We start from the raw sequence: 126774 nt of genomic DNA on the forward strand, positions 1-126774 counted from the left end.
TTAATTCACATTTCCCTACTAGTACAAACTGTTCTCAAACTTTCCATGTGGCAAAACCTACTTTGCTTCCCTTATAGCTATATGTTAATGACATACACATGGACTTGGTGGTAGAGTAGAAAAAAAGGGGAGGGGGCGATAACATAAGCCAGTGTCTCTTTAAAAAAAAATGGAAGTTTCTTGTATTCTGGAATGAGGTCAGACACGAGGCTGCTCATTGCACGCGCTGATTATTATTAGATTCCATTTTGGACCAATCAGCGCCGAGATGGGCGTCGGTTTGGCTCGGAGGCAGGCTAGTGACAGCCTCCCATTGGCTTATTTTTTATCACCGTTGTATCTCGGGAAGGGATAAATGCATGCAAAGGGAGACGCGTCTGGAGGGCTGCTTAAAACTCTGCTGCAAGTAAACAGATGGAGGGCGGACCGTGTTATTCATTTTAAGTTCCTTTTTTCCTTTCCCTCCCCAGCATGTCTGGTTTTTGTCTCTAGGAGAGGGGACACAGGCTGATGCCGGAAAAAAAAAAAAAAAAAACACTTATAACTGCTTGGGAGTCTTTTGCAGTAGCGGGCCAGAGTCAGCCGCATAGACTGTTGTGCTTGCTGGGCACCACTCGGCTCTATTGATTTTTCACCACACAGAAGGAAGGGAGAAAGATCAGTCACGGCAAAGGCTCTGGAAGTTAAACTTTGTGTTTCATATCTGGCCAAACTGGACTGAGTTTATACGACACATCAGAGGACTGACTTTTTTTTTTTACTTAACTCATACACTGGGAGAAAAGCGCTTACTTTTGTTTTAAACTAAGTGCGCGGAGAAGAGAGACAGCATGGTGCAGAAGATGAGCCACACAGAGAGCACTGCGGAGGCGCTTTCCTCCTTCTTCAGCGGGGATTCGAGCTCCGGGGCGAGCATGGATCTGGACCCCGCTGACTCGCCCCTCTCCCCCGGTTCCACAGCCTCCTCGACAGCCGGGGACAACCCGGCGTGGTGTAAAACTCCGAGCGGCCACATTAAGAGACCCATGAACGCATTCATGGTATGGTCACAGATCGAGAGGCGGAAGATTATGGAACAGTCTCCTGACATGCACAACGCCGAGATCTCTAAACGCCTGGGGAAGAGGTGGAAGCTCCTCAGAGACAGCGACAAGATTCCCTTCATCCAGCAGGCGGAGCGGCTGAGGCTCAAGCACATGGCGGACTACCCCGACTACAAGTACCGGCCCAGGAAGAAGGTCAAGTCGAGCGCTTCCAAGCCGGGAAGTGGCGGGGAAAAGGGGGAAAGAGTCAACAGTAGCTCCAACAGCACCAGCATTAAGTCGTCCTCCTCTTCGAGGAAGAATGGACTCAAATCACCCAGCAGCAAAGCCCACAAATCATTTTTCGGGAACAGCAGTAGCACCAAAGCCTCACAGGTTGCCTCTGAGCAGCCACCGGACCACAACCACCATCACCACATCACACTCTCCAAGTCCAAGTCGGTGTCATCCACAGCCAAGCAAGTACCGGAGGGCAAGAGGGCCAAGCGGGTCTACCACGTCTACGGGGGCGGCTTGAGCGTCAGTCCCGCGTCCTCAGTCACCGTTCCGGCCAGTCCTACACTGAGCAACTCTGCGGACTCCAGTGATCCGCTCAGCCTGTACGAGGACGTGTCCAGCGGCAGGGACGAAGGAAGCGAGTCCCCGGCCGGCAGTAGCGGAAGCCCAGGCGGCTCGTCGCAGCGTCGCGCCGGGCAAACGTACAGCAGTCGCCGGGCTTCCTCACCCACACCCTCCGGGTCCCACTGCTCCGCCTCCTCGTCGTCGTCCTCGTCCTCCTCGGAGGACGAAGAGTTCGAAGACGACTTGCTCGACTTGAACCCGAGCCCCAACTTTGACAGCATGTCGCTGGGGAGCTTTGGCTCCTCGGTGCTGGACAGGGACTTGGATTTGAACTTTGAGTCCGGTTCCGGAGGCTCCCACTTCGAGTTCCCCGACTACTGCACCCCCGAAGTTAGCGAAATGATCTCCGGGGACTGGCTGGAGTCCACCATTTCCAACCTGGTGTTCACATACTGAAAACAAGGTGGGCACAACCGACGACCGCAAACGAAGTCCTGGGCCCCGGACACAAGCGTGTGGGTGGGCAGCTCCTGCTTTTGTCTCCAAACTCCCAGACCAGTTACTACCCATTCAAAACTAGCGCCATGGCGTTGCTTCTCGTCTGCAAGTGCTTGGAAAGCTCAACCTTTAAAGCCGAAAAGGGCCCTTTTGTGGGCGGCTTCGCTTTGAATGTGCGGACCGTGGAGGACTGTGGAACAGGCGTGCGTGGAGCGGCGCAAAACAAGCGAAAAGGGGAAAAACGTAACACCGGTTCGGTTTCCTGTTTGAGAAGACCCTCGGCGGTGAACTGGATGACCCCCCCAACAACTTTACTGTGATTGATTTGCACGTTATGCGGTCCGCCGTTCACTTAATCAATGTTGTTGCTGATTATTTTTTAAAGGGACATTTCACAACTTTTTACCGATTTGCCAAGTGAATTTCATCACTATAAGGTACATAACTCTAGACTGCCGTGCGACAATTTTCTAACGTGTGGTCACAGAGGGATTTTGTATGAAACCAAGGTGGGTTGTTTTTTTCCCCCCAAAGTTTGATATCTTTTCAAAAGCAAAAAAAAAAAAACAAGCATGATAGCTTACTTTGTTCCTATGTTGACATCTAATGTAAGCAGTTACAAATAGTACAGTATTAGGATTATTTAAATGTATAGCTAGCCTCACCTCAACTCGTCTTTTTTATTTGTTTGATGAAATGACACTGTAATAATCACCAGCTCTTTTAATATTTCAAACTTCAGGATTCAAACGCATCTACAAATCAGTGCTGAACTTTATACACACACCTTCTTTACTATTCAGGACCAAAATGATCATTTCAAGTAATACCTTATTAAAACTCCTCACCAGATTTTGTTTTCATACACAGAGCTTTGTTTTGTACATGTATTCAGATGCCATTTTATATGGGATATTGTATTTATATACTGGGCCAAGCAGTTTTGTCTTTTTATTTTGTGTTAATTCCTGTTATTGTTATTGTTCTGTCATGTTTTCTTCTCAGGCGAAGGGCTAGAGTTTTAAAAACACACAACTTTGATTCATTTTTTATATTTAAATGTACACACGTTTGGACACGTAAAATATAGGAAACAGTTTGATTATTTTCTCAGTGTATTTTTGTACAAATCTATATGGAGGAGGAGTCAACAATTGATCTGATCCGCCTATAATTCAGCTACATTTGGGTTTCCTGATTTGGAAACCTCAGGTGGCTGGTTTCCATGTTGTGTTCAAGGTCTGTTGGAAAGCTTTTTTTTTAAAAAATTTTTTATTGCCTGCTCGAAATTCTTTCCAAAGTAAACCAGCAAAACAACCATAGTATTCTGTGGTGGTCAATGTAAAGCTTTGTTCAGATACGCTTGACAGTTATTGATCAGGAATCGATAGTGAATTTGGCAAATTTTGTCACATTAAGACTTGCAAGACTTGATGTTTGTAACCAATCTAATATTGTTATCCTCCATGGAGAATGTTTCACCATGCAGGCATACACATGCAATTTTGATTTTTCCAATAGTCCTTGAATGCAGCAGCAGTCTTTGTTGCAGGCTACCTTCTACAGTTTACTGTGCCAGTCTACAGGCTTCTTTAGGACACATCATGAACTGATTATTGCCAGAAGCTATTCCCGTGGAGCATGTGGCTTTAACAGTCAGTCTCTGAAGCAGCAGCCTCTCCTTCTTAATTATCTTTCTCTCTGATATATTGCCTACAACACATGAGGAGATTGTAGCTTTAAAATTGTCTTATTTCTTGATGTTTTCATAAACTGATGTCAAACTCATCCACCAGCCACTGGATTAAATTGGCTATCTTTTTAGTCAACAAACAACAAAGAAGATCTAGATCAAGCATATTCAAATTTCTGACTTGAGTTCCGCAACATCTACTTGTTCTGCGTTTCTCATTGTATTTGAATATATAATCTTTTCTACTTGTTGGCTAACTATTAGATAATTGTTTAGTATGTTTATGGCATGGTGAATAGCATTTGTATTTCGGATTCAGGTTACCTAGCTGTTGTGTTTTTCAGAAAAAAAAATGGAAAAAATGAGGAAAAATTGAACTCAATCTTTGTATATTTGACTGTATCATAAAGCAAAAAGATTGTGTGTTTATGTATGTTGTTGCTATCAAGGACAGGCACTGTCTAGAACGACTATCTTTTACACATCCTTACTTTTAAGGTGGTCAGTTCAGGACTTTTTATATATATATTATAAATGAAAGCGTTTTTAAGTATATTAACTTTATTTTTCATCCATCCTGTGCAATATGCTGTGTCGAATTATCATGTATTGTCTCTCTAATCATGCCATAAACAAAGGAACCACCTTTTTTTGAGACTCAGAGAAAGGGAGGAGAACTCATGCCAGCTAAATTGTGTTCATTCACTGCCTGTCAGATTGTTGATATAAACTTGTGTACAGAACTTTTTCAAGGAAGGAAATAAATATCAGCTGGAACTGAAATTCTGTCATTGTCTTTCTTGATTCTTCAAGTTTTTTTTGTTGTTGTTGACATTTGGTCTTTGTATTGTGATATTCTAACTAAATCTCAAAACATGACACTATTTCACAGCCGTACTGCATTTTTTACAGTACAACTACCCTCAATTAACGATAACCACCAACTAGAACACTAGTTAAGAGTCTTCAATCTAAATTCCCATATGCACTATTTTTCCAAAAGGTATACTTCACAGAGTGGATTTCATAAAACTGTACTGATGGTCACACCACTTTGACAAAATCTGAACAAATAAGAACATTTACATGCATTACAGATATTGCATGTGTGATTTTGCACACAGCTACTCGACTTCATTGTATTTACATATGTGATTTTGAATCCCACAAATTCAACAGTGATTCATACGGTACAATATTTTATATTGTGTACATTTACAGAGACATAAGCTGTGACATGCATTAAAATACAGACATGGATGGATTGGCTCAGAAATGTAAAGAGTTGATATAAAAGTAGAGGTTACAATAAAGTCCTCCAAAATAATTCTTCATTTTCACAATTGAAGTGTGAATTTAAGGGGAACTTCAATAACAGTTACTGAATATCTGAATGAGTCATATAATAATTCTGCTAACATAAACATGAAAAGGAAAAAGTTGGGTATCCTTTGCAGTAAGGTTTAAATACAGGTAAATTCACATTGGCAACGACATACGTGTATCTGCTTTAAAAAAAAAAAATCAAGGCAAGTATGAGATTTATGATGCTGGGTGGTGTGTGTGATTCACATCATAATGCATTTAAATGAATTCATAGAGTGTACAATTGCTATCGAGAGCTGGAGCGCAAACAGAATGTGATGCACAAGGTGACATCTGCTGATAAGACTGGCATGTACTTTCTGCAATCCATTGTGTATAGCACAGAAAAGTTCATGCTTTTAAGACACACACAAAAACAAAACAAAATGAAAAGCACAGTTTACAGTACGTATATAGAAAAAACTGCCATTCAGGTTGCATCTCTAAATGCATTTTAATCTAATTGTATGCTGTTAATTTGCATGATTATGAAATCAGATTAACCAAGTGTTAATAAGGGATTTAATTCTAAATTACAAATTACATTAGATAAATGACATTACTCAGTTATGAGGGCCAATTTTAATTCACATTGGGACCTTGTTGTTTGAAGCCATTCTTTCTTGTACATTATGCTGTATGCTGGGTGTCTGTGTTCAGACAGTCATGATTTCCCTTCCCCCTCTCCCAGACAGATCTTTATTGTGGGGGAAGGGCTGGTTTAGTCGCAGTCAACCAACGGCCCTCCAGCGCGCTGACAAGCATGTCTGCCTGTCTAGGTCTGTGAATATCGTGTGTGTGTTTGTGTGTGTGTGGGTGTGTGTGATGGCTAAAATTCTATTGCATGAAATGAATGACAGTACAAGGATATCCCCACAGCGAGAGCAGACACTATATGTCGGCCTCTTCTGTGATGATTTATGGGGTGCAGATTACTTTTTGATGGTTGGTCATGGTCTTCAATCAGGCATAGTGGTTGAAATAAACATGCACTAAAAGTTTTAATGTATTATATTTGTGCATTATACAACTTATTTGAGCTATATGAAATGGTGAACATTTTGTCTATAGAGTACAGAGTCATTATGTACAGTGATGGTCACCTTGTGGTGGTGTCATTTCATAATTTTTCTATCTTTTTTTACAATGATGTCTTGAATAAGTTGAAGTGTATGATTGCTTCGCTAAATAGAGTGTCTTACTATTACACAGCAGCAAAGGAATGTATTAAATCAGCAATTTCAAAAAGGCTGAGTCAATGCACTGTTTCCAAACTGTGAACGAGATACTGCTCCTTGTACTCTATGTTCACTGCAGAACTTGATGAATCTGCAGCTGTTTTATATTTTTTTTCTATTTTTCCAAGAAACTGTATTAGCCCTTGCAGAGTCACAGCAATTGTCTGATATATCAGTTTTATTCCAACAGTGCATGGTTGGGTGTAATTACTGACTCCGCAGTGAATATAAATATCTCCCCCTTCCTTCCAGCATTCATTTGGTGTTAGCTGTGGTATAATACTTTATTCCTCAACCTCCCGATGATAAATATCATCACGTACCATGCATGCACATAATATCAGCAGTTTGCCATATAATCTTGTATATTTCCAAAGAGCACTGGCCCCTCTGTGTAAGCCTTAAGCTCCTCCGAGCTGTATGAAGCCTGTTCAGTGTGCAGGCTCATGCATGGCTCATGCATTGCTCAGCTGACTCCTCAGTGGGAGAGATGCAGCCATGAGCTGGGGCACAACAGAGTGGAGCGGAACAGTCTCGCTGCTGGAGTCAGTGGTCCAGTAAAACCCCAGCAGGGGGGATAAGAGCTGTGCTAGTGGGTGGGTAAAGAGAACCATGACTGTATTGCAATGCCGACCTATCTGCTCAGTTCTCTTCCCAGGGGGCTGAGGCAGTGGTGGTATCAGTATTTCTCTCCTTTTATTCTAGGTTTTGCTCCAGACTGAATCACTGTTGCAGCCCTAAGTTTGGAAAGACTGTCCTTGAACGGTCACATTTGTCATCTAATATTTGACCAGTACATTTTCCGGTACTTGCTTTTACTTGGAAACTCCTGCTCCCTACTCCAGCCCACTTGTTGATGATGATGCAAATTAGCTGGTTTGCCGACTGATGTCCAAAAGTGTGAAGCAAAAGGCCAGTGTGTCAAAAAGGTGTGATACAGAACTGAATTGAGATCATGGTACCTACAGTAAAGCACAACAAAACACAATATTTTGTCCCTTGTGTGGCTAAATAATGTCAGGCAGCCTACCAAGAGGTTATACAACAATGCAAACTACACACAATGCACACAAATGTCTCCTAGACAGTGTCAGTCTAAATTGAGCATTATTACCTTTTTAGAGATAGATTTGTTGATGTAACTCTAATATTATTTGATGTTAAAACTATGTTGATGTTAAAGGTGTTGTGTATCCTCACATTTGATCCTCAATATCCCCTTAAGAAAAACGGAGAAGCGAGAGAACAAAAATCAATGTAGCTATTTCGTTTGACATGTTGCACTTGGATATGGATTTATTCCATGTTAAAATGCAATCACAGAAGCAGGTAATAGATGATGAAAAACACAATGAACAGAAATGCCATTTTGTTTTGTACACACAATTTTCCATGATGTGTCAATTTTATGTGCTAGACTGCATAATAAAATTTGCTGCAAATTACAGTCCTATATCAAAACTCTATATGTGCTTACCTGTTTGTTTGTTTTTTTTTGGGGGGGGGGGCAGAATCCGTTTCAAATAATCAGTTTGTCAGAAGCATCATAAATAAGCCAAGAGGGGTCATCCTGAATCCCAGAGCAAAATTTCATACCACATTTAAAAACACATTCGGTGGGTTAATCTTTCCAAATGCCATGCCTTAGCCTTAGACGTTTAGCATTTCATGAGATTGTCCCACCTTTTCTAGTCACTACAAGCAGGTTACGACGTTGTAGAACTGGCAAGCACATTCAATAGCATACTCTTTTTGTTGGCTCAGCGACACATGCACTATACCCGCTCATGTGAGCTTCCTTTCTTCTTGTGTAAAAGTGTTAATATATGAAAGACTTGCTCCACATCCGCACGGTTGCATTATATAAATAATATTGATTTTAATTGCATTTGATCACATGGTTTGGCAAACCCAAAAGGTTACAATGAATCAATATTGCATGCTTAATCAACTTCATGCTGGTCTGTTTGAAAATAAAACGTTAGAAATGACAATTTCAAGTATGTTTTCAACTGCAATACGGTATACACTGTACAGTAGTGTAATAAAGGGATGAATCAGTGTAGGGCACAGGAAGGCCAGACAGGAGTACATGACTGTAGAAATGTAAGTTGCGATAACAAAAATGAACTGACATAGCAAGGACCTAAGTACAAATAAATTGATAAGACAAAGAGGGACACCTCAAAAGACACCTGCGTCCATAGGGAGCTGATAAGTTGGCACAAGGAACAGAGCTGACAAGGACAGAAAGACATTTAGAATGAGACCTTTTTCTTTTGTTCCTGTCTTTGTTCATTACTGTTGCTATTTCAATATTGCAAAAATGGTCATCTCCAATCGTAAGTCCAGGACAGTGAATGCAAAATGTATTGTATTAAAACAAAAAGTGCAGTAAGAAACCACTACAGTTGACTTTTTGTGCATTATTTATTAAGAGGGAAAAAAAGTGTCACACCGAGTTGTTGCAATATTGGGAATATTTAGTGAAGATGAAATTTTGTGGCTAAAAATAAACAACAAAAGTATCCGAATTGTTGATCACTAATAGCCACAATGACACTATAATGGAGAAATGTGCATAGTTTGACTCGGAGAGGGCGGGACTCATGTTTGGAGAGCGCAATGAACTAGGCGCGGCTAAAACGAGCCCCATCCATCTATCACACGTGTAGACAAAGGGGGGACTCCACAACACAAAGCAGCATGTGTCCTAACAAACTTTATTTTTTTTTCCACCCCGCACGGACGCACAGCCATACGCACGGAGAAAAGCACCTTCAGGTAAGTTGCCCCCTGAGATGAATACTTGCGTGTGCCCCCGCTCCCGGGGTGATTTTGTATGTTCTTTTCCAGTAAAAGTTGCCGCTCTTGTTGGTGCGTCAGCGCTCAAACTTGAGCACAAAGCAGCAAAGGTAGAGCGACATAGACTCTGGTAGGCAGGCAGGAGAGAGAGAGAGAGAGGAGCGGTCCGTCTTTTCCTTTGTCTGATGCTCTGTCGCGATCTTTTGGGACACTACTTGAAGAGACGTCATCATGCTCAAAGTACAGTATGGGTAATTCAATTAATAATTATGAACTTTAACAGAAGTGAAGCTGAGTTTGTGTAGATGCTTTGTTTTGTTCCTTCGGGATGTTGCGACTGAGGACAAAGCAGATGCTCGTCAGAAGTTTACAGTGAATGCGCCCTTTTTGTGTGTGCGCGTGGAGGTGGGGAAAAAGTGCTTTTATTGTTTATATTTACCATTTCCTCATGCAAACAGTATTACACAGGTTGATGTGTCCGCAAAGTCTTTATTCATGTTCCTCCGAGGATTCGAATGCACCATGGGAATTTAGAACAATGCAATCAGGTGTAAAGTCAGTAAGAATAGAAGAAGAAACTTGTTGCATGAATTAAAAACTGATTTGGACTGAACTGGGGTGTTAAGGCTTTAGTATAAGCTATAAAAACTTATATGTTGCTAAAAACTTGACTTTTATTTACTGGAAGCTGATCAACAGGTATAAGACTCAGCAGCTTCTTTGTTACAGTAAAGGTTCCTTTGTTCTCTGTCCATACAAAGAAAACTTAAAGAAAGATGCACAAATCCACCAGGAAAGAACTTTTCTTTTAAAGTTGAAATGATTTTCAATTCGTGCAAAATGTTTCATTTTCATTTTTACACTCAAAGTAAATTTTACTTTTACTTTTGAGCACATAGAAAACTGAAGCCACAGGATCTCAAAAAGTCGATCTCTAACTGGAGTTTCTTTTTTCTCTCCCCACCGCTATGTTTTGCATATATTTATTTGAACTTAAAAAAAAAAAAAACTTAAAAAAGTAGTATATGTGAGGTTGAATTATCTACATTTCATATGTTATTTCTTCCCAAAGGTTTAAATTGTTTTTTTTTTTATGCTGGTTTACTAAGCACATTATAGAAATCAGTCAGTACAGGAACTGCTTTTTAAATTGACCACTTCTAAGTTTTCCTTCTTTGTTACTTGTTTTCTTTTCTTTCTTTCTTTAACAATTGTTTTCTTTCTTTTTATTTTTTTTATTTTAGCTGGAACCTAAAACTCAGACGACTAAATGTTCTTCAAATTTTTGGGAAGCAGATGGAGAAACTCCAAAGTCATCTATGAGGAAGCTTTGAGGATTAAGAGACAGCATACTTTTATTTTTGGAGAAGACGAGGACTCGGGATTTAAACTCCTGGAGCAGCTTTGCCTTGAGAGATGTGTTCAAGGCATATACTTGGAAATGTAAAAACCTGGATATACTCTGGAGATTAACTGTTCAGCGGATTGCAGAGTATTGAATTTTGAGCCTATGTGGTAAAGTAAGTGACCTAACTTCATCCTTGTTCAGCAACTTTTCTACTGCATTGTCTGTCAGTCAGGGACCCTCTCTCACAATGAATGCACACACCACTTGCTTTACACACAAAAAATATATATTTTTTGGAGACACTGTAAATTATCCTCACAGATGACTATGTTGTAAAGTGCCAGGCAGATGGAGAACTACTACCTGCATCATCTATTTGTTTTCTGCCAAACATATTGAGTTTTCTGTGGGTTCTCGATGAAAGTTAATAAACTCATATATTGTATCATGACAATGTGAAACTAATATAATTAAGTAATTCATTAATTAATTTATTTATTAATAATTCATTAATTAATCATGCAACCTTTGGAACTTAGAACAAAATTGTTGGGTGCCATTTGAACTTATTTCCTTGTTGGGTTCAAAACTAGTTTTTGTGATTATTAGGTGAGAGGAAGCAAGATACATTTGCATTATGTTCAAGGTTGAAGTTAATTCAGGCAGGCATTTATGTACTGAGAAAAATCTTGAGTGGTTCACTTATGTTTAACCTGTGCAAATTGCGCATGTAAGGAAGAGTTTGAAGGGAGAGTAAGAGCTTCATGCTCCTTTCATTCTTTTTGCAGCACCTATCAATGATGTCATTGAGAACCAATGAGAGCGAGTACTAGCTGTCGTTAGTATCCAGGCCCCTCCTCCTTTTTTTTTTTTGCATACCACATGGTCCTGCAGCATCTCATTGTCACTGTGACTGTGCCTTACTGGCTGCAGAAGAACACAACCAGGAACACTTTTTGGCACGCTCACAGACACATTTTCAGAAAAAGACAAATAACTAAAGATTTATTGATTGTTTGACTTCACAATTGGGTGGGCACATGTTCCGCAGACTCAACTATTACAGTACAAACATTTAAAGGTCAGTCGTCTCTCCACTTTTATATGTGAAAACAATAAAGCACACATTCTTAAATTAAAATAGGCTACTTCATAATTTGGATGTATTTCTTTAATTATTTTTATCCATTTGTAATTTTCACACAAATAGGAAAATAAGGCAAAACTGAACTGAACTAAAATAAAATATTTGAAAAAGACTGAATATTGCCGTTTCAGAAGGACTGAGTGTGAGTGGCAAAAATGATGGATTTGAGTTTCTTATTCATAATTAATCTGCAATTGTTAATGTTAAAAAGCTTTAACACTCTGGGACACCAGCATTCATCCACCTCCTGGTCTACGCGTGGATCTGCCATGGGTCACTGCATGGAAGTGCCTGGATCAGTGGAATGTGGGTCACTCAACGGTACGGTGACACACAGGTAGGACAGATATAGGTCAGTGGCATAGAATGGGTGCTGATGAGTCATGCAAACAGGGTTAGCAGGGATAGAAGATGAGTGCGTGTTTGCGTGTGTACTTGAAAAAAAAAAACATGTTGAGCTGTTGAAACAGGACGGGAGTGTGGCTGTCATGTATCTTTTCATGACAAGCTCAGTATCTTCTTCAAGGACACTTTTACAAAGTCAAAAGGGTCCAGGTTCAAGCCCACAATCTTTGGGTTGGGAACCAATGACTTTAACACCTATGCATTGCTGGTAGAGTGGGAATTGAATCTAGCTGCTTGCATTTAAGTTAGGTCAATGTGCCATCAGCGATGAAATACAATATATTCATGTCATTAGTTTCTGTAATGGTACCCAGTGAGGAATGAAGTGAGTATTGTAACTACTTTAAGGTCCTTTTATGATATTTTTATTGCAATTTATAGTTGGTAAATTTCACTGTGAAGCAGACAGATCCATTGTAGACGACCAAGTCATTGCAGAGGATTTCATGCTTTTGCCTTACTTTTTGTAGTATAATTACATTGCTTATCAGTTATACCATTATCAAATACATTGATGTTTTCATAACGTTAACATTTTGAGGGAGTATTATGGGAGTGCTTTTGTGCCTTGTCTCAGTGGGAGATGAGTTTTAAAGCTGATCCACTGAGTTACACAAGACAACATTAGCACTTTAATCAATGTCATCTTCTCGCTCTGAAGCTTAAATGTGTAACTAAGCTGGGACGGTTGTTAAAATGGGCAGTGGTTTTGTGGCATATCTTCCATCTGGTTTTACTATCACACTAATTTAACCTTTTCATTCGGTTGAAGATTAAAAAAAACATATTGCTCTGTTGGATGTATTAGGACTAATAATTCAGATCTGAATACAAAAACGTCCACACTAAGAATAGTAAATAATGGTAAACATTCTTGAGATATGAACAATATCATTAGTTGTAGGAGAACAAATAATGGATCGTCTCATTCCCTTTAAACTTAGCGAGCTAAGGATGCACAAAATAAGTTTACAAGAAATTGTAAGCGGACATATACGGGCAGATGATATCAAGCTGTCTCGGGCAATCTTAGATCACCCCTGTGAAATGTTAAGTCTACAGCAAATATAATGTTTACTATCGCTTCCAAGATAGATTTTGATTGATTTTCCCTTTTGTGCCCATCAATGAGAGGACACTACTGTACTCGAAAGCTACAGTACAGTAAATTACAGTGCGCAAAAAACATAGCATTAGTCTCACCACAACGAATTGTAGGGACAGTTCTAATTCTCATCCTATTGCAAATAATCAGAGCTTAGTATTACCACACAGCGCCTGGTGCTGTGAGATAACTTAGCACGCTCTGCTGGTATGCTAATACATCCCCACATTAGGGGACAGGGATGAATTATTATATATTTTTTTATGACTATTCAGCAGGCAGAGCATTTGAAGGAAGGATTGGATGGATATGAAGAGGGAAAAAACATGAGTGTTAATGAAGGGCAGAAAATAAAGGAGGGAAAAGGTGTGACAGAGACCAGGACGATGGGATAAAAAGTGCAAAGAGGATGAGAAAGATGAGATGAATGTTACACATTGGTCTCTCTTCTGTTGATAGTCATTCTTTCACTTTGACTGAATGAAGTTGTTGTTTTAGATTTGAATCTGACAATAGAAAAACAGTCCTCTATGTTTGACAAGAGGACAATATTGCGTTTCCCCATGACATAAAAGTGGTGTCAAATACAAAAAAAGAAGAGAAAGAGACCAATCATGGCTCAGCTTGCGAACGTTGCATGAGCTGTGATTTGTTGTAACCTGGGCAAATAGCAGATGTCATGTCAATTTCATTCAACATTTCATTTTTAAGTGTGAATTGTTCATGAAGATAATGAAGTTAATTATAGAGTTTTTACTGCTGCAAATGGCTAAGTACATTTTGTACAATTTTAATATTTGATTACTAATTAAGAGGTCCTCCTGTCTGAAGATGTTTCTATCTTCTCCTCATTTGCCCTCTTCCAGGTACATAGTTGGTGTCAACACATTGTTAATAATGACGGCCTCAACCTGCCGTCTGTCTGTTTGTCTGTCTGTCTGTCTGTCGATTACAGGTCAATTTACAACAACTTCAAATGCACAGCATGTTGCTGTCTGGGTTATGGCCTGATAATCTCTCTAAAGACTAAGGTTCTGTCAAACCTAAATCTGCTGCTCATACAATACACACACAAACACACACAGATGCGCACACACACACAACACCGTATATATATATATATATATATATATATATATATATATATATATATGCGGGTGTGTGTGTAGATCTAGCCACATGGGGTCATATAGACTTAGATATGCAGATAGAATGGCTTAGAAGACAGGCGCACAGTGTAAATACCAGGATTTCATCACAGATAAATCTGTTATTGTCTGGTACTGGTAGTTAGGAGATTATAAAGAAGTGATTTATAGACACCAACAGATACAGCCATGTTTCATCAGAGGATGAACACTAGCGTGCATAGTGGTATCAGGACTGCTGGGCTTTAATACTTTGATAGTGATTCAGTAAATCATGTGGGTGACAACTTTTATAGAGCACTTTCCTTTCCTTTGTGTCTTTGCATCTCATTCTTACTACATATCCATTCATTCATGGTCATTCCACCAGCATGCTGTGTTACATTATTTATTTTTATGGCTGGTGTTATCCATTTTATTAGTGTTATTTGTTCAAATGTGGCCATGCTTGTCATGATATAAAAAATCTCGTAAGAATTACAGTATGCAACTGCATTTTAATTACTACTTGCTCTAGGGTAATTTAATGTCGAATATATACTATACAAGATTTTGTACCACCCCAATCTTTTCAGTCAGATTTCCAAAAAGGTGTTTTCCAAAAGAAAAATTCATGATTATGATTTGCCTGCACTTTTTGTTCGAGTAGTTAGCTCTGCTTATGTATTTGCACAGTAAAAATAGAATCATAGGATAGCATGACTGATAGCTAATAGAAGAGGAGATTGGCATGTTTTGGGAATGGCAATGCAGTGCAAAAATACATTGGAAGAAAACTTCCGCAAAGATTTGTTTACATCATATTGTCCTACCCATGAACACCAAAATGTCCACCAAGAAAAAAAAAACAATTTTTAAGTCTTAACTTTTTTAAGTCACTCTTCATGATAGTCAGATATTATTAGTGCTTCTTGTAAATATGTATTTTTGTTGTCAAAACACTCAAATATCTAGAAATTGAAAATATTACATAAAGTAAAACGATTCATCTTAATTTCTTTTTCTCCTTTTGCCATGATGCTGCTCTACATCTTTGCATCATTTTGGTAATCCTTATTTAAAAACTAGATTTGAAACCAGGTGTTATAGTTTGATATGGTTCACGCAAATACAATTACTAACCGATGTCCTGTGACTGCTGACACTGTTTTCATTGGAGTATTGCAGTGAGCTATAATCACGTTCAGATACAGCTATCAGATTAGAGTTGTGTATTAAAGAGTGTGTTGTTGTGTTGTAGTATGTTTGCCACGGTCAGGGTACTGAGCCTTCAGCTGCATAATCCAAAACAGTTCAGTAACCCCCACACCCCCATCATCCCTTTTCTATTCTCTGTAGTACATTGTCAGAATTGGGCTCTATGGTTGAATAGTATTAAATCAGATTCTGTTTTGCTACAGATATATTTTTTATAACTTACCTGGGAATAGGGTGATGAATAAGATTATATGTAATGCAAGACTAACTCGCCATATCAGGCTTCTCTAGACAAAAGGGTCTGTTTTCATCTTCTGTAAACACATCCAAACAACCATGCACTGTGGATTTACACTGATATCACAATGTGGAATTCATGTATTCAACCAATAGGACTCGAGCTCCTTTAGCCTTTTAATATCTAACCGGTTTTCTTTTATAAATTCATTTTTTTCTATATTCATCCTAGCCTTTAATATCTTGCTATTTGGCACATGTTTACATACAGATCTTCATTCATACTGCCAGTGATTCTTTCAAGTATAGATGGAAACCTTGATAAGTAGTTGTGTCACACAGACCTTTGCTTGGCAAACTCCTAAAGGGATGTTTTGTCTGTTGAATATAATGATGGCATGGAAACAGGCATTCAGAACATTCATAGTTAACCATTTAGTCAAATGTCCATGACCTCTTCTAATGTTGATATTCATTACTGTGAGTCATTTATTAATCAGTCTGCACAATCCAGTATCATGCAGTCCAGTTACATTCCACTGCAAACCCAGTCACAATAATAGTTGTGTTTTAAATGAAAGAAAACTTATCATGATCATTACACTTATGTTTGGTTCACATATAACATTAGCATACAATGACCAAAGAACCAAAATTTGTTCTCTAATATATCACATTGATTGTGATTCATGATTTAGGTACTTAGCATCAAAATGTATCACAATATGAACAATATTTGTCTTTGAATATTTGCTTTTTTTTTTGCTGCAAGATTATAAAGTAAAATAGGAAAATAATTCCTGGGGTCACATTATGCCTGAGGCAATGAGTAGTACCCCAAGAGACATTCTGCATCGACATGATTTTCCAGTCTAGTGCAATTCATAATCTAAGTGGCTGGAAATGGGATGAATAAACCCCAAGTAAGTGGCCAACTCTTAATAATGTAGGAGCTTCATGGTGCAATACCGCTGGATATACAGGACACATTACTACATGGTTCATATGCAGCACATGATGGTTAAGCAAGAGCAGTTTGTGGAACTGAATACAGATTAACTAAGCAATTTATTTTAGCTGTGTTAATATTGGTAATGAGTTTTATTACCCAACACAGTGACTTTCAATATGGAAGTTTTATTCAACTTGTATTTTGACTGGAACAATGATGCTATTATTTATTAGACTTTCAAGTTAATAATTCTAAACTAAACTAAATGAATAAGGACTCATGCTATTTCAGCCTTTTCAAAATGTGTTAAATTATAATGCATAGGATATTGACCATTGTTTCCTGTCTTTCCAGCAGTGTCTCACAAGGTTACTTCAACAGTGACTTGTTTGTGTTATGGCTAATTGAAATTAGATTTGCACGCCAACTAGTTGTACCGTGTTTTGTGACTCATAGGCAGTGTCTAGCCCACAGGCAATGTTGTTTGGTGTTTTGGAAGCCGAAACCATTTAGTGTTCAACGAGGAATCAAATTTGTTTCCTGACAAGGATTCATCTTTCGCTGAAAAATGAGCTGAGTAAGCCTGACTCATGCTCTAAATTATGCATTATTCTTATACAATTGTAATGTTTCCAACTTAGACATTTATCTATAGCAGGTGCCCACAAATTATTTTGGTCACTAATAAGGTGGATGTGCTAACCAGTGCGCCACCGAGCCGCCCATAAAGTCGGATTCTTAGTTTTAAATGTGTGGAGTCTCCTTATATTGGCCATATATCTCTGGTGGATGTGTCCCCTGGGGCTGGTCAAAATCGTCTGTTTTTGCCAGGTGTGGCTGATGAATGACTATCTTGCATACCAACCTGTCATTCACCATCTTGTTAGTGGCCACTTCCCGTGCATCAAGATGATTTTTGCGGGGACATGTTCGGACATTATTGTCAACAGCCTGCAGGGTATGGTGCAAAAGCTCCTCTGTTTAAAGACGATCTTTCTAGTTTCACAGATGGCTTCTTTCACACTCCTTTCAAACCGGCAGTCCTCCTTGTATTGAATTTTAACATAATTGTCCTCAAAGGAATGTCCCTTCTTTTTAAGATGCAAATTAACTGCGGCAAATGGCCACAAAGAAGCTGTTCTCCTATGATATTTCGGGAACATAGTACATCGACATCACATTGGCCAATGTAGAGGTCACTGCACTCCACTACACTGTGTGGCATAAACAACATTGATGAGTTTACTTCTTGGGATTTTGTCCTTGCTGTAAGCTTTTGTCTAAGTGTGTTTATTCAACAAACCAGCCTGGTAAGACATTCCGCTTCTTGCCAGAATGCTGCTTTCCCACCGGGCAGGTGAACAACCAGTTGGTATGATGAACAATTGCTCATGTTTTGCAAAAATAACATCTACATAGTGACTGTGCAGAGGGAATACACTAACCAGATACATACAGCAAAAAAAAAAAAAAAGTATCCACTTTTTTTAATGAGCCATTGAATAAAATGAAAAAACCTATTTAGATTGTTATGATTATTGTTAATAAATTGTTATTTTTGATTAAGTAAAGAAATTATTTTAAAACCAAAAAGAACTCTATTTGAGAATAGGCAGAAAAACAGGCCCCAGACTGGGTAAAACAAATCTGAAGGGAGGAAATGTATATACACAACGTTGCAGAGTAAGCACAAACCCTATGTAAACTGAACACTGTAGTTGTTAATATTGTATAGTCGGGAAGAGAAGAAGCCTCTTTCACACTAGACATTTAAGCTGATGTTGTCACAGCCCTTTCCCAACTCACTGTCATGTGTATAAAGTACAAGAGGCGCTATATTTCAGTGCAGATTGTGGACATTTTTCCTTATCATCATGGATGGCAGACATAACATGTTATTCTTGAGTCTTGAACATGACTGGAGTGGAACATTACTGAGTGGAATGTTAGCATTTTCAACCAGGATATTGCAGTTATCTGACATTATAGTTGGCTTGATGGCATTCTGCGTATTACTAAGGGTTGTTTTTATCCTTGTGAGGGTAAACATTTTGAACCTTCTAATTAGTTTGCACAGGTGGCCATAAAAAGTACATGGTTTTTTTTCCGTTTCTCTTCTGCCTGCCAGTCAATGTAGTTTTAAGACTCCTGTTGTGTGCTTGTACACTGACAGTTGTGTTAGTGCCAGATGCAGTTAGATCTCTGATGCTCCTATCTGTTTGCAGTAATGAAAGCTGCTGACAAAATAAACTGTGGCCATAGACATATATAGACCACGCACACAGCAGCTGTTTACACTCCTCACCAAACAGAATTGGTTTCTCCATGTAATGTATTCACACTTTTCTAACACATCAGCTTTTTATTTCATTCGCTGACTTAATTTTTAAGTCTGATTCTCACACTGACAAGCAGGTATGACGCTGTGCCGAAACAGACACACAGAGAGACAAGTTGGCCCACCTGAAAAAGTTCAACTACAGTTCACTTGTCGCCACATTGACAGAAATGATGTCAGACAGAAATGCAAATGTGACAGTGACAGCAAGTGTTAGCAGATGCAGATATTAAACATTACTTCTCAACCAAAAAAAACTTCAAGTACTAATTTGCATTTTCTTGAAAGGGTAACTTCTGACTTTTTGACAAGCGTCTGTATAATTCTTGCCTCAGAGGAACGTCTATCTGTTGCAATGAATAGATGAAGTCCCTTTGTGCTGACTCATCTGTCTCAGAAGCTTCTAAAGAATCTAAAAATATTTTACAAGGCCACAAAAATAGGGGGAAAATAAATAATTTGATGAAACCTGATATCATTTTATCCCTGTTAGTCTCAGGCTGGGCGGCTCGGTGGGGCAGTGGGTAGCACATCCGCCTCACAATTAGGAGGGTGCGGGTTCATTTCCACCCGTTCTCCCCGTGTCTGCGTGGGTTTTCTCCGGGTACTCCGGTTTCCTCCCACATGCCAAAAAACATGCTACTGCTGATTGAGCACTCCAAATTGCCCCTAGGTGTGAGGGCGAGTGCGGATGGTTATTTTGGCGTGTTTGGCTGTGTGCCCTGCGATTGGCTGGCAACCGGTTCAGGGTGTCCCCCGCCTGCAGCCCGATGACGGCTGGGATAGGCTCCAGCACGTCCGCGACCCCCGTGGGGACAAAGCGGTTCAGAAAATGGATGGGATGGATGGATGGAGGCTCAGGCTGGATCTGGACAAAGTTTGTGTGTTTGCAAAGTCCTCTTGTCCTTGCAAAAATTCCATTACTCTGTCAAGGTTGATGGTTCACTGTGGTCATATATTAAATTGTGGACAGCAGTTAATCCCGTTGGCTGTCAGGCATTTCTGTGTGGAAGAAATACATGTTGTCCTTGTTCACGTGAGTTAAGTTTTCTGTTGGACCTTATGTATACAAGACTGTTTGCTGTTCTATAGAGTATGTCTTGTTTTCTCACATCAGTCAGTCGTTTTGCATGCAGCATTATTCATGTCTCAAATTCTTTTCTCACAAGTCAGCCTGTATCATGTATAGGTAAGCAAGGGTGTTATCAATGTCTCGCTATCGTGACGAGAGCGTTGAATCGGAACCTTGTGGGAGCTTGCAGCTTGACAGGTTTCCAGTCTTCAGTTTACATACTAACTTGGCTCAAAATGGATGAGTCAATTCTTGTTTCCCGTTTCACATTACTTTTCTCATCTTAAATTACCTCAATTACCAAATGCACTTAACATGAACCACTATTCTTGGAGGTGACCGTGACGTCTTTTGTCCTTGAATTTAGTCAATTAATTTGCATTTATTCAATTGACATGTGAAGTAAAATGGGTAGATTTTCCACAGTGAGGACTAGTGGATGGGTACAAAGGAGATTATGTTTGTTTTGTCCATGTCAACGTCAACTTGTTTGGATCCCTCAAAGTCCGTGTGTCCATGTAAGCAGTGTATCAGCTGGTGCATCTGTGTTTGTTTATCTGCATGCCTGTGTGTGTGTATTGTCCCAATGTAGACATTTACAATCACACACCGATTGTGTGTATGTGACCAAAAAAAAAGTGTCATTTCATCCGTATTCTGGACTTTGGTGCAGCTGAGTTTAGCTTAGCCATCCAGGACGGGAGCCATTGTCTCTCACTTGAGAGCCATATAAACACACTTTCTGAAGGGTTAAGGTGGGGTGAGGGGTGGATATTTTGAAATCCAAGTGTTCTTATCTCATGCACTATTAAGCAAGGCATTGGGCTATGTCGGTAACGTGGTTTAGAGTCCGTCTGTCACAGCCTCGAGGTTTGTTGTTTCTTGAGCTGACAGCCACACGCACACACACACACACACACACACACACACACACACACACACACACACACACACACACACACACACACACACACACACACACACACACACACACACACACACACACACACACACGTTTGAAAGCATGCATATGCGCAAGCACACACAAAACAGACTGTAGCACACATGCTTGCACACCTATTTCTCTCATTTGCCCATTAACCCACACAAACATTTGTGCTGCCTCAGGGCGCTATTACTCGCATCCACTCTAGTTTTGGTGCAGGTCAAAGGGGTCAACTGAAAGCCTCACTTGCAGCTTTATATGACTTATATGTGTTTCCCTATATTTGCCCTCTATTCCACTTTGACTTTAGGGCAAAATAAGAACCACTACTATTAACCATCTACAATAGCAAGTAATGTTACGAGAGCAATTTTTTTTTTTAGTTTCTTCGCCTTCTGTTTATTCAAACCATGCCCATTGAAAACGATATATCTGAATTTAATTGGGCAAAACAAGACCCAAGGCTATCTACTCTGGATAGTTTACTCATTACATGATTTTTTTCACTTTACAATCTTCAATATAAAGGCAGGCAATTCATCCCTTGCCAAAGCTGCCTCCAGGGAAATTGTTGTTCTCTTTCACAGGGTTTGTAAATATATTAAAATAATCTAAAAATAAGCAAATGTTATGTTATGACAGGGAGCAAAAAAGGGAACAAACCATTTATGTTTCTAAAACAGAGTTACATTATTTCCTGTTGTAGGGGAATGTAGCTGCTATTTTAGTTAAAAACACTATCTTTGCATTTTCTGCACGTTCATAAGTTGACACTGCACAACATTTGCTCCACTTGGCAAGAGAGACTCAAACACAGTAGGTGCAGGAAAAATACCACCTGCGGGGTCCACCACTGATGATTCTTCAGCCTACTGACTGCAGTATTGACACTTTGTGCAGCCTGTATGTCAACAAGGACACTTTTGAGCAGAGTCTGTGCATACTTCTCATGCCTATGAGTGAGAAACAGATAACGACAGACTGCATGTGTGAAAAGTGAGCAGAAGACTCTACTACTGGGACTTTCACATTTGCCAGCAGAATGTTGCCTTGGCAAATAAACTTTTCTCTGCACAGCTAGTGATATCACTGATAAATTGTGTGTGTGTGTGTGTGTGTGTGCACGCGCACTGTGTTCTTCTCAGCTTGTTCTGAGCAAGTTGAGTCTGCCAAATGGAGGCCTGCTATGTCAATAACTAAATGACAGTTATGAGAACTGACATTATATTTCTCACTATGTGCGTATGTATTGTGATGCCCACTTCGGAATATTGCAATTTCATGTTGACATTAGAGAGCTTTTGCATTGGGATCTGATAGTAGCATTCCAATTGCACTCTTCTGACAGATGTGAACATCTTTAAAGCAAAAACACTTATCCCCAAACAGTGTGAGAAGGTGAGTCAAATCTTCTCTCTCCAAAGTGGCTTTATCAACAAAGCTCGTTGTGAACTGAAGCGAGATGAAGAGCTGAAAGTAACAGTAGGGGTCTTTTTGTAGTTGAAAGTTTACCAGAATGGGAATTTGGGATCAAGGCCCAGCATGCTGACTCTCAGCTGACCCAAGTCCAGGTTGACATGAAAAAAAAAGATACACCAAACACCAATTTCATACAAGTTCATATGACTTACTTCAGAGGCAGTGAAGAGAGTAGGCGGGAAGGGAGGGTTTACTGTGGTAATGAGTCAGAGTGACTTTCATCACTCCCTCTATGTTTGCATCCTCCCTTCTTTAGTTTTGCTGTTCTGTGTATTTTTAAATGACCAAAACGTGAGAAAAGGAGTCAACATGGCTGGTGCAATTACTGCGCTCTCTGACTTTAATTCACCACCTTTATGCCTCAGCATAATTCCATAATAGTGTCCCCAACTATTTTTATATGTCCTGCCTATTGAATTAATTAAGCCTCACAGTTGCAATCACAGCCAAATGTTCAATTTTAGGGATGCCCCTCAGCTGCTTTCTACATAGACTTTTTTTTTTTTTCATCCGAGTTTTCTAAATTTGGGATGAGTAAGCTTAATTAGAGGGTGAATGTGGTTGCTTTTGCATTGGTTGCACAAGTGAGCTCACATTCAACCCTAAAGCACACAAGCAGGCTATTTTGGTTGCTTAGCAGAATTAGGTTTGTACCATCACAAGTGTTGCAAAACAGCTCATAGCTCAGCATGTTTTCCCACCACACCTCTTCTGATGCAATTAGAACTGAGATCAAGTTGAATAATTGTGACTTTCTCTTCTTTACTTTTACCACGGTGACAAAAGTATTTTTTGTTGTCACTGTTCAAAACAGTTATGGCACATGTTTTGTTTTGTTTTACAGCAACATCTTTGGTAAAAACACACCACAAGAGATTGTTATTTGACAGATTTAGTACTAGCATCTTTTCAAGGCTATATTTTGTACTATATGTTTATTTTAAATTGGTCCAGTGCTTTTTCATGACTTATGTGCATACTGTATATTGACACACTGCTTTCTACTTACAATAAATCTGCATTGCCAAAAGCCAAAGGCCCAAAGTTTGGCTCCTTACTTCAATTCAACTTACCCTCAGGCCTTGCTTCAGTCCAGCAAGCTTTTATGAGGGTATTTTTCTCTGACTCACTGGCACAGCTGAGCAGGGAAATCCGTCTCCCTTCACGGTCTAGTTAGGATGACTGATGCAAATATGTTGCTGCTGAGTCCAGACACTGACACCATCGTAAAACTGACCCACATACCGTGTGTGAGAAAGCGACCAAGCAAAAGAGACACAAAGAGATTTAAATGAATACTCATCAATTATTCCACTTTTTTAATGAGTTTTATTCAATCCTGAGCATTTGAGATGTTACAGGATAGTATAAAAGAGACACAGATATTTTCTGTGCACAAGTCTAGCATGAGGGGCAGACTCTGTGGAGGGGTGCTAGACTGGGTTTTTGTATTTTACTATCGGCAAATAAATTCACATTTATGAATAAATGCATATGTTTAATTTTTAAGAAGGCATATGCTGTAGTTCTAGTTACTTATACCTCATATTTGTAGACAATGCAGGTCCAAGCCCCACTTTACACTGCACGTACTGTGGCATTTTTAGTGTGACTTATTTGCATGCTTTGATTGCATGACATCTTTTTAAGCTCCACTTTCTGAGTATTCTTGCTGGATGTTTATTCATTTGATCATTCTTTTGTGTTTATAGCAAGAGATGGTTCATATGGTTGGTAAGACTAAAATAATGATGGAGAGAAAAAAACGTGTCAAGTGACCATGTGTTTACCGTTCTTGTTTGTATTCCATGTGAGCACTTTTGACACTTCTGCTCGTTAACCTTTCCTAATGCAACCTGCATTTATTAATAACACTCGGTAGGAAAGGTCAATCGATGTATGTGAGCACGTGTTTGTTTTTTCACAGTGTAGGCTTAAGAGACCTGTTAGAGTCTCCATGCAGGAGGTATAGACATTCTCGTCAATGAACTAATTAATAATAATTATTATTGTTATGTTTGCCTTGTCCTTGGCTGACGATATGTGTGATGTGACCACCAAACTCACTTCTTTCATAACAGTGCTGTGGCTGGGGAGCTTAAAAATATATTAAAAATGATAATAATGTGTTCAGTGAATTGATTTCTACAATGATTCACGGGGTTTTGATGCACACTCTTGTTATATTTAGAAATGAAATATTGTCACATTGAGTGCAGAATATGAATTCCTGTGTCCTGATCAAATTCATTAGAATCAAGTTAAAATGCCTGGGCCAAAATTTTGATGTGATTCCAGCAGGCGTACAGTTTGGATGACTTTCACATATAAAATTGTCAGGTCAAAGAACATGTCCTCGGGATGCCAGAATGCCCACCAAAGTGGAGAGCAGTCTGCCAAATCTCCAAACAAGCAAATAGAGGCTTGTGCCATCACATAGATCAAGACCTGCTAGTTTGTACACTTGAGCACAGCTGCGCCGTTTCTGAATATGGAGCTATGCCGTATGATGCTCTGTTTTGGTCTTGATTGTGTTCCTAAATTGGTGGTCATTTATTTCTCTCATTATCACCTGAAATTCCAATCAGCAATCATAAAGATTACAAAACACTCATTGGCATGCAGTCACCTTTGTCATGAGAGTTAGTTTGATTTGGGCGTAGATCATGTTATTAAAACCAAGCTGACCACATGGAAAGATAAAAAAGTCAAAGTTGACTTATTGAGTGTGGTTTTATGCAAGCCCCCGTGCTCCCATTTAACTCAACAATAACTGTCCAACTCTACCCATCCCAGTTTAGCTTTAATGCAAGATCACTTGCCTTAAGTAATTGTCATTTTTTGGGTTTAATATATGGTCTCATGTTGTACTACTGATAGCTGTGAATGTCGTTGTATACTCGTATAACAGTTGCAAGTATTAAAATGGCACTCAAAACTTTTAAATGTTGACTGAAAAATGTTATGCCTCAATTGCATTCTAAGCGACATTCACTTTCTTGTGTTCAGTATTTTGGGTGGCTTTTGGTTCTGTTATTCTTTTTTCCAAGTATGACATTCTTTCTCTGCAAGATATGAAAAAACTACCTACATGAATGTGTCGGGTCTGATCAGGAGTGAAAAGGATACTTTTTTTTTTTTAATTTAGGCTCTTTGAGTTCACTACACCCAAACCTGGGCTTGGAAATATACTAGGAAATGTAACACAACTTCAAAGGCAGATTTTCCCTGGTAACCTGTACCCCCTAGTGAGAATTTGGCAATATGGAAAATTGAAATACGCAAGGAACCACAAAGTGCAGTGAAGGACCCAGCAAGATTAGCAGCAAAGGTAATTAAATGACATGAGAGGGACTTTAAGAGAATTCAGATTCAGTGATTAATGAAATGTGCTTCCCAATTTACTTTACATGACTTTATACTTGAATTGGAAACCTATTTAATTTAAAGATGACATCCGATGAAAATGACTGATTTACTCGCCAGCAGGCAGCTGCCTTACCGTCAAGGCATTGCTAAAGTCCCCATATTCTCCCACTTCTAAGACACTTTTAAACAGCCTGCATGTTGTGCACATTGGTTGGCTTAAAAACACACATTCGTGCAAAATTCAGCTTTCATTTAATTGCAAACTATCAGTAATAAAATATCCGACCCAATTTTGGGTCCCAACTTGTGTTTTGGGAAACAAGCTGCCACAACTCATTGCAGATGAAAATTTCATGTTGTCTCGGTATGCGATTTCCAATCTGACTGAGGGCTGATAACAGCAACATTGCTGTTACTCATTCCCTCAGATCTCCCGCCTCCATCTCCCTAATCAGATTCCTCTGGTTGGGTTATTTATCATTGCCAGCTCTGACTGTGAGTGATGCTCGGTTAATGGGTTTAGCATTCAAATCCGCTGGCTTGATGCGACAGAATCCCAACAAGGGTTGTCATTCCTGGGGCGGCAGCAGCCTCAGAGTGGCGTAAATGAAATATTCATCCATGGCAAGCTTGTTATTTTAAAATTTTGCATGTATATTTTGTTTTTTTTCCTTATTTGTATTGATTTTAAAGATACCCAAACAAAGGGGAGAAGAGAAAATGTAAGACAAAGAAATAATAGGATAACAGTGCCTTAAATGTGAGACAAGATGAAACGATGGGGTTCATCCATGGAAAATAATTTTCTAATCAAGACTAAACATAAAACCGGGCCGCAAACATTAATGAATGAAAACAGCACGGTCAGCAATGTCGCTAAGATAAGCAAATGTTGCATTCACTGTAGAATTTTTTTAATCTTGTGAACTGAAATATCCTCTGCATCTCTTGAATTCAGTTCAATTCAGGCAGGTTGGACCACAGGCTGGTCCCTCGGGCCGCATGTAGCCCACAGCCCGCTTATTGAATAGACATGTTGTAGGGTATGCAAACATCATCTGTCATCTTGTCTTAATGTTGTTTCATCATTTGTGACAACAGAAGTACAAATTAAGAGACACCTGTAATCCAGTCTTCTTTTGCTCTCATCAATTAGGCAACGTGAGGTTGAATGTCATAAGCTAATATTTGATTTATGGCCATAAATGAAACAAGAACAGTGATAACAAGACTGTGTGTCCATTTGTTGCTATCACACTTGTCAGTGTCGACTGCCCCACCACCTGTTCTATGTAAATAGCACCATATGTGTGGACCAGTGACTCTATGTAACATTCTGAGAGACATGGCTTCAGTGATCACAAATATGCTTCTTGAAATGTTTAGAAACAGCATAGGACATACTTAAAAATATCAAATTATTTAGTTGCTTCAAGGATAAGACACAAATCACCTTCAACAAATTTCTGCGTCACTTCAGACAAGTCCAGACGTGCAGATGTTCGTTCAGTTGGTCTCTTGTCTTTTAATCTGTAGATGCCTGCAGACACACATGCTGCACCAGTTGACCTGGTTCCTCTACCTCGTTTTTCAGTCGAAAACGGTCTGTTAGCACATCTGGATGTCCTGGTACGACATTGACGTTGAACAACTAGTTCAACAAGTACCTTCTGAAAAAGTGTGAAAGCCTATGGGAGCAGCGGTTGGTTTTGTGTGTGTGCGTGCATGTGTGTGTGTGTGTGTGTGTGTGTGTGTGTGTGCATGCATGCTTGTGTATGTTTGTTTGAGGGGACTGTATAGAATTAATTTGCTAGTTTCTTAATTGTAGCTGTATTTTCTTAGTTAATCCGGTAAGTCATGATGGTTCTAGTATCGCCAGTGACATGGACTATACTTGATTTGTCCTTGGAAACTATAATAAAGATTAAATTGCCTACATAATTATTAATCAAGCATGTGTTCATGTATCAGCGTGACTTTAAGTGTCCTACTCAGTTTTGTAATTACCTTTTTTCAGCTTTGACTGTTAATTGGAGTCTTGGCAAATCACTTCTGTACTACATTTAGCTGGGTAATGATCAACCATGAAGAAAGTTAAAAATTGTGAAAGACAATTTGACGATAGTGGGGTCTCACATTTCAGAGGTGTGGGCTTCGATGGCTGGCAACCTGTTTTGAGTGTACCCCACCTACTGCCCAAAATCAGCTCGGATAGGTTCCAGCTATTCTGTAGTTAAAAGCAGAAGTTTGGTCTAACCAGAACTCAGTACAATGTGTTTGAAAATTCACTCTGGTGTCCTAAAATAACTCGGAAGGTGTGCGTGTTCGGAGAGCCGTAGAGCACTCTCGTTCCATTAATTAATTTCTAAATGCAGCTTATGTTATAAACCAATCAGTAGCTTGTTTTTGAGCAGCCTGATACACTCGGCCTCCGTGTTCCCAATTGGATCATCTAGAGTGCATGCCGACACTCCTATTTGAGGCACCATGAACAAATGAACCCAAAGAAAAATTTGAATAACAATCAAAAGACCCACATTAGGACACTTTAGGGATTTTACGTGTGCGTTTGAATTCTACTTTTCATGTGTCATTTTTAGTAAAATTACATTTCTAGAAAACAATGCCACTTATACTCCAGAGCAACTTCATTGTTTGTTCTACATGGTGCATTTTTTGACTGGTACAATTTATACTCATAAAATTTGAAAAAGATGATAATCTAGGCTGCTGGTATGTGTGCACTGGTTCACTCATAACATTTGATAGTTTTCTAAGAACTTTCTGTGACATATATTGTTTAATTTGCACCAATGTGGATATTCTGTTACTTATTCATCAATATCTAACTTGAGGTACTGTGTGTGTATATAGTGTGTTTATGGGAGATGAACAGATGTGTGAATGCGGCAAAAGTTGATGCCATTCCCCATCTGTGCTCGTGTGCAATTTTTGTGACAAGAAAATCACAGATTATTGCACATGAAATGTTATTCATACAAAGCAGCTGTAGTGTGACTATCCTCATGCTGCAGCAGTCAGCAGCCTGTTGGAAAAACATCACACAGCAAATCCCAGTGAAAATAACAGTTTTCAAATCTCAGCCGCAACATCGTCACTCACTTTCTGTTATTTCCTGATGTCGCTGTTGGGGTTTGTATCGACATAGTCGTGCATTATTGTTTTAACAGAAGAAAACAGTTGTATATTGCAGGTTAGAAATGAAAATATTGACCTGTGTGAGTATAAAGTTAAGTTTTCAACTTTCAACCAACAAACTTCAAAAAATGTCTTTCAGGAATTTAATTTGAGGACCAACATTTTTTATTGATTTAGTTTTTTGTTGTATCAAGCTTGCAATATTTGTTCATGGCAAATAGAAATATAATGACAGTCTATTACCCGACTCTGCATTTTATATACCGGTATTGTAATTAGATTTTAGGAAATGTTTAAAATACATAACGTGAGCAGGACTCTGTATCAGTCTTTTTATTTTTGTTTTTGGCACTGACTGGAAGAATGACATCATTGCAGTCAAAAAATGCAGCTTGTATGTTGTGTACTGCTGCTCCCTCTTGCTGCTACACCAAGCAACACACTCAGCCCAGAATGTCGATTAAGCCATGCGTTACATCCGTGACTCCCTCATTCCACAGTAGTTCATGCTAGATTGCACATGTCTGGATAAACCATATAGAGGTGAAGCAGCACAACTGCAGCAGAGGTTCTTCTGAAGGTGTTAGGAATGTGGAATCAGTAACAATGCATGGTTCTTGGTATTGTGCCTGTTTTACCATGTTTTCCACCTGATGACTGTATCCACTGGGATCCATGGTATATATATTTTTGGGGTAATTTTTTTCTGACTTGATATGTTTGAGATGAGATTCTTCTGATGTGGTCAGAGCGCTAGGTTACATTAATTGAAGAAAAAATACCTTAGTATATGTCTTGGTCTCATTTGTTACATCACCTAAAAAAAATCTTACATTTGAGTATGGGTGTGTTGACTTTATATCCAATGTAGACCATTTCATTTTAAGTGTCCATTACTTTTGTTCAAATAGAAGAATTTACGATATCTTACCTCTTGCAATCTTGAATCTCTTGTATCTCCCAACCCAAAGTTATGTTGCATCCTTTGTGCCAAATTTGAAGGCGAGGGAGCACTTGAAGGGGATTCTAGAATTTATTGGGACATCTGAGCAGAGGCAGAGCTGGTGTGGAGGTGAAGTCAGAGGCTGCTCCATTAAACCATATAGTGTACATTCCTTCCCTGCAACACTAGTGAAGTCTTCATGGTATAGTGGATAGTGCTCAGGACTCTCACCCCAGCGACCCGAGTTCAAATCCCGGTGGGACCAAAAAAGATATGTCATCATGGAAAAGGCGTTGGAGGCGGAGCTGGTGTGGAGCTGGAGTTGGAGGCGGAGCTGGTGTGGAGCTGGAATCGGAAGTGGAGCTTAAGTCGGAGGCGGAGCTGGTGTGGAGCGGAACTCATGCGTGGAGCTGAAGTTGGAGTCAGATGCAAAGCTGGTGTGGTGCTGGAGTTGGAGGTGGAGCTGAAATCAGAGGCAGCGCTGGTGAGCAGCTGAAGTCAGGGGCGGAACTGGTGTCGGAGTCAGAGGCAGAACTGGTGTGGAGTTGGAGGAGAAGCTGTAGACAGAGATGGAGCTAAAGTTGGTGGCAAAACTGGTGTGGAGCCGGTGCTCGTGGCAAAGCTGGAGGTGGAAGTGAAGCTGGTGGCAGGTGTGGAGCTGAAATCGGAGGCGGAGCTGAAGTTGGAATCAGTTGCAGAACTGGTATGGAACTGGAAGCGGAGCTGAAGACAGAGCTGGTGTGAAGCTGGTGCAGAAGTCAGAGACTGGTGTGGAACTGGGAGCGGAGCCGAAGGCAGAGGTAAAGCAGGTCTGGAACTAGAGGTGAAAGTGGGACTGAAGTCCGAGACACGGCTAGAGTCGGTGCTGAAGTCAGAGGCAGACCTGATGTGGAGCTGAAATCGGAGGCGGAGCTGAAGTCAGGGGCGGAGCTGAAGTCAGAGGCGGAGCTGGTGTGGAGCTGCAAACGGAGCTGAAGTCAGTGGCGGAGCTAGTGTAGAATTGAAGGCGAAACGGAAGTTAGTGGCAGAGCTGGAGCCAGCGCTGGAGCCAGCGCTGAAGTCAGAGGCAGAGCTGGTATGGAGCTGGAATCGGAGGCGGAGCTGAAGTCAGAGGCGGAGCTGAAGCTGGAGTTGAAGTCAGAGGCAGCGCTGGTGAGCAGCTGGAGTCAGAGGCAGAGCTGGTGCTGGAGTCAGGGTTGGAGCTGAAATCAGGGTCGGAGGTGGAGCTGAATTCAGGGACTGGTGTGGAGCTGGAGGTGGAGCTGAAGGCAGAGCTGGTGTGCTGGAGGCAGAGCAGGTGCGGAAGTGGGGCTGAAGGCGGAGCTGAAGTCAGAGGCAGAGATGGTGTGGAGCTGGAGTCAGAGGTAGAGCTGAAGTCAGAGGCAGAGCTGGTGTGGAGCTGAAGTCAGAGGCAGAGCTGAAGTTGGAGTCAGATGCAAAGCTGGTGTGGAACTGGAGTTGCAGGCGGAGCTGGAGTCAGAGGTGGAACTGGTGTGGAGCTGAAGTCGGAGGAGGAGCTGTAGTCAGAGGCGGAGCTGAAGTTGGAGTCAGAACCATATAGTGTACATTCCTTCCCTGCAACACTAGTGAAGTCTTCATGGTATCGTGGATAGTGCTCTGGACTCTCACCCCAGCGACCTGAGTTCAAATCCCGGTGGGACCAAAAAAATCAGAGGCAGAGCTGATGTGGAGCTGAAGTCAGAGGCGGAGCTGAAGCTGGAGTCAGAGGCGGAGCTGGTGTCGGAGTCAGAGGCAGAGCTGAAGTCAGAGGCAGAGCTGGTGTGGAGCTGGAATCGGAATCGGAACTGAAGTCAGAGGCTGGTGTGGAAGTGGTGTCAGAAGCTGTTCCATTAAACCATATAGTGTACATTCCTTCCCTGCAACACTAGTGAAGTGGATAGTGCTCTGGACTCTCACCCCAGCGACCCAATTTCAAATCCCGGTGGGACCAGAAAAAATCCGTGGCAGAGCTTATATTTGAGTGAGACCTGAAATAGGAAATGTTTCCATCTAGATTTCCCCATCTGAAACTTTACTTACACTGACATGCTTTACAGCACTCACCTTTTCTGTGTACAAAATGGAATGATACATTCTTTGTTGGCTATTTGACTTGGGCCAAATCCTTGTGTTGTAATAATTCCTAGCTATGGATAGAAATTAAAAAGCACCACTTTGCATTGCATGGCTGCTGCATGAATAAAAGGTCTGGTAATCCATTGCAGACAACAGCAGAGGTCATGTTCTTGCAAATAAATATTTCAAATGGAATTCTTATGTCTCGGAAAAATCCTTGAACGGTAACTAAACAAGTGGTGGTTGCCAAGCAATCAGTAACCAGTGCCTATTGATTTGGCACACTTATTTAGAAATCGTGGAAAATGTGGTCAAAGCACTATATTTGAAAACCTATGACTTTCAGAGCTGGAGTCAACAAACCTTTTCATGACGTCCACACATGTTTCTGAAAACATTCATGTACAAAGTAGTCGTTCACATCTTAAGTGCACCTATAATGGTGGGGAAGATTAATAAACCTTTTATGTTTTTTTTTTTTTTTTTTTTTACATGGATCCTTCAAAAGCAAGAGATGTGCATTTTTGTCCAAACAGGAGTGGACAGCATTTCACTTCAACCTTGTATTTGTCACAACAGGATGTCTTCTGTAGTGAAGAATTGACCAGTGGCTACGACTTTTCAACCCTGGTGTCCATTGGGCAGTGTTTCCACCACTCTATCTGTCCCTGGTTCTTATTTGCTTCTCTATTTGTCTGTCACTGTCTCCCTCAACACCACCTTCTTCTCTCTGTCTCATTAACTCATTCAAAGCACACCCCGCCCCCACCAATACCAGCATACTCTCACAATGCTGTCCTTTTTTTTTTTTCTTCTCTCTATGCCCGCGGTCCTTTTCGGTTGGTGACTGAACTGACTGGCTTGTGTGTTATTCCAAACAGGAGGCGGCATATAATAAAGAAGGAAAACCAGCTCTGCTGATGACGCGATGGCTATAGAGTAACAGGATGTGAAAGAGCCATGGAGAGTGAGAAAGATGGATTTGAGAAAAATGGGAGGAGTGGGGGAATTGTACAGTTCCTTGATGTTAATTGCGGCCTACTGAACTTCCATTCACCTGTTCTGATGCCCTCTGTCTCGCTGAGGTTGTAACATAATCAAGTCTGTCTTTTGATGAGCAGAGCAGTCATATGCTTTAGGAAAGTAAACGCTCATCCGTTTTGAGTTTCCGTGGCAGGGTGTGTTGGAAACGAGATAGCTGCACCATTGATGTAAAGTGTGTGATTCAACAGGGTGAAGGTCTGTCTAACCTGCTAATTTCCTGAATAAAGGTGACAGAGAGAGGATACATTTCAAGTTAAACATTCTTGCCATTGTGTTATTATCAGAAAAACCTATAATTTGTTTTGTGGTCTTCTTTAGAATAAGCTTGAGCAGAAATCACTGGAGTTTGATCATGTTCTTGTCTGAACCCAAAAGTTTTCCACACCCCAGATTGCAGGTAAACATACCTTAAAGAATCCCTCTTCATGTTTTATCCCATCTATTTCTGAATACAGGATAGCATCATCGTCTGAATGTCTATACTGTTCGTTCCAATCTGCCTCTTTGCATCCACATTATATGAGACAGAATTGTGAGAAATTCCCGCTGGAAGTCTGACCCTACTTTGAACCTTGACTTGCTTTGACAGATTTCTGTAACATGAGCCTTTCATTTCAGAGGTTGCCTCACTCGTCTTAATGTGTTGTGTCATTCACTGAAAATAGACTGCAGTAAAAAAAGATCAAGTCCAGCTCTATTAACGTGATTTGATGGGTGCATTTTGTGTATTTGTTCAGTGTGGTGTCATTGATATAAAGTAGTTGGTCATTATGTGTCTGTACAGGATCCATTTGTGAGATAAAGTTAGCTTTAATGGCGATAACGGGGCTGCAGAAAGAGACATTGTTTTGGCCTGGAGTGTTTTCAAAGACAGTTCTAATAACTAAGTGGGTCATGCCTCTGTGTGTTCTACAATCAATTTACTAGAATTCCCATCGCACTTTTACTGGACATAGTTTGTCGTCTCCATCCCGTCTACATTGAACTATAGTCTTGTTGGTTGTAATTCTAAACTACCATCAAGCATTAGTTTTATTTTCCGATTTACAGTGTATATTAGATGACACAAGAGGTGAAAGACCAATTTCTTAGTTTTTGACAGTGCCCAACCCAATGCATTTTCTTTATGCAGCTATAAATTAACATATGCCACAAATGAACAATCACATGTTTTAATCATGATTATTAACCATCACATTCATAATGCAGGAAAAGGTCAAAGTAAAGTATTTTGATTATTTGCAATGATATGGTTCATTATTAATACTTGTCTGGCTCTGTGCACATAACAGCCCCTTTGTTCTGAACAAAATGAATGATTATGGTGACCAAGAGCAAATTCAAACGTTTTTAATGAAAATCAGTACCCTAGTTCATTTAGGAGGTAATTTAGGTGATTGAAATTGTAATAATTACTATTGTGGATGTCAGCGAGTACAATGGCTATGGGTGTTTTGCATGGGTGAAAATGATAAAGTAAAGGACTTCACTAGTCAAATGTTATAAGAAGAGTTTCTACTTTGGGAACAGTGTTATTGCAAACGGCTGGAAGAAACAGTTGGTGGTGAAACATTTGACATGGTTCGCTGCCTTGTGCCAACCCAGCCCAATTGGTCATGCTTTCACATTAACTGTCTGGCTCCATGTCGTCTACCTCCCCTGAAAGTAAGGACTGATACACACACAAGATGTTTGATGTTTTTGTCCTGATTTCCCTCCTTTTCTACCATGAATGACAAACATCAGATTATCTCACGATTTAGAATATTTCAACCAAACATAATATTATGAACAACAGATTCTGGAGATTCTCCTGTATTTGCATCAATTACCAACTCTGGCAAAGTACAATATTTGAATACTTTGCTTTTTATAGAAGGAATATTGAAATACTGCAGGTCCAATTACCACTAAACATGGCAGTATTGTGTTCTGAGAAGAAACTACCGTCCTTAAAGAGGTTGGACCTTTGATGCATTATTTATTATTTTTGTTCACTGCTTAAGAAGAGCAGCGTTCAGGATCTTTCATCTGAGGAAGCAAAATGTGCTCTTTTATTTCATTTGCGCTGATATTCTCATATCCCTCTGTCACTGTCATTTTAGGTGGAAAAAAGCAGCTTCCGAGATATGAGTCCACATATCAACACTGTGTAGCAGTGACTGCTCTGAAGATGGTAAGCAAAAGAAGTGTGTTTTGAGTAATGGTCTTTTTTTTCCTCAATGATTTGGATGATGGATTTATGAATTTAAGATTTATCACATACTGTCCCATTTTAAGCAATAGATTCTTCTTTAGGCATTTCCAAATAAATTGGACTTTGTTCTGGCCATATAGTCTTGGAAGGAAAGCGATCAAAGATCCGACTTTCATGTTTTCAATAATGCGCTACACCCCCAGGAGCATAGCACCCCTGTTGTTTTTGCTGACATTTGACGAGATGCAGACTCAGGACTATGATTTTGTAAAAAAGTCGCTTTGCCTTGCACTGTCTCAGCTTCATTATCTCTGCTATTGCCATGTCCCACACAAAAATGAGGGATATGATAAAAACTTTCATAAAATATCTCCATTTTTTAGGAGAAGTGAATGTACATCAGATGAAAATGATCTGGTCTGTTTTAGTAGATGCCCACATGATTTTTATTTATGCGGTCAAAATATGTGTGTGCGTGTGTATGTGAGCGTGTGTTTGGTAAAACGCATACTTGACATTATCTGAACCCTAAACCTCCAGCAGTGCAAAGCCTTGGCTAAGGCAGAACATTGCCATTGGCAAGCTCTTCAGGAAACAGCAAGGATGCTGATGTGTGTTTGTTGTGCTTTGTGTTGCTAAGTGTGAACTTTATCTTGGTTTGCTTTCAGCTGGATGGAAAAATACAACCTCCTAAAATATTCAAGCCAAGACTGCAAAAGTTGCATTGCAAGTTGTTTATTATATGCCAGATTGGATTACTTCAATTTGTATTATTTTCTGGGGAAAATCCACAGTTGTCTAATAGTGTGCAGAGGTTGCAGTGTATTCTCAAAGTGGTCTTTAGTTTATAAAGATTTTCATTCACTAGATGCAACTGTCATGCTGCTCAAGACATGGCTACAACTTTACTGACCCTATCGCCATGACTTTTATAGAGGTAAAATATTTTCAAATAACTTCAGATGCAACTCAAATGTTTTCAGTCTCAAGAATCCCGATTGATCTCTATCATGGCAGTGTGTCAACCTTGTGTCTACAACTTTGAAGCCAAAGCAAGTCTCACCACTATTATGCAATATTATTCCAGATAGAGTTTCCTCCAAAGTAATTAATTGACTCATTGAGAGGGAAAAAAATGCCATTAAGTCTTTGTTTATGCAAGAGCAAGAGGAGACAGACTTTTTAAAGGCAATAACAAGTGAATATGGCTTGGTCCTGACATCAAAAGGCATGTCATATAATAATACGCTTGTGCAGAGGATTTCCTCCTCTTCCAAAAGTGCTAAAAACTGTGAATGATTACCTGTCAAGACATTTCAAGTTTTAGTGCTAATTGCCAAACCTCTATATTTCTCTCAAGTGACTGTTCCAGTAGCTGCAGTGTTAAGCCATTAAAAGGAAATAGGCTTGTTTGAACTTCAGTAAGCTGTCTATAAGATTTAGTGTAACTCCATCTGTGTCAATATAAGATGCTCAGACTATTAGCTTCAGTTGTCTGAGCATGCATCGTCTCAAGTTGAGCCTGACCAATATGGATTTTTATTTCAATATTTGGAGGAACAAAAATAATGATTTAAAAATGTAAATTGCATAAAATTATTTATTGTTTTGGGACTTTCTAAAAACGTTAATGCATAGCCAAGCAAGCTGAAAAAGCTAACGTGAACACTTGTGACCCAATTTCTATTCATGCCAGTGAAATAATTTTGTTTTAAATACCGTATTTTCCGGACTATAAGGCGCACCTAAAAACCCCAAATTTTCTCTATAGCTGACAGTGCAGTGCGCCTTATATATGGACCACATTCCTAAATTTAAACTGGCCCGAAGCATTGTGTCATGAAATCAATCATAAGTGGCCCGCTGAAGACTATAAATCATGAATCAAAAAGACTATGGATCATTATTTTGTGATTATAAAGTAATTTGTTGCGTCTGAAGTTGAAATAAAAAAGACAAAATGGGGAATAATTCAATTTGGATTAAAAATCTGACATGATGCATTCATGGTGTGCCTTATCGTCCGGTGCACCTTATATAAGGACAAAGTTTTAAAATGGTCCCTTCATTGAATGTGCGCCTTATAGTTCGGTGTGCCTTATAGTATGGTGCGCCTTATAGTCCGGTGCATTTAGTCCAATTCATATCCCTTACACGAACAACTTTACCCTGAAGGCTGACGCTATAAAACATTTTTGATCCATGATGTATGTGATCAAAGTACCACAAAGATGACTGTTGAATGATCTGAGACTTGTCGCTTGGCAACCCCAGAGCAACACACGCCGAGACAACACCTTGTATTTGAACAAGATACAGTCGCTACACTGCTTCCTCTTTAAAAGTTCTATAAAATCAACAACTAATATGCTTTATACCGCAAAAGGAAGCTATAATGACAGTAATGGAGGCTCATATGTATGTGGGTTAAGAACCATGTGTGTTTGTGGAAGGCAGGAGACAGAGTAGAGGAGGCCTGACTTTTAATTATTTACAGCTGAGCAACTGAAACTCCTCACTCTCAGTCTTGTCACTCTACCCTATAATCCAGAGTTGGGTTATAAACACAATCAAAGTTTCCAACAATCTTGTTCTCATCCTGGGTGGCCTAGGTTTGCTAGTTTGAGTGTGCACGTATAGTTGCCTGTATATTTATGCTCATTTATTTATTATAATAGTGAATGCACTTTTTGTTCAGAGACTCATTCTGTCATTATTATTATTTTTTTTGTAAGTCTTGGTTAAAATTGATCACAAGTTGGCAGCTTGTTAACTATAAAAGGATCAAAAATATGAAACGAGATCTTTTAAACGTTTTTTTTTAACTACTTTGCCCACATTATTGACTATATTGTATAGAAATTATTAGTCAGTTTCAAATTTTGTGGTGACTTTGGAAAGAGGTTGAAAGTTAAGGGCCTAAGGGGAAGCTGCTGACATTACCTTTGAGTATATCATCTCTTGCTACATGTATGTATGGATTGTGGGTGGGCTCAAACATCTCACTGTGAGAGCAAGAGAGGTGGGCCGTCTGAGGGAAAACACATCTATTCTCTGAAGTCCCTAAATCAACATGAGACTGTTATTTATGTACTCTTTAAGGTGAAAGCTTTTAGTCCCCGTAGCCTTCTTTTTAGTATCTCACGTTTGCCGTCTGCTTTTAACATTCCCTTCTTACTATGTGATAAAATAAGCTGTCTTGGTTAACTTTCACTGAAGTTAATGATTTATAAAAAGGTGTTGGCAGATTAAATTATCACCTTTTGAAAGGACCCATTGACATTCCATATGGGAACCTAACATGTCTGCAGCAAAGCTCAACCCCTTTCCACCCCTTCAAATTTAAGTTCAACACTGTTATAAAGTTTTGGAGGTGGAGCATGTTGGCAGGACAAACTTAAAAAGCTGAGTTGTGATAGGTGAACTTTCAATGAAATATGTCATATATGCCTTTGGGTATTGGAAATAGAATGATCAAACCTATTATAAATGCTGCAAGATACAAATTATAGGTTTATGGTGTATATGATGAAAGGTTGTCTTTAAAGCTATAACTTCCTTTAATGGTTTCTCTACGTGTGCAGGTTAAACATGCAGACCATAAATCACTTAACCACTGGTTCAACTTTTGAAGCTTTCTGCTTTCTTTCTGCTCATGCATCTGTCTTGCCAATTCCCCTTAAGAACATCATAAGATGAAAAATTCCCAAGATAAAAGAGCAGATATTGAGCCAGTCTAATATGACAGCTAAATTGACAGCAATGGACCCACTGAGCTGGCTGTTCAGAGGATCTAATGAAAGATTTCTTTGAGAGGCCATGTCAGCAGGTGAAATATATATGCTCCTTCTTCATATCACCTCGGGCACCCCCTGTCCACCACTATCCTGCCCCCTTTCCCTTCCTGGGTTGCAAAGAGCTGGGTATGCTTGGATAGCCATTGTACTTGTCAGTTTCTCTCCATCTGCCAGCTATCTTACCTATCCGCCTACTTCAGCATCACCTATTGATTCAAATACTCGTCAACACAATGAAACAGATTTATCAAACTACCTACAAACCCAAACCAATCAAATCCGCCGATCTACTAGTAACCATTTAACAATAGGATACAATGTTATGCAGAAATTATTATTATAGTCAGTGAAGAAAGTCAGGTGGGGGTCAAATGTTTTCTTCCTCCAGGGCGGGCATAACATAAAATAACTGAGAAGCACTGCTTTAGGGTAACAGGTGTGCTGCAGCCGATTTAGACAAGGTCAGTCAAATCCCCAACTTAAATCCTCTAAGAGCTGCATTTACCTGCCAAAAAGAAGGTTGAAGGGAGCAACACCTCAAAATAAACTACAACTGAAAGTGGTGAATGTTTGGAAAAGCATCCATAGAAAAGAATGGTTCATGCTTGATGCAATAAAATTATATTCATCTATCTGCTACTAGCTACCTTAGAATTCCCTTTGTTGTCACATTAAAGGGCTGTTGCTTATATTTGCATTTTTATTTTGAAAATGCCTCTCCTGCTATTGGCACCATATTTAGTGTAGCAGATTCTCCAGAGAACACTGTTTGGCATGTAAAGGGGCGGGTTTGTGTTTTGGATCAGTCTTGGCTACATGGAGTTTGTTGATTAGATTTCTAAATCTCACATAATATTTCAAAGTGCCATTTTATCAGCCACTAATAATGCAAGTTATTATTGATACGCCTGGACATACATATTAAAGGTTAAAATCCCACACTTAATCACCTACCTGGGCAATGATATAGAAAATCTCAGGTGCAAAGCACCAAATCAAGAATCAAATTAATGACAAATGTCAAATACAAAATAAGTGACTATATGTTCTCTTTTTCAATTCAATTTCCACTCTTCAGATGGCAGCTGTAGACAAAATTTTATATTTCACCACATTGCATCCCCCCTCACCCTGTGCCACGCCCCATCAGCCTCTCCCTGAGCAAGTGGGAGACAATATGTTGTTCCAATATGCTAATTATTCATTAAGGATTCTGTGAAATTGAGTGTGTGAAATCTTCTCATCATCAAAAGTTAGCATTTGCTAGTATGATAATCACGCCAGATGGAATCATTCTTATTTGTGTGGGGAAAAAAAAACTCTCCTTCCGTATTTCATGAGCCTTTTAATATGTTTTCAGTATTAAAAAACGTGTATAGTTTTGATGAAACGAATTCCGCAAATGTCAAACAAACTCTTCATATAATTTTAAAATGATTCCATTGGAAGGTTTCCTCTTACTATACCATGTTACTTATCAAGAATGTAAACTATTTTTCTTGTTATGAGCAATTATCAAAAAAGGATGACAAACACTGAAAGAAAAAAAATAGGTGGCATTCTATGTACATAAGTACATTTTGTTTTATAGATCAATCAATCAATCAATCAATCAATCAATCAAGCAAGCAAGCAAGCAAGCAAGCAAGCAAGCAAGCAAGCAAGCAATCCGTTTTTTTGAGCTATGTGCAATGTTACATCTTACATCCAATATTTCCATTACACTGTACAGAAATTTAAAAACATGGAAACATTCAGGCATTCGACTGTTGAAGTATTGTTGACTGAAGCGCGATTGTACAGTGTAAAGAATGGTTGAGTTTTTCATTTTTACTGGAAAACATTTTATGTTTATGCAATATGAAAATGATAATTTTAAGGAAAACCAGTTTTAAGATTAATCCAGTCACAATTTGTGATTTTAAAATGCTGAAATTTCAATCTGAAAGCCAAAATTAAATAATCAACCATGGTGCTTTCATCTATAAAGACACACATGCATGTGCGCGCTTGCACGCTCGCTCACACACACGCAACCATTATCTTGTCAACATGAAGTCACTGTTCCATCCAACCAAATGATGTCATTTCCTTAAAAAACAACCACAGCTTCCTCTCCACAGTCCTTATCGGTTGAGTTTATCCTGTCGAGTGCCCTTGAAGGGCTTATTTTGTTGTTCCCTCAGCTCTCACACATACGAATCCAAACACAGTATTGGCTTTTAATCATTTTCTCCAGCTGCATTGGGCTGCTGTTTACTTTTACATGGTCTTTGTTTCACTTTTAGAAGCTATGCCAAAGAATATGAATAGATACCGCTTCAGTGAAGACCAGACTGTGCAGATGTGATTAATCACTGTATGTGCGCGGACTCTCCTCCAGCCACCCCGACTGATTCACTGCTCAGTCCAACTAAATGAAAGCAGCTGACATTGCAGCGGCTTGTTGGAGCAGTGTTTAGTTTGCACAGCAGTGTGCAGTAAACGCGCAACCACAGCCAACATTGATGTCAAACAGTCTCAGAGAATATTGAATTCCGTCTTTGACCATTTAAAGGCCCTGCTAAGACTCCAGGAGATTTATTCAAGTGGAACTTGTATTTCTTTTAATAAGTCCAGTTAAAGAAAAACAATTGAGAACACTTAGAAGAGGTTAAATGTAGCGAAGCACAGCTGTAGCCAGCGTGCAACAACATGGGTTGGGTTGTTGTATTCAGCCAATTTAATCACAGGCTAGATGAGCTTTAAAGCTGCCGGTTTCTGAAAATGAGTGGGACTTTTTCATACCCTCCTCACTATGGTTCTCAGGGAAGGTTGATATGGGCTTTGAGTTTGAAACAGCTACACACCCATGTGTGTTTTTACAATTCTCTACCACATGTGTTATCAGCTGAGCCATGAATGTGGGAAAGCCCCTCAGGCAGAATTACATCATGGCCTGTGTAAAGTTGGATATAGTAGTTGAACACATTAGGGTGGAACCCAAGGGAAATCTAGGAAATGAGAAAGACTGCTAGAAATAAGGGAAACCAATTCAAAAAAACACATCAATTAACTGATTATTTACACATTGTGCTTTAACTATGAACCCTCACTAGTTAGACAAGTTTGCTGATAGAACATGTTATTAGCAGGGTTTTAACAAGGACAGTGGTAGAGGTGTATGACTACCACAGGTGATGATGTTTCAATGCAACTTTACGATCCCATTTCTAAAACGTGTCCGAACAGTGAGGATTCTCCTCTGTAATTGTTTATATGAACATACGGTATTTTCTGCAATTTCCATCTATGGGATTTTGCATGCAATGCAATATCTATCATGCTGACACTCTCAACAGTATTGATGGGCTCCTTCCTAATGTCCCCCACCCTCAAGAATGGATTGCAAGATTCAGATCGATTTTCCTCCATGCAAAATCATTTTACACTCTGGCGCAGTCAGCTGTTTAGTGTTGAAACAGCTTGAACATCTTAAGATCCCTTCCAATAAAAGCAAGGGTTTAACCTTGTTAGTATTTCATATGTTGTATAACATATTGAGGGCAAGATAAGAAGATGCTGGAGTCAAACATTCATGCTAATAAAATCCCAATATAGTTGCATATGTCAACATTTATCAAAAATTTTGCTGAACCTAAATATGTTATGTTTGACTGGCTGGTGACCAATCTAGGGTCAACTAGGACAGGCGCAAGCACGCCAGTGACCCAAATATAGATAAGTGGTATATAAAATGGATGCAAGGGTGGATGGATAGACATACAACTGAATATGAATCGTTCTAACTGATGGCAATGGTGTAAAATACTGTTTGAATTGTGCATGCAGGAAGATAAAATTGTACCCTTATACTTAGTCAATTGCATAAAATGAGCAAGAAAGCCAGAGGCAACAGCATATTATCAAGAGGTGTCTGACTAGAATACAAACAGGGAATCAAGTGAGATTATAGCGGATTAACAATGGCGATGATGTGTGGTTTTTTTTGTGTGTGAGTGCAGGTTTTTCTAATTGACCAACCGTGATAACTTAGATTTCTTTTATAAAATAGAAACCGAGAACAGTGTCTCATAAATACGGGAAAAAAATAATGAATTAAAAAAACTATTAATTTAAGCATCAATATTCTTTTCCGGTCTATTAAGATTTTGAATGGGACACATTTGGGTGAAAATGATAAGAGATTGGATTTTAAACCCCAAACATGTTTATTGTTGGTGTATATACTTCCTGCACTCAGCAAACAAGTTTGTGTTGACACAAAAAATCAGATGAGCTCATCAAAGAACTGGTTTGACTGTTCAACATTTTAGAGGGTAAACAAAGCCATAAGGAGGATTACATCATTGTTTCTATTTCAACAAGACTACACTGACCGTTGTCCTCAACACCTTCATTGATAAAACGAAAGTCTGACATCATTCTGTTCCCTCCCTAACAACTGCAAGTCAGTATGGACTTTTCTTTAAAACAGTCACAAATCGCCATCTTTTCAGAAACTGACAGCTGCATTTTTGTGAATTTCTCACAGAAGAGGGCGAGAAGGAATGCTGACATCATTCTCATGTTCCAGAACAATGACTAGAATGTCTAATCCTGACAAGGCAGAGACATATGTCTTCACAAGTGGAATAGATGACAGCAGTGGAAATATGTGGCTCTTTTGCAGAAGCTCAAAGATGTCTGGCTTTCTTGAAATAAACTTTGAGAGGGGATTAAAGTGAATCTGCACGGCATGGTTCATGAACTAGGATTTTAAATGTTCAGACCTTCCTTATGCAACCTTGTTCCACATTTTTGTGCAATGTTCCATATGAATTAACACTACAACATAGTCACTTAATCACCATATAAAGTTTGATTTCAGACTGCCTTCGGGCACACGGACAAAATTCCCAGATGTGGGCAGCACAGTTTAAAATTAATGATCAACATTTGAGGGGGAAAAAAAATCATAACATTCAAGATTAAAACCCCAAACGCAACAAACAGAGTGTTACGCCTCAGTGAACCTCCCAAATAGTTTTCACTTTCAAGGGCAAATTAATGAAACTAGGAGGCCGGCTGAGCTCCTGCCTTTTCTCAAAGGAATCCTCAAAACAGCATTGAATTAAAAGCAGAGAGCTGCATTTGTTATTGGCTGTGCTCATGCAAAGTGACTAACCCACTAGATGTCTTTTGGAGTTCCACGCATGGATTACCACCCTAAAACTCAGGGCATGGTGGGAAATGATGACCACAGTGCTGGAAAAACATGTTTGTATGCAGTCAGCAGTTTCCAGGAAAAGCTTGTGGCTGCGTGTATGGAAGGTAGATGTGCCCCTACAAAAAGTGTTTCACTCACTCACTGTTGAGATAAATGTGATAATGCTCCATTTAGGTATCTCATTGAACTTATCTTTATTCTACACTAGTATGCTCCTGAGCAAAACAAAACTGAGTAATTTATTCTGGTTCAAGGCACTTCTGGCATCTTCTTTTACTTGGACTTATTTTTTGGACAGTATTATAGATTAGCAGTACAGTTGTGTCGCTTGTAAATTTGATTTATAAGACATAGGAGTGCCCCAGTGAACTGAACCGGATTTTTTATTTTTTTTTTATTATACAAACTTCACCAAAAAACATAAAGGAATCCGGAAGAAAGGGGCTTGAGGTTGTTTTCTTAATATAATACAATAAACCAGAGATGGCAAATTAAGGTCCAGAAAGTATAAACCCTGTTACAGTTTGGCTTTAGCTTCCTTTCTGGATGTAGATTTGCCACCTCTGTTATAAGTGGCATGTTTTTTGTTTTGCTGAATGTAGAAGTAAATTTGATCACATTTTAACATGTTACCTTCTAACATGATAAGATGTCAAATTTCCCCTGATTGTTTATCACTAAAACTTGTAACTTAACACAGTGTGACAGATATACGCTTTTACATAAGTATCGTTTGCGGTTCAATAAACATATGGCATTGTTTGTTACAGCTCTGGGTTTGAATCTTGAAGGATTGTGCTGCCTAGGAATACTGATTTCATCTTGCTCCTTCTCCTCAATGTAATTCCTCAATTTTAAAAAGATAGGAAAGATGTCGCAGACAGCACTCTATACTTAGCTGTGGCTCAGGTGGCGAAGTGAGAGGTCTAGTCCTGGAAAATGCTTTTTCTGATTCCAGTTGCAGAACAACATCATTTGCCCATCCTGTCTTGATATGGTTTATGGTCATTTTTTTTTGTGTGTGTGTGTGGGGGGGGGGGGGTGCGGAATATCATGGTCACAACTGCTAATCTTATAATTTGTACCTTGGTTGGCCTTTTAAAAATGTCCATCTTTATTTTGGAAACTCGAATGCCATAAACTTCACGACTCATTATGTTTTATTATTTGGCTGCGTCATCTGAGGTCCTCACATGGTCACGCTGTGGTTACCGAACTGGGACTTCTGAATATCCCGATCCGCAAATGAGGGCCTGTGGGCATCACCAATCTGGATTACGGTCATAAAATAAATGACTCTGTCACGGAGACAAAGTGCCCTTTTGTGGGAAACAACACGCTGTGATGCTTGAGTCAGTACTCTGAGGGGTAATGATGTCACTGTGTTAGATTGTTCAATTGTCTTACCTAACACTGCCTATGGGCATCATGCACCTTTGGTCTCTGAGTAGTGCGAGTCGCGATGAGTAGAGGAAATACTGCAGCATTAAGGGAGCTGAATCATTTCAGTGACACAACCATATGACTCGCACGTTACAGCCCATTAAACGGTTTTACCGTGTCAGATTCTGAAAGATGATCGTAAGGTTTGGAGTTATTCAATGAGTCATTTTTTTATTTTTTATTTTATTTCATCAGTAGGGAAATTAATAAATTACAGGACAGGATATGGCTATACGGAGACTGTGTTGTTAGACAGTGGATTGTCTTTTGTATTAGATGACTGCTTTTGTTTTTTTGCAATTTTCAAAAATGCCAGCCAACAGTCAACAATGAGGAACTCCAAAAATGATTGATATTGTTCTACTTAAGCTCTAAGAAGCACATATTAAATATACACAGGCCTCATTAGCTGTTCATTAAGTCATATCATCCTTTTATTCTTTCATTAAGTCTCTTTTTGTCTCTCCTCTTAGGGACTGTGGGAGTGATGAGGTCCGGGGGATCACAACCTTAATTTTCTCCAAGACAGACGGTTAATTAACACTGAAGGAATCCTGGCTGGCTCCAGACCGACAACTAGAATGTTCAAGGGAATTAAGGTAAATTGATAGTCTTCTAGCAATGTCCTTAAATAGGGCATAATTGTAGTTGTGATTGTTGTGGCGGCATCCCTCTTTGAACACAGCCATTTTGTCTGCAACAGTTATATTTTCCATTCAGTTTAAATTGGTAGAAATTAGTCATTTGAATCAGCAATAAATTCTATTTAATGTGAATAAACTGTGTCACCTTGCATACACAGCTGAAGAATATCGTATTTAACTAAATTTTTTAGCATAAAATCACATATACAAACATAGCATATGTACATACGCACGTAAATACACATGCACGTACGCGCGCGCGCGCGCGCACGCACACACACACACACACACACACACACACACACACACACACACACACACACACACACACACACACACACACACACACACACACACACACATACATGCATACGTTTCTAAGTTGTCATGACTAGATGCTATTTTAAAAAAGTAAAATAAAGAAAAGAATCACCTAACACTATACATACTATACAGAATATTGTCTTAGTAAAGTCTGTCTGTTTTAAGCAGGCAGTCCTCACTCAAGCAAATGAGTCACTGCTCATTCTGTGGCTTCTACTATGGAACCAGTGCTCAAAATGGATTTCAATACCATGATGACGAGGGGCGCAGTCCGGGGGTGACTAATTGCTGAGCAATTCCCGAGCAGTCACTCTGAAGTGAGTGGCCCCTTACAAAAAAAACAGCATCCATTGTTTTGCAGCATCGGCGTACGTGACAGAAGCAACCGACACATCGCCAAACTCCAAATTCTAACTGCAAAAGTTCATAGAATTAAGAATGTTACACAGATACATTTTCCCAAAAGACATTACCCATATCCCCCCCTCCCCCCAAAAAAAGAAGTGAGGGGCAAGCACCTAGTGTAGGCTATCAATCTATCTAAAAACTTTAATCATCAGGTTTCTCTTCTCAAATAACAATATGTTTTCAAAAAGAGTGTATGTGGTTTAGGTTCACCTGAAGCATTTTCAATAACGCCACATTATTGTGTTTTCATTATTGTGTTTATGTGCGAGTGTTATTGTTTTAGCAAATACAACAAAGGACTCCAGGACTTCAGGAGATAGCCAAAGCCACACAAAACACAACTGTGCATTCAAAGCTGTTGATGCTGATTGAGGTGCAAAAACAACATTGAGCGCGTGAAGGAGGACACGTGTAGCACACAACAACAGAACATAAGTCAAGTGGTTGGAAAGCAGAAGTGCTAACGGTTTGTCCCTTTTTGTATGGAGAAGCGAAACTTTTTTAGTTTGCTCCATTTATGACAATCATCTGCATTATCACTCCACATTTTAATACAAGTTTTTTCATGGTTTGGCACCACTGTTTAATTAGATTTGACAACAAATTGTTATCATCTGGAAGTAGAAATGTGACAAGATGCTTCACAAAAATGCTGACCCCACAAATGAATGCTCCGCTGATCTTTCTGCAGAGCAAGCAACTCCTGCGCACATTCTTAATTGGCTGTAATTGTAGCAGTTGTCCACTCAATGAAGGCAATCAAAGAGGAGCGATTACAAACGACTGGTCACAAGCCCCAAGGGCAAAACGTGAGTTTAGATCACATGCATTTGCAAATACAGGCACACCGACAAAGGCAGCACACATGCACCCACCCACACATTTCCGGTATGTTTCATGCAAGACAGCTCTAATTTCTCTCTCTTGTGTTTGGAGAGGAAGTGTGGTCTAATGACTTTGCTGGTGTGTCACATACGATGCATGTGGGAGACATAAAGCTACACTGCACGTGTGCATGTGAGAGCCAAGATGACTTTGGAAAGGTGCTTTTCACATGATGCCTAAACGCTGCTGAGAAACCTCAAATGAACCTTAGTCTGTATTTTTGTCTCTAAAATGTGAGATGCAGATATATACAGTTTGTTACTCTGCATGAATTGCGGGAAGGCAATGCCCCACCATATGCACAGGAGGGCACTATTTAGCGCTTCTTCTGATACCTTTTAGAATTAATACAGAGTAGAGTTTCAGTTGTGAAAATTCCTTGCGACGTTCTTGGAAATGTATTGGAAATGAATGGAACACCCGTAATCTATTTTGCCATCCTAGTTAAAAAACAAGGAGCTCTGCAAAAACCATTAACACATTAGGCAATTGGGCATGTGCATTCAACGATTTAGAGAAGCTTAAATAAAGTTTATGGACCATTTTAAATACAAATCGAAAAGCTAAACATCCCTAACTTTGTGTGAGCTTGAGTTATTTGAACAAGTTGCAGCTGAGCATAAATTGCACAGTTCATCTAAGGCCACGAAGAAGTACTTTGCTCAAAACGAGGTTGATGCATAGCAATGAGAACGTATCTACTGAAACATAATTTTAGGTGAAATGAAAAAATTTATCAATTTTTTTTTTGTGCTCGACAGCCTTCCTCGAACTTTTCTGCCAAACTCATCTCTCCCATGTTCACCTTTGCTTGCAGGTGCCAAACCCATCATATACTTCACAATATGCCCTTTAAACACCCATTCTCTCATAGCTCTGATTTTTGTGCGTCCACTTCTCCGGTCCATTAACTCTTCTGTATGTAACTGAAACAAGTAGAGACATTTTTAAAATAAGCGTCAAAAATACGATGCATAAAGCTATGATTAAAATTTGCTGTTGACCAGTGTTATTTAACAAGACACATCAATTTCAATAAAAGAGAGCGTGCAGGTCACACGTTTGCCTAACCACAGGTGGCGAGGCAGAATTTTTGGAGCATAATCATTTTCACCCCAAAGCCCAATTAAAAACTCACAAGTGAATCATTGCTCTGTATTCATTATTAAAAATGCATGAGAAGAGTAAAGAAAACACCAGCTGGTGGAAGTCAGCCTCCCGCTGCCCTTAATGCACCGTCTTAATTTGCACCACGGTAATTTACCACAGATTTGCAGTCAGAAACAAGTCTCTCTGCCAAAAAATAAGTTCATTGTATCTTATTATAGTATAAATTATCAACCAAATAGGAGCAAACCTAATATTATGTCTGATGATTAAATTAATCATGATGAAAGTAGCAGAGTTCATTATTGTAGAAAAAAAAAACCTGTTAAACTTTCACTGAAAAGTTCAAAAAGCGATTCAAAGGGAGGATTGCTTTTCCCTCAGTCAGGACTGTCTCATTCAGTCTTTGGCACTAACAACTGCTCCTTTAGCTCAACATCAGCAGCAAGACTACTGATGTCAAACAGTTCAGTCGAGGTCAGACCGACTGAGAGTGCAGACTCAGGAAGATAGAGCTGACTACTAACTAGATAAGTCAGAGGAGGCTCTTATTTGCTCCTTTCTTGTTGCGCCTATTTAGCGATAGTGGCCAAGCTGAAACTTTGAAAAATTACATGTCAGGATGAATAATGTTAAAATGGTAATACATGAAAGACTTGTCTTTTTGCATCATTTTTTTTTTCTTGGCCTCCCTCAAATCTTTAACCCATTGCCAATGTGCACCCAATGATTTATTTACGATGGAGAAAAACTCCACTGATGTCTTGTGATTTCTGTAAGAATCAGATATTCTTTAATTATTTACATTATTACTTTTTATCAGTGTTTTTTTTATCAGATATTCTTTAATTATTTACATTATTACTTTTTATCAGTGTTTTTTTTATCTGTGCCAATTAAGTTTCATTCGTGTGTAAACAAGTTTAATGCCGAGAGAGAGAGAGAGAGAGAGAGAGAGAGAGAGAGAGAGAGAGAGAGAGAGAGAGAGAGAGAGAGAGAGAGAGAGAGAGAGAGAGAGAGAGAGAGAGAGAGAGAGAGAGAGAGAGAGAGAGAGAGAGAGAGAGAGAGAGAGAGAGAGAGAGAGAGAGAGAGAGAGAGAATTGGTGCAAAGCAAAACAGGGTCAGAAAATGATTGCAGCAGCCAGAGAGCCTGGACTGCAAACACTTAGTCAGGAAGCTGATATTTTCCCAGACCTCCTTTTTGGGGGAAGTCTGATCTGACAAACGGAGCTTCCTCCAAGGGGTCTAATAATACAACTGGCCCATTGTGTGCAGTTTCCCCCCTCATCTGATTTAGCAAGAGAGACGCCGTTTGCATCCAATCTTTCTACTACCATTGAGGTTGGGTGGAGTTTCTCTTGCCATCAGATTGGATTGTCACACCACTTAGTAATAATGCACTATTATAGTCTGGCTCAGATGAACATGAATAGGCAGATAACAGTGCTCCCGTCAAACTGGTAGATCTGTGTGTGCTGCACATTTTGAGTTCTATAATTTGAGCCAAAGCAACTGTGCATTTCCAGATGTAAAATATATTATTGAAAAGACTTGCACAAAGTCAATTTGTGGGAGTTATAACATCATACCAATTGTTGAGTCAATTTGTGGGAGTTATAACATCATACCAATTTTTAATATAATTTATGACAATTTTTTTTTAGCACTTTACCACAGTCCCTATTGCTTCTTTCCTTTTTTATACTAATGACAACTATATCTGCAGTCACACCCACAATTTGGGGGAGAGACTCAAATGTTTCCATTACTTTCCTAAACTAGTTTACATGTTCGTGAATCACATTTCTTGTATATTACAGTAATTATATGTTTGCTGTTTTTGCTCACATTAAATACACACACACATATATGTTTAAGACAAGGGTTATTCATAGCACTATGTTATTAGGCTGCTGAAATGTCAGGAAAGTGGCCATCAAAATCCCTTGAAAGAAAATCACAATGTCTATTCCTTGACCCTAAGTGCATGGATTCACCATCATTGCAGTATACTTTATATACTGTATTTGTGTGGCTTGGCACCGGGTAGCTGCTCATGCGGGTGGGTCTTGCTCATTTAAAACAGAAATTATTTTAAAATATTTTTTGTATCTGTGAAAATGTGTGCGAGTCACTACATTGGTGTGCTTTCTCTGCTGGGTCCGTTTGATTTCACATGAATCGATACATGGTAGTACCCACTGATTTGTATATCACCCCCAAAAAAATCTCAGGTACCTATCCCTAACTACAGAATAATGTCATTTATTTCATCAAATTTTGACAAACACAAATCTTCGGTTGTTTTTCATCTTTCTGCCACAGAGATTGGAAAATAATCATGTAAAAACTATCTTTATCCAAGGAATGTGTCGTCGTGAGTGGTTTAAAAAGTTTACAACCAAGACAGCATGACATTAAAGAGAGAACTCAAGAAGTATCCAAATTTAGTCAGGCCATGTGGGCAGTTTTTCTGTCACTTTCTACACAGTGTTAAGGAAGATGCCTCACTATGCTGAGTTTGCCTTTTATAATGCAGTACTAGTGTGGGAATTCCCAGAGCACTTTGGAATTGAGGCATAGCATTTAAGTATGAGTAGAGCAGTCTGTGTGCGTCATAGTTGCTTCTCCTGTGTGCTGGAAAACAGAGGTGAATCTGTGAATTACGCAGTACCATTGCATTTGTTGGATGAGGGAGAATTCAATCCTGACTACATCCATTCATTCTCTGTATTGCTTATCTTCATTAGGGTGTGATGGAGTCCTTCCCAATTGGGTTTTGGTGCGGGGCGGGGTACCTCCTTAAGCTGTCGTCCGCCAGCCAATCACAGGGCACAAATAGTCAAACAACAGTTCACACTAACCTCCCTTGCATGTTTTGGGAATGTTTTAGGAGGAAACAGGAATTCCTAGAGAAAGGGTGGAAATAAAGTCCAAATTTACAATTAAATATTTTTTGTTGCCATCCCTCAACAAAATGTCTTCAAAAATTTACAAGTAGGCTTTATGCAAATACTGATAATTAACTGTTTGACTGACTCACAAACTCAAATCGAATAATCACTTTCTCAACAGTTGAGTGCTTGGCCAAGGTAATGGGCTCATGTGACCTTGTCTTCATGTTTGGTTGACCATGCGTCATTTTATCATTAGGTCTGTGCACGTGTGTGTGTGTTTGTGAGTGCATGCATGTGTGTCTGTCCATGGATGAAATGTCCACCTCTTTTGTGTTGACAGCGCATTCCACTTTTCTCGAGCCCACCTGGCCACTCTGCCTTCCTTGCCCACCCATGTTGTTCTGTATGGCGTTTATGGCTGAATAATCATACACTCAACCACTGAATTAATGGTGTGTTGAATTTACTCAGTCTTATATTGTCAAGTGGTTACACAAAATAAAACCATTTGGATCCAGAGACGTTTTTTTCTTTATCCAGGTCATTTTATTCCGTGCAACCACTTGAAGAGATCAAATTGAGTTAAGTGAGCAAAAACTTTTTTTGGTTAATGGGGCAGCACGGAGTTGAGCTCATTCCCCTTTTTTTTTTTTATTATTATTCCATACCCATGTTAATAGTATGTAAGTTTAGAACTATAAATGTACATGACTAAAAAATAAACGACAGATTTTTTCAGTCTATAACGTTTAAAAGACATATCAGGATCAATCCGAGAAAAAGAGTAAAAAAGCTCAACGCATGCTGCATACTGCCAAAATGAGCACAGAAAGAAATCACTTGAATTTAATGTACATCAGATTAAATATAATCAATCTATAAACCTATCCATCCTTTTCATATGAAAGGCCAACTGTGAAAGTGTATGTGTATATTAGTGTATAAAAATTATTTGTTTGGCAGCAGGTGATAGCAATGATACTTTCCGTGCATTATACTCTTCTGGCATGCTATAAAAATTAAATTGTGTCCTCTTTAAACTTTCCTCCGGTCTCAATTTAAAGGGCAGACAGCAGTAAAACTAGGCAGCTGTCTGCTCACTCCTTTGCTCAGTAAACCTATGGCCAGCTGCCTGCCCTCCACTCTTGACCTTGTTTTGATGAACACTACAGCATGTGTGTGTGTGAGTGTACATGTGCTGTGTGAGTGCATAGGTGTCAGTAGGCTTTCAGCTGACCTTAGACCTTTGTGACTGACAGGCTAAATATAGCCACTTTGCCGCTCCCGCTTGGGCCTCTCTTGCTTTCCCCCCCTTCAGTTTCCTGGCTGCTTGCCCATCAATAGGACAAGCTCTCAGGCTGGGACTTTATGTGTGTTTGCATGGCGGGTGGGTTTGTGGACGTCACACAGACAGAGAGGAAGGAGAACATGTTCAAGTGTGTGTTTGTGTATTGCTTTGGGGGGTCACAGAGGAAGATACTGTCCAGACACCTCAAAGATAACAACTTCAATGGTCATGGAGCTTTGTGTTTGTGTGACTGACACTGGAAACACTATCTTCTAATTATTTAGTCAGGCTTTAACCTTTAACCCCTCTTATTTGACCTCCGACATCCTGTTCAACTGGGGAGAGGATGGATAAATTCATACATATGTGCACCCATACACCACCACACTTGAGAGCACATTACAATGACTTACATCCATATCCTGGATCCTGACTCAAACCACGTGATGATTTGACCTGACCCCTGTCTCAACAAGTTTGCCCACAATGTTTCTATTTAACCACATTTATGCTCACACGTGTGGGAATTTCTTTCGTGCTCTACCAGACATTTTTAACCCATTTTTAAGTTGTAACAGGCTATAAAATGTCATGGCAAGAATAAGTAGTACATACTGCTCTGAATTTAGAGTGATTCACATCATCCCAACAAACTAGAAATGTTCACATTGCGGCAATTCTACACTGCTTTAGGTTTTCTAAATACAACAGTGACATGCAGTTACATTTTAGCGTTTACCTGTAGGGTAAACATTGCTGCTGGTGCTTGAATAGGTTGACTTAGTGCTCGGTTGACATATTTGCTTGGGCATTGTGTGCGTGCATCCACGTGTGATTGTGTGAGAGAGTGTAGATGTCAGCAAAAATTTGTGTGTATGCCAAACAGCCCCCATCCTTGAATCCAGGGTCAACTTGGATGTGCCTATTTTCCAAGTCTTTCTACACAGACTGACAGTAGTTATTTTTAACTGAGTCATCTCTCAGGCACTCAGCTTTCACACTGATGTTTATCACGCATATTGTCCCTTTGCTGCATGCAAGTACATAAACCCTTAATATGATTTGGCAAGTGAGTAAAGCTTCTATGTTGAAGACAATATGATCTGTTGGTCAAACTACAGTCACTGTTTCAAGCCGCATTTCTCTGTTACATACACTTTTATCCCTACTCTTAAACAGTATCAGATTAGGAGTTGAGGACATTTTTTTAAAAAATGATTTCATTTATCTTCAATAGCATACATACGAGTAAATATATTTCTTGTATACAGAGTCTACACAAGCTGTGTTCAATCCCTTTTGCATCACGGTCTGGTTTCGCATAAAACAATATTTTTGCACACCGGCATGGAAACAAATAAAAACAAATGACTTAAAATACAACTCACCATTACGCTGAAAGTATGTTTTCTGGTCATAACTGGATACTCTTCCTTGGTTTTTAAATCCAGGCATAACTCTACATGTCAAAGCAAAGTCTCATTTCCCAGCGTGTCGCCACATATGACGTGGAGTGGGGCTTGGTGCATGAAAATCACCCGTAGCGATAAAACAGTATTTTACTGCTGATATTATCTTTCGATTACCGCTTTCTTTTTCTTAGAAGAATTTGCTGTCTCATCATTTGGGGCCCTTTCCTTTCTCTGAAAATCTCTTTAAACACATAACTTTTTCCAGCTAGTGTGTTTCCTTTTATCATATATCGTATAGAGCCAAGCAGTTTTACACACAGTGGCATGCTGCAGCTTTGCAAAATAAAACATCTTTCAGACTTTGATAACCATTAAAATATTGTTTAGTGTCTTTCTGACAACGTACCAGATGTCCCAGTGATGGATGCTTGGGAACCTCCTGCCTGTTTACAGCTAGTCTCTAATTTAATGTTTAAAATGAGCCTATTAAGTTACATAACTCTTTATTATGTCAAAAAAGCTATTCCATGTCACCTTTACAGCTGGATACTTGTCCAGTATCACTTCACACCACAAGTAACCATGACTTTTCACCTATGGAAAGACGAACTTTGACCTTTGTAGCAATGGCCCTTGACCCTAACAGGTCCTAATGGTGCTGAGGGGACTGCCGGTGACAGGAGACAGAAGGAAACGCACATACATGTGAAGGGAGACACATGTGCTGGCTCACAAGTAGTAGCGTGGCAAACGTTGCTCTGCAGACCAGCCGAGTGACGGGAGAACCAGAGGGACAAGCAGCAGAGCTCAGCTTACAACAGGAAACTGCTGAGACATGCAGCTCATGTCTCTTCTCAAATTTATGGACCAGGCAGACACACAAGCTTACACACTCGGTGTGTGTTATTGATTTAATTACTTTTGAGGCCTATTGGACAAGGGTTTAGCATTTTTCTGTTGAACAAAGTAGCAGTACCACATCATAAGTCAATGTTTTTTTTTTTTTTATATGAGCTTGAATCATTCAGTTACGTCATTGCTATTATCTGATTGAAAGTGGCCAATGATCATAACAGAGCAATACCCACACAAATTACAACTCTGCACTACATGTTGTGCAGCACAGAAAAAATTATGGAGAATGCACAACTGTTGTGAATATGGTAACATAGCCATGATAAAATTGATTCGAATCAGTTTTGGGGGTTTGTTCTACTTCCAAAATAGCATGTCTGAATAATGAGCATATAAACAGCATACCTACTGTAATTAAGTTTTTGTGAAGGTTAAACTGGACACAAACTAATTTGTTTTGGCCAGTGGGAGCATACCTCTCCTAAAAATAATGAGCCTCATAGTTTACCCTTTACTAAACCTCCCCAGTAGGCCACAGATGGCCTTTCAATTACTGAGCTAATACATACAGAAATGCAATGCCTGGCATTATCAATGAAGGCGAGAGCATTCTTAGCTGCTTATTAGCAAGCAGACAAATTTTACATGCATACACACAGACTCTGAATCATATGCAGGGGAACACATAAGCACATTTGCATGCACAAACATGGACGTTATTTTGCTCATGTGCCAAGTAAGCAATCTTTGTGGAGGTCACCACTTCACACCGCTGCACTGCAAAATCATCATTTTTCCTTTTCACAATGCTAAGTGAGCAACACATGGTTTTGTCACTTACATATGCACTTGAAAAGCTTATGTCCACCACCTAAAAAGCATGCTCTTCTTAAAACATCAAAATCATTCCATTAAATATGGAAGCTTAAATTTCTTGCATGTGTCCAAAATTGTTTGACAACAGTACAGCACTTTGGTTTTTTCTTACAATTTTTCTTTGGCCCTGTAGGATTATTGTCATTTAACATTCTCATACACAGATCCTCAAGTGACAAAATTTGACCAGAATTCAATCCTAAATATATAGAGTATATAATACCATTAAACTATCTTACACATTAATAGCCAAACTATGAAAGAAAGTGTGACTTATAGGCTGAAAAATAGTAAAAGTTGATTTTTAACTGTATACGTACTCTTTACTCATTATCATTTTGCAAAGAACATTTGCATGTGCATGTAAAATATTTATTAACTATGAGCTAATACACAGAGAAACAATCATGAGAGATATCTCCACAGCATTTGTTTGACAGCTAATGTTTCTTTTTGAAGGTCTTTGGTGAAATGTTTGTCTAATTTTGTCTAGTTTGATATGGCTTCCTACTTTGACATGATCTGAGGAGTAAGTTGTGAAAAACTGTATGTGTGTAAATTCCACTGTTTCTGAATATATAATTCTCTATTGATATGCTAAAAAGACATTTGGGATTGGGATTTTAAAGGAAGTTATCCACAAGGGAGTTGTGGGCTAGTCGAGGGTAGCTGCATAATCAGCTCCGCCATCAGTTAACTGATGTTCTGCATAATAGCGATGGGATTTCTGGGTCAGTGTGTGCGTTGTCATATGGGTGTGTGTGTGCGCGCGTGTGTGTGTGTGGCAAGCGTAGCAATGTGAGCTTTGTGCTTGTCGTTGTATGGTTTTGTGCATGTCTGGATGTGTATGCATGTCTGCAGTTTGTGTCTTTTTGTGAGCGTGAGTGTGCTTGTCCACACGTGCACATGTGTATGTCAGGGGCATTGACCTCTTTCCCCACAGGAAAAGACAGCCACCATCTCATTAGAGAAGAGAGATTGAGAGCGAGATGGATAGACAGGAAATAGAGGGGAAAAAAATTAAGATGGTGAAAATAAAAAGACAGGGAGCCCACAGGCAAGCATAGAATGTATTTGAAGGTCGAAGGTCACCCATCCATTACCAGAATGAGCAGGAAGGACTCTGGCAAAAGATGTCTTGAAGTTTTCCAAACACACAGACACATATGCACACCTCAAAAGGGTTTCAGTCAGAAACCAGACTTGACTGTTTTTAATTGACTAAGAGGCACTCTATGGGAGTTCAATGTTGAGGAAAACTGGAGTTGCAGGTCAGCCGTGTTTAAGTGCAACAGTATGCCTGTGTGGTTTCATGTAGAAAATGTCAGTGTGACAATGACTGCAGAGGAGAAGGGGGAGGTGTAAAAACCTAAGCTCAAATGATGTAATATGTTTTAGTTTTTACTCATATCACACTCGCACAATTTACTGATCATTAAACACTTCAACAAAGGAAAAAAGTTTTAGGGTGAGAGGGGTACAGGGGTGTAGTCATGGAGGGGTGCTGCAAAAACAATAATGAAGAATTGAACCAAAGACCAAAGTGGCCACAAGAAAGGTCTTGAACCTCAACCACTTCTACCATCTCATGATCACACAGCGATGTGGTTTATCTTCAAGGAGGTTTTCATTCAATTATCCAAATTCCTCTCGGAGTCCTGTTGGAGGACATAAACCAACACATGACAAAAAGATCTACAGTAGTTTTCTTTCATCTTTGAGGGTTTTTTTTAGCCTTAGAGTAGAGTCTTGGGACCTGAAAGGTTTGGCCGTCAAGCTTGATCTAAAATCTTTTGGAAAATATGTAATAATTATTGTCTTAAACAAATACAGTTCTGGGTGGTGATTAGTCAAAGAGGTTTGTCATCAGCCAACTTACTGTTTGTACTTTGCTCTTTTTGAAGGTGTGTTGACAGTTTTATAGTTTCAAGATGTCAGTGATGATAAGCCACTGAGGAAAACTATAATCAGAGCTGAGCTGAAAGTTAACTTATTGCATGTAGTTGAGTATTTCTTTTATTTTGTTTTACAATTTTACTATTAACACAAATCGTAAGTAATCATGCTATTCATATATTCATTGTACTTTAACAGTCGCCAAGACCAAATTACAACAACTAATCGACGCTCAGCTTCAGAAAACAGTTATGGTTAGTATTTGAGGGTTGAGGGAGAAGTTAACGGTTACGGGTATAGGTGTGAGTGTGATGGATAAAGAGGGAAGCAAATTCAGGCATGCAGGGGGAGAGTAATAGATCACTGGAGCAAGAAAGTGAGACAGAGTGAGAAACAGAAGCTGGAAAAGGGGGCAAGAGAGTTAAAGAAACCACAACAGAAGCCCACAGCGTATTAAGCCCTTATTTCTTTATTGCAGCGGGGGTGGTGGTTTTTGGGCCTCCACTTCCCACAGCACAGCCCCTTCCTTATGATCTCAGATACACACTTTGACACAAATAACCATGTGGTGATGTTTGTGTATGCACTGTGAGCTAAAGACTTTATGAATGTGAACACTTCAGTAAGCTCCCATTATGAGGTTGAAAGGTTCCAACTGGCCTTAGGTCCAGCTGAGGGCAAGGGTTGGGGGTCAAGCACTTTGTCATGAAGGGGCTCAGGAATGCATTATGTGCATGGCGCCAGCCTCATTTCTGTTGGTCACCCACTCACAATTCTGCACACGGCTTGAATCTAACCCTGATTGCTTTGGCGTTGTGACATCTTTCTATTCATACCAATAAAAAAATCGTACGTTTGCTGCCCACTTGGATATCACATTGCAGTGTCTCTTGGCCCTGTCAAACCGGCCCCATTTGTTGTAGATGAGTTTCGGATAGTTGCCAAGCCACCATATGGATCAATCATGGACCATCCCAGCGGGTTGAGTGTGACACAGTGGCTTTCTTATGAATGTTTCATTCTGGTTTACATAAGAGTGGCTCAGCTCTTTTGCAGCATAGGCTGAATGTATGAGGAGACATATTTCTTTCTAAAATTGCTTCTTACTTTAAATTGGGACTTGATTTTTTTATTATTTTCACAAAACCACACTAATACATTTTCTTTCATAAGGTTTGGATCTTTCATCTAATTAGTCAACATTTATATTTTTCTGATTTCTCCTAAAGTTTTTGCCTTAGGTTAAGGGAATTATGAAATGATACTGAAACGGTTTTCTTCCCGTATTGATATCGACTGATATTTAACATTGACATACACTAAACTATAGATCAAAATTCAACACTGATATGTTTCATTTTTACTTATCTTCCATTTACTTTAAAACCAGTAAGCCCCTAACCATGTTACGGCAAATCCAAGAGTCTGGGTTAGGCAAACCTTAACTCTATTTAAAACCTTGTTGAAGTAAAAATAATAAATGGGTACTATAGTCCATGAATGCACCGAGTGAATGCGTCACAGATGCTTCAGGGCTGCATCATGAATTGAATGATTGACTGAATGATTTGGTGAATGGATCTTAGACCAAATTGTTTTTATGACCTAATTCTAGACATTCATCACAATTAAAAAACACTGCTGTTCCCATTACTTATCTGGTTTTGGACATTATTGATTGTTTGAGAAAAGCTGAGCTGGAGAATTCATTTGTGAGCCAAAAAGAACACCAGATACTAAAGTCATGTTTCTGTCAAGTCAATTCAATTCATCCCAAATGGGATAATTGTACGTTCACCCCCAATTCAGAATTTGTCAAGACAAGTTCTCTAGGTCTCACCCTTGTATTTAGTCTTTTTACACACACATTGGATAACATTTTTAATGCAGCAGAAGGCAGCTTGTTGCAGGTGTGCCGATAATATTTCTTCAGTCACTTTTGCCTCAAGGCATCAGGAGACCCTGTGTGTGTGTTGTCTGCAAACTAAACGCTGATAATAACCCAATTGAAATAGTGCCTTTTCTTGTTTTCCCTTATAAAACATGGGAAAATGATTGTTTTAGTAACTCTGACATTATCCTCTCCACAGAACAGCACCGCTGCTTTGGAGGATATCTGACAACCGTTGCAGATCATTCCACTCATTCCCAAACAGAGACTGCAGGGACACACTATAGCATTTGGGACAAATAAGGGTTGATCCCACATCAGGGAGCGGCAACAGCATACAGTGTGACCATGCCTTCTTGTGTGACTTCCCCCCCCCAAAAAAAAAACGGTCGACCATCCCCAATGTTTAAAGACTGTCTGACGGGAGAGCCTTGTGAAATGGCCCTGTCATGACCCTTTGGAAAATATTTACCGGTGTCCGGGGAACACACTTTTATACCAATTACGGTATATGGAATGCATGTTTTAACCACTTGCGGCCTGTCATGATACTCAGTCACTTTAATTATTGCATAGTTTTTACTGTGGTGTATTTCTTCCCATAATTTATTTATTCTCCTTATGTTCTACTTATTCTTATTTCTTCCATTTCTCTGCTTTGTTCTGTTATGAAGGCTCAAGTGATTTTACTTGATTTGATATGAATAAAGTCTCTGAACTATTGTATCCTGTCTCGTCTTTAAAAGCGTCTCGAAACACTATGTCCGGACGTTCCCTGCCAGGGGGGGATTTTTAACCATATAGGTTTTTAAGTATGCAGAAGGTATGATGTACTTATTTACTGCAAAGCTCCATTTGAAGAGGATATGATTTGTGACTTTGCACTGGACAGTTTAAAAAGGCCAGGTGGCTCTTTTATTGTCGGTTCTCTGATTTATGATGGAGACACTGTAGGCAAGCCTGCTCGGGTCATGTGACAAGACTAATTTAATTTTGACTTACAGAAATATATGAATTTTATATTACTTCCTTGAAAGGTTGACTTTAAATGTGAAGATGTTGGAATTTTGTTCTTAAAACATATGACACCCTACAATTCAGGATGTATCTTTTCTTTTCAGCCTGAAAATCATCGCCTTGAGTTAATCTGTCAAACTCATTGAGACATCTCAGGGAAAAGTTATAACTGACTTAAGAGTGAATGCACAGTAATTGAGTAATACTGGATTTCAAAGTAATAAAATTATGTCAGACGCCGCACATCAACAACAACAATAAAGAGTATTGCAATACTAATTACGGCAATTTCTGGACTATAAACCACACCTGAATATAAACAGCATCAGATAAAATTAGGCAAAAATATGCAGCATGAAGCCATAGTGACCATGCACAATGCACACAGGTGTTTACGAATTAAATACTCAATTCCTGAATGGAGACCAATAGTTCATCATGTCCCCATAAGGTTATTTGGTCCCCAAATCGTAAATGGTCCAACCCCCTTGATGAAAAATCTGCCAAGACCAGACCAAACCAGACTTTGCCACAGTTAGCCATCCCACTAATGAAAGCCACAGAGTCTAGTCCTTGATTTCACATTGGCTGTTGCTTCTTTTCCAAGGGAAAAAATAGGTCACTTGGTCTCTGACACTTCATCTGGTTCAAAAATAATCATGACATAACTTTTACAATATGAACAATACTCAATAGATAACATTCCAACTGTCATTTTTTGAGGTATACAATTTAAAATCAAACAATCCTCCCTATATTTGGGATTGTAATCAATTTACTCATGGGTAGTCATTTTGGATCTTCCTGAATTTTTCCCAACTTTTTCTGTATGTTTGTGTATGTATTTCCCAAGTGGGTAGTTGTATACGACATATGAGTATGGTTACAGGGCTGTCTGTAGTCATTTGAGTTATACTTACAGTATATGCTGAATATGCATCTGTCTTTTTGTAGATGTTACACTGATCCCTAAAACATTTTCTGTCTGCCTAGCAGTGTAGAGCAGTTTGTGTTCTCAGTATGTAGGTCACCAATATATTCCCAATGAGTTCCAGTCCTCTGGAGGACTCTGCAGATATGAGGAACTTAATTTAGGCCCTATTATCAGTGTATATGTGTATGAGAAGTATGGTCCTAGACTATTATCAGATAAAAGTCTCAAAGGCACGTATTGCAGGTTCACTTCACATGGATATACACTTCAGCTTGTGCAATGTCATGAGTCTGTTTGTTAGTGTGTGGAAGTAAAAGATTACTTATTTCCAACATAATGCGTTTTATGACATGCCTGTGTGTGTTTGTGTGTGTGTGTACACATTCATGTTGGGCATCATCTGACAGGCATTTTACCAATGACCTGCGACAGTAGACCGTAACCCTTAATTTTAATGACTGTCGGCTGTGAAAGCCTGTCCACATTGCTGTAAGCAAGGCTGCTAATAAGCCTCAAGCATCACTCCAAGAAAATGATGTCATATATATTGGCCCACCAGTAGTCGTTTGCTCAAGTGTTGCAAAATACAAGAAGCATATACAACATTCATGAGAGAGGTGTGGTAATGACAAATGTGAAATACCGGCTGTCATAATTTGCGGAAAAGGCAGTCTTTTTTTTTTTTTTTTACTCACCCGCTAGAATTCAGCTTTAACATTGGAAATGCATTCTTTAAAATTTATTTAGGTATCATTCAGACAAAATGATGGTAATGATACATACAGCCCAAATGGCCACAGTTTTTTTTTCAGGAGCAGTTTTCATACTTATGACTGCAAGTAACAATTAGACATCTTTCCATCACAAATGCAAATCTATCTTTTTACAGGGATTACTGCTACTAGAGCTAGTCAACTCTGAATCATTATGTTGAAAACTCAATCATCTTGAAATTGTTATTGTAAAATGTCCACAACCTACTCCTAAATTGTAGTGACTATGTTGTCGGGAAAAGTCAGTTTGAGACTTTTAACATTGTCAAATCTTTTTTTTTTTTTTAAACTTGTAAAATATATGTGTGCTTGGCTACCCTTTCTGTGTCAAGGACAAAGATAATGAGGTTTCTTTTACGCATATCAAATGATCTGACCTGTGTCATTGGCCTGATACAAATGTGGCTTTCTGAATAGACCCTGATTTAGCACCATTTGCTTAAACATTAGATGTAATCCATTCATTTCATCATCTCTATATTTACAGACGACCTATTGTCTGTAAGTCACAGGGGACAATACTGCATGCAGCCAATCTGTCAAAGCCATTTGGAGTTTCGCTAGCGCTCAGCCCCCCAAAAAAATATTCAAGCCAAAAGGAGTTGAATGGGAATGAGAATGTCTACCTTTGAAAAGCTTCATACTTTGACCAAATCATATGCTGTCACTGTAAGCTTTAGAAGGCCTGCACTTTTCATCAAAGCTCTTGATGGCTACCTTTCACAGTACACCCTCAAACACAGCCCTCCCTCCTTTCCTGCCTTCCACTCCCAAATCCTTTTCTTCTTCCCTCCAATGTTGACTAGCCCCTCATCCCTGCCTCTTCCCCCCCTCCCAAAATCCTTCCATACCCTTGTACTTAATCCCCCCATCGCCAGACCCCACCCACTTCACTCCTCATCATTCCCCACCATACACACCCTTTATGAATGTGTGACTTCAGCACTGTCAAGTTAGATGAAACAAGATGAATTCAAATTAATCAGTCATAACCTGCAATGGTAACAATCCACGGCTATTCTTCCCATGTGTCAGTGGGCTGATGTTACTGGGCTTTTTTTTCCCCAAGATATATTTGCATATTTGTTTCGCTTTTGTTTCTTTTGATGAATTATTTACAGCAGAGTGAAATGACAGTGGAGATCACTGATGATTGCTGTCACGGGTGGCTGGTAGCCCTTTGGAATGATTCCCCCTTTTTTTCTGATTTTCAATCAATTTTTTCTCATTTCTCTCTTGTGTTCCCTTGTGACAGCAGTCAAGAAGCAGATAAAAACATTTTAGCATCACAGGTGGAACCTTTTCACCGTTTGTGGGAATGGAGCTTCCTTTGTTGTTGCAATGACTGCAGAGCACGAAAAGGAAAGAGAAGAGGAGGGAAAGAGATCAATGGCAAAATACTGTAAAGCCAAATACGCTGGTAAAAACACCTACCACATGCACAGGAAGAGGGGAAAAAAGATTGACTTGATGTACAGTATTACTGAATGTTTAATATTAGTAATAAATATTAGCACTTCATTTTTAGGTGCTAATATTACTTCAAATAAAGCAATTTGTCATATTAGATTCAAGATTCATTGCATGCATATTGAGTTTCCAGAAATCTAAAACTTGGACCGTCATGGTATTTACAGAAAACGAACAAAGTAATGTTGACAGATGTGTAATCACAAGTGCACTCAGTCCACAATGATGCGTTGACTCTGACGTCTTACAAATTATAGTTAAACATGCACGCCACACACACACACACACACACACACACACACACACACACACACACACACACACACACACACACACACACACACACACACAATCACACACACACACACACACACACACACACACACACACACACACACACACACACACACACACACACATGCTGTGACGCACTGTCCCTGCATTGCCCTATCCAGGAATAACAATACATAATTCATGTCCTGAAGTCTCGTCTGCAGACAAAAGTCAGCGTTGCATCAATTATTTATTGAAAACAGCTCACATGATGAATCCTTGAACAAACAGAGCATCTAGTGAGAGCTGTACCTATTTCTTGTTTTCCTATTTGTGTTTTGGCATGGATTTAAGTGGGCTCATTAGCAGAAATGAGGATGTAGGGAGACAAATGTCAAGGGAACATGTGAGTGAGGAGAGATATACAAAACCAATTGGAGGTGTGAAAAAAATAAGGCCAAAGGATAAATTAATGATTTGTATGTAGGTAAGAATTAATGAGAGGCCTAGGCACCACCAGCTAAATAATTAAATGATCCAGAATGCCAACACATTGACATACCTAAAGTTTTTGTACCGCTACACATGTAAATAAATACAATAAGTATAATAGAAATAGCATAAAATAAGATAATTCCACCTGGTTGGCCTGTCCAAATATATTTTCACAATTTGAATCAGTACGGCATCTCTTAACCGTACACCACTCAAAATTATAATGTCACCAATTATGTTTGTCATCTTCTATGAACTGAGGAGCTTCCTGCTGACTAACACAGAATGAAACAGAGATGCATCACTATAGCTCTTGTTTTCCTTTTGTTAACAACTCTAGCTTTGTTAACAACTCAACTTTTTTCACAACTTTTGCTTTGATGGAGGTTGCTACTGTGCAGAATGATATTTTAGCAATAAAGAATTATAATATAGAAAATAAATGCCGAACATCATGCACTGCAGCCATAATGAAACCATAAAATTACAAATAAACAAGTTTATGTAGTTCCAGCTACAAGTACATTCCAATAATCTGTCAGTACGTTCGAGCGTATTTGAGTATATTTGCAACTATATTCAACATTCAACATTTTTGAAAGGATATGTGAACGTACTCACAAGTACATTCAAACACAAAATATTTTTACTCATTGGCAGCTCCACGCTTCTGTACACATGCACGATTCAAATTGTTTTGGAAAATCATGGACATGGTTTCCTCTTGGCTAAAGAGGAAAAACACCATTTGGGCTGTTATAAACATAAGTATCTGTGCATCTATGTTTCCCAATGCAATGTCTTTTTTGCAGATGTCCCTGATGATTTCAGCAAGACATTTCAAAGCCACATTCCACACCTTTTACAGTGAGGCCAGCAGTCCAGGCCCGTTTATCACTGAAAATGTGTGTCACAATGCAAATTAGGACGACGGAGACCCCAAACTGGAGCAACTGAAGTTGTACATCTAGCAACAATTCCACCTACACAGTTTCAACAATTAGGGTCATCAGTTCCCAAAAATGTATTGACTGTTTTTTAAGGAAAGGTTATGTTACGTGGTAAACTTGCCCCAGTCTGAGCTAATTCAAATAACAAAAACATTAAAAATAGTTATTCAGTTTTATCATGACATATATTGTCTTTGTGGTGTATTCAATTGAATATAGATTAAAAACAATTTGCAAATCGTTGTATTTTGCATTTCATGTTTCACACGACACACAAACGCCATTGAAATTGGGATGTGTGCTTTACTCACAAAAACCTGTCAATTACCGATCTGTCCTATCATCCAAGGGGGCATTTGTGAGGCTTGTGATTGCTCATGTTGGTTGACAAGACTGTGGCTTAACCATTTCTCAATTATGTGTTGATGAGGCTTGCTTTATGCACTGAGGTACAGCCACAATGGAACAGAAAATGGTCTTCCCAAAACAGTTTCCACACTTTGATTTGTGCATTTGTCCAGAATGTCTGTTATGAAGCATTAAGATTTTCCTTCACAAAAATGTATCCAAACCAATGTCTCACCTCTATGAACCTTTACATTGTTTTCTAGGGTCAGGTCCTAATGCTTGATACAATTCAATTTTAGTATTTTGCTTAGTGATATAAGATGAAAGATTTGCTTGCAGCTGTTTAGCCATGACTATGAAGGTCCTGGCGTAGTTTTCATGGTGGTGTCAATGCCAGAGGAGGTTTGGAACGCTGTATCTCTTGAGTCAGCAGAGTGTTGGCGACTTGCGCACCATGTGTTCTGCATTCAAGGACCCGGCTCTGTGACTATGTGGTCTACCGCTTTGTAGCTGAGTTACTGTTTTTCCCAAACATCTATTAATAATAACACTTACATCTGACCGTAGAAAATCTAGCACAATAAAATGTAATGCACCAACTTTCAATCATGCTTAATTTTTAATGTATTTGAATCATTTAGTTTTATACACACACATAGAAACTGGAATAAATGAGACGCCTATATTTGATGATAGAGTGCTATCTCAAAACCTTTGACCGTCTATTTTCAGTAGGAGAGTTTATCCATTGCTGAATTATACATTAAGTGTGTAAAAAGAGCCTTTAAATTGTGCACTGGTCTTGTGGTTTTTAAGAGAAACCATCCACTGTCACGGTAAAAGTAGTTGTAGGAAGGGGGACAATTTATCAAGAATTGAAAGAACTAATCTCATCATAATTTATTCCAGAATACCAGGATTTTCCATTTTCTCGCTACCCCTTTGCCATCCGGCAGTAATCCCAGATGTGAAGTATATTTTATTCTGAGATTTTCTATTCTTTTTTACTTTTAATGGTGAATGGTCACGCATTCATTTTGGTTAAATACATTTAAATAATCTAATTCAGTAATGCAAAGATTGAATCATGAATGTGCTCTGATAAAAATAATAAAATAATCATAGTCTGGTGGATGTTGGAGGAACGTCAAACTCAGAGTTGGAGCTTTCCAGACTGAGCACCAGAAGGGTAGGAGGGCATTATATATTTGGGACTACAGCACAATTTGCTTCTTGTGTTTACTGGAAGATGATCATGGCACTGATACTAAAAAAGTAAGGACATAATAGCTTGTCAAATCTTCAAATTTACATCTTGGCTCAGTGACATTTTTCCCATAGACCGAAGATTAAATTTATATATTTTGTCTCGTTTATTATCTGCTGACAGAAAGTGTCCTTTTGACAAACCACTGCCTAGTAAATGTGCATTCATAGCGTTCATTCCTAAGCATACTTGACTTTGTGGCTCCTGCAGAACAGACCATCAAAATTCAACATTCTGTTTTATGCCTTAATAAAATCATCGTAGAATGGAATAATATTTTCTTGGACCACTATTCACCAGTGGACCACATTATAACGCTTAGAAAAGCAATTAATAAAAACGCAGTATATATATTTAAGATGCTTAAGATGCTCATTTATACTCTTATAAAGGTTGTGTGTATGTGCTTGAGACTCTACCTTTTATCAAGGCTATAATAGTTTGGCCGCATCCCTACATCAAAGAGGTCATTGAGACCATGTTTTATGGTGAACAGAAACTAATCTAGGGACTAAAATAAGAGTACTGTAGAAGGAAAAGTATGTCGCTTTGTGTAAGGTGTGACCTTTTATGTGATGAGATCCACCCATCTGTCCATTTCTTAACCCTTTAACTCTGAATAGTGTTCCATTCAGTTGGCTTATTTTTATTAATTCACTGTTTCCTCTGTTACAGGTTTCCTGATCTGAAATTCACATTGTGAGAAGACCACCTCACAGGGATTTTCTCCTTCACCAGGTAATCACAAAGGGAGAAAAGAAGCACATTATCCACATGGACAACACACCCCCAATGCACATGCACACTCTTACATGTTTTATACTATGAAATGCTCCAATGCTGACCACCAGCACAGCGGGAAAGTGACGCGCGCACACATGCACGCACAGGATCCCACATACACACAGCATTATCTTTATGAGGTGTTATACACCAGTGACCACCAACACGGGGTCTCACTGTTCTCTAATCCACACTGAGGCTGAATAGGCTGCTCCATGCAATAGAGGGATTACATTGACGGATTAATGGGTGTTTTAATTTGAGTCATTGTAAATGCCTTGATAATGAGAGAAGGTGTAGGCAGTCATAGCTCGGCTTCTATACAATACCATTAAATATACTACGTACAAATGTCCACTTTATCCCACGTAGTTACTGTAATCTTTAAACACTATATGCATCATTTCACTTATTTACATGAAGACAAATTCAAAAGCTAATGTCTTTTTACAATTTTTCATTTTACCAACAGAACAAGAAATCAACTTCAAATGAAAAAGTTTAGCAAGTTTTGTTTTAAAGTTTGTCTGGTGGGGAGAATCTGATCTAAAATGAGGCTAATTATCCTGCCATGTGAACCAGGTTTTAACCAGTACTGTTAATTCTACATTATTCTCCTTTAAGTCATATCTTCAAAGTACATCTGCCATCTGTAATTCAGAAGCTTCTCTTATGAAATGAGAATAGTCATGAATGACAGAAATTGGTGCCATGGGGCTTTCTCAACTTGAGTCAATAAAATATGGATAGGTAGCGGTATTACACAACTGTATCGATATGTACTGACCACTGGCCTTTGTGTTGAATTGAAAAACGCAAAATAAATAGCACAGATCATGACACAATTTTTGAAACAAAATTCACTTATTATTTTGGTGGCTTTTCGTAGCTATCAGCCTTTGAATACACACTTATTAAAATGCAAAACAATGCGTGTAGCAAAAGGACACTTTTTAGTCGGTTGGCCCATTTTCATGTGGGGCTGCATTCAAATAAAGCTACACAAATTGCAAGATCCAAATGGGATGTGCTACAAAATGGGCCAATTGGAACATCCTGATTGAAATGGTGCCTTTTGCAAATAAAATGACAACCCTCATATTATGAAACACACACACACACCCGTACACACATTTGAGTAGCAAGAGGGAAATTAGGACTAAATTGGCCCATCCTGACAGATTCCCATTAATTGTGCTGGTGGTACTGTCAGAAGATGGCAGGGTGACAGACAGATGGGCGATGGCTGACACATGTTTGGAGGAAGAGTTTCGAATTGAAATGCTCTTCTTGTGTGAATACAGACACCTGGGGTAATCAGGTGGCACTGTTTATGCAGTTTGAGCGGCACACACTTCTGTATTTACCCACAATCCCCTCTGTCCTCTTGTTTCCGGGATTCCTCCCCTTGCTATCAGGTGCCAGGTACACTGTCAAGTTTGTGGACTAATTAAGAACAATCATGGTGCTGGAGCTGTATTTCTTTCAGTGGTTCTATGTGATTGAGCTACAGGCATAACCCAAAGCTATTTAAATGCACTGGTAACACCCGAATGTCCTCAGAATTACATTTGCTAAATGTTTTTCAGTTCAAGTCCTTTTAGCTTTTACTGCATGGGCTGTGATTTAGTAACTCTTTTTACTCAGTTGGTTTCCGTCTGTCTCCCCATACAAAAATCTGGCATGGAATCGAGACAGGGGAGCACCTGCTGATTTTTCTGACACACTCTTCTATTCTGAAATCAAAAACAACTGAAGGAAAACACGGCTATTACCACTGCCCCCCCCCCCATTCTACTCCTTTCCATTTTTGCTCTAGCTTTATGAGATTTAAAACTCACGTCAGAAATAGGGAAGCCAGTCAGACAAGAAAGCAGGGACAAGTTTGGGTTGAAAGGGAATATATTTGGTAAAATGATAATCCTCCTCCTATTACTACTACTCCTGTTAGAGGTATGACAAAGTTGACAAAGTCTACTCTCTTTGTTGTGGTCAAATAGTGGTCTGTGGTTTTTGACTGTGACAAACTTCGTGCGACCTAAAATACAACCAAGGTGCAACCAAAAATGGGTCAAAATGGTGCAACCAGCCATTCAAGGGGCCAGATTTGAAATGATACAAATGTTAATGCAAAACGGGTGGGCATATTGGGGCAGAGGTGAATATTAACTCGATAGATGAATGAAAAGAGTCAGAATAAGGACAAAGAGTAGATTCAAGCAGACGCTACAACGCTGCCTCCCAAAAAAGAAAGTTACACAGCTTTGACAACATTCAAAGCCTCTTGATTGACTTTTTAAAAGGCTTTTGGCCACAAGGAAAGGATATTTAGATTTTTGTATTCTGTGAAAAGTTGATTTACTGTAAACCCAGGTTAATTATGGAATCCTTAGTAAAGTAATTTTATGACTATCACTATAAAAGAAATGTCATTAGTTCAGATGTTGAAAAGCATTAATTGCCACTCTTTGTTGTTGCTACAAGGCCATGAGTGCTGCAAATGTTTAAAAAAGACCAAATAACCTCATCAAGCTATTGAACATTGAAAAAATGAGAACTATTGCCTCAGAAAACATTTTGGGAGAAAGCTTTTTGAAATTTCCATTCCACTTCTTCTACTTTCATCAAACAGGAAGACACAGTTGAAGATATGCACACAAACAAATCTAGTAAGTCCTCAAAAAGCAAGCCTGTCAAGTTATAAATTTAGATATGACTCGACCATCCAGCCATTCAATATACAAATGTATCAACAGCATTTTGATGTAATGAACACACTCAAGTGGGTTTAATGGGGACTCTGCTACACAGGATGCCCCACCTACTAAAACAACCCCAAACTATGTAAGAGTAGGCTATTTGCTTTTCATGTCTGAATTAAATTTTGAGCACGTGACTCTCACATCTATAAATGACATGAGTTCATCACTTATCCCAACATGTTTTATTGCTCAGTAGAAGGAACTAAACAAGGCTGTGCTGTGTTCATCTCTCACCTGTGCAAATGTCAGCGATAAACATGTGGGATTGTGTTAGTTTCATGTGGTTAGCCACTTCCTTGGTTCAGGCAGCTCCGCTTAGGAGAAATAAGCCATTTCCTGTATGCTGAAGAAACCATATGCATAACTGTAAGGCACTGTAATGTTTGCCAGATGGTATTTTAGCTTAATCTTTAATTATTTCATTTCATTATACGCTACTTACTAAGACTTACTTTAATATTTAGTGTGTTGTATGAACTTTCCAGTTCTCACTGTTGTCCAGGAGAGTATTGAGGTCCTCGAGTAGAAGAAGGGAACATAAAAAAGAAAAGAAAATCACTGACAATGAATACATTTCCGTACTAAATTGTCGTCAGTCTTTGCACGTTTTCAGCACCCATCATCAAACACAAAGAATTTAATATATTTAGAAAGAAAAATCAAGAAAATGACTACAGGTCTGGGTGCCAAATTAATTGGCAAAGACGGCACTCATAAATTTGTAAATGTGCCTCTGATATCAGTGCTACACCAGACATGAAACTCAACGTATGTCAATGACAGTATGATACAAATAAAATGTACTTATCTAAGTGGTTGGTGCCCGCCTGTTTTCATATAGAGGCACATGCTATCAGATGCAAATTAACAATTGACAGCTAATGTTCTTCCTTACACAGATACGGATCATCCAAGGAAATCTTTAATTAATGAACATCAGGCTGCGCTCACTTTGTCACTTCATTTTGTCACTTTTAATGAATCTAGTCTAACAGTTTATTTTGTCAGCTGACAGCTCCTGATCTCAACCGCAGCGTTCCATTATAAATACCAGATAACACAAGTGACTCTCATATAATAAGAATTTATTAGAGTTAAAAGTCGAAGTGTATATTTTGCCACACTATAAAATGTTTCATTACTTATAATCAAATGATCAAATTTTCACTATATCTGGAGATTTAAGAAGTATCAACGTTTAAAGTAATTGAGTTCATAGCTCATGAATGCGGCATTGTATTAATGTGTAAAATAAATAAATAAATAAATCAAACATTCAACCCACCACTCATGTCATTATTTCTTGTTTTGTCTCCACTGCCCTTCACCTTATCCCCCATGTTGCTGCTTTGTGTCACTGAATTGCAAACTGTTATCGTTGACCATTTAGTTCATTGTAAACCCACAAAAGTGGAAGAGATTTGTTCGGTCTGTACAGGCACAAGAGTGCTGTCATATGTCAATTAGCATGCATTTAAATAATTTCTCAAGTAATTAGAGTTGAATGAAGTGACAGCCACCCAATTAATTTGCACTAATGGCTCAGTGGGAACTGTCAGTCAGTCAGTCAGTCCTAATGTCGATTTTACCCTCATATTGCTGCTTTTTTCCATGGTGTTTTGGTCATGCACTCTTTAATACTGAATCAGAACACATATCAATTAAGAAAAACAAGAGGAAGTCATGATGAGTTTTGGGAATTGCTGCAAAAAACATGATGGGAAAGATACAACTGTTTGCGCATTGTTTTTCCTGCACATAGGAGTTGACAGGTTTGCCCTTTCCTCACTGGCCTTTCTTGAGAACTTCCATCTGCTAGTTGTTTTCTGCATTTCCTCCAGTCTTGTTTTCGTTCTTATCCATCATCCTATCCCCCTCCCCCCCACTGGCCACAGTAAGACACAAGATGAACTCTTCACCGGAGTTGTTGTTTTTTTTTTTTTTTATTGCCAGCGTTACTGTGAAGTGTGAACAACACTCATGTATTTATTGCTTGGGTACCTGATGCAGTTTGAGGCCATGCATAGACAACACAGACACAAATATAGTTTCCCACTTGGCTGAATTACCATGTGTAACCCATGTGTTTTGGTGTTCAGCAACTTGTCTTTAAGCTCCTTGAGCTTGTGTAATATCTTCATCTCAAACTACATCGAGACGAGGTCGATATGCAACTGTATGTCCATCAAAAGCCAAATTTCACAACAGATAATTGACAGGAGTCTACTAGTCTCAAACAAAATGGAAGTTCACCAGTGTTCTTGAACAAATGTGCTTTATGGGTAATTTGAAGAGTTTACCATTCAACACTCAACACTGTAAAGAAAACTGCTCCAGCCGCTTTATGTGTTTTTATTCATGGACATTAATAGGAATCATTGTGTAAAAGTTACAGCAAGTGGCAGTCATGAAGGGCAAATGGTCAAGACAGGACCATTGTTATCCATGTATAGCTTCAGTCTCGGTCTGTGTTGATACATATGCTCCAACTTCTTGTTCTTTGTATTTATGACTTGTTTCTCTTATCCATTCCCTACCGTTATCTCTCGTCTTTCCTTCTGCAGCTGATTACATGAATAATTTACTGCATGCAAATCTTAAGCAGCCTCTTGAGCCTTTGTATTATTCTTTTTTCTCTGTCTTAATGCTTTGTGCTTTAAGGTGAGGTTGAGAGAATTTTTCTTAACCTCGTCACCTTGGCCTTCCATTCTTATTGTACTTGAGGTGGACGTATCTCACTGTTTTTCACTCTAATTAGAAATCCCTGACATCTATGTGTTTCTTTGTACTAGCTGAATTGTATGGTTTTTTTTTTTATGATGATGGGCTTTAAAATCACATGTCTGCAGTCAATGATGGATTGATGAAATTTTGAGTTGTGCATTGGTTTCAAATGCTGACTATGAAGACATTTTGGTCTAAATGCAGATGGGCTTGGTATAGGTGACTGATTTTCACTTAATACTTTAAATGCTTTAAGAAGAGACACTTTATGGCAATTTACTGTTCTTTCTTGGCTCTCTCAATCATACCTCTAGTTTAAACTCTACACATGCACACCTTTTTCAATCTAAAAGTAATTTTTCTATGAAAGGAAAAAAACTTGGGCTCCAAATGGAAAATCTGCCAGGATAAAAAATACAGGGGGGGGGGGGTGAAAGAATGAATGGGACGCAATAGCCAATTCATTTTCAGCTGTTTGAGTCCAAAATTTGTATTAATCTTGCTTCAAAGGTTTGCAGGAATGTCAAAGCACTTTTTTTAATTGTGATAAGGAATATGCTTTCACGCTTAAATTCGTCTCTCCTGTTCGCCTTAATAGAGCCCATAAATATTGAGAAAGCCTTGCTTTTTATTGGAAATTAAAATGGAAATTGCTCACATTTTTCATTGTCATTCATTTGTACAATGACAGGTGTAAGCCATTCCGAATCCCTTCTGAATTAAAAATAAGATTCAAGCTTGAATGAGTCACATTGTTCTTGACATGGAACATTCTTGTGGCATCCCAAAAACAATGTTTTGAGGTAGACAATTATGCTGTCGTACAAAAAAAAATGCAAGGTAGTACATGGATCTTAGTAAATACAGAGCAAAGAAACCTGACAGTATTCTGTTTATTTCTGTTTTAGAAAGACCTAACTTGCCTTGGAATAATTTTGTCATTTCAATTATGAAAGAGATGAGCATAAGTTTTGCATTGTTGTTCATACAATCTCCTACCGTCACATACTGGATTTCTGGGTCTTGCCTGACACCATGTAGTCTCACCGCTATTATAGCAGAGGTACTGCTTTTTGTACACAAGTATCTATATCAATTTCTGACGAATTATGAGTTTTGCTAATCCATAACCGTATGCCTTTATTTTGGATGTGAGACTTTAGGTTTTTAGGTGCAGGATAGCGTCATTACCCAGGTGTTTACCTCCAACCGCAGAACGTTTTTGACAATGACGACTGTCATCTGCAAACACTGCCCGAGGAAGCAAAAGACAGAAAAGGAGGACAACAGGGCTATAGACTGAGCGAGGTGAAAATCTAGATGTTGGTAGATACCGCCCACATGTTTTTTGGTTTCTGTGTCACAGACCGAAACCTTCGCCTGTGTGAGACAGTGGGGTCATTGGGTTCTTCCACTCCTTAAAGGAATGGACGTACTGACGTAGAGGAGTAGGGAGGGGGGAGACATACACACTGTTGACAGGAATTTATGAGCTGAAGAGTGTCAGACTGCAAACACAACAACTTCTCCCTGCCTCTGCCTGTCTCTTCATACAGAGCCAGGCAGATACAGTCCTGACACAAAGAATGAACTGCTGCTGCTGCTGGTGGTGGGGCTTGATGGGGGGTGTTGTCAACAGAATGAGGCAATAAAACAAGTCCAAATCCAAACAGCTGAACAATCCTAATAGAGTATTTTAATCGCTGTTGAATTCTAACAAAACAATACAACAAAATGATTTTAGATGTATAGTAGTAATCAAATTACTCAGGCCCACTGAGCAATTCAGGTTCAGTGCTTTGGCCAAGAACACTTAATAGCACATAATCAGTGCATGACCCAAGATAAAACTTTTTTGTAAATTTAATGTGTAAAACAAATTAATTCATTTGTGAACCAAGTTTCCGGTGTACATAAAATATTTTCATCCTTAAATGTATGCAGTGCTACTTTGTTTTCCATCAGGTGTGCTTGAGTGTGCCAGCCGTTAAACAAACTGAGGAAATGTGCAATAAATGAGTTTAGACTTAAAGAGAGGTAACGCTTGACCTCAACCACTGACACTAGAGCTATAACTGACACTCAACTGCACCTGATACAGAAACACTAAAACACAGCAAATAACAACTAGGTCAGACTATAACATGATAGCAAAAGTAGAACGACAGTGCTCTGTATGATGTATTTAGATAGAAATAACAGTCTGAGTGGGGATAAAAGGAATCCAAACTATCACAGATATTGTTTGAAGACACCTTTTCAATAGCTAAAAATACTTGTACCTGGGTCGAGCATAATTCAGTCTGTTTTCAAGAAACTGTCACAATCTCCTCCAAACATTCGCTTTCCCTTGATGAAAGACAATAATTGTTGGCGGACAAAACAGGCCTGACGAGTGCATCATTTGTGCGTGTGCCTCAAAATAAACCCAAAGTAGCAAAGTTCACACTTTATTGAATACGGTAAAAGAAAACTTTTTTCAAGTTTGCAATTATTGGGACGTTTAAATGGTCCATAAACCATTTTCAACCGATTGTGCTTATAGATACACAGTATGGCAAAATCCCTGTATATCAGTTATTCCCAACCAGTGCCACTTTAATGTGCCGTGAGAGGTCATCAGGTGTGTCTCAGGAAATTATCCAATGTCACATATTGGGATCAAAAAAGGTTTTACTAAAGGTTGGAAAATACTGGTGTAAAGTAGTGTTAGCAGTTGCCTGACTTAGGTTAAGATAGCGTTTTAGTGACAGTATGAATGTGACAGTGAATGGCTTTACATCTCTGCATGTGCCCTGTGAGCGGCGACCAGTTTAGGTTGGCCAGGGTATTGTGAAGATGGCTAAAGAAAGCTATTTTAAACTGGAAAAGGAAAGTGTTTCTGGAGGTTGGTGGATTGACACGGCTCCATCAAGATGCCACACTCTGTTTTCAAAAGTGTGATTACGAGGCTTTGAAAAGTGTTTTGGACAATGTATGTTGTCGATAAAGTGTGTTTAGTGCAATATAATGGAACAAAATAATGACATTTCCATTAATTTCAGTGGAGAGCAATGACTATTGAGGTGTGAACGTCACGGAACGACTTAAACTCACTGTACCAAAGGGCTCAGCTTGCGAATATCACAATACCAAATCCATAAAAACAGGTAAGCTGTAACCGCTTGTTTGGTGTTTTCATCTAGTTCAGCGGTCGTTCCCGCACTTAGAGAGGAGCCTATTTTTTTCATAATTTTGGAACCACATTTTATCTTGCCTAATTTCAATTTGGCAGAATTATTATTAAAAAACTTATCTGTGGTGTCTTGATTTTACAATCGTTTCGTCAGTTTATAGGGTCTTTAAATAAACATGCAAGGTTTTTCATTCCAACTGTGAACTATTGTTTTGTGTGGCTTCATAAAGGCAAAAGACATTTAGCAGGCTGATGCAATATAGTGATATTTGAGCCTCATTCATGCACAATAAAACACTTCTGCCCGACCACCTATGGCGCTGTATTCATGTGTAGAAAATCAATGAGTATTTTTGAGTACTGTACATGGAAGGGGTTTTGTGGGTGTGTGTGTGTGCCCGCTGATGTTTTTGTAAAATTGAGGCTTCCTCTGTTGTTCACTCCTACAGCGCAGCCTGAAGGCAATTTTCATCACTACCTCTGTGTTGTTGCAGACCAGTTCCTTCCACAGAATGTTACATTGGCTCTGAGTCTTATATGGAAATCATTCACGTCAGACTGATCACATAATCAGCCATCATTTTTGCTAAAAGGTTTCATAGTAAATTGAGAATGTCATTGCCATGTTGAGATTTTGACTCATTTATTATCTCTTGTGGGATAGCTAAGAAGTTAATTTTTGGTCGGGTTCTATTGTGAATGCATCAAATTCCTGCAAAAACCTGACATTGTTAATAATGAGTAATTAACCAAACCATGAGCATACATTGGACCAGTATTTACTTTTAAGATAATCTCTTACTCTTCAAAGTCAAACATGCAGCTCAGAAGAAGGTTGCAATGGAAACCAAAATGATTTATACTATTCTTAATACTAAACACTGGACAACAGTACCTTCATATTCATGCCTCTTGTTGTCCTTGTGGTAGAAATGTTGTCATTCACCAATAAAAGCATAATGCAGTTTTATACATGCAAAATTTGCAAGACAATTGCAGTGCTCCATATTGCCTGTGATGGTAATCAGAAAAGCACAATGCTATGAGAAAAACAGAGCGTCAGTCGAATATCATGTGAGATTGTCCTGAATATTATCTGATAGAGATGTTGGAAATTGACACAGTACTATATGGAAACTGAATGCCACACTGCATGGCCATATGGGTAGCAATAGGATGCAGACATATGAAACAGCAGGAACAAATTATTGTTAAATTATAGCCACTGCACCGCTTGCATGTGAGAGCATAAGCAAATAGGACAAGCATATGGTGTGGAATAAGTGAAGAGTGTGCGTTATATATATATAGTTAAATTGCTTATGAGGGCATGTATGTGTGTGTATCCCTTGTCAGGGAATGTCATATATATTTTCTTCCTCTCAGTCTCATTGTGTCATGTTATCTCCCCCCAATCAAGCCTCCATTACGATTTCACATTTCATTTTTATGTCTCTGCTGCCTCAGCCTATTTTGTTTAATATTTGTTTTTCCTCTATCTCTCCTCTCCTCTTTTATATCCAGTTGATTTTCCTCGACTCATATATTAGTCTATTTTAGATTTTTAAATGACATATTTTGATTTCGTAACATATACAGGTTCTTCAATGAATACACCGTTTTTATCACTGCTTGTCATAGTGTATGCCAGAAATAAAATGTTTATACAGATGTATAGATACTGTATGTATGTAGATATAGGTATATAGATGTGTAGATAGTATATGACATGACATATATCATCCATCCATATAACCAGATAACCCTAGCTTTAAACCCTACTTTGAAACCCTAACCCTAGTATGAAACCCTAACCTGAGTTTTAAACTCTAACCCTAGCTTTAATCCCTACTTTGAAACCCTAACCCTAGTATGACGCAATCATTTCTACATCCAATATTTCCCCCCTCGTTTTCCGTTTTTCCTTTTGATGAACCCTGAATAAGAAGGCAGAGTCACACATGCTAAAAGCGTACGTACTATAATTTCAGAAATCACAATACGTTATTACTCTTGGCGTGTTTTCAGAGCATTAAGCAGCCCGATAATAGCCTTGCTTTGTGGTCATTTCAGTAGGTTTGTTTTTAGTTCAGATGGTATCTTACTTTATTTTCCTCTACTTTTCAGCACATAAACTCTGCTGCAACACCACTGATCAGAATCTTGTAAATGGGGCTTGTAGTTCCAGCTGTTGGCTAGAGAAAGACATGTACACAGCTCTACTTTCATAATCCCCCAAAAAACAAATTCTGTACATTTTCACCACATGGTTGTTAGAATACATGTCTAATCCCATCAAATATTTGAATATGCTTCTCGCTCAGCCACTTGTAATATGCGCAGAATGCTTAATAAAGTACTCGTCTACCATTTTTTATGAGGTATTAATTTAATCAAAGTAATAGTGTAAAAGCTTTTTATTTGTAATGAGTCAATTCGGGTGCTGTCATGAAACAGGATTTATTTGGACTATTCTCACATGTGCATACGGCTTACTCATCTCCCCGCACCTATCTTTTCTGACATCACATTTCGCTCACTCATTTTTCTCTCACATCTCTGTCGAGGCCTTTTGCTTTTACAATAAATAGTTCAGAGGCACAACTCCAAAGTAAAGGCCATGTTGACCCACACAAACGCACACACAAGTATGCGCACACAACACACGTTGACACACAACGGCAGGCACACATGGGGAGCTCCGGTGTGTGTTGCGGCTCCAGAGACAGCAGGGGGTTCTGAGAGCAAAAGTAATGAGCTCATCAGTTGAGCCTAGAGGTGATGCATGGAGCACACATACACACACATTTTCTTGCTATTCCATATGCAAACACACATGCAATTACTACAATGGTCATTATGATTCCCTCTCTCTGTAGCAGACCTCAGAGTTACTCACAGTAAGGACTCCTGAAGATATTGCTTCCCTGTTTCAATTTTTGCATTTCTGCTCAAATGCAAAGGAGTATCACCAGTGTGTTGGTGTCAACGTGTGTGTGTGTGTGTGTGTGTGTGTGTGTGTGTGTGTGTGTGTGTGTGTGTGTGTGTGTGTGTGTGTGTGTGTGCGTGTGTGTGTGCTGATGTTTGACTAAATGCACCCTCATAAACAATGATGAGCTGTATGCAGTGCTGGAGTGTTTTTAATTAGAATTTTTGTTTATTTATTCATCCGGGTTTTCTGTAGTCTGACCATGGTGATGCTTCAATTCCTTCATAGAGTATATATCTTTTTATCCTCCATTTAAACGTCAACTTGAATAAACTTTGTGAGTGCTTTAAATAAAACCATTCCAGTTACAGAGGTTATGAATGCACAGGCTGAGTAATTGGCTTGCTCTTAATGTGCTAACTCAAACTCGGATGATTTAAATGCTCTAATGCATTATATCAAATACGTATAAGCTGAAATAGTCACAAATATTACATGGTTCTTATTCATGGTAGCTAGGGAATTACAGCACTTTGGTGATAGAAAGTAGTTTATTTTTTGAAGTGGGAAAATAATTTGTCAATTGTTTGTAAAACCTAAAACCTTAATCACTCGCTGTCTTTTTTTAAATTACTGAGCATTCCTTGTCTCTGTGCAGTTTGTCAACATGCACTTCATACAGTTATGAGTCAAAATATAATTTAAACCGAAATAAAACTATTACGAGCTCTATAAGGAGAACCAATACTTCTGCTCAGCCATCTACGTGGATACAAGTGATCATCTCCAAGTGTCATAGCACTGAAAACTGTAATGCTGGACAAATGTACTCAGAAGTCTCCACAGTGTTTTCTGATAAGACTGCTAACTTCACTTCTTTTCTCTGATTTACAGTGCGTAATCTTTTTCTTTCACCACCATCGTCCTATTACAAAAGCATAACTGTTCCTTTGAGAATAACTGACAACTTTATCTTTAAATTATGAGGTGCAGTAAGACTAAGTTTCTTCTTTCTTATTCTTGCTACTAAGTTTTCTTCAGCTTCAATCTAACCTTCAATTGCCAGGTGGGTTTATTGTAATGATAGGCTGCCATATGTTTTCACGTCTACGGCTTATTAGATGGAATATTACTTCTGAAGCAATAAATGGGAGGCAGTGCTTGTGTGTACTTTATTCTTTGTCTTTATTTTTTTTCATTACACTCAGGACATATTAACAAGCTTATTTTTTTATCCTCACAGGCGCGAGTTTAATTGCATTTGGAGAAACATCACCATCAGCTATGGAGGGGAATATGTAATGAGGGCTTTTTTGATTAAAACTAAAGTTTCTGTTTTGACTTGAGTTTTTTTATTTTTTTTATTAGTTAATATCTGGTTTCTGACTGGAGGTTGCAATGCATTTTTCAATAACCTCATATTCATATAGAAGGTTAAGCTCTCCAAATCCGGGATGGTGAATATTTAGCAAGCAAAATGTCATGCAGAAATATGGCATTAACCGTTTGATATTGAAGCAGTCATTATGCAAGTTATCAACATTGAACAATTCTCTCATATTGGAACCTCTGGATAGCCGAACATGTGACTGAATATGTGTTTATTGCATTTTAACTACTACTTATGTTGACACAGTACACAATTTCTTTGAGTAGCCATCAAATCAGACGATATACATAAAAAAAATAGCCCAATTCTAATTAAATCGGGACATAGTGTAAAAAGTAATTAAAATACATTACAATGGTTTGCAAATCCTTTTGAACCTTTACGTATTTAATTAAGACATGATATTTTATGGTCAAACTGAAGAACAAGTTTTCTGACAGTCTCTAATTTTGCATTTGATCCCTGCAAAACATTCCAAACACCCTGGGACAGGGGCAACAAAAGACTGAGAATGTCGAGGAACCCGTTTGGAACATTCTACAGGTGAACAGGTTCATTGGAAACAGGTGCATGTTTTGATTCTGAATGTAAAAGCAGCATCCCCCAAAGGCTCAGTTGTTCACGAGTAAGGATGATGCGAGGTTCACATGCATCATTATCATGATTGGTTAAGCCATCATTATTTTTAGCAATAATAGCGCAACATGAAAGACTAATTCACTTAAAGGATGATACATAGATAGGCAATGCTCCTAACCAAAACCTCTGCTCTATAATCACACTAGTGGGTTTGTTGTCATGGCTTTAGTCATATCTCCCTGAAAGAAATAGGTTCAAGAACTGCATGAAACCATCTGTACCAGACAGAATGAAACCTGTGAACCGGAAATCTGTGATCAGAAAGTTATTTACTGAGATTCCCTGCATGTGTGATCCCTTTGGACATCTGCTCTCTATCTGTAGATGAGAGTATAAAACATTGTTTGATGTCCTGATAAATGTCCTCCATAGATTATTTTCTTTTATTCAGGACTATATTTATTATTCAACAGGAAATTGAGGACCTCTAATATATTGTTTATACAGTATATTAGGAGTCCTATACACTCTATATCCTGTTGAATATCAAATATAAGAAACAAAAACTACTATGACACCTTTTTCTTTCCACAAATACTAAGGCGAACATAGTCTGCAATTCACGATTCAAACTCTAAATACCTCATTTGATCCCATTCTTGTTATGCTAATTTAATCTCACGTCGGGAGCAAGTCAGATTGATTTAAATTGCAATCCTTGTGAATAAAGCACCTTGGTTTTGTACAGATAGTGTCAGACATATTGGGTAGTTCAGCTGTGTGCATTTGTATGAGTGTTAATTTACCATGTATCTGTATGTTTAGCCTGCATGTCATACAGAATTTAGAATGTTTTTGTGCATAGACTAAACTACAAATCAGCTTTTTGGTGTGATTTTCTCACCACAGAGAGATGCTTCTATGGTACTTTAAACCTAAATGTACTTTCAAGTGTACTTGAATATGAAATGGAATTACCCTTACACTGAAATCATATTATTTTAAATTGGTTGCTTGTACCTCATTGATATTGGGTGTCTGAATAAATATATCAGCTCTCTCTTTTTAATCAAGCATGTGTGAACTGATTGTTTTTTTCTTTATGCAAACTGTATGGGGCTGTATGTAGATTGGAGTGAGAAAAAGTTTTCACTTTTTGTGATTGCATTTTTTTTCCCCCAATGTGCAAACCTAAACCATCATCACAAATACAGCAGTAGCTTCACAGTCTTGTGACTAATGTTGTAGACAGATTACTGCAATGTTAATGTTTATCCGGAACATTGCAGCCGTAGCATTCCGGCTGCTCCCAAAACACCATAAACGATTCCTTTCTTACTCCCGCAATGTGAACCCGCTCCAAAACCACACATAATTGTGTGATCTGGCACCCTCACCAACAGTCATTGACAGAACCACATGATGTCCATGTGGTGAGAAGAAAGATTAAGGTGTGGATAATGTCACGCAATATCCTTAAAGCAACCATTTGTGGAGCATGTAAATACCTAAACAGCTGGTCCTTTGCATTTTTAATGGTATCATTAAATTAGGGGCATTGCATGAAGAGGTAATGCCTTGTCTGTAAATTTAGAAATACAAGGTTAAAATCACACCTGACTGGATACTCAGATGGGATGAAGCCAATAAACTGTGTATTAAGACTTAAATCTGCAAATGTGTGAATAAATCATTTTGGTATTATGATAACTACTCTGATTAACTGGGCAAATTCTCTCACCACTCTCTTTTAATCCTTCACATGGATTCTACCACCTCTTGTATCAGCCACTTTTGCATTCTAGAACTCAAATTGGGGGCTTGAGGGTCAGGGTAGCTCCCTATTTGGAGTGTGAACTGAATCTTAGGAAACAAAACTGGATCTACACGTCAAATCAAAATAAAATAGTCTTTAATGACAAAAAGCCCAAAAGCCGAGGTGAAGATAAACTCTTAGGAATACAAAAACGATTATAACACATGATGCTATCTGTAATGCAAGTGATCCCATGTTTTCAAGTGACTTAAAACTGCAGTCAGGCCTCTCAACGGCTTTGTTCATCTTGTGTGAAACAGCTTCCCCTGCTGGTTCATTGATAAAGAAATGCTTCATTGTTTGCTCATATTCCTCTGCCTCAACATTAATGCATTTCTGATGTTTTTTTTTGGGAGGGCTTGGTCTTATGTTTTAGTTATAATTGTGCAGGATTAAAGCTCTACTTAATATTGTTGTGTTGTAGGAGTGATAATGAACAGATCAAAATTATACCATCAGCAAGGAATTTTCAGGCACACAATCGTTAAAAAGCATCCCTCCGGGCCAAGTTCAACATGATGATTATTCTATCAACTTTGTAGTTCAGAACAAAACGTCATACTAGCACAGTCAACACAAACCAATTTAATAGGTTAGGTTTCTATGGTCTTAAAACAGAATGATATGGGATCTCTCGAGACATCCAAGAAACACAAATTCTTAATTTCAGGGGATTTGTCCATATAATGTAGTGGAGTAAATATGGCTTGTCTGCCTGTATAAATCTTGTACATACCACAGCTTGCATGCAGACGTATAAAGACAGATTTGTGACATGAAATTCCCCTGTTTTATGTGCACCAACAATTGTGTCTCACCATGACTCATAGTGACCTATGAGGGGATTAAACTCTAAAGAGATATCTCTGCTGTCAACCTGTCTTCGGGCCCTAATATTCTCGTGTGTGTGCGTGCACACACACACAAATGGTAATTACCTTGAAGCGTAATGCGGGTTTCAGAACAGGGCTTTTATTGAGGCTGATTGTCTTTAATAATTATATTTCATCTCATTTTCAAATGATTGAGCCTTGTCGATTTGTTATCGTATCTGGCGATGGAAAACATATGTACATCTCACTCTTAAAGAATAATTCTGGCGTTTTGTGTTAAGCAGACTCATATTTTACACGAATGATCACAGAGCAAATTCTGTTGTAATTTTCTATGACTAACACCCAATAACTCCTTCACATGTGATCATGATGCCACCTACAGGTGCATTTGCAGACACGGTGAAAGAGACTTGCATGGATGTCAAGTGCAATTATCTTGTCTTAAACACACACACGTGCACACACACATACCCACATTTCTTATTCCTTCCTTCAGGCTGCACAGGTAGGATGAACCTTCTGGTGTGTAACTTTGTGTGTTAGCTCTAACAGCACCTCTGGGGTAATGGAGAGGTTATTGTTGTGTGTGTCTGTGTGTGTGTGTGATATATGAGGGAATGTATTCACATGCTTGTGTGCACGTGCGTGTGTGCCCATGCATGCGTTTTCACGCATCTCTTGGGGTAGCCCAGCTGAAGCCAGCTGTATATCACAGCTGTATCCCATGTGTAACTTCAAAGTGGCAACATGCATGGTTCAGGCTATTTATGACCGTTACAGGAAGGACATGTGTGTTTACACCGGCCTTTATATCACAGGGACATGTGCTGAGATACTGCTCACCTTCCTTTGCTCCGTCCCTGCTGTTTTTGCAGCATACCATAATCAATAGGTTTTGAGTATAAGAGATGACCCAGGAGTGAAAAAGTGTACCTACGTGTGCCCTTCACTACCAAATTATGTTGCCAAGTATGAGTCAGTCCTGTTTTTCAATTTTTATCTATTTTGTTTTGTGGATTTCACACACTCCCTTTCTAACTTCCTCTTTCCCTCCACACAGGTGTCTTTCCTGTCTTTATCTGTTTGACGGAGTCAGTAGCACCACAGCAGGATGTGAAATAGTGCTGGAGGCAGGTAAAGCGGCAGATGGGGGAACGGGTGCAAAAGTGCAGCACAGAATTCCACCTGACAAGCAGAGATGGTAGAGAAATATGTGACAATGCAAAACAAAACACCAGGGAGTCAAACTGGCATTTTTGATGGTCCGAGACTAGATTTTCTTCTTCCTGCATTTGTATGTGTACTGCTTTGCACCTCACAACAATTCTCAATGTGTGTCATTCCACGTCTGAGGAAGTTTGCAGGACATGAGTGCTAGCCAATGCATTGTCCTTTGAGGGGATGGAAACAATGTGACTGACTTTGTATGTGTGTGTGTGTGTTTGTACCAGGGTGCCAAGCACAAGCAGCTGGGAAGGCCTCCCTCTCTTCTCCTGTCATCAATAAATGATCATAGGCCATGTGGAGGGAGGGAACCATCAACTAGCAAGACCTGGAAACACAACTACTGATACATACAAGAAAGAGCGAATTTGTGAGAAAAAAAGTAAAGATGAGTCTAGAAATTGATTGACTCGTCAAAGCTACAAGAATTTTTGTTTTTCAATTTCTGATATATGATGACAAATCTAACATCTTTTACATAGTCACAGCATGATGTTTAATGATTTATTTATTTAAATGTATGAAACCAATGGGTTATATTCAAAGGGTTGTGTCTGTCTCCACACACATAGTATGCATGCACACATGTATGGGAATGATGAATAGTTCATTCCTCTGCCTCAAGACTGGTCAATACAAAGACAGCCATCTATCCGCTGGGTAAGAGCGTCATATAATTGAATCCTCTGTGACTACTTAACCTGTCATTGCTGCTGTGCCCCATGTGGGAGGAATAGTTTCACCTTGTATTCACATATGGGTTCCTGTCACAGAGAGTCTGACTTGTAAAATGTCTGCTCCAGCAGTTCACCCAGAGGAGCATCAGAGGCTCACGTCTTACAAAGGATGTTCAGGGCAATTCAATTCTCTGAATACGATCTTTAGAATGATTTAACTTAACATTACAGATTCCACACAAGCTGGCCTCTAGGATAGGTTTTTAATTGAGTGCATTATAAGACGATTGGCATTGGTAAAAAGACACCTTTAAAAATCCTGGGTTAAAACCAACCATTCAGCCAAACAACCCAAAGTTAAATTAACCCAACTTCCCACGTCGCTCCAATTTTTAACTCAGCAGTTTTAATGAATACAAAACCTTTCAGTAAAAGGTAAAAAAAAATCTGTCCACATACTTCATAGATTAAAGCTGTGATTATGTTATCTCCCCATCATATGCATTTCTTAGTGCCTTGTCATCCATCACATTGAACCATGTTTTATTACATTTCTTATTTTTTTTTGTAGCTCTAATTACATCATGCCTTGCAACTCTCTCAAAAACATACTTTACCTAATAATAATAATAATATGGTTCTGGACTCCATCTATTATGAATCCCCCATGAAATCTACTCTCAGATCTGCCTTCCATTTATTTTTTTCTTCCAATGCAGGCCTTCACTGTGACTCAATATCTGAGAGCCTCACCCACTCGTTCCTTACTTTCTACCTGAACAATTGCAATGGACTCTTGTTCAGGATTCCTGGCAGTTCACTTGACAGACTGCAATGTGCAGAACTCAGCTGCCAGGGTTCGCAGTCTGACCAAACTTTGGCAGCAGCAACACAAACACACACACACAAGCATGCACACACATTAAACAGACACCACACTCACACAAACAAACACACACACACACACACACACACACACACACACACACACACACACACACACACACACACACACACACACACACACACACACACACACACGACTCCCTCCCAAACACTGGCTTCCTGTCAAATTCTGGTTGATCTATAAGCTAATGCTTCTTGCCTACAAAGCTCAACAACTCATCAACTGCTATATGATTTGTAGATAACAATCATTCAGGATAGGTCAATTTGCTGGATGCCTCTTCCACTTTCAAGGGATTTTGCAGAATGCTTAATGGTGCACACAGAGTATACCCCCCCCCCCCCCCACACACACACACACACACACACACACACACACACTCACCACAAGACCTCCATTCTTCCAATTTCTTTTTCCATTTTTCTATGTCATGTTAAATGGAATTACAATCAAAGACTTTGTGGCTGCATATTGCATCGTAACATTAGTTACACATAAATGAGTTGAATTTTGATGTGTCTAAAGCACTTAACAGTAAGTCAGACTGTTGGATAGTGAAAGAAATGAGAACAAATGTTAGGAAGTGGGTGTGGGGGCAAAGACGGTGAAAATAAGAACCATGGCAAAGAGAGAAAACAATGCACTGTGGTGCCAAGACTGCATATCGCTGCCTCACCCTACCGCTCTCTTTCTCTTGTCTTGCCATCTTCTTTCCTCTTGGTCTCCCTTGAAGCATCTCACTAAGCACCTTAGCTACCACCATGGGAATTGAGGATGCGTGTGGAATAGCAGAAAAAGGGAAAATGAGAGAATGACATGAAGAGAAAGGAAAAGTAGGTTGAATAATGCAGTAATGTACATTGTAGTGCTTGTCTCGTTTTTGTGTGGATGCTTCTGAAACATCTTTTGACAAATGTACAAGCATGCAATTCCCCACTGCCCAATGTAAAAAAGTAAGAGCGCTAAAAAGGTACTTTGTCAGCAAGTAAAGTCACCTGAAATGTTTATACATTTCCTTAAGTCAAACAAGTACAAGATATTCACCTTTTCAACTTCAGACATTGTTTACTTCGCAGTTCGAGGGAACCGTTTGCGTAATGTCCATTTTTGTTTCAGCATCCCTGTGTTCCAGTGGATAAAAAAAGATCCATAACTTGATGAATTTAGTGAGCAGTAAAATGAGAGCTAACCATGACCTTAACACCTTCCTTTGTGAGCTACAAGGCACTCTCTGAGGTATAGTCTTACCCGACCTTATTAGTGTTTCTCAGGATAAATAAACACATACATACACAAAGTAAATCCTACAGAGACACAACAAGTGCAAGCTGTTATAGTAACAAATAAAAAAAAAAATCAATGTCATATTTTCATTTACTCAAACGCCATGTGGATGTGTTGTTCGGATTTCACACACTTTTACCCTGTAGACAGAATTCACACTTTGATTTAAAAACAATCATAGTGTAATAAAGATAATGATCAGATTTGCTATTACAGGAGTTGGACTTGTTCTCATATCAATTAATGACGATGAATCAAGTTTTGTTGTCATAATATTAAGGTAGACACTATGAAAGTCAATAGTGTTTGTGTTACTGTGAAAAAGAAATCTTCTGCAGATTAGATGGCAATGATATATCTAATACTATACTGTTGCGTGTGTAATGCATAATGTACATTTAAATAGAGTAATAATGTTACTTCATCAAAGCCCAAAATGTCAGAGAGCTGTACATATATACTATTTCACCCCTGCTTAACACTGCAGGTACTGTCTAACCCCAAGAGGTTTAACATTTGCCTCCTGTGAACTCATTAGTGTGCAAACGAAGGTCTATTTGTTGTGTGTGAAGTCGGCCTGTGCCACGCTGAGTGATGGGTGAGATGTATTTGTTGGAGGAAGATAATGGGTGTGTATCTTTTTCTATCTGATGTTTTGAGTGTTCATATGGGGTTGCGTGTGTGTCTTATCTAGTGCTTTCAACCATACAGAGAGAATGACCCTCCACAGGGCCGCTCCTCCATCTCTCTTCAATAGAGGGTATGAGGTCTTGGCCCGAGAGAGATAAGTGGGAGATATAATACAGAAAGGAAATAAATATATCAATCAATCAATCAATCAATGGCAATTGTAGTTTACACATACAGCCATTAAACAAAGCTTGGCAACTAATACAATCCAATTCAGACATACATAAAACCATGCAAGAATAAAAAGTTAACATAACATTTGTGGCATTCTTGCCTCAGTCAACAATCGTTTGATGAAATGTGATGATGATGATGATTATTAATTATTGCATTGAGAATAAGCAAAAACCACCACAGAGTCAGGCAGAAGCAGACTTGACCGAACTAAACTTAAGTGAATATAACTACAGTAGATATGGGAATTAAGCAACTGCCCAAAGAGAGGAGAGGTTAAAGGTCACATGGCAGGGAAAATAATTGCTCCAGAAATGGACATCCACGCCTGGCAACATGTATCCACGTGGAAGAGCGACAAACAGACAGACAGAAACTAGGCAGTTTGTCAGTCCAGAGAGGCCATTGCAGCACTGACCAGGCATGATAGGATTTTGACAAAAACATTGCTCACAATGGCGTACAATGTGTAAGATGTGCTGTGGGGTAGAAACTTCAGTGAATAGGATTTATGGCCAATCATTCAAAAGGACCTGCACATTAACTGTGAGCTTCTAATGGACCAAAAGGCATAACTGCATTTCTTATATCCTGCAAAATTCACGGATGGTTGAATACAAATTCCAAAATCCAAAAATTCAAAACACTCCCATGACTGAGCTTCCTCAGGTACACTGTTTGTTTGAATGATTCATTCTTGCAAACGTAAGCATAGAGTAACTGTGACCAGCAAAAAAGCCCCGGATTTGTGTCATGTGTTTGTAGCAACCCTTCCCCTACCAAATAGGCCTTACTTGCGTGCCTGGGCATTTGCTGCTAGCCCACTCTTGATGTACAATCAGTTAGAAAAAGTATATGTGTTAGCAAAGTGTATGTGTGCTGCTGGTCCCACAGGACATGGCTGAGACCAAATTACCTGTCACTGGTTGACATCACCTACCCCCAAGCACCACACACAAAGGACAACTGAGAGGCTACTGTGAACTATCAGCTCAACGAGCTCTTTCTCTCTATTCCGTGAGATTTAGTAGGTACTGCAATGTCTCCCTCTGGTGCTAGTTACTATGGATTCCTGCTCAAATGCAGAAATGCACTTTTATTTTGCAGGTCTTGAGGCATCTGGCTGACTCCTTACATTCCCACTATTATCAATTGAGAATCAGTACCGCCTTGAAAAATGCACCTTAAAATAATGTGTGCAAATATCAGCAAGTGACATATATGCACACACTTGCATAAAAGGATTTCTCACGCCACCACCACACTTGCTCCACCCCTCACTAATATTTGAAAACAGCACTCAAAGAGGGCGTTCGCTGGAGGACCATTGGGCTCCCGAGAGGGCAGGCGGTCAGGCTAAAACTATGACTTCTTTAATTTATAAACAATGACAAGCTATATGTGTGCCTTGCGATTGGTTCGCAACCAGTTCACGGTGTCCCCTGCCTACTGTCTCTACTTAGCTGGGAAAGAGCGGTTCAGATGATGGATGGATGAGCGGGCAGATGAATGGATGACAAGCTATGCTGAATCAAGTGAATCAAATAATAAGCTAAGAAATCACTAACGTGACAATCAAAATAAAGATGTTCCACTTGCCATAGACTAAGATTCTTGTATACCTTACAGTGGAGAAGCCAAATAGTATCTTAAGATTCTAGAAGTGACGTCAAGATTCCCTGCTCGTCTAATCAGATGACAGAAAGCCAAATTCACATGCACTCCTGTCTCCTTTTTCTCACTGTGTCTCATCCAGAATGTTTAGCAACAAATGCTTACCGTCTTTAAGAACCCACAATATTTTGCAAGTCCTAAAACATGAAATGAAACATTTGGCATTTTGCAAAGTGGGTGTAGGTCATTTAAGACTGTTTAAATTTGATTTAAGCAACCTTATAATTGAACTATCATGGCAGGATATATTTTTTCTTTTACATGTAAATATACGTATCTGATAAAAAAAAGATAAAAGAGTAAAACCTGCAAAAAAAACTATAGAATCCCAGTGGCACCCCTGTGCATTGGGCCCTGGTGCATCATTCCAATTTTTTACCCCAACTTCAATGCCGCTGTCTATCATGCATATATGAATATATCTATGAATTTTTTAAATTAGTTTCATCTTTTACATTTAAAAGTAGAATTAGTATTGAATCTCGCAATGGTGGGAATGCAAGCGGCAGCATAATTCTCCTGCTCCCAGGAGGACTAAGTTCCTACAATTTCACCTTTGTAAAGTCAATAAATTCCTGCAGAAACTTAAATAAAGCTAACTAATCGAAAGAAAGAAAGAAAGAAAAGCACATGAAAAGGACTTTTTCTTCTTGTGCAAAAGTGAAGGCTACATTCCAGGTGCTCCCAAGCTAATCCACCATACCAGCTTGAAGGTTATAAAAGCCAGAATTATCACCAAAATAAATTCTTACCAGACTACTGTAACTGTCTTCTAAACACAGCGTGACATGTATACTTGTACACAAAAGATAAACCTTGACGATACATACTGTATGCATACACACATGGCCACACATTCACACATGGGTGAAAAATCATCCTTGACATGACATGAATTGAGATGGACAACCATTTGTAAAAATGTCTTACCCAGCCATCCATTCACACAGCCATTTGTTCATTCGTTCATCTGTCAGCCAGTTTGTTTATCAGTCCATTGATCTTCCCATCCATCTGTCTGTTCATTCATCCATCAAACATATTTTGGAAATCGGGACTGAGGCTCTTGCTCCAACCTTGAGGCCAGTAAAAGAGACAGAAATAAACCATAACATTTAACTTTCATGGTCACAAAAAGGCAGGTAGATATACAAAAAAAAAAAAAGCATTCACGGTCATTTAAAAAAAAAAAAAAAAAAAAGAAAGCCCGACCATGGTCGTCTTTTTAAGAAAATAAAAAGCCTCACGATATTTGGTCATTTGTTTTAAAAAAGCCTTACTAGACATGGTCATTTTTTAAGAAAAAAAGCCATACCAATATATATATATATATATATATATATATATATATATATATATATATATATATGACAATGTCCAGGTGTTTTAATGTTCAATTTCCTCATATAAGACATGCACAAATCATACAATAACATAAATAATCATACAAAAATCCATTGATAAGCCAGACTGGACAATAGTCACAGGGTTTAAAGTTTGTGTAAGAAGTAGCGGCTTATAGTCGGGAAAATACGGTAATTCTGATAGCCTTCTATAATCATTCTTGTGCTGGTAGAGCATACAGTGTGTATGTACCAAACTAAACAGGTTAGACAAATGGGTATGACTAGCTCTTGTGCAACATGTGCATATAAATGTATACTGTATTGTTTAACTGGAAAATAACATTTTCTTTAAGCTGGTGCTCACATCCTGCCATAGGCTGTTTTCAATTGTCAGCAAATTCACTTCACCATGAGAAATGCATGGCAAATCAAGAAGAAAAGACATTGTTGCTATTTACTTGTATCGCTCTACAAATTTTGTAAGAATTTTGTGAAGTGCACGATTACCAAAAAAAACGCGACTGCAATAAAATAAGGCATTTTTTCATCCTTACATGCAAATTGGTAAGCCATTAGATCTTCTCCATCCTCTCAATTTTCAATCCAATCTCAAAATTAAGTTACTCATTTTATGCCAAAATGATAGTAATTGTTTTTAAGATATTATTGTTGCACTCATTTTTTACATGCATACAGAAAGATGTTTCTTTGGCAGACTTTATTGACAGACTATTGACTTTCAGGCTGGGACACTTGCTTACAGAGTTGGTCGCTCTCAACTGGCTCACTGTAATTATGCTTATCCTCTTTTGGGGTGACCCCCCCTCGCACACACACACACAATCCCTTCCAGCTCTATTTACCCCTTCTTTCTAATCTTTATAGATCCCGAGCCAGTTGTCATGGAAACATTGAGTACGCCAAGCACATGGTCTCCCCTTGAATACAATTAATTTGTAGCCTGATTCATGCCTCTTTCTTTGGAAAGGGCACAGGGTGGGGCAATATTAACAGGGGTGGATGGTAATTGGGGTAAGAGGAAATAGAAAGAGGGATGAAGTGAAATTAGACGTTTTTATTAATGCATTGAAAATGTGAGGTGTTAGTGCAGAGATGAGCGGTGGTTGGTTGATTTGATGGGGAAGGGATAAAAAGAGGATCATGAAGTGGAATAAGATTATTTTATATCAAGCTTCCTGTACATGATCATCCCCTTTCATTTTGCATTTGGCAAACACAAATATGTGTAGGGGTGGTTGTGAAAAGAATGGACAGAAAGAGGAATGATGTGCTTTTATCACTTTGTGACAGATGTATGTACAGTAGTTTTTGACCCATTTATCCAAAATGTTTAAATGTGTGTGCTTATGCAGATTACAACATGGCAAATAAAGAACCTGCGTTGGAATATGATCTTTAGTTGAGTTTAACGTGATGAACCGATACAGAAAATGGATGGAACTATCTTTCCTTTTTTTGAAGTCATCCTATGATGCCACCTATTTTTCACCTCACACTTATCCATCAGCTACAACAGCACATCTTACGTTATTCTCTCTCATTAGACAGACCACGATGGCTCTTCAGCCGCAACAGAGCTTGATCTTGCAAAGGGGTGCTGCAGCACAGAAAGAATATGAAGGCAGTAAAGAACAAGGGGAAATGAGGAGGAATGAGAAGAGATGACGTAGGCCAGAGCCAGGTGACAGCCGTACAGAAGCAGCTGGGTGAAAAGAACACTTGAGCCAATTAATTCCTTCCACATGTTTTTAGACAAAGGCCGCTGTACGTGCCCTCCGTTGAGCAGAAGGGGGCAAGTGATTGGTAAAAGCATGGTGAGGGAGAGCAGGTGACAAATGTAAAAGCAGTTCAAGGATTGAGTGACTGTGGTAGAATGATGGCAGAAGGAAATGAGTAGACACAGACCGTGGGGATGGGGGAGGAGAAGAGGGTTGTTATAAATAGGTCAAGGAAGGATAAGGTGGGAGACAGTAGCGTGTTAAATAGTCAAACAAAAATTATCAAAAATTAACAACCTTATCAAAGTGTAACTTTCTTTGTCTATTTTTCTGATTCCTTTTTTTATTTTATTTTGTGTGTAAAGTATTGCAAAATAGCCACTTCTAAGTTGTTTTTGTGAACTAAATAAATAAACCACGCTTTCAGGATTACGAAGCAGAAGATATGTGACACAAATTTGTTGCAAGTACTAAGCAGTAAACTATTCAGTATTGGTAAATATTTGAGGAAAAGAATAATAATAAGGTGAAATTAACCAACAACATTATTTATTTATTTATTTATTTATTGGCAATTAAACACTTCTTTTGACATCATCAATAGACATTTAAAATGTAAAATAACATGAAAAATGTTGCCATCTATTCAGTATGTTTGTTAGTTGGTGAGTGTCATCTTAAAAGTGGCTTGCAAACAGTAGTGTTTGAGTTTCAATATTTGCACTTTAAAAGTCAGCGTTGTGCTGACTTGCAAAAAAAAAAACAATCAAAACAAATGTATTGTATATGGGCCAAAAAGATTACCTTTCAATTATTCTGGCCAACAACCAACATTCAAGCCAGGCACAGTTCAAACACAATAAAACCAACACTCATTATTTGACCAGGATGTTCTCTGATAAAACATGTCAATCATACAAGAGTGACAAGAGTCAAGCTCATTAAGCTCAAGTATCAAGCTCAAGAGTATATAAGTGTTCTCCAAACCGGCACCAACAGGTGACAACTTTCAAGTTAACCGATACCCTCAGGTAGGTTGATCATCCAGACATTTGGAGTAGCTTGACATAACTTGATTCAACTATGAGGATAACATTGCAATTTAAAAAGCCTAATCCACAGTGAATGTTGATAACAATCAATGATAATATTTTTTTATTTTTAAATGAAGGATTCATGAAACATAAATTAATAAGTGTGACGTTTGACTACGACTGATAGGCTAGAGAAGACACACTTATGTTGAAGTATATGTAAATAACTTGTTGACCCGCTTTCATAGGATGATTATTTTAGCCGCGGTTCTCACTTTGTTGGCTATAACAGAAGAGGCAAGCAGTTTGAATGGTAAGTGTATCACTACTTTTTAGATTATGGCTTGTCTATTGGCAAATTGGACAACAACAAATTCACTCTTTTCAATCTTGGACCTAAGGTACCCTTCCTCATTTGTAATCTCAAATGTTTTCTGGCATTCATAACTGGGTGATAATAAAAATGAAAAGTTTGAAAATGACAACAAATGAAACGTCAAACAATCAAGCAATCACCTTTTTGTATATTCAAAAGACAGTTTTTGTGATTTTAGATGGTTAGTTTTGAACTTCTAATTGTACCATTTAAGGCCTTAAGAATGTTGAAATGTACATTTTTCACTGTGCATTACTTCAATTAGTTACAGAAAAAAAATAAAAATGTGTGTGTGCAGATAACATTGCCCTGCTTGGAAAGGTTCAGCAGTCCTCTTTGTATGTGGGCGGCTTTCCCCAAAAGGCCATTGATGGAAATCGTGCGAGCAATTGGCGACAGAAGTCTTGTACTCACACAAAGAAAGATATGAATCCATGGTGGAGACTGGACCTCCAGAAAACATACAAAATAAATACTGTTATTATTACAAACAGAAGAGATTGTTGTCATAAACGGATTAATGAGGCTGAGCTCCGCATTGGAGACTCCCTTGATGACAATGGCAATGCTAATCCCAGGTAAGTGTACTGTCCGTTAAAGTAGCAATAACCATGTTTGCACAGAGCTCTCTACTTGCGGATGATGTCAAGTTGGCCATTGTGGAGTGTGCACTTGGAGACAGCCTTCTACCAATGTTATAGTGCCCCCCCTACAATAAACATAGTTGGGCTGCAGTCGGGGATAGTGCTTTTAAAAATATATTTCAGATGATAATAATCAGGTGTCAGGTGCACCCGGGACATGTAATAGAAACTGCCCTCAGTCTGTCATAATGTGAGGCCCAACCCTGTCTGCTAAATTCCCCAACATGGTAAACTAGAGTAGAAATGAAGATGTCAAATTTTATGTCAAGCAAATGTGACCTCGTTTATGAAAATAGGGCTCAAAGTGTTTTCATAATATTTTTCTTTTTACCCCCTTTAGATGCACTGTGATCTTATCAATCTCAGCTGGCCAATCCAAAACTTTCGAGTGCAATGGAATGGAAGGCCGCTATGTAAACATTGTGATTCCTGGAAGACAAGAATACCTGACACTGTGTGAAGTGGAAGTTTATGGTGAAGAGGCCAATGAGAATTTCAGTGATACCTGCAGCTAAATTTGGAGCATTCCACGAGTCAATTATCATTCCGAGTAAAATTCTTGATAATTAATTAATCCTCTTTTTCATACTTTTTACGCTTTAAGTACTATCATCTTTCAGAGGACCAGGACCTAACACAGCAATAACTAATTTAAATACTGCACTCTAACTGTTATACCTTTAACTCTTAATGGTGAGATTCGACAAATAAAGCATTCTTAAAAAGAATTGTGGTTGGACATCAAGTGAAATGTACATGAGCAATCAAAACAACGGAGAATGTTTTCATACAACTGCATTTTTTTTTTTTTTTGTGGAACCTATTGAATAATGGTCTGCACGGGGACCAAGTAAAGTTGGAGTATTGGAAATCAGAGATATTGTATTTGGTTAAAACATCAGCATATGGCGACATTTCTGGCGGTCACTTAATAGAAGGACATGCACAACACACTTAGTGAGCCATCAGTGCAAGGTCAAGCCTGACAGCAGGCAGATGAAGAGCCACTTAGGGGACCTGTCTCTTGTCTGCATTCCTGCTCTCCATATGAGAGATTTTTATTCAAAGGACATTTCTATTGGGAATAAACAAGGAAGTTATGGCTGTACTCAATGTCAAGTGGAAAATAAATATTGCATTGAACCGTGATGCAGCCTACTACAGCAGAACAGGATAATGTAGGAGTAGGATTAGTCATGATTTACCACAAACTATTATCTGTTCTGCACCAGGTTCTTGCATTTTGTTGAGCTTAATTTACTAGACAATGCCTTTTCTGTGATGAACCCTATTGTTGTTGCGTTTATGAACGGCACAGTTTTAAAGAAGCACAAAAGTGGCCATTCATAGCGAGGACAAGTCCAAATCGGGATAGTTTTCCACAAGTAACACTGACAGAGTGACTCAGCTTGTATGGAGGGATAGCACACAATTTCTTCAGACAATATTTTTGCTAACGCTTTTTATAATTTTTAATCTTCTCTGATTCTGGTTTTATGATGGTGGCTGGGCTTGTTAAGATTCACCTGCTCTACAGCAAGCATTCAATATGATGTAGTTTAGTCCGTCAATTCCCTAATACATACTGATGGTGTGCCCGCATGACCTTTATGCAACATTACTTTCTAACAACAGGCACTATAAATTTATATCTGTGGTATCACAACTCGTCTTTGGTTTGTAATTGGGGATCCCAGCCAGAGATAGTATAGCCCAGGGGGTCATTTGATAAGATAATGACAGCAACATGTCAGTGTGTTTGGGTCATTGTCTCTCATCCCCATCAGTCAGCTCTTAAAAGATTGGACAATTTCTTCTTTAATGGTTGTAAAAATTGAAGCTCAATCTCACTTTGTTCGGATTTGTTTGTGTGAAGCACACCCGTTATGATATAAGTCGTTAAATTACTTTGTTGAAATGCTTGTGGATATTCCCATCCGGGTCATTTCATTCTCCGGGTATTGAATTGATTGGCACCGGACGGTTTTGGTTGTCTTAGAGGATACAGTCTCAAGTTGTTGAAACAGTCGACTATATAGATTTTTTCCATGTTCTTAATGTGCTTTCAGTTTACACATTTTTAGCATATTGTATAAGGTTAGTGATGAGTATGGTATTGTGCAATATTAACCCATATTGACATCTATAAATTTCTTTAAAGATTAACTACATCCTGTAGTGGGTTTTGTGTGCATTTTTAATGACAATAGCTGTAATGTCTTTTTGCCATTATCCATGATAAATGCCTCCCCTGATGGTAGTACTTTATTGTCTTTTGTGTGAACCATTCTTTGTAAAGGCCATTAATTTATAGTAAACCCAAGACAATGGTCTCTATGATACTAATATATGCCTTGTGGCTTCCATGTACAGATTTATTTAGTGCTTTGAGGGAGCACTTTGGTATATACCGTTGTTCGATTATTCCCCGTTCCCCCTTCATGGTGATATTCTTTATGTATTTCATCCAATTCCTTGTCCTTGCATTGCTGCTTTCTTATTCTTTATGGTTTAGATTGTTTTCTCATGGTATCATATATATGTACCCTCCAACAATCTCTTTTAATTTTTATTTCCTCCGACCACTTCTCCGCCTCTCCATCTCTTAATTGCTTCACATACATGCACACCATTTGGTTTTAATGTATACCTCATATAGACCAAACAGCAGTATCATTAATCTTAGGTCTTTGGTGCTGCAAGCCTTATAACAGTAACTGGACAAGACATTGTTTCATATGTAGCTGTATATCTACCATCACTTCTTGATAAATTATACCTGGGGTAAAACTGCGCTCATGTGTGACTACGCCTTGCACTTCAAGGTTTTCCATGTGCAAGACAGAACATTATGCAAAACTATTCTTTATTTACAGTATCTAATTTTTCTTGCTGCTCCCAAGTTAGATTAATTTCTGCTTCACTCTCACTTTCTATCAGATTTCCACCCGATGACAATCATGCTACTTCTATTCAAAACTACAAAACTTGGACTAGTAAGCATGAGAACTTTTAAACATGTTGACACATTAGCTTTATCATTGACTTTCAGACATTCCATTACTTTCCTAAGAAACATTGTCATTGATATTACGCCAGTGAAAAAACAAACAAACAAACAAACAAACAAACAAACAAACAAACAAACAAACAAACAAAAAAGCTCTCCTTGGGTATCTGTAACGACCGGTGGTTATTACAGCCTGTTTGTTGATCTTGTAACCTCTCTGTTGACTTGGAGACTTTTGACCCTCTTAAGGATGATGTATTGCAAATAGGAGTTATTTTTAATTGTCCTGCTGCTGCAGGAAAGATTTGTAAAGCCATTACTAAAAATCAATACCCTGCTTTTAGGTGATGAATTAATTAATGAAGTGTGAATTTGCTCCAAGTGGATGCTGTTGATGGGCAGAGATAGAAGCACAGGAAGAGGCAGAAAAAAAAAAAAATCAATTAAAAATAAAGGAGATAAGGTTAATGCAGCACCTAGTGATTTCATATGAGTAGGTTTGGGTCATTTTCGTCCATAATAATTGTGATTAATTTGTGTTTTGCTTTAAATTGTTGCACACAGGGAAGGGCAGGAGATTTTCTCTGCTGTAGTCATCTGGGAATTTAAGGTTTCGTCACTCACAGATCACCTTCAAGACTATTTGTAAAGTATTATGAAACAAGCTATATTATTTATGCAGTACTGTTTCTGATAGCTTGAATTTGGCCTTTTGGATAACGAAACATTTGAGACTAACATTTCTGTGTATTAGAAAGCATAATTGCTGTGACATTCTAAAAAACATGTTTTATACATTGCTCCACATGATGTATGGATAATGTTGGAAAATGTATCAGAGTAACAAGACAGGATTTTCCAAAAATGAAAATCTGTCAGAATGCAAAATCTGCTTCAACCTGAGCATAATCCACCCAAAATTTAGAATATCAGATGACGGTTATAGGATTAATTGAGTTCTTTTTGTGTGGGGTGGCGTGAAAATTTTATCAAGATGGTAGCCCCCTGTCGCGTTGCTTGTCAGAGGGGCAACAACCACTATGCAGGAGTAGATTTCTTTTCACTACAACCAAAACATTTTCACAGGATGTCTCATTCAATCCAGTGTCCAAATTAAACATCCTGCGGCAGAAATGACAGTTTTTTTCCTCAAAGTGCAGTAACTTGCAACTAATAGTCTCCATTATTCATGGACCTACAGCAGAGGTCACTGCCATGGGGTTTACTTTTTTTTTTTTTTACCTCTCTGAATTGGAAGTCTAGAGAAAATGAATTGAGGCACCCACACATGGAATGAGCTATAGGTTTGACTTTGACTTGTCCTCAAACCGCAAAGTGAAAAGATAGTTTCATATAAGTCATTTGGACTGTTAGATTGGGTTGTAGGTCAACAGGGTTTATTGTTGTTTTTTTTACTTTGGTATTATGATATTGGTTCTCTAAATCATGAGGTTTCAACACATCTTGATATAATTGCTCTTTCTGCGTCTGGACTACTTGACATTTCATATTGTTTAATAGCTTGTTCTTAAAATGGGCATTTTGCTGAAGTACAAAAATGCCTTAAAATACTGATTATAACGATTCTGTTTTTGGTTGGTAAAACTAAACTGAATTTCAAATTTTCACATACTGCTAAATATTAATTAAAATATGATAAACCCATAACACACAGAGCCATCTGCCAATTTTCTGAACACTCAGAACAAGGCTTGGAATGGTACAAAAATCAAAATGTGCTACTTTTTATACTCAACCGCAACTGTGCTGAGTATAGAGCCCTAAGTGTATCAGTTAAAAATAAATGCAAAAATTTGAATATTTCCCTCATCACTCAGGAGCACATATGCAGGCACACACACATTTACAGATAAACCAGTGCACATCTATAATTTCAAAGGAATCTAACAGACAACTTGAGATGGAAAATAAATTGCCACACCATGCTGTCTAGGATCAATTAGAATCATATCCATATATCCTACCCCAGATATAATACGCAGTCAACCATTTCATTATATTTCTAATTACAGGCGAATGGTAAGGTCTGATAGGATTTTATGTCTTTCTGTAGCGCCAAGGTCTGCCAGGCAGGATAAATTCCCCTTGAGGCAAAGCTGTATGTCAACTTTAGGAAGTCCATATATTGTCTTAAACATGAGGTAATGTTGCAATGTCATTTTATGGTATTAATAACTACCGTCATTTCCGGACTATATGATGCTACTTTTTGCACAAGCTTTGAATCCTACGGCTTATGGACCAGTGTGTCTGATTTTTCTTGATTTTTACGATATTGTAAGAGGATTTGCTTTGGTAAAACAGGAAATAGAAATGAAGACGGTTTATAGTCCGGTGCGGCTTATATATCAACAATATGTGTGTGTGGAGTGGAGTCCTTGAGGCCATGTTTTATGATGAACAGAAGCTAATCTTGGAACTAAAATAAGAGTACTATACAAGGAAGAGTACGTCACTTTATGTAAGGTGTGACCTTTTATGTGATGAGATCCACTCCTCTATGAGTCCCTATACACGCACACGCACACACACACACACACACACACGCACGCACGCACGCACGCACACAATTGGACTCAAAGATGTGGTGTAATGTATATTACTGAAACCAAAACACACTTGGATTTCAAGCACACATTTTCTAGAGGTTGACAATCTCCACTTCCTGGTACTTGCAAGGTCAAAAAGAAGTTAATGTCTCATCGTAATCTACAGGTGATTGAAGTTTGACATTCTTAGTGTGTGACCATGTGTATGTCTGTTGTCATGTGCAACATAAAAACACATCTTGTGTGTTGCTGGGTACTGGAATGGAAATAAGCCCAACAAGTATGGCTAAAGGGCTCTCACTCTCTCTCATGAGATAGGGGTCTTAACAAGCTTGACTGCAGAAGGTTGTGCAGGTCTTCCACTGGATGCGCATGTGTGCGTTTGTCTTCTGGCAACAACAGTTGCCAATTCTGATTGTATTAAATCAGAAAGACAATACCTTTTAGTTTTGTAACTTGTGGCGTGGCCCGGGGTGAGGATTAACGAACCCTACTTCATTGAATATTGTTTATCATGTTGTAGTTTGGAGTGTATTGCAGGAACTGCTTATGTGTTCTCAACAACAGTGGAATTTTATGCAATATTAGGTGGTACAGAAAATGCATGGATAGATGTAGTATGTATGTTTTTCTTTTTCTGTTTTAGTTTTACTACAAACAATGAATGTGTCTGTATTGTCAATGTCTCCAGAACGTTATGCTGTCCCTGCAGTGCAAATCACAACCCCCAAACCAAGCAAAAAATAATAAAAATATGAATATATATAAAAGTATATGAAACAACAGCAAATCAAAAATGACAACGAAAAACAAGCAAACAAGAAACTAGAATCACCATCAAAAACAAGCAAACAAAAAATTATCGGAAACAAAAACAAGAAAAAAGAAATACAAACCTAAAAGCAAACAACAAGAAACAGAAATTGCAAACAAAAATGGAGTCATAAACAAAATAAGCAAGTGAACAAGGAACAAGTTATTGGACTTGCAAAAAGTGATTTCAGTATGCATTCTACAAGACTGCATTTTGGCTTCTCTGTCCTTATTGGAATTGTGTTACATATTTCCCTCGTGTTTTAGCTCTGGTTTATATTTTGGACCAAAATTATTTGTGATGTACGGGGGAAAAGAATCCCCACTGGAAATGAATTATTGCCTGATGGCTTACCTTTGTTGATTTGTTGCACACTGAAATGGCAGAATTGCATTGATTAAAGTATCAAATTCACAGGCGCAAACACCGTAATATATTTGAGTAAAGTTCACCCAACTTAAATAGCTACGCGATTTTAAAAAAACAAAACAAAAAAAAAACATATCTACTTTACAATAGTATTGGTGTATAAAATGTGGTTAATTGTCTCCTATATCGTATTGAAACAGCGATAACTGAATAATGACCAAGTTGTGACTGAAATTAAAACTCAAAATCTTGAGATGAATAAATGTAAAAATTGAATTACTTTAGTCATCATAAGGTGAAGTGTTTATACTGAAGTATTATTGTCCTGTGCAACATTTTGAATCTTTTGGACTGGCACTGTTTTTTTTTTTAAGTCTTCTGTCTAATAACTCATCTTTATAAGTACCAGAATTTGAATTAAAGCATTGGCAATTGCCTGATTCAAATCAGTCATTGATTCCTAATCTCCTGTTGGTTTTATTCATCATTATTTTACTTTCTGAGAAAGCACAGTACCCATTGCCATTTTCAATTCTTCTGGCTGAGGGCAATATATTTTAATGATGAGCTGATTCTATGAGTGCCGTCTCCTGCTTTGCCAGCCTGACTAGCAATTCCTTTTGCACATGTCAGGGTCAAGGCCAAGATGTAATCTGAGGCTCATTACAGCTGGTGAGGCCAAGAGCAAAAACACAACACAACTTCTCCCTCCAGCACCAAATTACTTTGCTGCCATTGGGTTTCCCTTTCTTTCGTTCAATGTAACTCTGGTTGTCTCAGCTGCTTCACTATTTGTCTTTGATCTCTCTCTTTCCTGGCTTATCCGTTGCCTCCGTCTCCCTCAATTTCAATATCTTGTTCTCCCCCATCTGCTCCCTTATTTATTTCTTGGTCTATGTTGTTAGAGCCCCCCTTTTTCTCTTGCCTCCCTCCCTTCCTTCTGTCTCAACACCTCTCGGGACCAAATCATTGGGTCTGGAGTTTTATTGAGTTTGCTTGTGGTACTGGCAAGGACTATTTACCAATAAGGTCATGATGAGGTAGTTCAAGTCTTAACAACAAACACTCAAATCCCCATTAAATCACTGCTTATGTTAGTACAGTATATTCGTTTTCTAGAAAATGCTTGAAAGTTGGCACAAGTTGAGGTGCAAGCACAAGATTGATCTGGATTTTCTTACCTAGATAAATTGGAAGGCAAAGAGTTTTTTTTTTTTATAAATTGGAGGAAAAACTGTGTTTTTCGATGTGTGATTTACAACAATGCAGGATTATGTAAAACAGTAAAACTTTTCTTGACTCTTCAGGCTATGTAGAGATAATTCATTCTTTACGGGGATTTGTGTCTATCAAACACGAGTGACATGTTATGTAAGAACTGTGGGAGGAATTTATTCAGCTGTAACTGAGCTATTCCTTTTCTTAGTCTTCCTCTCCTATTTTTTGACATAATATAAAATCTCAAAAATTGACTAGCAAGTCAGTTTTTAAAGTCTATGTCAGAATAAAGACAACAATATTTGCAGAATATTTATGGTGCACAGACATGATGGGCTTTCAGTATGAGATGTTGACCTTATGATAATAGTAACTTTATTCTAGGATTACATTCATTGTAAAAAATATTGTTGAATGCAAAAACTTTGACTTTTATGTTGTTAGTGCTAATCTATTATTCACATGTATGCAAGTTTAGCATATATTTTTTATATATTCTCACCTTTGGAGGATTTATATTTGTACAGTATATTTGGCAACGACCCTTTGAACATTATTTTGTAGCTCTAAAACTCAACATGAAATCAACATGTGTTAATCTCATTGGGTGTTTTAAAATGTGATGACAGCTGTTCCAAAGGAGTCCTTGCGGTTTGTGATATACAAGTGGCTTGGCCTTCATAAAGGTTATGGTCAATTTGAAAGCTTCACAACTGAGTCGGTGCTGGGATCATAAGGGAAGACCTTGGAGAACTATAACTTAGAAAGTAGTGAGATGATACATGAAGGAGGAAATGGGGAGGATATAGTAAGCAATACAAAAGGTATGGACAGAGGACCAGTAAAATAAAAAAAACCTCAGACAACAGATGTTCTCAAACTCAAAATTTGTAATACAAAATAATATATGTATTTATATACTAGCCATAATATTTCCTTAACATTTCACCACAACTTAAAATGTGAGATTGATATTGTGCTTGACCATATGTACCTGTGAGAATAATGTCTTGAAATTGGTTTAAGAGACTCACCTATGTTTGAATATCACAAACAATAAACAATACAGACCGCACAAAGAATGTAGTTATTAGTGGGAATCGTGTACTTAAACAAACAAACAAACCGGTCTGTATGTGTTGAAGGCTGCCACATTGTAGCCTGGCTCCGAAAAATTCAGCACTTCTCTGTTTCACTGTTATTTCATTTGTTCTTGTGTGTTTAAGTATAAACAGGCATATTTTGCAAGTGACCATGCTGCTGTTGTTTGTCATTAGCAGAATTTTCAGCACAGTGCAGCCATCTGCCACTGTGCAACAAGTGCCATGACATATTGTCGGAAAGCAACACAAGTGTTGTGTTGTATCCGACAACTTTGATGATGGAAAAAGTTAAGTTGTCATTCATTAGCAAACAGTTATTGACTGTGCATGTTTTGATTCATTCCTAATTCCTCGCCACCAGTCTGTGGTTCTTCTGTGACAAATCTGCATCTTTTGAGGCTGGCAGTGATCAGATGAACTTAAGGTAGGGACGCATAGATATATATATATATATATATATATATATATATATATTTTAATAGTCTGTGAGCATATATATATATATATATAATAATTATTATTATTTTTTGTCAAAGGCTCTAATTGGGGGGGAACACGGGTGAGAAAAAATAAACTGTAGGCTGATGCTTTGAGTTCTCACCCATATTCCACACAGCAGACTACAAAATCATTTTGGGTTTTCTGAAAGAGAACCTCTCTTCATGAAGAAATCCATAAATTCATGAGCATCCAAACGAAAGAGATTGTATTGAAAACACAATGTGATGGATACCGATGGAAAAACTGCAAGAGAGACTAATAAAAACAAATGGGAATGGAAGGCAAAATAGAAGAGTGAGAGGATACACACAAATGGTGAACAACAGCATGAGCGCTTGAAGGGACCCAGCATGAGACTGTTCTGAACCACCAACAGATTTAATGCCGGAAGAGACAGACAGAAGAAACAATTCTTTGTTATTACCACATGCGCTCACAGACAAGATCAACCACAGGAGGGGTTGTCAATACAGGTCGCTTAATCCTAGGCTTTAATTTTGTGACTTTAATTCATGCACCTCATTACATTAAAAATTAAAATCATGTTGGCCAGTGAAGTACTTTCTTAAAATGGTTGTTAGATATTTATTGGAGGAACAAGTGCAAAAAAGACCAGCTTTGAATGACTTGTTTCTATGTGAAAAAGTTGAAAGGATTCATTCATGTTTATATACAGTAGGCTAAATATTTGATTATGTGGCTTGACACAATGTTGAAATCACATTAACTATATTGTTGCTCATCAACATGTAGCCCAACAAGAATTAAAATAACCTTTGTCATAACTGACACTATTGGGATTTTAAATTTAGAAGGAAGTTGACAAAATCAAGGTGGTACTGTCCTTGTAGATGATGTCATGATTGTTTTGCTGTATCTATTTTTACAACAGGCCTTGCCTGCCTCCCTTAGGCTGCTAAGCAAATGACACACTTAGATGTGAAGAGGAAACAAAATCATGTTCTTACCTTATAGTGCCACTCCGATGTTATCAAAATGAGAGTATGGCGCAGATTTCATTTCCTTGGGTATCTGATGTTGCAGTGATGCTTCCATTGTGATCAGTAACTGAAATGATACCAGAGAGATAGAAAATATAAACTTTCATGACAGTTTATATCTGAGGTACATTTTTGATACAAAGACAAAGAAATAATGTTAGTCGTGTTGTTCTGGTCATTTTAAGAGGCCACACATTATACTTGCTGAACTGAGAACATGATATTCAGAACACCCTTAGTTAAGAAATCCTGCAAGGTAACATATGGTAACATTCACAAATTAGAGTCTCTGTAATCAAATTTCTATTGACAAGAAGAACAAAACAAATACACAAAAACACACAAACAAACACAAAGAAAATGCATCCTCGTCATCAGCCAAGACTAGGAAAGGGCAGAATGATGAAACAAACATGCAATACATGCATTTGTATGTTCTACTGGTATGTTATGTTATATTTCTGTGACTATATCATTTAAAACGGTGATTCACCAATTTAGGCTGTTAATAAAAAAACATGACATGCTTCTAAAGAATTCATGCATAATTTACTTTTTTATTTACTGCAATGGAAATACTCACCATGGTCATTGCTTGTCAATTGATAATTCTATTTTTTTTTTCTTGAATCAAATTAGCAAAAGAACTAATTGATTGTAATGGAAATGAGTTGACCGCTCTTGTTATAAAATGCCATTGCGCCGTGGCCCCAATCTCACTGCCTTAACACTGATGGCTAATTGTTGGTCTGATTTGCTTGGCCCTCCAGTGCTGTGGTTCTCGCTGCTAATGGGCTCATTATTGAACAACAATGTAGGCCTTGTTAATTCAATCACCGTAGACATTAATGAACACTCTATCCAATAACGAGCGTTGGCGATTTTAATTGTGTTGCTACAGTATTTGACAAAATCGAAAGCAAATGCCAGATATACATCAACAATTGTAATCAGCAAACATTGTGGCTGAGAAGAAATGTCTGCTTTTCAGGTTTTATACAAGAAAACACTGACCTCATGTGAATACTGCATCAACAAGCTTTATTTCAGCTATCATTGTATACTTTACTTATATAATGACAGATTTCACTTTCTGTCAAGAACGCTTCTGTCAGTGCCAATAAATCCCACTTACTAGTATTCATGTCCCAGTGAGTTATGTCATTTTTACACATCAATTATGTATTATTTATGACTTCATTGATGACATTTGCAATTACGTTCAACAGTCCAGCTTTAATTATTTGACTATGTTATATATCTGTAAAAAGGTGGGTCATTTTTGATTAACGTTAGACACTACCAGGTTGTGTGAAATGAAAATTTTATATTCATATTCACAATAAACTGCTATATCAGAGGCTTGTTTGACACCAAGGGCTTGTTACTTGGATCATATAATGTTGGTGGTTTTAATGGCCACTTCTGTTGAGAGTGGGCTCAAAACAAATAATTACTTCGCTTACAATTCACAACAGCCCTTAACATAATCGAGTTGTCGACAAGCATGTCTGCTCGAACCCCCCCACCCCCGGTGTTAATAACCATAGAACTGGGGACCCTCAGCAGCAAGATGTGAAAATGCAACATTTTCTAGCTGGCACTGATTCTTGTGTGTTTGGAGATATTTTGGTTCAATCATCCTTGCAGAATTGAACCACTGTCCTAGCACCTGTACTTATCCAGCAGGCAAACATGCACACCCTTACTCGCTTGCAAGGGTGTTATTGAAGGTAGAAACACACACGAGTTATGCAGTCCTGGGCTACGAGAGGCAGTTTTTGGATACGTACACATAAGCACACAAACACACAAGTACGTATATTCAGCGTACAACCACTCTCTGTCTTGCCACCTTTATCCCAAACTACCCTGAAATACAATATTTTAATTCATTTATTCATTCATCCAGTCAATTTTAATGACCCTACTATGTGATAGAAAGTGAGTCCTATTGTACAGCAACCTGTGTACCAAAACCCATTGAGCACTCAGACAGATTTTTGCTCCCCTTCAGAGAATAGACCTAAAATGAAAAGCCTTGTCTCCTCTACCACCATCATCCTCCCATTCTCCCAAACACACAAAAAAAAAACTAACCCATAATGGGGTACTGGAGCCTGTCTATCCATTTTTCTGCCAAAAGAGGAGGGAGCAAAAGAGAGAGAGTAAGTGAGTGATAGAGTGAGAGAGAGAGACCAACAGTGAGCTCATCATCCTTGATTAGGCCTGTCACCACCAGGTAGGAGGCGGCAATTAGCCCTGGCCAGGCCTGTTCCAGTGAGACATGCACATACACACGTGCCCGCACGTGCTCCTTTGCACACACATGCATAATTATGCAGACACAACTGACACTCACACAGACACACACCCATACACTTGGGAGGCCGACTGAATGAGGCCAGCATCTGTTAGAGAGCGATTTGGCTGGTGAGTTTAAGAAAGAATGGCTCGATGGATGCATGGTGAGCAATAGTGTGGCACCATGGCAGGGAGGGATGAGAAAGAGGAGGGAAAGTCATAGTGAAGGACAGAGGACAAGGAAGGCGGGGAAAGTTTATTTTTAATGGAGGAGAAGCGGGGACAATGAGCGGAGAGGATGAGGGGAGGCACAACATTTTGAATAATGTAAAGGCTTTGTGGCAAAATTAACAGGCAGAAGAAAGAGCTTTAATGAGTTAACGTAAATGGAAGAAAGGCGGAATCGGGAAATAAATGAAGAATGCTGCCGGAGTGAAATCGATTGAATTGGGACAAAAGAGGGAATGATGAAGAAAGACATGGGGGAGAATGAGTGATGAGGTGGTGCCTTGAAAATGTCCGGAATTGTGGGAATTGAATTTGAGGGGACAGATGGAGTGGGGAAAGGGGTTTGGCTTTTTTTAAAAAGCCAGGAGGCAAGGGGTGGGGTTAGAGGGGTGGAAGGAGGGGCGAGGTGTTGAGACGGACAGGGAAGAGGAGATTGGTTGTTAGGTTTTGATAGCATGTGCCAAATCGATTGTAGCTGACTAATCCAGTTAGTTATGGCAGAGGCATGCAGAAGAAGCGCTTGTGGGGGTGTTAGGTTGTAATATGTGTGATGGGTCGCTTAGTTGTGACTGTGTCGCGTCTCCCTTTCTGAATGTGTTTGCATGTGTTTGATCGAGGCACGGCTGGACTCAAATAGGTTAAATCTGCTTCTATGTTGGAGTCCTCATATAAAAACATTCCTACAGAAATTTCAAGTTAAATGTCAGCTGAATAGATTATAATAATTCACCAAGATTCATATTACATTTAAAGAAGATGTCAGAAAACCTCTCACAACAGCACCATTGCAACAACTAACTTACAGTAAAATGGTTCATCGGATGGCTACCATGACCGACACTTCACTTTTGCTGAGAAGGAATTCTGGAATGTTCAATCACTTCATCTATAATTGCCTGCGTTTATTTTTCCTTGGAGGCCAAAGCATAAGAAATTCTCCCAGACCCAATAAACGCTACCACTGAACATATTCCGATTAGAGTCTGGAGGCTGAGGAAAGGATTTGATGGTAATTTTACATTTTTACCATTTTTTTTTCTACGCAGACAGTTGGCATTAGATTAGGCCTGGTCTAAGAGAGCCATGGCTTCTAGCAAATTGTGCAAGTTGAAGGGCAAATGCCCCTCTGAATTTATCAACTTATAGCTCCAGTCAGCTGCGAGGGATGGTGATGACCTTAAGATACCCTCCTAAGAATGCTTTTTACAGACATTCCATGTTGCATGTTACAGGAAAAGACGCATCTTGTCTGTCTGAGCATCATCTTCATCATCCTCAAACCCCCGTACAAATTGGTACGGGCTGTTTACTATAAAAAGTGTTGATACATAGTATATGTTGCTGTTGTCTTCTTGTGTGTTTTTATTCATTTGTACTTTCGATCCTGCTAATAATATGAAAACAGTGAACTTGTGATTTGGTATGTGGTTGAATTGTTTTATTGTTTTTCATAAAGTATTTCATGTATGATTAACCCATAAGGTTTCACTTCATCCCACCCCAAGTGGAAGAAGGTCAAGTAAAGTAATATATGACAAAGAAACAAGTAACAAGTTAAATTCATTGTACTCAACTGCTGTATCTTCCATATTTTATCGTGATCTGTGTGTTTCAGTTCCAACGTTGTGAATTTCTATTCAGGGTGTCTCATCTTTGGCCTGACAGAAAACATCTTGGCAAGCATATCCTTGGCACGACATGACATCACAAAGTATATTAACAGGGAGAATTAGTGGTTCAACACTGAGCTACTTTTTTGCCAAGTAAAATTAGCAAAATTACAGTTTGAAAAATGCAGCAGGAAAAAAGAAAAGGTCCTGCGCAATTAATTGTCTGAGGCTTCAACTAAAGAATATGTTTTGGAAGAAAGCATGTCTCTGGTGAACTTTATCATTATAGTCTAAATCCGAAAAAGACATTTTTTCAGAAGAAAAAATCTAGAATTATAATTTGATGCCTGGGACACAGATACTTCACCTGGATGTTTAATCTCATTCAATGCTTTGACTGTTCATTCAAAAGTCAGGAAATTTATGACATAATCATGCACATTCTACTAAATAGATCTGATAATTGGTGAACAAATTTAGAAACAAAAGAGAATGAACGGGAAGTAATACGACAACGGAGAGAAATCTTAAATAGATGAATTTCTGCTGCAGGGAACAAGATGAGTGGGAAAAGAAAATACTACTAACACAGATTTATTTCATTTTAGAGCATTTGCAGTCTATGGATTAAACTGGCAAATGTTTATTTGTTTCAGCTACAATCAAAGCACTTGAAGTCAATGTTCATGCATGCAGGGCATCACAACCATAGACCGTAATCCATGCATTAACGGAGGAGCAACACCATGACTGATAACTGCATAATGAGAAGAACACTAACACATAAAAAATATGACATAGTTATGGCAGTCTTACTCTTTTCCAGTCATTTAATGTGACCATTATTATCCTAGAATATACGTAGCTTGAGCATCAAAATACCAATGAACACTTTGGAGTGAAAAGGTCACATATTAAAGGAAGGAAAAAGCAGTTTAATTGTATGCCAAGGTCATAAACTGCAGGGCTATAAAGAGATCAAATAATAAATCAAGATTCCAAGCATTTGGAAAAGTAATTTCAGCTTTAAATGCTCTAGTTGATAAAGATGGTCCACTTTTTTTTCTTTTATTGAAAAAGCAAAGCATTTGACCAGTGTTGTCATGGTAATGTTTAATAATATACCAATCTTCAGGTTTTTTTCCTCCCTTAGAGTGATTGCATGGACAACTCCAGTGACACAAAACAGTGAGGAAGTCAGAGTATCCACAACCAACGATCCATCCGTCTGTTTGTCCATGCGTCCGAACACCCACCAACGCCCAACCATATACATCCACCACCCAACCATATACATCCAACCACCCAACCATATACATCCAACCAATCCACCTAACCCAATCCATCCATCCATCCATCCATCCATCCATCCATCCATCCATCCATCCATCCATCCATCCATCCATCCATCCATCCATCCATCCATCCATCCACCACAGTAGAGCGATTAACATTTTACATATATATAGATATTTCACATACATATCGGCAATACTTAACATTAACAAATTAGGGGCCTATTTGACTTTTGTGGCTTCACTGTATCTCTGCGGTCTCTGTTTCTTAGGATAAAAAAATAATAATCAAAGATTAATCATTGGGGTTCAAACATTTCTGTTCTTGAAATAATTACATGTGTCTGAAGTAACAAATTTAATCCCTTGGAGGAAACTAAATGAATAAAAGCGATCAGTACAACGATTCATGTCAATATATAAAGAACTAAAAGAGATCTTTAATCAATGGGTAATTTCCACATTTTCATGTCCCGTGGACTATGGTGTCAAATGCAATCAAAAGTGTCAAAACCTGAGTATGTGTGTGCGTGTGTCTGTGCACATTTATTTTATCTTGGCACTCAATATCCACACTGCACTGAAGAACAAACAGAACCAACCACTGTGGTGAGAATCCAATTTTCAACACCCAGTAGGTGATACTGTGTGCCTTATGGCAACTTCCACTATGCCCATTCTATTTACATCATTTCAATTAAAACAATACTTTTATTATTTCTCGAACAAATATGATGTTATTAACTATGATACTTTACAGAATTTGGATTGATTAACAAATATTTGTATGTAGAAAGCTTCATTGTTGTACCTCATCCCGATCAGGATGCTTTTTTTTATGATGTCTGAAAGCATAAATAACCAACACATAACCAATAACCGATTGTCGCAACTACACCACAATCTAATATGTGATGCAATACTCTCGTTACTATTTTCCTTAAGATTAGTTTTGTTTTTTGTGTGTGCTTGCTAATGACATTATATCTCTTTGCAATGCCTCGCTGTGGCAGACAGTAGTCCCTCAGTAATTAAGTGCAAATGCTAGAGAGAGAAAGCGAGTGAGCAAGAAAGGAAGAAAAAGAGAACAGAGGAGGCTCAGCTGGTTCCTTGAACATGAAAATAGGTCTAATTAACAGCGTTGACTTCACACATGAGATTGACTCAAAGGGGAGTGAATTTCAGGCAATTACTCATACAGCAGAATATCATTTAAAGACAATTCATTTTGAGACTTCTCCCAATTTAATACCCTTTAGTCCTGGTCTGATTTAAAAGGCAAATAAATGTCCTGTATTTGATAAAGTTTTCAGGCATTTCACATGGTTTGTCTTGGCAGAATATCTTCTCCCGATGTGAAACTTTAGGAATTGTTTAATTTTAAGTTCCAATCTTGTGAGTACATTTAAAGGAAAAAAAAAACCAGTCAACATGAATAATTCAACTGCCTATCTTCCATTAAAATGAAGACATGTTAAGCAATTGGATTTTGCCTAAAAATCTCTCATTCTGCTTATGGTTTAAGATTTCAAGAAAGTTCATTATAAACTCTTCCCAACGGAGTAGGTACTTGATGTCAATGTGTGTGGATTCTGCTTTGTCAGCAAGTTTGTCTGACAAGATAAACACTCTCCACTACCCAAATCCCCTTTTCACAGTGGAGTGTGATAAATGGCTATTCAGCTTCCCATTCTTAAAACATAAAAAAAACAGCCTGCTCAATTCTTTCCTTTTTGTGTTTGCAAGTCGATGAACATTTTTTTCAATCAATTTTCTTCCCCACCACCTCATTTCCTCGCATTTTAACCCTATCTTCCCTGAATGATAAACATCCATATCTCACCTTTCCCCTCTCTTTCTATCACCTCTCCACTTTCTACAGCCCCACTGCCCCACTTCATCCACCAACCAACATTATTCTAGCAGAGGAAACGATGAGGGTTAAAAGGCGACCGCGGCCTAGTCTTCGAGGAATTAAAAGGAAAGAGCTCGGGGAAGCGGGGGATAAAGACAGGGCCTGTTTAAAATTCTGACACCTCTCTGCTATAAAGTAGGATTTCTGAGCCACTTGGGGCACGGGGAGGAGGAAAGAGACTTAAGCAGATGCGGAGGGTAAATGTGAGGCTTTGTTATTTCTGACAAGCACACAGAATGGAAATGTCATTAACTGACTGCAAATATTCAAACTCCATCGCTCACCCTCTGATGGAGATTTTTACCATCTTGTTTTGTCTTTAGGCATAAGCATAGATAATCCACATTGTGCACAGGGAAGAAATTCTTTGTGTCTTATATCAATAATTCAAGCATATACTGTAGGTAGAAAAAGAAAAACAAATGCCTTCCCACATAGAATTATTCATCTCCATGCTTGTTGTAAGTGTGAGTCTTTTACACTTACAGAACTTTTAAATGGGAGCAATGTCTAACATGGTGTAAGAGCAAGGCACTCATGATGAAAATATAAGATTGAAACTGTAATATGTTATTCTGAAATTGTCATTAGAATATTTATTATTTAAAACGCTTTTGAGGGTTTGCGTGGTGCCGTCAGGCTTTCTGTTAAATAATTTCAGCACACTCAAAAAAGATATAAATGATGAGCAGTTAAGCAGTGTTGGGCCTTTTGGATTGATATATTGTTACAAGTAGGCTTATCATATGTTACGATAATCTTTTGCACCAAAGTACAAATTTATTTATATTATAACAACACACAAAGAGTCCATTTTGAGTCCATTCAACTCAAAATTTGGCCCGACTACAATGTCTTATGGTGAATTTCACTGTAATTCAGTATTCATGTATAGCTTTCTTTTATTTTTTCTGTGAGCGGGAGGGGAAACCCATAAAAGTTCTATCATAAGTGAAAGCTCTAGTCAAGTGGCTCAGCCACCCTTGTCCCCCTCAGGGGGCTGCTCTTCGACATGTCGAATTTCCACTGGTTTCCTAAGCTGTCATTACCCCAATTCAGCAAGAGTGACATGTTTTACATGGCTCACCTGTGTTCTGGGTTGGGTCATGTGACGTTGGCTCTTTGACATCAATTTTTCTTAGCAGCAAGTGGGAGTAGAATGTCAAAATGGCTGCTCCCTGTAATAGATAAAACAAGTACATTCATCTCATTTGGTTTTTATTCCACCAATGCAACATTGAATACCCTCTTGGACTAGTGCAGGCAAACAACACACGTTTTAAAAAATATATTTTTACATGATTTCCGCTTTTCACTGAACAAAGATCTGTCTTTTGTATTTCCTAAACTATGTTAACACTTCCGGAAGCCTTGCACTCTACTTTGGGTCTGCTATTCAAGTTCCTGTTTGTATTTATGCCACAAGTATAACTGTCACCATAGTAATTGTCTGAGGAAATAAAATCCATGAAATACAAGCATAAGTCTAATAGAAATACAAACAATAAAGGTAAAAACAAAAAAACATATACTGCACATATAAAGCTACATATGGTGTGAATTTAATAGAACATTGCAAGATCCCCTGCAAAGAGAGTAAAGCAATTGGAAGTAGATACTGTACACACAATAAAGCAGGAACAAAAGAGGCAAGCCGAGCAGATGACAACATTTTCAGCCAACATCTTCAAGGACAAATAGAAGAGTGCTGGCAGCCACAGAGCACCTGAGGGCAGCCAGCAAAATCACTCTCCACCACCGACAACATATATTTGTCATTTAGCCTGTGGCAATTCGGTCCCCCTGAGACATTTGGAATGCCTCATCAAATGATGCCGATGTTCCCTTTCGCTGGCTTTGTGTTGTGCCCAAAAGCTGTAAGGCACATTCATCTTTGGAATAACCCAATCCTGCTTTCACTTCCTCCCCTCGTGGCTATGTTGGGAGGCGTGCTGATGTGGGTTATTTGTCCCCTCGTGCTGAACAGACAGGGCTGCTGTTTCAAGAAATTGGTATTAGGCTTAATATATTTAATTTTGCAGCATATCACCTTTAAAAATCACTAGGCTGGAAATCTAAAGCAATAAAAAATAAAAAATAACTCTACCTCCACATTGTAATCAAACACAATCTGAGACAAATAGAGTAACTGCTGGTTTATTTAAAGTTGTACAGTACTGTACACTCAGCAGTGTGCATGCAGCTCATTACAAAGAATGGAAAGGCAATGAACATCAGTGGCATGCATGGCTTCTTTTATGAGCCTTGCACAGTTAAATTGGTGACATTTGACCTTTAATGGGCTTTGTAAAAGCTCAAATTCTTTTCAACTACTGAATGAGAACTACTAATGAATACTCAACCAGGAGAGAGATAGAGTCTGATAGTCATTGAACTGAGACATCAAAGAAGACAACTAGTAAGGTTCCCAAATAACAAGTACTTCCATGTTTTCACCTTACTTTTAGACGTACGTGTTCACAGTAGAAATATGCCACTGTACTGTTTAATCACAATTGTGTCATAAGGAAAGTAACCTTGCAGGAAATGTACATTATCACAAAAAATCTAAAATATTGGTACTAGACGTGGAAAGACGTATTTGCCATTTTTAAAACACAGCAATCAAAGTTTGCCATTATGATAGTATTCTACATCGTTCCTGAGCCCACATGGCAATATCATTCACACAATGTTGTTGTGCTGCTTGAGATAGGAATATTTTTTCAGGTTCCCTGAAACATTTGATTATAATACAGATCATAGATGATGAAATCTCTAAATGACTTGCAACTGTACATTGAGAAAAGTTCTTAAACCTTTGTAACATTTTCACATGCTGTTGATGGCCCCATCCTTGCTTCTGAACAACTGAGTTAAAAAAGCACTCTGGGATTATGTTTATGACATAATTAAAATTGAATTGCTGCTTGGAGTTAAATATTAAATATATATTACAAGAAGCCCCGTGAGCTCTATCACTGACCATACGCTATTGACTTTTTCATCACTAAAAACCAGAGATTGGGACTATCTCTGACTCATTCACTCCACCATCTGTAAAGTTGCTGATGGGAAACCTTTACTACATGTTTTATACTCTAGCATCACTTCTCATGCCTTAAGTTTCCAGCACAGGTCTGTGGTATTGATCTACAAGCGACCTGATTGGACAGAGCGATTAATGACCTACAATGAAAGAAGTAATTCTCTGAGGTCTATCCCTTGAAATGCCACAAGATTACATCTTCTCCCTCCACCGGAGCTTCATCATCAGTACAGATAATACAGGGGCAGGAGGTTTGAACAAACCATGACCCGCTGTGTCACAAGAGAGTGTTGTAAGTGTAGATCTAAGGTAATTTTTGTAAAGAGCATGGTCTCTCTCGCTCTTTTTGTTATCCATTCATTCCCTCACAGTCTACATCCTGATCTCTGTGTCACCCCTCCTTTTTCTCTTGCTCAACTCCTCAATTATTTTCAGAGTGCCAGGCAAGGCACTGTGGGGGCACAGGGGACCATTTGGACTTAGTACATTAAAGAATTCATGATTTGAAACCACCATAGCCCACCCTGACGACTTTATGATATGACTTTTCAGTGCCTGAAGCTCCTTCCTGTTCCCCCACCCTTTTCCACCAGACTGGCTTTCATTCCCCCCTGACGACTGACATTGATCTATCCTTGAGTCTTTTAGCTCGGGGACCGTAAACTTCTGACTCCTGACCATTAAAAGAAACAGAGCAGCTGATATTTATGAATCTGTCCGTAATGATTCCCTTGTCCGTTTCTTGTGTCATCGTCTGTAAATTGGCCTGTTGATTTCAGGCACAAATAGTCACATACTACATGACAGCAGACATCTGAAAAATAGATGGAATGTCCCAGCGTACAAAAAAAAAAAAATAGTTATCGGAAGATGTGTGGAGGATGCCAATAATTGTCTGCTGTGCTTATTGTCTTTTATTTGTAATTAAATAAATAAACAATCGTAGAGAACCCACAGGTAGCAGACATCCATGAAATACCATCAGCATAATTCAATTACAAAAATGTCCCATACAATTTGGTGTGTGTGTATAGATATAAAAGCAATTGGGAGTTATTCATTCAGTTATTGTTGTAGATTTAATGTTTTGTTTCACTAGATTAGACTGATAGAAGACGACACTTTCAGAAAAAAAAGATCAAATGTTTTACATGTGTTTGATAAGAATGCTCACGGAGAGTCGCTCTTTTACCAGTGATCAACTTTTATTTTTAGGTGGGATTACTGGGTTCAAGAGGTGGACCCAAGCTGGGTCCGGGAGTGATTCAATGCAAGAAGCGACAGCAAATATTGTGGAGGCATTGGTGGAGAACAAAATATCAAACAGTGAGACACTCCAAAACACATAGGTTCACACTATTGGGTTAGTAGACATACGTACCACTGTGAGAGCCCGAACCATCTACGTGCAGGTCTGACTGGCTGTTACAGCCAATTGATTGCAGATAACTTGCAGGTATGGACGTCCAGAAAAGAGCCCCACCCACCATGAAACAAAACAGCAACCCACAAGCACAGGAACCAAATAGGAACTCGGCCCGCTAAAATAAAGTTAATGTATGAACACCATATTCATGTCAGATATAGAATAAGGATCTTCAACGCCCTTTAGAAACTTTAATATTAAAAAGCCATACATAAATCCATTGGGAAAAAAACCCTCCCACCAATGCAAAAACATTTAGACCACCAATGTGTCTACAATTTTTCACATCTTACTTCTGAGTTCTGCAGCAATGTGAATGAGAATGCTAAGCAGTGAATGGCCCTCAGCTGCTTCGTGAGTGCGTGCCAGATGGTCTCCTATCGCTGAATCAGCAAATATGAAGTACTTTTTTGTTTAAGTGTGGTTGTGCCATCGTTACTCTAAAATATTTCAACAATCTACAATATAACAATCATATGATGAGATAAGATGATATGATCGTTGTTTACCTATAATTTGTTTCACAATAAAAAGAGGAGGAAAAGGTCTTTTCATGAGTTAAGCGAATATAGCAGTGATTATGTATCACAATGTTTTTTTTGTATTTATTAATGTGACTTGCTATAAGCCGCAAAAAAAAAAAAATCAGCTCTGTGTATTTTCAGTCAGTAGTTTCTAAAATGGTGTGATCATGAGGCAGGCAACATGCTACATCTGTGCCAACTGCAGGAGTCTGTGCTTCTCAAGAGATGACATCATCCGTTTTCTACACTCACTTAACCAGCAAGTGTACATCATTTGTGCCGCAGTGGAGGAGAGAGGGGACCTGCCTTGCTCAAGTGCAACTGTTTACCGGCGTCAAACCTGAGACTTCACACAACACATTATTAGAAAGTAAATAATTGACATCATTGGTGTCTTGATAGCTTCAAAAATAGTGACAAACCTACACTTTCTGCTGGATTGGTAAATATATACAGCATTCTATTCCCGCAACTTTTATAGTTACCGAAGTCAAGATATTTGTAGTGCCAACGGCATATAAATGCTAGAGGGATAAAAGCATTAACGCAGTCAGTCATTCAGCACTTACCTTTCTATTCAAGCCCTATGGGGCATCTAATTTAAATGCCTTTTTTCAGGAATGCTGCATATTAATGAGTAGGTTTGGATGCAAGCAGTCTTTGCTATACAATAGTGATATAGGGACATCTTCTGGCCAAACTGGGTACTTTCCTTTCTATTAAATCCCCATCCATAAAGATTGGCTGCAGGTTTGAGACATCTGGTTGCAAATAACATTGCTCCAGGGAGTCTTTGTCAACTGTCCAGCTTGCTGTTTCTACTTTGCTGTGACATTGTGAAGGGAAAGACATTGCTTGTGAAAAACATGACCCGCAATTCAGTGCTTAGTCAAATACCGCAAGCCCTCGCGTGTCTCAAATGTAAGGGACATTCTTTCCTGCCTTGGCTGTAACAACTCATTCAAAACAAGCTGTCCTCAATGTGGGCGGCATGCTACTCTCAGTGTGAGTTCCCTAATGGCCATAATGGAGGACAAGACCATTTATTATTACAGGAGGTGAGGTACATATACAGCTACAATTAAGGAGAAAAACATCCTGGTGCTTGTAGAGAGCAGTAATGTGACTCTGGGAGTGATGGATGCCTAGGGGATGAGTCTCACAGACCAATGGGAGTATCTTATTATCTGAAGAAAGTGGGGGATGAGTCATTGAGGTAAATTGGAAGGAGAGAAGGAGTAAGGAAAGTAGGAAATGAAGTAAGACACAAAAAAATACTCCAAACATACTATGATTACCACAGTATGTTTTCACATCGTCAAACCAATTGCGTGCAAATAAAGGTTGAAGTGTTGTTTTATACATTACAAATCCGTCAATTTCGGGTAAACGTATATCCGATGGAATTATTGGCTAATAATTACTATTGATTGTACATGTGCTCAAAGGTGTTTGCATGTTTACATGAATGCATTTATCTAATGGAGTTTATTAATCAATGCAGGTTGCTTTGAAATTAATGTGTCCCCAGAAACACATATACACATAAATTTGTTACACACTGTTTGAAATATTTCCTACAGCAGTATGCATTGCCATCATTACACTCTTGGGAGCGTGTCAAACATACAGTATGGGTGGTCAGTAACGAGGAAATCTCAATTACACTGACAGCTGACAGCGCACTAATTACTATTATTATTATTATTATTAGTAGTAGTAGTAGTAGTAGTAGTAGTAGTAGTAGTAGTAGTAGTAGTAGTAGTAGTAGTAGTATACCTACACAGAAAATGGCATTGCTTTGTATGGCTTTTCCTTAAATTGTAGATGTTGTGATGAACTGTACTAACTGACGGTGACTCAGTTTTCCAGTGCCAGTTTTTAATACAATACCACCTGAGTCTCGAAATTCTCTGAATCTTTTGATGATATCCTGGACTCATGCAGTCCCTTAATTCCTTGCAATTGTTCGTTGAGAAAAATTGCTCTTAAACTGTTGGACTATTTGCTCATGCAGTTGTTTACAAAGTGGTGGACCTCGCCCCATCCTTGCTTGCCAACAACTCGAGCATGCTGATATGATGTTTGCACCATGCAATGTCTTTTTAGTGATCTTTATCTGGATAATCCTAATTCCAAAAATGAGAATAAAATGTCATGGTACTCTATCCGACGTACACACCTGTGACATTTCTAGAAATGTGGTTATTATGTTTATCCCAATGTCTGTGCATGTGAAATGCATGTGCCTATGTAGATGTAATATTTTACCATTCAGATAAACTGAATATTATTTTGTGCGTTCCCGAATGTTTCTTTGTCTCGGAATTATGTGATTGCTCGTGTATGTTAGCGATTTTTTTAAACTGATTGGCAAATGCCTTTCATTTGCAGCGTTATTGGTGTGCATTGTCTGCTGTGCAGATCAGTTTATGTGCAAATAGTGAAGATAATCTCCATGTGGATGTGTTAGCAAAGGCTTCTGTTGATATGGTTGCCATTTTACACAGACAGACACCAAGAGAGCAAGGATGAGAATTGCATTCAGCAGATAGAGCAAAGTGAGTCAGTAAGTCAAGACTAAGTAACATCACTCATCTGGTTTCCTATTTCTGGGACAGATATGCTAATCTAGAGATGTGTTTTTCAATGTGAGACAGGGAGTAAAACTGCCCGCAGGTATACCAGCTCTCTATACCCTGAGGCAAATAACATGTTTATATTCTAAATGCAATGCGATACTGAGTGGCCTCTAAGGGACACATGACTCATATAGTGTTTTGAGGCAACTGGGAACTAAGAAATGCATGTGTTCTAAATACAATGGCAGCTAATTCACCACTTCCTTTACATTAAGGAGAAAATATTGAAATGAATTTAATGACGAATCAATATTAAGTTGTTCCAAAAAAAATACACTTTGAACACTCCTGTACTTTAGTAACCAGAAGTAGCACAAAAGTTGGTTTCACTCAAAACACCTGTTTTTTACCTCTAAGTCTTTTGACTTAAGCTGATTGTGCACAAAAATAAGTGTCAGTGACTTTGACGCTAATTGTGTGAATGCTGATAGCATTCATTGCCCACTACCTTGCCAGAAAAATCTCATTCTTTCGCTCTGTTGTTGTTCTTTTATTTATTTTTGTCCTGTTTCCATCTATCTTTCTGTCGTTGGGTCTTGCTGCCTTCTATTCATCTAGCTCTCGTGCTTGGCCACCTCCCTAATATCCCCCCTGCAGCTATGTTTGGGACTCTACAGGAAAGGAAGCAATCTTAGATTTATTTTGACTCCAATTTTCCAATTTGAGAGACCCCTGCTGCTGGAAGCAAATCCTTGGAAGGTCTGATCGAGTGAGTCGTCCAGTTAAATTAAAGTATGTCTTAAAAAATGACGAACAATTCCGTGGCCCACCATGATTTTAAATTGAGTAACGAGTGTAACACAGTTTGTGTTTGGTACATATGGACAAAACAATCAGCTACGGTGCAAATAAAGTTACTCAATCTAACAATGAGACAATTTGTAGCCTGACTTTGTTACATGTAAGTCTTGTTAATTAATTCTGGCCTTTTTCCACATTGTGGCAATCCTTCACAATACAGGACAAGCTATTTTGATCTTGTGTCAATACGTATCTGACCTATTGCTAAATGTAGCTCCACCTGATATTTTATTAAACAACTTTCTGCAAGAAAAAAAAGTAGCCAACTCTTTTGATAGCACGAATATACCTGTAAGGTGCATGATGGGATGAGGGAGGAGAGAGGAGTTAGTCGTGACTGTTAGTGTCATAGGATCCAGCCCAGGCATCCCATCTATTGAGAAGAAAGGGGAGACTCTTGGCATGGTGAGCCTTGTTTAATTGGAAGTGCTCTGGTGCAGCTAGTGAAGCATAGTTGGCTGTTGCTTGCCAGTCTGCTTATCAAATGAAACACACAGATGTAATAATGATACCACTAATAATAACAACAATAATAATACACATTTATGTGACACAAAACACCAAACTCCAAATTATTTGAAATATATCAACCGGTCGTCGACATGGCAACAATTTGATTACAGACACTCCCGTATCCACGGTAACAGAAAGCAAAGGAAGGCCCCCTTACAGATGCTTTTGTTCTTAAGTGCATCCCTTGGAGACTTGCACACATGCAACTCTAATCCCCTGCTTGAAGCTTTTTCATTTAAATTACCAATTACAGAGATAGGAGGACAGAGAGAAATGAAAACCACAAAAGAGAAAGAGCATGGGTGGGGGTGCAGTGTAAAATCAATGACAGATGGAACTGCAAAACATAAAGCAGCACGAACCAGAGGTACTGCTTGGTTGGAGGTTTCATTCAAACCAAAGTAAATGAAGATTTTGTAAGACTGCATTATGTGCAAGTCAAGCACATTCAACCAACAGGAACTGCATTCATGTTTATATGAGCCAGTCTAAATTTGCTTTGTCTGAAAATATTGACTCAATCCGGAAGTGTAGGTAATGGTTTAAAAGTGTATGAACAGTTGCTAAATGACTACAATGGCGTGTTAAAGTTGGAACATAATAATACTATATTGTGTGACAGCAAAGGACACTATTGGCCAAAATGGCTGTTCCCCAAGGTGGATGAAAAAGGATGGACTAAGATATTTAACACTTATTCTACCAATATAATATTAATCAAATTATCATGTTCCGACTACTAAGTGGGAGCACATATGAGATATTTTTTGTAAAAAACATTTTTGCATCAATACTGCACCGTAAAGTACACATCACCAATGAATAATCAGACTGTTCACATTACACACTGACTTTCCTGGATTGGTTTGTGGTGAAGGCACGTGTCCTTCTATGTAAATGTTGTGGTATTTAACATGATTTATTGCCACTAAATGTTTCTCATAAGTCATGTGCCTGGAGAGCTGAACACAGAATATTACAGCTCAAAGCTATACATCATCCCTACAGACCTAAGAGTAACCACAATTTAGTGCAAATGTTCTAAATGATAACATTAAAATAAAGCAGTGGCTGGGCATCATTTTGACTGTTTTTGTTTGTCTTTTTTTGTATAGTGCCTCCTATCATTAGGCTGAATTCAACAGTTTCCTGTACTTTTTAATTAGTTATATGATACTATACTATGATGATTAATTATGTTATCATTTGTGTTTATTTTCTTGCCACTTAGGTTAACAAGAAAAAAAGAAGCTCGTTACAAGTGTTTCTGCAAAGAGTGTAAATGTCACAACGGCTTAATTTCTGCACAGCTCGAACTTTTGACAGCTTTTTCCTGATAAAATGATCACTTTCATTGGAGCATCACAATTTTATCCCCTCCGGTCAGTAGAATATGAAATACTGTGGAAGTCAAGAGTTTCCTGCTCTGGCACGATGACAAAAGAATCAATAAGATGAAGAATGGACACCATAGCCAAGGATAAGGTTCTTCAGATGGATAGATAGCTTCGGCCTATATCTCATTTATCAAGAGTTGTGGCAAGGGCAACTGCAGTCAAAACAATGTGGATGTGATTGAAACAACTGCAATTCACTTTGGTTAACTTTTTTCAATTTATAAAGAAGAAAGCTGAGCCATTTCACAGTAAGCAATCAAAATATTGACTTGACAAAACGATACACCCGCCCAGAAGTAAATGATTTAGAGTTAAAATGTGCACTTTGAATAATTGCTTAGATTGTGTGTGTGAGTGTGTGTGTAAAAATGACAATTATTCAGAAGAGACATTGTTTCATTAGAAGAGCAGGGCATGTTGTCCAGTAGATGTCAGCAATGTTGCCAATGAAGCTTTAGTTCTCTACTGCTTTGTTTGTATAAATTTGTGTTTCAACAATCGCTCCCAAAAACTCCCTGAGCTGAAATATGTACATGGAATCAAATGGACAACCAGAATAGAAAATAAAGTTGTTTTGTATACAATTATTTCCTTCTGATGCTAAGCATCTTTTTACGATTGGTGAAAAGTCAGTGTAATCTGCTTAGTTTTGCGTTATGAAGAGTAATAATTAAATGTTCTTATTTTACCAGTTTGGGGCATAACATCCTTGTTAGGTTCACATGGACCAGCAAAATAAAGCTTTATCAACAACAAATACAATCCAGGAATGCATACCTTCAGTGCAAATTGTTTCTTTGCTCAGACACTAATAATCCCTCTGCAAGCCATATCTTTTTTTTTCTCTCTTCCTTTAATGAGCTGTGATCTGTTATCAGTCATTAGAGAAAGCTTGATTATTCAACTGGTATTCTGCACACGCTCACAGAGTTCCCCGAAGGTGACCTTTTCATATCACCATAGAAACTGCCTCTCTCTACACTGAGATGCTCACCATGTACTGTACACAGAGTAAACGAGAGAGAGACAGACCAGCAGGAAGTCAGGAAGACAGGGAATTTAATGAGCATTCTTAAAAATACAGTAGAACCTCGAGCACATCTGGAACTCAAAAGGTTCATAAACTGAAGTAATGTCTTCCGCTGACATTGACTGAAATGCAAATAATTTGTTTCAGCCCCACAACAAAGTAATACTGGACTATTTTTTTTATATGTGCGTTATTAAAAATACATATAGTGAAATGTAGAAAGAAGAGAAATCATAAAGGAATGAAACAGACGAGAAAACACGAGTATTTTTTGCTCATTAACTAACTGAGGGGAGGGGTGAGGATTTAAAAATAATCTTTCATTCATACACGTGGGCACAATAAAAGGTAATAATAATAAGGATAATAATAATGAAAACGATAATAATAATAATTTATGAAAACTCACCAATGAAAATCTGATTTAAAAATACTAATCACACAGACATGTATAAAAAATGATGATATCCCTAGAAAAGATTTAATATAATTCAATCCTGGAGACATCAACCAAAGTGTGTCGTTTGATTAGCATCACGTGATAAACCGAGAGGACCCGCAAGCCAACTGACTCCGTTCGTTATTGCATTCTCGTTACTCTGAGGATTGGATCAACTCTAATCATGCCTCCAAATGAAGCAAGTGGAAGCAGTGAAGCCATCCTAAAACACAAAGACGCTCCGAAAGCAATGCGACAGTGAGCGCCCGGCCGGCGCGCTGCAGTTGCGCGATCGAACCAATTAAGCCCCCTGCGCACTGAGGTCCACTTAAATTTCAGAAAGTACAAAAGGACTTTAAAAATATTTTCAAAATTTCAGCGACGGATCTGTCACAATAATGCGACCAGTGCAGTGCAGTTGCGCGGTC

At 38.6% G+C, this 126774-nt stretch overlaps 2 protein-coding genes and 2 long non-coding RNA genes across 9 annotated transcripts; 3 read left to right on the forward strand and 1 right to left on the reverse strand.

Moving 5' to 3' along the window:
- Positions 1-376: 376 nt before the first annotated feature.
- sox4b (SRY-box transcription factor 4b) lies at positions 377-4578 on the forward strand. The gene has a single exon (XM_085918892.1). It carries the CDS (start codon positions 831-833, stop codon positions 2058-2060), a length of 1230 nt encoding a protein of 409 aa, XP_085775018.1. The 5' UTR covers positions 377-830; the 3' UTR covers positions 2061-4578.
- A 5882-nt stretch (positions 4579-10460) lies between these two features.
- LOC147052156 (uncharacterized) lies at positions 10461-86417 on the forward strand. 3 transcript variants are annotated; one of them, XR_015066951.1, is made up of 6 exons: positions 10461-10723; positions 35274-35344; positions 46288-46413; positions 68500-68562; positions 85879-85952; positions 86270-86417. It is a non-coding gene; the product is annotated as an uncharacterized LOC147052156 (long non-coding RNA). The 3 variants fall into 3 exon arrangements; XR_015066953.1 differs by lacking the exons at positions 68500-68562; positions 85879-85952; positions 86270-86417 and adding an exon at positions 60497-60955; XR_015066952.1 differs by lacking the exons at positions 68500-68562; positions 85879-85952; positions 86270-86417 and adding an exon at positions 46951-47102.
- On the reverse strand, positions 51345-119101 carry LOC147052157 (uncharacterized). 4 transcript variants are annotated; one of them, XR_015066947.1, is made up of 6 exons: positions 118956-119101; positions 115613-115703; positions 107141-107240; positions 71822-71860; positions 71604-71712; positions 51345-52091 (listed from the first exon to the last, which is right to left on the reverse strand). It is a non-coding gene; the product is annotated as an uncharacterized LOC147052157 (long non-coding RNA). The 4 variants fall into 4 exon arrangements; XR_015066950.1 differs by lacking the exons at positions 71604-71712; positions 71822-71860; XR_015066949.1 differs by lacking the exons at positions 51345-52091; positions 71604-71712; positions 71822-71860 and adding an exon at positions 92386-92524.
- LOC147052158 (fucolectin-like) lies at positions 95486-97315 on the forward strand. The gene is made up of 4 exons (XM_085918914.1): positions 95486-95564; positions 95816-95880; positions 96242-96521; positions 96928-97315. The coding sequence occupies exons 2-4, from the start codon at positions 95817-95819 to the stop codon at positions 97100-97102; spliced, it is 519 nt and encodes a 172-aa protein (XP_085775040.1). The 5' UTR covers positions 95486-95564; position 95816; the 3' UTR covers positions 97103-97315.
- Positions 119102-126774: the final 7673 nt, after the last annotated feature.

This window comes from Syngnathus leptorhynchus, chromosome 8 (assembly GCF_054491065.1).
Source record: "Syngnathus leptorhynchus isolate UIUO chromosome 8, UIUO_Slep, whole genome shotgun sequence".
Taxonomy (NCBI): Eukaryota; Metazoa; Chordata; class Actinopteri; order Syngnathiformes; family Syngnathidae; genus Syngnathus; species Syngnathus leptorhynchus.

Excerpts from the sequence above, each read along its gene's own strand:
- sox4b (XM_085918892.1), top strand. The coding sequence starts at position 831 with ATGGTGCAGAAGATGAGCCACACAGAGAGCACTGCGGAGGCGCTTTCC.
- LOC147052158 (XM_085918914.1), top strand. The coding sequence starts at position 95,817 with ATGATTATTTTAGCCGCGGTTCTCACTTTGTTGGCTATAACAGAAGAG. Across the intron at positions 95,881-96,241 it reads AGAGGCAAGCAGTTTGAATG|ATAACATTGCCCTGCTTGGA; the intron begins GTAAGTGTATCA and ends GTGTGTGTGCAG. Across the intron at positions 96,522-96,927 it reads AATGGCAATGCTAATCCCAG|ATGCACTGTGATCTTATCAA; the intron begins GTAAGTGTACTG and ends TACCCCCTTTAG.